At 48.1% G+C, this 138,635-nt stretch overlaps 6 protein-coding genes and 1 long non-coding RNA gene across 13 annotated transcripts; 3 read left to right on the top strand and 4 right to left on the bottom strand.

Annotated features, from left to right (window-relative positions):
* The first annotated feature begins 127 nt into the window (after window positions 1-127).
* On the top strand, window positions 128-17,996 carry LAMC2 (laminin subunit gamma 2). Its single transcript, XM_017836931.1, has 23 exons — window positions 128-209; window positions 4,272-4,460; window positions 5,436-5,565; window positions 6,454-6,552; window positions 7,025-7,161; window positions 7,579-7,701; window positions 7,828-8,017; window positions 8,344-8,456; window positions 8,757-8,975; window positions 9,739-9,918; window positions 10,388-10,621; window positions 10,844-10,980; window positions 11,249-11,402; window positions 11,525-11,730; window positions 12,007-12,086; window positions 12,563-12,700; window positions 13,476-13,620; window positions 13,792-13,941; window positions 14,435-14,549; window positions 14,637-14,836; window positions 15,414-15,572; window positions 15,661-15,760; window positions 15,958-17,996. Exons 1-23 carry the CDS (start codon window positions 128-130, stop codon window positions 16,206-16,208), a joined length of 3,531 nt encoding a protein of 1,176 aa, XP_017692420.1. The 3' UTR covers window positions 16,209-17,996.
* Window positions 17,997-18,467: 471 nt separating this feature from the next.
* On the bottom strand, window positions 18,468-44,139 carry NMNAT2 (nicotinamide nucleotide adenylyltransferase 2). The gene is made up of 11 exons (XM_017836932.1): window positions 43,983-44,139; window positions 27,042-27,130; window positions 26,264-26,331; window positions 25,472-25,550; window positions 24,339-24,468; window positions 23,625-23,705; window positions 23,477-23,521; window positions 22,600-22,676; window positions 21,467-21,568; window positions 21,162-21,229; window positions 18,468-21,036 (listed from the first exon to the last, which is right to left on the bottom strand). Exons 1-11 carry the CDS (start codon window positions 44,065-44,067, stop codon window positions 20,934-20,936), a joined length of 927 nt encoding a protein of 308 aa, XP_017692421.1. The 5' UTR covers window positions 44,068-44,139; the 3' UTR covers window positions 18,468-20,933.
* A 10,742-nt stretch (window positions 44,140-54,881) lies between these two features.
* Window positions 54,882-105,372, top strand: SMG7 (SMG7, nonsense mediated mRNA decay factor). Of its 6 annotated transcripts, none has more exons than XM_017836946.1 (24): window positions 54,882-54,966; window positions 75,571-75,602; window positions 76,803-76,920; window positions 77,919-78,051; window positions 80,974-81,145; window positions 82,001-82,072; window positions 83,088-83,238; window positions 83,575-83,710; window positions 85,530-85,692; window positions 86,770-86,926; window positions 88,014-88,084; window positions 88,397-88,457; window positions 89,121-89,240; window positions 89,474-89,909; window positions 93,484-93,628; window positions 94,834-94,974; window positions 95,092-95,228; window positions 95,953-96,318; window positions 97,818-97,967; window positions 100,342-100,422; window positions 100,975-101,134; window positions 102,302-102,472; window positions 102,585-102,736; window positions 103,238-105,372. In XM_017836946.1, exons 1-24 carry the CDS (start codon window positions 54,938-54,940, stop codon window positions 103,349-103,351), a joined length of 3,468 nt encoding a protein of 1,155 aa, XP_017692435.1. In that variant the 5' UTR covers window positions 54,882-54,937; the 3' UTR covers window positions 103,352-105,372. The 6 variants fall into 6 exon arrangements, with proteins under 6 accessions (XP_017692435.1, XP_017692433.1, XP_017692432.1 ...); XM_017836945.1 differs by adding an exon at window positions 60,676-60,760 and having other exon boundaries at window positions 54,926-54,966; window positions 94,834-95,228; XM_017836944.1 differs by having other exon boundaries at window positions 54,883-54,966; window positions 86,770-86,923; window positions 94,834-95,228.
* Window positions 105,373-106,177: 805 nt separating this feature from the next.
* NCF2 (neutrophil cytosolic factor 2) lies at window positions 106,178-115,492 on the bottom strand. Of its 2 annotated transcripts, XM_017836950.1 has the most exons (15): window positions 115,191-115,492; window positions 114,702-114,784; window positions 114,288-114,396; window positions 113,966-114,100; window positions 113,540-113,647; window positions 112,777-112,836; window positions 111,900-111,943; window positions 111,541-111,682; window positions 111,194-111,256; window positions 110,757-110,835; window positions 109,187-109,230; window positions 108,534-108,685; window positions 108,345-108,456; window positions 107,953-108,115; window positions 106,178-106,630 (listed from the first exon to the last, which is right to left on the bottom strand). In XM_017836950.1, exons 1-15 carry the CDS (start codon window positions 115,362-115,364, stop codon window positions 106,533-106,535), a joined length of 1,566 nt encoding a protein of 521 aa, XP_017692439.1. In that variant the 5' UTR covers window positions 115,365-115,492; the 3' UTR covers window positions 106,178-106,532. The 2 variants fall into 2 exon arrangements, 1 of the variants encoding a protein (XP_017692439.1); XR_001878350.1 differs by lacking the exon at window positions 109,187-109,230 and having other exon boundaries at window positions 106,520-106,630.
* On the top strand, window positions 108,373-109,170 carry LOC108508271. The gene is made up of 3 exons (XR_001878351.1): window positions 108,373-108,459; window positions 108,560-108,668; window positions 108,975-109,170. It is a non-coding gene; the product is annotated as an uncharacterized LOC108508271 (long non-coding RNA).
* A 2,798-nt stretch (window positions 115,493-118,290) lies between the features above and the next one.
* ARPC5 (actin related protein 2/3 complex subunit 5) lies at window positions 118,291-123,233 on the bottom strand. The gene is made up of 4 exons (XM_017836954.1): window positions 123,054-123,233; window positions 122,182-122,254; window positions 120,329-120,505; window positions 118,291-119,529 (listed from the first exon to the last, which is right to left on the bottom strand). Exons 1-4 carry the CDS (start codon window positions 123,194-123,196, stop codon window positions 119,467-119,469), a joined length of 456 nt encoding a protein of 151 aa, XP_017692443.1. The 5' UTR covers window positions 123,197-123,233; the 3' UTR covers window positions 118,291-119,466.
* Window positions 123,234-125,542: 2,309 nt separating this feature from the next.
* On the bottom strand, window positions 125,543-126,562 carry APOBEC4 (apolipoprotein B mRNA editing enzyme catalytic polypeptide like 4). Its single transcript, XM_017836892.1, is given in 1 exon segment — window positions 125,543-126,562. A coding segment is annotated over 1 exon segment (1,020 nt).
* Window positions 126,563-138,635: the final 12,073 nt, after the last annotated feature.

Below are 138,635 nucleotides of genomic sequence, written 5' to 3'. Positions count from 1 at the left end.
GTGCTCCTTCCTGTTGGGAGTGACTCAGGTGGAGCAGCCGATAAAAAACACACGGGCAAACAAGGCACCGGGCAGCCCTGGTCGCGATCCCGCCGGACCGGGCGCCCTGGGCTCCCCGGCACGAGCCATGGCCGGGCGCTGGCTCCTGCCCCTCGCCTGCCTGGCCGCGTCCCTGCTGCCCGCAGCCCCGAGCACACGCAGAGGAGAAGGTGAGGCCTCGCCAAGGTCGGCTGGTCCCGCTCGGACGTGCGGGCGTGCTCGCAGCTCTCCGGTCCGGTAACTGGGAGCTGTCTGGGAGCACAGCACTCTGCCAGGGCGCTCTGCCATCCTGCCCTTGGGCTTAGCGTTTCCTCTAGGGTTGAATATCCCATGAGCACTTTGACTTTGTTTTTTTCACTGGCATCCCTTTCAATAAGTTATTTATGTGCAGTTACGTTGTTGCTCTCTGTATGAAGCCTTGCTGCTGGGGTGGCATGTGGGTGTGAGCCCGAGCATCGCCCAGGCTGCTATAACCAAAACCTTCCCCAAGCCCAGAGAAGAGCTGGAAGCATCCAGGACCCAGTTTGATGTAGCAGCATGGTCGTGTTTGGAGTTTGTGCAAGTCTGTGGAGCTCACAAGGTGCCCACAGCCCTGCTGCACCCTGTGGGAGACGACGAGTCTCCCGTGGTCCATGGACTGATGATGAGCTTCCAAAATCCAGCAGATCCTCTCGGGAGTGCAATTGTAGCAGAGTGTAGTGCAGGGAGGTTTGAGCATGTCCAGCCCAGTGGTAATTCAATAGCAGGGTTTCAGTTTTACTGGCCTATAGTATGTTTGGCAAAAATCAGGTTTTCACTTGTATTTTGTAAATACTGAGTGATTTTAATTCTTTTTTTTCTGCATTACTGGTGTTCTGAACGCTACTGGGCTTGAAGTTGGATTTTATCGGTTTTAAGTGTGGTGCCACAGGGGTGTAATAAGTGCTGAATAAATGTTTTGGTTTAGGTTTTTTTTCTAAAAAAAAAAAAAGACCTGTTTTGCTTAACATGCTACTTGAGTTAATTATTACATCAGCCTTAATTATGTGTAAGTTTAAAAATACTGGCGTAGGTTCCTTTCCTCCTTCCTGGCAGTATGTGGGAAACTGCTCCTTTTCCATGGACTCTTGAACCTATTTCTGTGTGCTTGTGAAAGCGATGGTTGATACCAGCCGTGTTTTTATGCTGCAGCAGATTTTCTGAGGGGGCTTGGTGGTGTAATTTAGTCTCCCGTGCTCTCTCTAGTCCCAGCTCTAGATATGGGCTTGTAATTAGCCCGTGTAATCCTGTTTTGCCTGCAAAGTGCTCAAGTCAAACTGGATTCAGGTGTGATCCAGCAGAGCAGCAGTCAGGACACTTGTACTCTGATCCCTGTGGAGCCTTGTGTCTGGCAGCACAGGATGGCTGAAGAGATCTCCCAGGGTTCAGGGAAGAACTGGAATATGGAGGTCAGAGCTCCATTGCACCAACAAGGTGTTTAACTCAGGGTGTTAGAAAGCTGTTAGAAGGCACCAAACAGCAGGTTTTGGCTCCTGGTGTGGGGTATGTCCCTGCCAATGCTGATGGAGCCCCAGGCAGGTCTTCCTGCAGTGAGAAAGGAGTTGGGAAATGGGGATACCCAGACTTGGACAGCAGATTGGACAGCCTTCTGGGTCGCTGTCCCAAGAGCATGGAGCAGGGAATGGCTTGTGTTGATGTGGAGGCTTCATTGCATGCAAAGCTCTGTTGATCTCCTGATGGAAGGAGGGGTCTTTGTAGGCTGGCTTGTGTACGGGGCTGTTGGATCTGCTCCACTCAGACCCTGCCCCATTTTCTGGTTTTGTGAATTTAAGAAGACAGTTTAAGAGGCCTGAAGCTGCATGTCTCCTTCTCCAAGCCTTTCTGATGTGGGAATTCATCTCGTCACAGCAATCAAGCATTTTTCATGCTTTATTCTGCTGGGTGGGAGCTGGGGGAATGATGTCCCGCTGGATGCGTTCCATGTACCTCCTGCATCCTGACGTAACACTGAAGAAATCCAGCTGCAAAGCTTCTCCTCTAGGGAGCCTGCTCTTTTCCATGGATGATCTCAGAGCAGAGCCTCAGGGCACCTGGATATAGAAATGATCCTGTCTTAAGTTGGTCCTCATCTTCCAGCAGTTCCTACGTGCTCCACCTTTTGCTCTTGATAAGGATTAGCCTGTCTGAGCTCTCAGGTTTCCAGGAGAAGACCAGGAGCAGCCACACTGGTGGGGTGACGGCACTAACCTGCGGCAGCATCTCAAATGGCTTTGGACTAGTGAGACCTGAGTCTGTGCCAGGAGAACTGGCTCCTAACGTGCTGCAGCCAGAGAGCAACACCTGAAAAAAGGTTTTCATTCCCTGGGGGAATAGTGCTCACGCCTGTAATTTAGCAACCCAGTAAATCCTCTGGATTACATAGAGGTAGGGTAGGGTGATGCGTGGGTGGAGTTCAATTCAAAGATCCTTATGGGTCCCTTCCAACTTGAGATCTCACTGCAGTGTGGAGGGATGGGAGTGGGATCAACCCCAAGTGGGATTTTCCCACGGTGAAGGTGAGCACAGAGACCTTGAGAAAGTCCCATGCTGTTGCTCTTGGTCTGTATTGTCCATGTCCTTGGGTCACTGGTGATGCCCGCTGAGGGTGGGGATGCTTTCCCACGCCCTGGGGACAGGACTTCTGTGCCCACAGGTCCCCTCCCAGCTGTAGCTGAATCTTGGTCTCCTGGCAGCCAGGCTGTGAGGGAAGAGCCATGTTTGCCAGAGCTGGAAAAATCTCTCTCCCTGTTTGCTGGCGCATGAGGTCACCTCTGCTCTTGGCAGAGGCTGGGCTGAGTGCCTCCATCTGGAATGTAGGTGCTGATGGGTGTGTGGGAGAGAGGGAGGGCGGCGCCCAGCTGTGAGCGCAGGGCGCAGGAGCCTGTGCCTGGTGCTGGGAATCACAGATGCAGAGGGACAGGGACCTTGTATCCTGGGGCTGAGCTGTGCCAGAAGAGCACTGGGAAGGAGGAGCCTCTGTGTGTGTCGAGTACAGGGCGCTGTCTGCATCCATGCTGCAGGTTTCTGCTTGCTTTTGGACTTCCTCCACCTCTCCGTGCTCTCAGAGGTGACCTGAGCAGGAGGTGGGCAGCTGGGGATCACCTTTCTTATCCCAAGGAGACCAGCAGTGAGCAGAGTTCCTCAGAGGGAGGTTGAGGCTCCCATGGCAGCATCAGGGTGGTTCAGAGCACCTTCTCAGCAGGTTCTGCGTCCCTGAGGGGTCCCTGAGGCTTTTTCCCTTGGCGTGTTTCATTCTCCTGCCTGTCTTTGCCAACCATCCTCTCAGCTGTGCTTGCTTTCCTCTGTGGCACTGAGAGATGCATCTGGAATAAAGGTCCTCAGGCTTAAACACTTGAGTACTGGCTGCTGAGGCCTTAGATGAGAGGTGCCTTCAAGGGAATACCTGGACAAGCAAGGGAGTGCTGGAGCAGGCATGTCTGGGGAGGTACCTGCCCGTCTGCTCTCCAGAGGGATCGCCTGTCCTGGCTCTAGTGGGAGGCAGAGTCTCATGCCTGTTCTTCCTGGCATCCATCATGCAGTGATGTGGGCAGCTGCAGCTTTTCTTCACAGGGAGGTTGAGGTAGGTGACCTGTGCCAAAACCTTTACTGCCGATCTCCCTCTTGGCTGGCATACTTCTGCCGAGTGCCTCGGATCACAGGCCACTCCCTGCATGAAAGAACTGGCTGGGGAGACCTGGTTGAAGTTGGTTGAGTTTTTCCTCCTGAACTCACGCCTGGTCAGAGGCTGGGTGAAACAAAACATAACCTCAGGGATCTTTCCCTTTTCCCTGAAGTCTCCAGTAAAGTTCCCCATGCTTTCCTCAGGACAAGATCTGGGGGGCTGTTTAATCATCTTTGCTTACTCAAAATCCTCATTGGAAGTCCCGTGAAAGGATGAAGGACATCCTTGGACATGCCATGCTTGGCTTGAGGGGTTTGTCCATCCTGAACCATGTTGGCAGTGAAATGGGACATCACTCCACAGCGTAAGGATGCGGAGCACCCTGTGGGCACTGGTGGCACAGGGGTGGCTGATGGACACAGACACATGGGGACAAGAGCAGAGACATGGGGACAGGGCTTGTTATTAGCAGAGCGAGAAGGGGACATTTGCACCGCCTGGGCTTATTCCTTGGCCTTCAGTGTGGTACTTACAACTGGTACCCTCATCTCTAAGCATTGTTTGAGATGTCTCTCTGCTCTCTTGTCCCCAGTCTGCGACTGCAACGGGATGTCCAGGCAGTGTGCCTTCGACTGGCAGCTCCTGCGGGAGACGGGGAACGGGTACCGCTGCCTTGGCTGCCGGGGCAACACGGAGGGCGCCCGCTGCGAGCGCTGCAAGGAGGGGTTCTTCCGACGGCAGGAGCGGGAGTGCTGCCTGCCCTGCCACTGCCACCCCTGGGGTACGTGCACGACAGCCCCGAGGGCACAGGGTCTGCTCAGGGCTGTAGGGGAGCCTGAAGCACCTGCTGAGAACCTGGGCAGGTAAGGCTCTGGTCCCTACACACCGGACCAGAGGCTACAAGACCCACCTGCCCTCTGAAATAATCACAGACTCACAGACAGGTTTGGGTCAGAAGGGACCTTAAAGATCATCTCCTTCCATGCCATGGGCATGGACACCTTCCACTATCCCAGGTTGTTCCAAGCCACGTCCAACCTGGCCTTGAACACTTGCAGGGATGGGGCAGCCACAGCTTCTCAGGGCAACCTGTGCCAGTGTCCAACCACTTTCATTATAAAACGTTTCTTCCTTATGTCCAATCTAAACCTCCTCTCTTTGAGTTTACAACCTTTGCACTTGAAATGCCTGTTGGTCTCTTGGTGCAGGAGGACCACTAGAAGTATTACCTGCACATCAAAAACAACTGGCAAGAGGACAGAGCAATAGGCTCTAAGGGGTTGGAATGGCACATATCCTCTTGGCTCCCCTGGCACAAGGATGGCCTGGCAGCAGGACAGCTGCCTGTAGGTTGGAAACCAAAGATCCTGCCATGGCCCTCAGCCCCATGGGTTCCTTGTAAAGGCACCAAAATCAAGTTCCAGTGATGTCTAACTAGCAGAGGGTCTGGCAAAGAAGAAAAAATTCCCTAGACGCCATCTTTTTCTTCTTGCTGACCTTTAGAGTAGGGAAGAGGATCCTTGTCCTGGGCATCTGGTGGGCACCTGGGCACCTGCTGGGATTTACCTCCTCCAAGTCTCCCGGGGAGACTGGAACAACTTTTTAACATCCAGACCTGGTGTCTCAGCCCTGTGTGGGGATCTCAGGTGGGGACCTGTCCCTGGGGCTGGATTGCTGCTGCAGTGATGGATGGTGTGGTGCTTTGCCCCCTGTCCCATTGGGCCCATCCCAACCTCTCCTTCCCCTCTCTCCGCAGGCTCCCTCAGCCCACAGTGTGACAGCTACGGCCGGTGCAGCTGCAAGCCTGGCGTGATGGGGGACAAGTGTGACCGCTGCCAGCCGGGCTTTGAGCCCCTGTCCGAGGCCGGGTGCCGGAGGAGCGGGCAGTGAGTGCTGACCTCCCTCAGTGGCACGGGGACAGCAGGAGGGCCGGCCCCCAGAGCTCTCCCAGCACCCGAGCTGGCTGAAAACACCCTGTGCAAGGGCAGAGTTTGTTTTGTGGCAGCACAACGATGGCCTTGAGCCAACCTTGCTGGGAGAGAATGGGCTCCAGCGGGGCTGGACCTCCATGCCAGAGCTCACTGTCCTGCAACAGCACCAAAATCTGAGCTTAACCACACACTGAGGCCATTGTCTTATTACCCAGATAATGCCAAACAGGTGACAGCCAGGCTTGGCCATGTAAAACAGAACCTGCCCACCGTGGGCCTGCCTGGTGTCGGTGCCACTCACAAGGAGATGTGCCTGCAAAAATAAACCCCTTCCTTTGCACGATGCCCTGTTTAAATACCTTTAGTAGCATTTCTTCTCTGACTTCCTCAGTGCTGTGTCCTCTTCTTCCAGACCTCACCTCACTGTTGCTCCTCTGGGGCCGCAGGCAGGCAAAGGGTGTGGGTGAGGGGGACTGCCTGCAGCTGTGCTGCTGTGCCTGGCCTTCTGCAGCTTCCCTGGGGTGCTGCTGCCTGTTGGAGCTCAGCCGGGATCTGTTAAACTCAGCCAGGGTTTATGAAGCTCAGCAGAGCTTCATGTTGCTCTTGTGAGTGGGTCAGGTGCTCTGGGGTGTGCTGGGGTGGTAGCGCTGGGCAGTCTCAGCCTGGTACCCACAGCACTGCAGTTTTTCCTTACAGAGATGGCTCTGCTGGTTATTTTTCCCCTTCCAGCATGGGAATAGTGTCTGGGGGTGTTTCTCTGCTCTCTTCTATGATAGCAGGGGGCACTGAGCTCCCAGGCTGAGCTAGAAATCCAGGTCGAGGTTGCTGCTGTCCCTGTTGCAGGAGCCTGCAGTGCGAGTGTGACCCTGCCGGCAGCTCCGGGAACTGTCGCTCCGGCCGCTGTGTCTGCAAGGCGAGCGCTGCCGGGGAGCGCTGTGAGAGGTGGGTGTCAGGGGACTGCCGCACCACTGCATGGCATGACCTCTATCTCCCTGGCAGTCCACAGAATCGTAGAATCCTGGAATGGTTTGGGCTGGGAGGGACCTTGAAGATCACCCAATTCCAAGTCCCCTGCCATGGGCAGGGACACCTTCCACTAGCCCAGGTTGCTCCAAGCCCCGTCCAACCTGGCCTTGGACACTTCCAGGGACGGGGCAGCCACAGCTTCTCTGGGCAACCTGTGCCAGGGCCTCCGCACACTCAGAGGGAAGAAATCCTTCCCAATATCCCTTCTAACCCTGCCCACTGGCAGTGGGAAGCCATTTGCACATGCCCGTCTTGCCATCTCAGCCTGGCGATGACCTCAAACCCTGGCAATGGCTGTGTTGCACAGTTGTCATTAAAAGAATGCTTATGTTGACCAGTAAAAAGAGAAAATGAACTCTACCTTTGTCACCTTCTTGCATTTTCCCAGGTGCAAGCGACACTTCTACAACTTGGATGCCAGAAACCCCATGGGATGCTCCCCCTGCTTCTGCTATGGGCACTCGGCTACGTGTGTCAGCGCGGACAACCACAGTGTCCACAACATCACCTCCACCTTCCAGCAAGGTGAAGCCCAAGCGAGACATCCCCACGACTCCTGGGGGTGTTTGCCAGCCCTTCTCTTTGATGTGCTGGAGGAGCTCCCTTGTTCACAGCCCTGCTGGGAGTCAGCCCCAGGCTACGTATGCTCCTTGGGTCCTCATCCAACCTGTCCATGGCTGCAGCACCCCTGCTTTGATGGGTGGCATGAATTGATTGTAGGCAGAAGTAGGGTGTAAGGTTTGGGGGAGCATAGGCTTCATTCAGCATGTCTTCCCTGCCACTTGGAGGAAGCCTCTGTGCCCATCCGGGCAGTTGTACAGATGTGTGGGCACAGGGGTACCTGTGCTGCCCCCTCAGAAGCTGGGGGGCTTTGATAATATACAGCTGAGTCCTGGAAACACTATCCCTGTCCCCGCTGATGGCTCCTTGTTGGTGCTCCAGGTGCTGAGGGCTGGCGAGGTGTCCATGCAAGCAGCTCCCCAGCCCAGCTCCAGTGGTCCCCACGCCATCGGGATGCCTTCATAGCGGCGAGGAGATCGGAGCCCATATACTTCGTGGCACCTGGTAGGTGTGGCATCACCGGGGGCAGAGGTGACAATGAACCCTTTGCTTGGTCTGATCCCATGAACTGAGCCTTTAGGAGGAAGGCAAGATTTTAAGCCTTTAGTTTTCCTTTCCTTTGCTTTGCAGCGAAATTCCTTGGGAACCAGCAACTGAGCTACGGCCAGACGCTCTCCTTCGATTACCGCCTGGACCGAGGGGGACTCCAGCCATCTCCACACGATGTGATCCTGGAAGGAGATGGCCTGAGAGTCACTGCCGCCTTCTTACCCCAGGGGGAGGTCCTGCCCTGCGGTGTCAGCCATACATACACGTTCAGGTAAAGGGCGAGGCTGGGGTGTTCGGGGTAGGGAGGAGCAAGAACGGCTCCTGGATTCAGCTGTGATCCCTTGGAGATGGGAGATGGTGGCCTGGTTTGGGCTGGATCCACCTCAGGGGCATCTCTCCTGGATAAAGGGGTTACTTTGTGAGAGGGGCAGTAGAAAATCTGGCTTGAAATTGGGCTGGGTACTTGGCTTGGGGTCGCTTGCATGGGGTCAGTTCCTCAAAGCCCTGAGCTCAGGATGGGCGAGGGCTGCCACGTTTTCTTGTGGAGGCATCTTGTTTTCCTGAAACTGGTTCCACTTCTCCCCTCTCCCACGGCAGGTTGGATGAACACCCGAGCAGCAAGTGGAGCCCGAGGCTGAATCACTTGGAATTTCGCAGGCTGCTGGGAAACCTGACAGCCCTCTGGATTCGAGCCACATTTGGGGAGTACAGTAAGTGTGAGGAGAGCTTGCAAGCACGAGGTTGGAATCTCCTCGTTACTGGAGACACCAGCTCTCCAGATAGAGACACCTTTGCTAAAAGGTATTGTAAAAGTAATAATAATGATATTAAGTGCCCTACGGCGGCAAAGTTAAATTATGAAGAGATTGAGCAAGGTGGCAACAGATTTGGCTGTTCCATTTGCCTGTGGACACTGCAATAGGATGTGTAACCTGAGCAGGTCCTGGGTGTGGGGGTCTTGCAGGTGGAGCTACTGTACCCCACGGGTGACTGGCTGTACCTCTCTCCAGGCACTGGCTACATCGACAATGTCACCCTGGTGTCGGCACAGCCCATCCCTGGAGTCCCTGCTCCGTGGGTGGAGCGCTGCGAGTGCCCGGCGGCGTACGGGGGGCAGTTCTGTGAGAGATGTGCCCCTGGCTACCGCAGAGACAGCCCTGGCCAAGGGCCCTTCAGCATCTGCGTGCCCTGCAGTTGCCAGGGGGGAGGAATTTGTGACCCTGACACTGGTAAGAGGAGCCACTGCCACCACGCAGTGCTTGTAGGGTGTGTGGGAATGCAGGACAGCTGCCTGTGTCCCAAGAACTGAGCTGGGAGGGTCGGGAGCACTGACTTTGCAGAAATTTCTTCACAGAAAGGGTGGTCAGACATTGGAATGGGCTGCCCAGGGAGGTGGTGGAGGTCCTGGAGGCGTTTAAGGAAAGACTGTACATGGCACTTGGTGCTCTGGTCTAGTTGATGTCGTGGTGTTGGGTCACAGGTTGGACTCCATGATCTCAGAGGTCTTTTCCAACCTAATTGATTCTGTGATTCTGTGACTCAGGGGGCTGGAATGTGGGGGATCATCCTAGAAAAACTCCCCAGAACCTAGAAGCACTGCACCCAGACGCATTTGGATCAAACTGGGTGTAGATGATGCATACTGGAGAGAGAAAAAGGCATCTCCTGCTGCCCTGATAGCAGTAAACTCTTCTGACTTTTTGTTTTAAAGTTAAGCCTGACAGTGCCTCAGGTTGGATGGGGCTCTGAGCAACCTGGTGTAGTTGAAAATGTCCCTGCTTATTGCAGGGGCAGTAGGACTGGATGACCTTTAAAGGTCCCTTCCAACCCAAACCATTCCATGATTTTATGTGGTGCATGATATGGGCAGGTGTGGGAATCTTAAGGTATCTTGTGGAGGATGCTGGAGTGTGCTGCAGTGGGTGGAGTGGTGGAGGGTGTCCCACCAGGGCTGTGAGTAAACTTCCCTAAGCCCTTTCCTTCCTCCTCCAGGCGAATGCTACTCTGGAGATGAAAACGCGGGCAGCAGTGTCAGCTGCCCCTTCGGCTCCTACCACAACCCCCGGCAGCCACACGGCTGCAGGACCTGCCCCTGCAGCCACGGCCAGGGCTGCTCCGTGGTGCCAGGCAGTGAGGAGGTCACCTGTGACCACTGCCCTCCTGGAGCTGCTGGTAATGCCCTTCTCCTTGCTTCCGCTCTGCCTTTTCCCAGAGCTTCTACCCTCTGTGCAGGGGTGCTTGGAGCTGGGTGGATCCATCCCATCCTCTCTGCCCAGCTTGCCTGAGGCACTGCTGCTCCCTCCTGTGACAGGGTGCTTCAGCCCCAAGGGCTGTGAGGACACATTGCCCCGCCCCAGGAGAGGTTCTCATCTAAACACAACGTGGATGGAAAAAGAATGGGTGGGAGAGGGAGGGGAATAAAAAATAGGGAAAAAAAACCAAATAGGAAATTACTTAGCCAATGTCAGCTGTTGCACCCAGCTTTCGAGAGCCTGCCTGTTGTGTTGGCTGTGGTGCTGTGGTGGTGATGAGGGCAGAGATGCTGTCGTGCCAACTCTGATGGGTTTCTGTGAGGCAGAAGCAGCGAGGCAGCCTCTGCCTTGCAGGCACGAGCATGAGCGTCTCATTTCTCCTTTCCCAGGGGACAACTGCGAGTACTGTGCTGATGGTTATTTTGGGGACCCAGTGGCTTCCCAGCCCTGCCAGCTGTGCCAGTGCAACGGCAATGTGGAGCCCAACGCCGTGGGGAACTGCGACCGCCAGACCGGGGAGTGCCTCAAGTGCATCCACAACACCGCCGGCTTCTACTGCGACCGCTGCAAGGACGGCTTCTTCGGGAACCCGCTGGCCCCCGACCCCGCCGACAAGTGCAGAGGTGAGAGCTGGGCACTGTTTGAGTAGGAAAATCCGTGCCCGAGTGCTTGGTGAGAAGGGGGATGCCACAAAAGCCAAGGCTAGAAAGTGGGAGTAGAGAGCAGGAACCAAAGCACAAGGCTAAATGGTGGGAGGAAAGCAGGGAGAGAGGGTTGATGAAAAGATGTGCTGAGGCTTGAGATGGGGACAGACTCCTTTGAACCTGTGTTGCTCCAACCTGCAGCCTGCGCCTGCAACTCAGTTGGTGCTGAGCCCCTGAAATGCAGGAGCGATGGGAGCTGCATCTGCAAACCCGGCTTTGAGGGTCCCAACTGTGAAGAGAGTGAGTGCCCGGCTTGCTACAGCCAGGTGAAAGCCCAGGTGAGCATCTATGCCAGTCCCAGGGCCCCTGAGCAGCAAGGGGTGCAGCCATTCGTTCACCCTCAGTGTCTCCTCATGTCCTCCTCAAGTGAGGAGTGATTTTGAACTTTGGCTTTGTACCCCACTGAAGTGATCCCTTGTGCCCCATCCAAAAACGGGCCCTCATGTTGCTCTCCGTTCTCTGACTGGACTGTGGACCTGGTTCCCACCCTGGTCTTTCCCTGTGGGTTTGGTGTGTGCTCACTGATGGCCTGGTCTGTGGTTGCAGGTGGATCTGTACCTGCAGCAGCTGGCGGAGCTGGAGCTGCTTTTCTCAGGGCTGCAAGGTGGTGGTGGGGCCCAGAGCCAGGAGCTGGAGAGGAGAATGCAGGTGGCTGAGGAGATGCTGCGGACCATCCTCAGGGAAGCCCTGAGCCTGCAAGGTACCACCCACCCACTGCCCTGGAATGGGGTCATCTGGGCTGTGTTGGGGAGAGTTTTGCTGCCTGTGCCCTTCTGCTCAGCAACGAGTTTCTCTTCAGCCTTCCTCTTTTTGTCTCACCAGCTTCTGATAGGTCTCTGGAAGGCCGTGTGACCAGGATGAATGGGCAGGGTCCCAGCTCCCAGAGCCGCTTGGGCGAGATCAAGGCAACGGTGGAGAGGCTGAGGTCTCTTGGGAGCCAGTACGAGAGGCAGGTGCAGGAGACCCGGCAGCTGCTGGAGAGAGCGAGGCTGGACCTGGAGAGCAGTGGAGCCGCCCTCCGCCGGGTGGTGAGAGCATCTGCATGTGACACACTCCTAGTCTAGCTCAGGGCTGGAAAAAATGCATGGGGAGAGCAAGGATTTAAGGAATTCCAGATATTATGTTCGTTTTGTGAGTGTAGATGTTCTGGTGGCCCTTTCCATGCAACCTGGACATGGAGAGGTCCTGGCAGGGGTCTTTGGGGCTGGTGGAGGTTTAACGCACTGCGGTTGCCTCTTTCACTGCTGAGCTGAATGGAGAGCAGAGAAAAGCACTCACAGCTCTTTGCCTCCCTCTCTCCTCAGAACATTCCTGTTTCAAGCCTTCCCGGGGGCTCAAATCAGTTCTTGATGCTGGCCCAGGAGGCTCTGAGACTGGCCAACAGGTGAGTTCCTCCCGCCATCAGCCGAGAAAGAGAGGGGAGTGGGACTGAGATCCCACTGGGTGCCCAGAAGGTAATATTTGGGGGGTCCTTGTGAACCCACTGGGCTGCAGCTGCCAAAGCCTCTGTGCCAGCCCTGGAACAGAGGAAGATGCAGCTGCTGGGCTGACTTCGCTGCCCTATAGAGTTGTCCTCAGCTGCCTTTGAGGGTGGAGTTGGGTGTGATTTAGAAGCATCTTTGTGATAAGAGTTTGACCCATGTGTGTCCAGTTGGAACTGGCAGCATCTGCCTCCCCTCTGGTGCTTCTCTACTCTTGAGAGACGCAGGAGGGACAAGGAAAATACGGATCTCTTTTGCAAACACTCTGCATTTCCTGAGAGGGTGCAGTCCAGCATCCCTGGATACAACAGTAAAGGAAGTTGGTGGAGAAAACCTAGGTGGGAAATGTTTCTCACGAGCCCCGCTCTGTCCTTCGCAGCCATGCACAAGCAGCCAACACCATCGAGCAAGCGGCGCGGGCGGCGCGGGAGGACGCGGGGCAGGCGCTGGAGCTGCTGCGCGCGGCGGCTGGCGGAGAGGCGGCTGCCTCCGGCTCCCTGCAAGGGCTGCTCGGGAGGTGAGTGGGGCTGTGCTGGCCTGTGTGTCACGGGGGGATGTGGGAGGGAGGAGAGGGGTGGCCAAGCACCTGTGTCCCCTTCGCTGCCTCCCCATCTGAGCTGCAGAAATGTGTGTGTTCGGAGGCAGGACTTGCTGGAACTTCGGTCACTGGCACATCTGAGCAGTGGAGATGGAGATTTGACAGGTCTGTGGAGCGTCTGCTTCCCACTACACAGACCACGGTGCTCCCATGGAACTGCCAGCAGCTAAGGGAAGCTGGCATGTCAGTGAAGAGACTCCTGGTGGGGGGAGTCTGTTTCACATGTAGTTGCAAATCTGGGCTGGGTTTAGCCCCAGGGTGGCTTTAGCCCCATGATTCCTGTGTGGTGGGCTGGTGCCACTCCAGAGCCCACCACGGTGGGGCTGGGATTTCACACATCACTAGTGGGGTGCAAGCAACAGCCCTAAGGGAAGTTAAGAAGTTGAACTGGGATGTGCAGGAAGAAACATCCAGTTGTAGGGCAGAGATTAGCAGAGCCACTGTGGAGCCCATGAGAGTTCAGCTGTGTGAAACACCTTTGGTTCCTGGAGCCAGGAGTAAGGAGCCAGTGGATGCCCTGTTTGGCTGAGGGACTGGGATGCAGGGGGTGTTTGCAATTGGGTTTTCCTGCATGATAAATCTGCATGGGGCCTTGGAGAGCATGAACAAGTCCATGTAGAAGGCAGCATAAATGCTGGGGTGGGGAGTTGGCAGCCTGGCTGGTACCAGGCTCTCCAGTCCCGCATCCCTGCAGGTACGAGAAGCTGCAGTCGCTGGCTGGAGGCCTGAAGGCTGATGCCGACGGAATGGCCTCTGAGGCAGACAAGGCTTACCAGGGCAGCCTAGTGCTCCTCAGCTCCCTGTCCCGCCTGACAGAGACCGACATCGGCTCCTTTGAGGTGAGGGCTTTGTGTCTGTGGGACCTTTTGCTCTCCCTGCCAGCAGCTCAGCCCTTCCCAGTGCTCTGTCCCCATTGGAGAGCCATTGGATATGCATCTTCTCACCCTTTTGCCCGTGGTTCCTGGGGAGCACTGGGGAGATGCTGGGACCCCATCATGTCTCTGTTTCAGGGGGAGGCATCCCGGCTGAAGCAGGATGCCAGTGCTCTGCTGAGCCTGGTGGACACCTACATGGCCCAGTACAAGCAGCTGCAGAGCCGCACGGGGCGCTGGGAGGAGGAAACCAAGGAGCTGCTGCGAAGGCAAGAGGGCGAGAGAGCGGTAAGAGATTGGCTGGGGGGCTGTGTTGTCCTCCAGGAGCTGGAGCTTTGGTGGGATGCCCTTGGCACCACCACTATCCCAGTCTGGTTGTCAAAGGTAGCTCTGCCTGCCTGGAGCAGGATTGTACCCTTTCTTGGAAACACAGCCTTGGGGTTGGTCTTCTGAAGCCCGTGGGAGACCTCCCTGTGAGCATGGAGCTGCTGGTGCAGGGTCTTACCTGCACGCCTTCTCCATGTGAGGCAGGTTGAAGACCTACTCCTGGAAAGATTAGAGCTAAGATGACTCAGGATGGCTGGAGCTGGTTGAGGAGCCCCAGCACAAGGCTGTGCCAGCAGGCTGTGGTAGCCTTGATTCAGGGGCAAGAGCAGGCATTTGGAAACAGGCTGATGGGTCTTCTCCTCCAGCCCAACTCCTCCCAGACTTCTCTGGGCATGTCCAATCCTCCCATACTCTGTCCTTCATCCACCTGTTGTGTCCCTTTGACCTGTTGCAGAAGCTGACACAGCTGCTGTCCCGAGCCAACCTCGCCAAGAGCACAGCCCTGCAAGCCATGAGCGCTGGCAATGCCACCTTCTACCAGGTGGAACAAATCCTGAAGAGCCTCAGGGGTAACATCCTAGAAACCCTTCCCTTGCTTTTCCACGTAGGATCTCACGAAGGTAGTGCAGCTTCATTCCCACGTGTGTTTCTTCCAGAGTTCAACCTGCAAGCAGGTGACAAGAGGAGGGAAGCTGAAGATGCCATGAGGAGGCTGCCCATTATCAGCAGCATGGTCACCAGTGCCAGGGAGAAGACAGACCGAGCCGAAGCAATCCTGGGCAGTGCTGCTTCTGAATCCAAGGCAGCCAGCAGCGCTGCAGGGGAAGCGAAGGAGATCACCACAGGGATCCAGGAGGTGAGGGCAGGCTCCAGTGCTAGTGCTGGCAGAAAAGAGTTTGGAAGGAAAAACAGTGGAAGAAGAGGAGATGGTTAGCACTTCATGGTGGGGGTGATGGGTTAACTTTTGGACCTGCTGCATTGATTTCTGGGCAAAAGTTTCTCTACAGTGGGTCCTGCAGATACCAAAGTTTGGCTGTAGATCAGTGGGTGTGCAGATCAGATCTCTGCAGGCATATTTCTTCCATGAGGATCTTTGTGGCATCTCACTGTAGCTGCCTTTCAGTGACCAAGGGGATTTTTCCCCTCCCACAGCCTGAGCCACTGGCAGGCTTGTGAGGTCCCAAAATTGCTGCTCGTGGGTTCATCTCCCAGATGTGTGTTGTAATTTCCCAGGGATTTACTGATGTGTGCAGGAGGGGTTGAGCCATTGCCATGGGAACAGCTCTCTGAAACAACTGGTGGGAGAACATGAAGGATACAGGCCAGTGTGCAGTCATTTTGGGTCCCCGTAGAAGGAATTTCCATCAGCTCTGCATTCCAGTGCACCTTTTGGCCATGCTCTGCCCCTCTGAAAGTGCCTTTGCCTTCCCCAGGAGATTGCCCAGCTGAAGGTGGAAGCCAACCAGACGGCCGATGGTGTCCTTGCCCTGGAGAAGGCAGTGGCCGCCCTGCGGCGCGAGGCCAAGGAAGCAGATGATGAATTTGAGAGGAAGCTCTTGGAGGTTGAGGCGGATGCTGCTGTGATACAGGAGGTGGGTCCCTGTCTCCCTTGCCTTGTCCCCATCCCTGTTGCCTTTTGGGCTCAGTTGCACCTTACAGCTGCTGTCTTTCCTCCTTCAGACAGCTCAGGAGGCTCAGAGAGTCCATGACAAGGCTGGCCAGGCAGGGGTGGCCGTGCAGGAGACACTGAGTGCCCTGGAAGAGCTGCTGCGCCTGATGAGTAGGTTTTGTGACGCCACTGTGGGATGTGGATGGAGACAGGTCCCCACTGGGGTCTAGGGAGTTTAGTGGGAAGCTGGCCTCAGGTGATGCCTGTGGACAGGGTGGGCATCAGGGTGGAGATGAAGTATCTAGAAAGATGTAGTCCTCAGCCTCCATCCATGCTTTCTTATTCCTTGTTTTCTTTCTGTTCCACAGACCAGCCTGGCGCCGTGGATGAGGATGGCCTGAAGCAGCTCGAGATGAATTTTAGCAAAGCCAAAACCAGAAGCAACCAGCTGAAAGCTGAGATGTCTGAGCTGGAGCAGACAGCCATGCTGCAGAAGGCCCGGGTGCGGACGCTGGAGAGCAACATCGATGAGATCCTGGCCGATATAAAGAACCTGGAGGATATCCAGAGGAGTCTTCCTCCAGGCTGCTACAACACAAAAGCCATTGAATTGCCATGAGTAAGCTCTGGAAAGGCTGCAGCACCTGCCAGGCTGAAGGCAGGAGAGCCTCCCCAAATCTGGCAGGACTGGCTGCATTTGATTGTGTTGAACTGATCCTTACCCTCAATTTCAGCATGGCAGATGAAGCTCAGTGTCATGCTGGCCCTGGAGAGTCCCTAATTTTTCAAAGTGCTCCGTCCCTCACTCGTGGGAGGAAGAAGACGCCTGGTTTGTGAAGGTGCTACTGGCTGAAGAACAGCCCATTCCTACAACATTTCTCTGAGGTGCAAGTCGGCGTTCCTTGGTGTCAGCCTTGGGAGTTGGCATGGTTCGGAGCCTGAAGTTCATGACTGAGAGGTTTTCCACCCTCCACCCCCTGTGGATCCCTTCTCCTGGCCTGGCACACACAGCCTCTCTCCTTGCTTTGGACACTGCCACCACCACCACCTCCTCCTCATGTTCTCAGTGAGGTTTTCCTCACCATCAGTAGCTCAGCGAGCAGCATGAAGAGACAGATGGGAGAGATGAGTTTTGAGCTGTGGCACTGGTGATGCTTCCTGTGGCATTCTCCTCCCAGCCTGCCCATTCCTCACCTTCCTGGGAGTGGTGCTGACGTGGTTTTGCTGTGGCTTAGAGCTCTGGCACTGATGACCATTTTCACACAGTTGCAGGTCTTCCACGGTGCTTCTCAGTGAGGTGGTTACTGTTCACTAAAGAGGAGGGAAAAAGAGCTTCCAGGTGCCTTTGAGCTCACAGTGACGTGCTGGATGGAGGACGAGGAGATCCCAGGCTAGTAGGGGCTCCTGAGATGAAAAGTCTTTCCTGCTTTACCTGCTCCCTTCAGCCAGGAGGAGTATCCCTATTCTTTCTCCCACACTTCGCAAGTCCCAAAGCCCCTGAGGGGTGGCTTTCCTGTCAAAGCTCCTCCTGGGCAAACACAGGTCTCCTTACCACCTCCTTACATGCTCATGCACAACCTTTCCTTACAAGACTGGTCCCTGTGGTACCAGGCAGCTTTGTGGGCGTCCCAGAGGCCAGGAGAAGGAGGGTGATGTCTCCAGGACTCTGCAGGAATGGGGGCTTTCTCTAGGGGTCTGCAACCGTGAGCTCTTGTGTCTGAGAGCCCTGTCCCATCCCACTGCAGTGTCTGCACCCCGATTTGATTGGTGTAAAAATATTGAGGATGTCTTGAATGTGTTTCAGCCTCTGTTTTGGTGCTGCCTATCCCCCCCCTTCCCTCCTGCGTTGGATGTGCTGGATGTTTCTCAGAGGCTCAGGTAGTTCTCCACAGGGGTTTCCCGTTGTACATCTGAGCAGAGCTCACTGGGGCCAAAGACCCCAGTGCTCCCTTCACCACCTGTGGCTTTCCTGCGGGTCCAGATCCATTTTGACACCACTCCCACCTTCCTTTAGATGTCATGCAGGGGAAAAAAATTGCTGCCACATGCTGTAAGTCAGCTCTGCTGAAGCCCCTGGCCTGTGTGGTGGTAAAAGAGGAGGTCCTGAATGATGGAGGAGGACTCTATGGGGACTCACCCCTCCTTATTTCTGATTCTCTGATAAAGCAGCATCTGTGCTTTTGCTTAATGATATACTAAGTATTATGTGTGCCTTACACTTTTATTTAAGTGAGATATACTCTAGCCCCTGGCATGTCTTCCTTCTTCTGTTGTACTGCATAGGGACAGGTATTATGGACCTGGCTATTTTTCCATGAGTTGGGTTTTTTGAAAGGGAGGAGGTCAATAAATGATGAATACTTTTGGCTGGATCTTGCCTCTTGGTTTATTTTCTCAGGCTCCCTGATTTAGGTGGGTTTGGCCATGGGTTATCCCAGCCATTTGCTCTCCTTGTTCTGACTCTGTCTTGGGGCTGTTTTAAAATTACACCAGTAACATCTTTGTTTTGTTTTGTTTATTACATAATTTAAACATTTTGCTGATAAAGTTTTTTTTGTTAATGACTGTTTTTTTCATATAGCAACAGAAAAAAAAAGAAAAAAAAAGGCTCCAAAACTTTTGACAAAGGTGAAATCGGTGGCATGACAACTTCAACCCCTTTCCCTCCCCCCTTTATTTATTTTTTCCCCCAAAGGGCGTTTGAAGTTCATTTCTCTTTCAGCAAATTGCACTGTTTAAAAGTGGAGGTTCAAAGACCAAGACCCACAAGCTTCTTCCCACCCCTCCCCTGCACCCTGCAAACCCCAATCCTCACCTCCCTGGCGGTCACATGGATCATCACAGATGATTATTTTTTTCCCATACCCACCCAAATACATTTTTCCAAATGGGTCCCAGAGCTGAAGGACCCGTTACAAACCCCCCATCCCACCCCCCATCAGTGAGTTTTGCTGAGCTGATACACGAAGGCGCAGGTAAGACTAGTCAGACAGAATATACTCATCATCTGTACCACAACACTACGTCTCTAAGCCATGCCATCCTAACCATGATGGGGTGGGAAGCACTGGCGTCCCCACGTCCCATCCCGCGTACCTAGGGAGGGAGGGAGGATCAGAGGTGGCTCTCGGACATGACACCTTCCTTCCTTCTCCATCTCCTTTGTTTTACTTCCCTGTGTCTTTTCCTCAGTGGGAACCCACTGTCTTTCGTGCCCCTTCCAAGAGGTGCTGCCCCCCAGGAGGTTCAGCCCCTCTGGGTGTGTTTTGGAGGCTGGTTGCCACCACTGCTGCTTCTCCTCCAGCTGGGAGCTGAGAAACACGGTGAGGTCTGGCAAGGAGGGGAGGCTGCTGTGTGGAATACCTTCTGTGTTGGGATGGAGAGGAAGAGACTGACAACCTGAATGTGTGACAACAATGGGTGGAGTCCAGCACCTGGTTACTGGTTACCTCATGGATGAGGTGTCCCACCACGGGCACCCGCCCAGCACGTCAGCTGAGGGAGCTCAGTGGGGTGGTGCTGACCAGCTCCAGCTGGCTGAAGACCTCCCTGGAAAAGAGGCGTTCCTGTTCTCTGAGTCCCCCACACACTCGCCACCCTCTCTGCTTTGGCATCTCCAAATCTCCTCATCCCATGGAATACGTACGCAACCACCTGGAGACACCGGAGCTGCTGCTGAGGGACTCAGCTGCCGAATTTAGAACAGTTCCCGAACAAACCTCACCGTGCAGAGGGAAATCCCTGGCAGGGAAAGACCTCTTCTGGGGCCTTTGGGTGAGTCACATCACCTCTGTCCCTCATGATTTCCCTTCTGGGAAGGGCTATGTCCTCCTGAGAAGTTGTCAGCTACTGTTCCTAAAATGCTGCCTGCTGCAAGGACCCTGTGACCATGGCCTGCCTTGTTTTGTCCAAAGCTGTTTGCTGTTCCAGGGATGCCAGCAGCACCCAGCAGGTCAAATTTAGTGCAAAGTCTCACCAATTGAAGCTTCAATGAGAGCTACTTTGTGGACTTTTAAGGGATGAAGTAGAGGAAATTTCACATCTTTCCTTGAAACACCGTGGAGGACTCTCAGCTACAGGCAACTGTACGGCTCCACCTGAAGCAATATAAGGTTAGATGGAGCAAAAGGGAGAACAGAAGGTGAGGGGTAAACCTTCCTCCTTGTGGCTGTGACCTTCCCCAGGAGCTGTGCAGGGTTCTTGCACCCTAGGGATGCTCAGCAGGACATGAGCCTGCTCCAGCAACCCTCCTCTCCACAAGGCTTCAGTAATTGCTCCCTGTTACCTACCCTGGCATGTCTCCACCAGGCTCCATCCCCAGCATCTGGAGGCATGTCACAGGTGGGAGAGCAGGAGCCTGGCATGTCCCAAGGGATGTGCGAAGTAGCCACAGCTGGTTTGGGAGGGGGAAAGTATCATGCATTTAATGAACTCTTCAAGAAGAGGAAGAGAGTCGGAGCGGTGGGAGAAGGGGGAAGTTTACAGACAGAAGTAGTGATCTGAAGGCCAGAGGATGGTGATGGACCCAACCAGCTTTGGGGAAAATTGTCACCAGAGGTTTTGGCTCACTACCTGCTTCTTTCTACCTCATTTCTCGGCGCCATAAGTGGCAGATCCCTTTCTAGGTGCTATGGGTTGGAGTAGAACATCACCCCAACTCAAGTCACCCAGGAAGTGGCTTGAGTTCTTGCAGCCAAGGAAGGTGAGACATGACATTCTCCCTGCAATGCTTTGGCAGCGATGATTGCCAAGGCCTCTGCTCCCTTCTCCATGATTTTTCAGGACCAGGAGGAGGATTTGGTTAGCTGGGCTGTCCTACTGCCGTTCTGGGAGGCTCACGTGCCATGAGGCACCAAGCCGGTGCCAACCAGGGTTTGGTTGGTCACCGGGTCGAGAGGCTCAAAGGGCTCGCACTAAAACTATTGAATAAAAAAAATGCACCTAGATTTATTGAGCTTAAGTTCTGTAAGATGATGCAGAAGAGGTAGCCCCTGCTCTGAGCATGCTGGGAGGACGGACCAGGGGGCCTTTTCCCAGGGACATGCTGGGAGGGGGTGCCGGGGCAGCCTCCCCTTGAGCACACCGAGCACATCGCTCTCATACCGGTTCCTCCTCCCTCCCCACGTGTGCAGGGCAGGGCAGTACCCCAAAAAAGAGACCAAACTGTTCCCTGGACATTGCTGCACGATGGAGTGTTGGTGCCGGGGGTGAGAGGCAGACACGGGCAGGAGGTCATGGGATGGGGCGAGAGATGGAGACACGGACTGAGAGAGAGAAAAAAGAGTGATGGAGAGCTGCAGGTAGGCGGGACACGAGGGCTGTCTCGCTGCAAGGCCTCTGGCTCTTAGCCAGAGGCGTTGATGTACAGCTGGCTCTTGAGGATGTAGTCGATGACAGGCTGGCAGAGGTAATCCACAACGTGTCCATCCCCGTGCTGCAGGGCCAGTCTGGGGGCACGGGGGGAGAGAAAGGGATCAGAGCCCACTTGGCTGGGTCAGGTGTCCATGTGAGGACAATGGAGGGGCTGGCTGGGGGCACCCTGCTCTTCCCCCAGTCCCCCTGCATCACCCACCTGCTTTTGGTGGAGCTGACGACCGACATGGGGTGGTTTGAGTCATCCTTCACCACCAGGATGTTGTTCTGCAGGGGAAGGAGGGAAAGAGGAGTGAAGGGATGGCTTAAAAGTGGGTGTCTGCCCCACCAGCCTCCCCACCCTGCTGGCCTTGGGAGGTGGCTGCATGGTGGCTCATCCCACCCAACCGCTGAGAGCATTTGACCCCGAGACATTTTGTCCCCTGTGGCAGAAGTGCTCTCCTGGGTAGAGAGAGGCTGTGGGTCCTCTCACAGCCTTCCCTGGCCATGTGTGCATCCACTCACTTTGTACTTGCGGAGGATGGAGGAGTGGTTCATGATCCGGTCGGGATCTGCTCCATCCCGGGGCACCACCACGATCCCGAACTCCCCGACGATCACCTCCATCTAGGAACGACCCAAAGTGTGGAGAGCTTTATAATCACCCCACACAAAACCTGCCACTGTCTGCCAACCCCCCCTACTCTGTGAAAGCTGGGCCATGGTCTGGATGGAGATGGAAAGTGAGTTTGGGGATATGTCAGCAGCCTTTGGCAGAAAAACAGAATTATCAAGGCAAGTGATCTGCAGTGGATGAAATAAAAGGCATGGGGTTAAATCCTATTACTGGGTGATGAATTCAGACTTTGAGCAGAACTCATGGTAGAAGGAGGTGGGAGCAGAAGAGGTTGCCTAAGGAGGACATTTTTGCATCCTTTGTGCTGGGCTTCAGGACTTGCCTCATCTCAGCTTTTTAAGCCTTTCAGAGGAGATACCTGCCACCTAATTGCTTTACAAAACTTAGGACTGAAGATGTGGTAACTGAATTTAGAAATGGTTGAGAGGTTCAAGGAGGGAGGTTTTTGCTGACTGCCTGATCTCAGTGAAGAGCTGGGGGAGACCCCATAGCCAGCATTGCTCTGGAGCAGCATGTGGGTCATTAACCCATCCTCTCTCCAGGGCTGGTGTTCTCCCATGAAAATGTGGCTTCTTCAGGCAAGGACCAACAGTAAAAGCTGTTGATTTGGCTCTAATTGTGTTTAATTTCTAATGTCTGGGCAACTTCTGTAAAGATCTTACTTCCTACCTGCACACCTCACTCTGCTGGGATTGGCATCTACTTGATTCTGCCTCCTTCTGAGGGACAAGGAGTGGAAGCACAGCCTTGGGATGGGCTCACCCTGCATCCCAGATTACATCCTCTGCATGGGCAGTGAGTGGGAGCAGGGCTTGAGTCTGTGGAAGCCCTGTGGAAGTGTGTAGGGGAGGTGAGGGTCAGGGTTGGGAAGGAGGAGGCAGTGGGGCCAGTGGGCACAGCTCCTGTCATCCCAAGAGACCTGAGTGGCTCCCAAGAGCATGGGGTGTGGGAAGCAGAGGAGGAGGAGGAAGGGAGCCTGGGGAAGAGGAGCATGGAGGGATGCCCAGCAGTGGTGACTCACATCTGCCTCGTTCCAGAGACCAGGGATGCAGAAGGACTCCAGCAGGTCGCTGCCACAGAGCAGTAAGATGCGAAGCTCTGAAGAAAAGGAGAGAAGCTCACAGGTGTGAGCACATGGGGCTGAGCAGGCACCAGCCCCATAACTTCAGGGTTGGCTTCACAGCTCAGCAAGAAAGTAGTGGCATGGGAAGGAGCTTTCTGCTCTGACGGGCCCCTAAAGATTTATTTATTTGCACAGCTGCCAGAGAAAAGCCATAAACCCACTCCTCTGAGTGGGAAGAGATGGCTACATGGGAGGGTGCCTCCCTGTTCGGCATTTCCAGGTAGCCAAAGCCTCTGGGCTCTGTGTGGTGTAGGTGCTGGGATGGCTGTAGTGCCAGGCTGTGTGTGAGCTTGCCCATGAAATGGGTGTCAGAGCCACCAGCACTCTCTCCACACAGACCTCTGGGTGATGTATGGTGGGGCCATGTCTGGGGCAACCTGGTGGGCCTGAAACCATTACAGGGCTTTAGAGGAAAGGGCAGCTGAAATCCCTCCTGCTGCCGTTCAAGGCTTTGCAGGGCTGCAGGCATTGCCAGGATGGGATGACACCACCATGGGAGGGCACTTGGGGTGACTGTCAAGGCATGATGCCATGGCAGGTCTGTGTCTGCACTGGGGACCGTGTCCCCACTGCTCACTCCCTTATTTCAGCTGCTGTCTGCCAACAGGGCCAGGCTCAGCACAGTTAAGCACTGCTCCTGTTTCACCCCTGAGCCCCAGTAGCTGGCACCAGGGTGAGATGATCCTATATCCTTCACTTGCCCCTGGATCTTTTGTCCAGTAGCTCCCGAGCCACATGGCGCTGGCCCAGGGGAGCTGGGGGGCTGTGCACTCACCGATCTCCTCATATCGCATCACTGTCCCCAGGTTGGCATTTTCATCTGAGAAAGGGAAGAAAAAGAGAGGTGCTGGTGCCTGGCCTAGCCCAGGGGGCTGGGAGGAGGGCTGGGGGCTGGACTGACACCGGACCTTTCCTCTACGTACCCACAAATGTGAAGCGTTCCATGGGCGGGCGAACACAGCAAATCCGGCTCAGGCTTTCTCCCACCTTCCCCAGGATCTTTGCTAAAAGTGAAGGAAAATTAATGGGAGAGAGGTGGTGCAATTAACCCGTACAAGCTCTTCAGCCACCCTGGTCCTGCAAGATGGTCCTGTGCAGGAACTGCTCCCAGCACCTCCCCGCCACCTCCTTTCTTGGTCTTAACTCCCCAGAGTGCTACCCTGTGCCTTGAAGAGACCAGCTGGACAGCTAAAATCACTAAGAAAATCACAAGATGTCCATTTTTATGGGATTTAAGTAATGCTCCCGCTTCTCCCTAGCTAATACTTTCATGTCCCATATCCCACTGGTTCATAGGGGATCCAGCTCCATCATCTCTCCTGCCAGTTCTTCCCTTGCATGCACCCTGTGAGCATCAGGTGCCTTTTCCTTTAGCTGCTCTCCCTGCCTGGACATCATCCAGCTGAAGCTCAGTGAGATTTTACAGCCATTTTATGCTGTTCTTGGCTCCCCTTGCTGTGCTGGATGGTAACTTCTCCATTGCACCCCCACCCCACCCTGGGCTTGGTGCATGGAGCCAGATGAGCCATCTGTCCAAAGACAAGGTGACAGAGCACTGTTCCTAATGCTTGGCAGCCCTGGCTGGGAGGTAAGGGGTCAGTAGTAATCCCCCTCTTCCCTACCCTGATGCCACCTACCTGCAGTGGGCTTGTTGGAGACGTTGTTGTTGTTCTGGTAGATGTTCTGCGAGGACTCATTCTGGGGCTGGCCAATCACAGGGGTGATGGAGGGCGTGTTGACATTGGAGAGGATGCATCCAGTCACTCTCTGCAATGAGGGAGAAGTGTAGCTGGAAGAGCCTCTTCACCCCAGCAACCTCCCAAAACATTTTTGTCCCCATATCAAGCCTCCCCACCCTTGGCGCAAGGTCATCTTCAGTGACAAGTATGTCCAAGCTCACTTTAGGATCCCCAGTCCCATGAGCCCGAGGCCAGCAGGACCCTCTGGATAATGATTTGTGATTAAGGTAGTGTTAACTTTTTGTGTGGAGCCATGAGGCTGGCAAGGAGCAAACATGTTCTCTTCTCCCTCCCAGTCCCTGCAGGAGAAGGAAAGCATGGCCGGTGACTCCTCAGCTTCAGCATCATGGTCCTTGGATGCACCGCACATTCTGCTGGGCTAGTTAATGCTGTGTCTCCTGTCTGGGCTGCCTGTAACTTTGTGTGATGCTCTTTCATCCGTTTCCCATCTTTGGTTTTCTTGCTGTATCCAAGTGTGCCAGCAGCCCTGCTTCCCTGCAGTCACCAGAGGGCATCCACCTTTTCCCATGGCTCTCAGACCTGCCTGGGTTTTGGAGGGACTTTTCCTCCTGGGGCTTGTGCTCCCAGAGACTTCCCAGGTGCTGAATTTTCCCACTGAGTTTCTCCATCAAGTTCATACAGCAGTTTTGGCTCAGCTGGTGAGTGGGAAGGCCCATCCACCTCGCCTTCCCCTCTGGGAGGAACCAGTAGGCAGCAATAATGATTTGGCTTCTGCCCATCCCTGCCTTCTCTCTGCCTTCACCCCTGCTCCCCTCCTGGCGTTCCTGGGTCCAGGATGGCTGCTGGCTCCAGCTGGAGGGCCCAATTTCCTTCCAACATCAGAGCAAGGAGCTCAAAGGAATCTTGCGCCTCTTCCAGGTCAGGATCTCACAGATGTTCCTGCAAGTCTTCTCTCATCCTGTCTCAGACATGTTTTAGTTGTCCCCACACTGGGGGAAGAGCAACCCCATTCCTGCACCCTCCCCATGCCCTCACCCCCGGGTGCACCCCCGGTGCAGGGACTGCCTCACCTTCATCAGGTCACGGTGGTGCTCCAGCACACTGCAGGTGGTCTGCCAGGTGTCCTGGTAGCACTCCCAGGGGTCCACCCTGCGGGAACACAGCAAGGCAACAGCGTTGGCCGATGGCCACCGGACCTCCTGGCCGTGCCACCTCCTCCCCACCCGGCTGGCCAGCAGTGCCACAAGCAGCTACCATCACTCCACAGGTGTGCCACGGACCATGTCCTTCCTCCAGCCCTTCCACCCAGCCCTTCCTAACAGCTCTGGAGACCTGAACATGTGCCAGGGTACCTTTCTGCTCTTGGTACCCAACTAACCAGCTTTCATTGGGATTGGACGTGACTACACGTCACAACCCTGTTTCTGAGGGCAGCCCGAGGTGTTTCTGGTCCCACCTCAGCCACCAGATGCCATGTGGTGATGCTGGGAAGGTGAGAGTCTGTGGGCTGGTGCTGCAGGTGTGGAAAGGGAAGGTGCCACAGCACAAAACTGGGGTGGGCTGAGTGACTTTGAGCCTTGCCCAGACACCACAGGCTGAACAGGGGGCTTGCAAGACCTCCTGAATTCCCAGAGCTCCCTTGAAGGGTGATCTAACCATCTGCATCTGTTCTCTGCTGGACTGGGAGAGGAAGGTCTTTGGTTTTTAATCAAGCTTGGGCTCGGAGAGGAGAAAGTCTGTCCTGGAGCTCTACCAGCTGGTGGCATCTCCGCTTCGCACACAGGCCTTTGCCACCGCGGTGCGGGGAGGGGCAGGGGCTGCCAGGCCACTGATGCCACAGCAGGGTGGGCTCTGCCACTCACCTGATCCAGTCAGAGGACTGGACAGCCAGCTGGCACATGGTCAGGCGGTGCCGGCTCGAGACCAGACCCTGCAAAAGAGGGTGAAGGAGGAATGGTTACATCATACCCTGGCCAGCCTGAGCTTGCAAACTTTCCTGGGGCAGAACATCAGGCTCACTCAGGTGAGACAGGCCAGAAGGATTCATTCCTGCCCATAAACATTTGTTTAAGCTCCTGTTTGCTGGAAGGGAGGAGTTCCTGCTGGGCGTCAGCCCTGACTACGCACCAGGAGGTGAGATTTGCTCAGCACCACCACTCCCAGCTCCGTGCTGCAGCAGAGCCAGAGCTGGGGTGGTGGTTTCTTGGTTAAATTTTTCCAGCTTTCAGGACAGGAGGAAACTCTCCACTCCAAATTTGGAAAGTGCTTCTAAAGGCTACCGTTTTCATAGTTTCCATCCCCGCAAAAAAAAAAAAAAAAAATTAAAATTGGCTTTGAAATAATTAAAACAAAACCAAAAAACTACCCAGCAAGATGGCCACCACTGTTTTGGGTGAGAACATTTCTCTTTGCTGTCTAGTACTTTGGTTGGTTGTAGGGCCTTGCTGTGGCTTTTATCCAAAGAGTGAGTGGTTTCATCCTTTCCCTCCTCACTGAGACTTTCCCATGGTCAGGAGCTGCCCCAGGCAGAAGATGAACAGGAAGGGACCATGGGTCAGGCAGTGCTGCCCAGTGCTCATCCCTGGTTTCAGAGATACCATTGCACACAGGAGGCAGAGGGGGAAAATGGGGACAACCCACCGTCTTCCCATAGGAGTCGTGCACGGGCGAGACGATGCCACCGATGACGATGAAGCGTCCGGTCTTGTGCAGGTAATCCCGGGCTCGCTCTGCCGGGGGAGGACAAGGAAAAAGGTGCAGGGGGGCTTAGCTGGACCCACTGAGCGCTGCAACACCATGGCACCCACCAGCCATGCCCCAGTTGGTCCCTCAGCAGCCTCACGGCTCTTACACCGCTCCCGGCCTGTGCCAACACCACGTGCTGCCCACGTCCGACAGACTTGCCAGAGTGCCTCCAGCCTGATGCCCATTCTCAGGCTGGTATTTCCAAATGGTGACATTTGAGGATAAAAATACTGGGGAAGGGTTGCTAAATTCACAAGATCTCCTACGTGCCCACCCCAGCTATTGAGACAGTAGCAAAAAAAAGAAGATAGGAAAGGTAAAAGCAAAAAGGGAGATAAGATTGATGAGTCATTAGAAAGTCATTACAAAGAGCTTTTTTTTTTCCCCAAGCAAAGGATCTGTAAATTATTTTGCATTTGCAACAAAAAAGAACATTTCTGAAACTGAGGTGTTTTTGGGATCTGTCAGCCATCCCAAGATGTCACTGTGCATCATATCCTTCAGCCGCCCTGCTCAGGGGCTGGCACTTCCCCAGGGGATGCGGAGAAGTCCTGCCTGAAGGTGCAGCAGCAGTGGGGAGGCAGTTTCAGGGAGCCTTCCTCCCCCTCTCCACCTGCACCCAGCCCCAGTGGTGCCTCTCTTCAGCTCCCATGCCCTCCCTTCTGCTCTGCTTCAGGACAAAAATTCAGCTCTGAAATTATTTTAGAGCTCCCTTGCAACAGCTTGGGATGGATGAGGAGCACTCATACATGGAGGGAAGTGAGGGGGGCTGAGCAGGGCTGGAAGGTTGGGTTGTCTTGGGGACAAACTTTATTAGGGCCTGTAGCAATAGAGCAAGGAGAGATGGTTTTAAATCTAAAGAGAGACAGTTTAGATTAGATACACAGAAGTTGTTTTTAACTCAGAGGGTGGTGAGGCCCTGGCACAGGTTGCCCAGAGAAGCTGTGGCTGCCCCATCCCTGGAAGTGTCCAAGGCCAGGTTAGATGGGGCTTGGAGCAACCTGGGCTAGTGGAAGGTGTCCCTGCCCATGGCAGGGGGTGGAATGAGATGGGCTTTAAGATCCCTTTCAACCCAAACCTTTCCAGGATTCTATGTCACTTGGGCAAAATGATTATTTTTTTCTGAATTTTGACATTTCTACTAAGGAATATTGTTCAGCTATTGTGTCAGCTAAAAGTCAATTTAGGAAATATAATTGCCGTGGACCTTTTTCCCCCCTCGAGGGCATTGAGCAGCCCCAGGTCTCTGTGACAGCCTGTGGATGATTTACCAGCCTCAATAAAACCTCTTCCTCAGACTCACCCGAAATCCTCACCCTGGCTGCCTTCCCAGCTCTTGTGCCCTGGGTACACCAGCCTCCAGGGAGGGAAAGCAGGCTTAAATCATTTGACGGGTGCAGGGAGTAAAATTCGATTGCCTGAATTAGATGTACCGAAATTATCCCTCCCCGTCCTCAAAATCCTCGGGGAGTACATGCAGAAAAACACAACATTCTTGGGTGAGGTTTGTTTCAGGGGCAGGGAGGACCCAAGATTGATAGATCAGCATTTACCTTTCTATCACAATGCAATTTAAAATGCAAATTAAAAGAAAAAGTAAATTCCCTAACAAAAAAGATGCCATTGAGTTTTAAATAAACACAAACACATCCTTTGATTTCTCTCTGCTTCACTCTGACTTGATTTTACTTCCAAAAGACAATTAAAAACACTGATCTGTTCATCTTCACGTATGGCATCTTTATAAAGTTCTCTCTTAAGACAAGCTGAACAACTTATGTGTAAGCTGTGCTTCATGTTCTCAGGGTTGGCTGATGGTATTAATTTCCCTTGAGTTTTTGGTGGCTGTTCCTCAAAAACATATACAACTAAAACTTGGGATCTGCATTTTTAAGAGTTTGTTGTCTACCTCAGAAACAACAAACAGAATTTAAATAGGTATGGAAAATATATAAATGTATGGACCAGTAAATCCTTGCAAGGGAAGTATTTGGGCAGACGTGGGCTATGAAGCAGCAGTCTCTTGTAGGGAATGAAGGGCTGAGCAGGAAAGGGAAGACCTGCTTTCTGGTCCTGCCTTGCCTAAGACTTGCAGAGCACGTTTTCACATCCCAGACTGGTCCATTCTCACTTGTTTTTGGGGCAGAGCACGTCCCTTTGCTTGCAGGGCTGTGTCCATCAGGCGACTGTGCTGTCTCGCCTGTTTGTGTAGCTGTCAGCTAAGTCAGACCTTCACAGCATCCACTTCAAAGCTAAAGCCTTTAAAAAGATTGCATTTTCTTAAATGACATGTCAAATCTTGTTTGGAGAGGAGCTGTGCCGCTAGTGGGGCTGGCACAGCGATGGGAGCAGCCACCCTCACTGCTGGGATGGTGGCAGAGGATTCGGGGCAGGTGGAACTGTGGCTTCAGCGTGGCACGAGTAAGACACTGAGGTACTGCAGCGTGTCCAGAGAAGGGAATGGAGCCAGGGAAGGGTCTGGAGCACAAGTCTGACGAGGAGCAGCTGGGGGAGATCAGTCTGGAGAAAAGGAGGGACCTTCTCACTCCCTACAGCTCCCTGGTGGGAGGGTGGAGCCAGGTGGGGGTCAGGCTCTGCTCCCAGGGAACAAGGGACAGGACAAGAGGAAGTGGGTTTAAATTGAATATTAGGAGAAATTTCTTCACAGAAAGGCTTGTCAAGCCCTGGCACAGCTGCCCAGGGCAGTGGTGGAGTCCCCATCCCTGGAGGGATTTAAAAGCCGTGCAGATGTGGTGCTTGGGGTCGTGGGTTAGTGGTGGACTTGGCAGCGCTGGGGGAATGGCTGGACTCAGTCTAAAGGGTGCTTTCCAACCCAAATGATTCTGTGGTTCTATGATTCTAAAATTGCCGTGTTAGTTTGCAGCATCCAGGTGTGTCCTCACTGCAATCATGATGTCGTGCTTAAAGCTTATTTTTATTTCTTTTACAGTTTGAATCTTCTTAGGCTGATGTACTCTTCAGTGGCTAAGTGGAGAGGACAACAGGCCTCCGTAGCCAAGCCTGTCTAAACATGTTACCTCATCGATCCTTGAGCCCTACCCTCTGCACAATGCAAGACCAAACTGCTTTAGCTCTTGTAAGAGACCTCGGGGGTGTTGGTTCATTCCCCACCCTGGGAGGAGGTCGCAGTGTCTCCTGGCACGGCATGCGCTCCTGGCACGTGCAGAAGGGGGTTTGGGTCTCAGCATCTTGAAATGGTGGGTGATCAGTGCTGTGGCTCTGTGTGAGGAGTAACTAGAGGTTGGGCAGCAAGGGCAGGGAGACGGGATGGAGGTCACTGCTGGCACAGAAAGGGCAAAGTGGGTGAGTCTCCTGCTGTCCCTGGGTCTCTCATCCTGAAAGGGGGGCTGTGCATGGTGTGAGGCTGAGCTGAGGAGCTTCACACCCAAGCACATCACTGGTCATTCTTCTGGGTTTCTGGAAACAGGACTCTGGGCTTGGTGGGTCATCGCTTTGAACCACTGTGGCTGCTTTGATTTTGCAGTGCTTTCTCCAAGCCCCCAGGTCCATGTTATCAGAAAAGACTTCTTTTCACAAAATTTGCTGTGTCTTTTACGCAAAATATGCACATAACTGGTCTACTCTGGCCTCCAATCGGGAGGTCTGGAGACACACTATCTTTAACGCTGCTGATGCTTTTGAGAACACACGCAGGATCACCCTTGAGGAGAAAAGACAATGCAGAAAGAATCGTGTCTTGCAGAATATACCATCTAAGGAGTCTTTCTGCTGTGCCTTTTGCAACTGGACTTGTCTATCTCACATTGGCCTTTTCAGCCACCAATGTGCTTGTAACAAATGTGGATAGAGCCCTCCCCAAATCTTCGCTCGTGAAGCCCAGCCATGAAAAAAAAAAAAAGGATATCAGGTTCGTGGTCTCCCTGCAGGCACTGAAGACACTGCAGTAGCTTTGTATTCTGGCCTATTCATTGTCCTTGAGCTCAGCCTTCTGTCACGGCTTCCTAGCCCTTTCCCAGCCCATTTCTTGCCTGTCAAATGCTTATGATGTCCACAGACCATGCCAGACCCCAGAAACCCCCCTCCGGTATTTTCATTTTCTATGAGCACTTTATCTCCTGCCACACCAATGCAAGGATGTCAGCTTTGGAAGAGAAAAGCTCATTCCTTTTCCAGTGTAAATTGTCTGTAATGCTCCAGGCGGCCTCGATGGCTTTTAAACCTTGTTGACATAAATAAACTCCCGGTGATGGACCCTGCCAAGGCGTGCATTAGCCCACCGGCAGCGTCACTTGTGTGATGGGAAGCTCTCAGTGCCCTGGCTCCACGCCTGGTGGCTGGTGGATGACCTTAGCCTGGCTGTGTTGGGGAAGGAAGGGACAGGGGTGACACCTGGACTCATCCCAAGCACTGGTGACACCTCCCCGCTGCCCCAGCCCAGCTTTGCTCACCCGCCCTGCAAAGGCACTTCAAATATTTTTGGCTCTGCTGCTTTCCTGTGGGATGACGGTGGGGAAACACCAATCACTGGATGCACTCCAGGGCTACAAAAATGGTAAGTGGTGATGTTGTCCAGACTGAATGAAAAAATAGCATCCTGCTTCCCCAATAGGAAATCAGGCCTTATTTAGGAGATGTTTCTTTTGGAGGTTCTCACTGAGTATATTCAATCGCAACATCTCAACTCCTCTGGCGCTGCTCCATCACCTAAATTGACGTTAATGAAATCAAATATTCTTCATGTTCAATTTTTCAAGGTGTAATTTCAAATTTTATTTGCTTTGCCTTTACACCAGGGTCATCTGCACCCCCAAGATTCCTTTTTGCTTTTTTTTTTGTTTGTTTGTTTTTACAGAGTAAAGCCACCAGCCAGCTCTGATTTATGCCCCTTTCCCCATGAGGGTTGAAGCTGCAGCTCACTCACACTCCGTGCCAGCTCTCGAAAAACACACGCAAGGGTGGCAGGGAGGCAAGTTTTGCACAGCCTTAATTGCTCTTCCCCAAGAGCTGGGGAAGGGAAGGTGCACAGCCATAGGTGATGGAGAAGGCAAAACCATTGCCCAGGTGTCTCATTTTTGTTTCAAGGAATTTGGCCTCTGACATCCTTGGAGGGGAGGTGGGATGTGGCCATGAGGTGCCGAGGGCAAGGCAGGCACTTCCCCACTCTCCTGCAGGGGAGAGTGACCCAGATATGCCAGCACACTGTGTTTTATTCTCAACCTAGCAGCACTTGCAGGACCTAAATGGTGCTTCCAGAGCCCATCTTGGGCACAGAGCCAGCAGTTACTCTCAGACTAATTGAATGATGTCTCTGTGTGTGTGTATATATATATATATATATGTATGTATGTATGTATGTATGCATGTCTATATAAATCCTCTGAATCAGGGATGTATTCATCAGAAGTGTCCACCTCTCAAAGCCCAGCTCTCCTGCCTGGCAGTTCTCTTCCCCAGTCAGTGTCTTCACACACCCATCACCCACAATCACACCTTGGTTAGAGCTGGGAAAACCATTGGTACCTCCCTTCCCTGAGCTTCCCAAAGGGACATTTCTACTAGAGCAAGTCCTGACTGCTCTTCAAGGGAGGTTTCTCCTATAGGCAGAAGCAGGAGAGTGGTTCCACAATCACACCTTGGTTAGAGCTGGGAAAACCATTGGTACCTCCCTTCCCTGAGCTTCCCAAAGGGACATTTCTACTAGAGCAAGCCCTGACTGCTCTTCAAGGGAGGTTTCTCCTATAGGCAGAAGCAGGAGAGTGGTTCTTCACCTTGAGATTGACCCCTTCCAAGGCAAGCCTGGGAAGATCCCAGTGTCCCACTGACCCACATAGCTTGTCCTGCCTTGAGCTCAGTGTCTCTTAGACAATCTCAGTCAGATTCCCAGGAGACTTTTGGTTGGTGGAAAAATCCCATTAAGCCCCCTAATGCTTAATGATTTTTATCTCCAAGCTAATTGCTCTGTTACACACTTTCCCCCAACCCTTTAATCCATAGCTGCACCCAGGCACTATAGAAATAACAAATTTGGGAAGGATTTCCATGCTAAATGTCTTCAGCTGTTGGTGCACATTTGTTTTATTGGCTTTTCATAAGCACAAAATACCAAAGACCTCAAGACTCATGGTGGAAGTGGAGGCTGGGAAAGGCCTCAGGAAATGACGCTGCAGCATCTGACCCTTCCATCTCCCAGCCCACCCAGGTCCCCACCAGTGTCCAACTCAGAGCCACCTGAGTGATGACTAATGAGAGTCATGCTATCACCATCTGTTGACCACTCATGGCTTCACAGCAGAAGAGTGAAATTAGATGTTTAAACAAACTAAAAATAATAAAAGTAGGAGACTTGAGTCACAGTGAGCTGACCTAGAAATAACAGAGCATTTGCTGGAGACCCAACTAGACGGGGCCTGGGCAGGGGACCTGGCTGGTCCCAGGTCATCTGGGTTTCTTAAATGAAGCCATAGAGGATCAACCTATTTCATCTCATTGAAATTGAAACTGGAGGCATCCTATTTTTCCTCTCTTTTTTCAGAACTGGGGTATTGCAAGGGCTACTGTGTGTGTGAGAAGTTACACAGGAGCCTGGTAAGAGATTCTGCAGGTCCCAGAGCTTGAGAAGAAGCATCTGAGGAAGAGCCTGGCAAAACAACCTCCTGGAGCAGCCAACCCCGCTGCAGTGGAGCAGGTTAGAGCAGGCATTATCCATCAGGTGAGCAACATGAGGAGAAGTACAGGTGTGTTGAGATGAAGCTGCCACCTGCTCCTCCAGGTGGGGACTGGACCTCCTTTTCTGTCAGGCAGGTAGGTGATCAGCCCAGTGCTCTCACTCACACCACTTCTACAGAGAAGCAACATAACTTATTGCTCAGAGATCTCCATCCTGGCATCACGGGGAGAGCAGGAATATCCTCAGCACCTTGCTGGATCTCACCTGAAGGATAGGCAGCTCAGTCCTGACAAGGTGCCCTTGTTAAATACCTCCACATGGTATTAAATACCCAGAGCTGCTTCCTGGGCATCTTAGAGGTTTTGGGGCTAACAAGGTGAGGGGAAGCATCTAATAAGGTAAAAGCAACTCTTGGTAGGTAAAAGGCTGGGCTGGATGGGGCTTGGAGCAAGCTGGTCTAGGGGGAGGCGTCCCTGCCCACAGCAGTGGGGTTGTAACAAGATGCTCTTTAAGGTCTCTTCCAAACTATTCTGTGATTCTAAAAATGGATGATGAAGGTGACTTCACCTGAAGAAGGAGTTTTTTTGAGCTCTCTGCTGCAGGGCAGCACCAAAGCACCTTGCTTAGAAACCCTCAGAGAAGGATTAAGCATCTCTAGGTAAGACGAGTGTATGGATGGTATTGAAGAGTGAAAGGTCGTGTACCTTTCCCTGTCTGGTGCAGTAGCTGCCACCCCACAAGTCAGCAAGGGCTGGGCATGCTGTAGTGTGGTGCAGGGTGGAGTGAGTTTCCCTCTTCCAGTGTAGTATTTTCCTTGTTTTTTAGAGAGAAATGTGCTAAAATGTGGATTTGCCAGTGCTTGGTGTAAAACGCCACTCTGAGCACCAGGGTTTATTTAAGTACAAACCAGGGGAATGAACATCACTTGAGGCTGGGCTGGGAGAAAGCAGTCAGAGGGATTTTGGTTGAAGCCTGTCTCTCCTATGGGGTTTTTGAGGCTAACAGCTTCCAGCTGGTATAAAGAGACATAACATGCCACCCACAGTAAAGCAACATCAATTTGTGGCATGAATCTGGCCCAGAGCTGGTATTCTGTGGTTGTGTCTCAGCTTCAATAACAGTCTAAATATCAGGAGCAAAAATAAACTGTTTGGCAAGCAAAGGGGAGGGTATTCCAGATAGTCCTGAGTGCTCCATTTGAACCAATTTTTGTAACCCTGGGCCCATGGAGAGTCACACAGGACAAGGGTAGCAGCAAAAGGCAATATTTTCATTATACTGCCATGGTTTTGTATTTCGCTTTCATCAGAATGTGGGTGGAACATCCAAAATAGGACAGGCACCTCAGTGTACATCCCTGGAGAGGTCCTGGTCCACATCTCAGCCAGGGAAATTGGTATCACTCAGTGCCTTTAAAAAAAAAAAAAAAGGGAAATAAAACCCCAGCGGATTTCCACACTTGTTTTCCAGTGCCCTAATTTCCCTGTGGAAGCGCTCTGTTTGTTTTGATTTCCGAGCCGTTGTAGCACATCAAAGGCAGTGCTTCCTAACCCTGGCGTGTGTCGTGCTGCTCCTTCAGGCTGACGCACGGCGGGATCACAACCCCACCAGGAGCAGGGGATTGATGGCTCTCAGTTCCCCGTGGAGCACAGATGGGTGGCATTTGCGCTGCAGCTCTTTGCTGGTCTTGGGCTGCCTCCACGAGGGCTGGCCCCTGCGTGTGGGCCTGACCCTTCTTTTGTCTTTGCTGGCAAAGCATTCGGAGATGCTGACCTCGCCTGTGATCAGTGTTGGCTGAACCAGGCAGGCAGAAAATGTCCCACCTACAGAGATGCAGAAAGGCCAGGGGGATGGTGGTGACAGTGTGGGGTGGCAGAGGCAGCCACGGTAGGACTTCAGCCTTTTGGTGACACCAGCGGGATGTCACATTCCCGTTTTGTACTAGCGAAACCCTCTCTCTTTGTAGATCTATTCCTAAGACCTCACTTACCCCAAGAGAAGCATCAACAATATCTTTGCACAAAGCACAAGTTCCAGAAGCAAAGCTACACCTTTCAGGACCCCAGTTCAGCTTGTGTTGGGAAAACTGGATTTTCTGCTTCCCCTTGCCAATAAACCCTAGTGAAATGTCATCTCCTCAGGGAAGGCTTAAGCTCAATTAGGGGCTGTTGGGTTATGGATGAAAATAGAAACCTTTGTGGAGCAGAGGCTGAGCAAATCCTTCCTTGCCTGGCTCAGAGAAGGACTCTCCACCCATCCCATGGGGAGCTTCTCTGCCTTTGCTTCCTATTCCAGATCCAAAACAGACTTATCTCAGTTCATCATCTTCTCCTGGGGCAAGCCCTACAGCAGCTCTTGAAAATACATATTTCTATAGACTCTAGGTTTCTCTGTTCCCAAATATTAATTTAGCAGTTTTCTGCTGGTATGACCAAGCTACATCCAGCAGCTCAGGCTTACTGAAGGAAACCACTTGATGCTGGAAAGGGACAGGCAAAAATGATCTCCTGACCTGGGTTGTCTTCTCTGGACATGACTGCACACTATCAACATGTGTAAGCAATGCTGCTTTAAGGGGATAAGACCTGTGTCCTGTCCCTGGTTTGTTTGCAGGGCTGTGATGGACACTATAGGCTTTGTCTGGCTTTCTCTATGCAGGGCACTCTGAAAATTGAGCCCTGCTTAGCTGGACACTGGTGGCACCATGGGACTGCTTAGATTGAGGGGTTACAAATGCCAGAGAGGGCATGCTCATCTCAAAATCCAGAGGTGACCTGACCCTGTCTCTATCTTGGGCTGATTTTTCTGTCTTAGAGGTTGTTGAGTCTTTCTGTGGCTGTTTTGGGTTCCCTGGTCCCAGGTGGAGACTGAGGTTAGAGTTAAGGTTAGGGTAAAGTTTGGGGTTACCTGTGCTGCACACTCAACACAGCTGAACTATTTCTGCTTGGCCTTCGACCGCAAGTGGTGGGATGTGGTCTTGACCCCAGCTCTGATGCCTCTCTGTGCCTCCTTCCTTGACTCAGGGGATCCCTTGCAGCCCCCCAGCCTTGCTGCCAGAAGGCATTTTGCAAGCCTGGAGGGTGCAGGGGTAGGATGCCTATTTTGGGCCAGCTGTTGCTCAGATGCACAAAGATCAGCCTGCTCACAACCCACTCCTACCCCGACCCCCACTACAGTGGTACCCGACCCACAGCAGCCTGGCAGGGAAAGGAGGGATGTGACTCCTCCTCGGTGCACCAGTCAGGAGAGGTTTAGTGAGGTCACACTGGAGATGTGGGCTGCCACTGGTGGGGTTTAGCATGCAGCTAATCAATACGGCATCGGACGGGCTGCTATTAAAAAACATCAGAGAAAATGGTAAGGGAGGTGAGAGAATTGTAGTGAGTGCAAATGGCTCTTAAATAGAAGCAGAGCCCCTGTTTCTCTCTTGAATGAGGTTGTAGCACTGGATTTCTCACTGCCAAGTTTGTTTATAGTCGATGGAAGTAAAAGATGGTACGTGGCACATTTTGGGAGGTGGCATTGTCATAGAAACAATGTGATGTCTCACAGACCGTAATAAATACTGCTAAATATTTAAGAGCTTATAAATGTTTTAAAAGAATCCCTGAGTAGTTATTGATGGAGTTTAATCTCGTGCTTGGGAAAACTCCTCCTCACTTTGGGTCATAAAGAGGAGAGGAAACGCTTCAGATGCAGGAAGCCTGTGATAAAGGCCATGAAAAAAGGAGCCTGTATGGGCTACAGTGATGGGAATGGGACATTAACTGATCTATAATGGCACACAAAAGAGCCATGGGTGCTGCAGTCCTGCCTGTGCTGCTCTGTTCTCCCAGCACAGCACCCAAGAATCTGCAGTTTCAGCATGTTTTGGGCAAGTGCTGGGTGTGGAGTCATGTCAGCAACTCACCCACCGCGGCATAAGGCTGGGCTGAGGGGTTTCACTGTCTGCCATCACACTGAGCCAGGAGCACCTGGGGATGGGCACAATCTGCCCTCCCAGACCCCTTGCACTGATGAAATGTTTCAGCTGTTTTCTGTGATTTCAGCTGCTTGGATGGCAGTGGAAGCTCCTCGCCTGCGTTGCAGAGAGGTGAGCACGAATGCTGCAGCTCCCCTGGGCCGACAAATCAACCTGAGTGTTGTGAGATCTGTCCTGGCTCTGTCTCAGTCGGGTCCTTGCTGGTGCTGCTGAGCCCCACCACTGCCATGCAGAGCCAAGCCAGGGCTCAGTCAGGCTCTCACTGTCCACCCGGTCCTCTCAGAACCCCCTCGCCCCTCCCGCTCCATCGATCGCTCCCGCTAATTACGCATTCTGATTCCAGCCCAGAGATGAAATGGAACCAGGAGGCAGCCTCGCAGGGGCCCAGACTTCTTACTCATGTTGCAGACAGCAGAGCAAAACCTCTCTCGAGCTCCTGATGAGCTTTTGTTGGATGTAGGCAGGGAATTTTGCTTCTGGACATTTGTAGATGTATTCCCATTTGAGCAAAAGGGGAAAGGGTGAGCTGTCATTCTGCTCAGGCATTTCTCCCAGCTCCATCCCAGGCAGCGACGCTCTCATTAAACTGCTCTGCAGTTCAGTCATCTCAATCAAATAGGAAAAAGTGATTTTTGAAATTCGGGATGTTAAACAACACATCTTAAACAAAAGCCTCAGCTCCTGCCTCTTCATCCCTCTTTACTTATGGAACTCTATCCCTTCATCTCAAACCAGCCTTTGTGGGATGCAGCAGCTCTCAGTGCTGCTCCTCTACAAGGACTGCAATGGATAATCAAGGAGCAGCCTGCTGGGGTTTTTAATTGCTCAAATTTTCTTAAGAAATCAAGTGGAGAGTTTTACTTCTGATCGCAGTCTTTCGTTGTTTTCTGTCAGAAATGGTTTTTACCCAGCTGTTGGTTGGGATATAAACTCTCCTCAACAACAGATGCACATAGGATCTAGGGAAAATTTAATTCTAAGTAGACAAAAATAGAAGAATAGTGGTGATTTGTTGACTTTCAGGATTCAGCTTATCTACAAGCAATGTTCTTCTGTGCGAGTCCAGGTCCTGGCACTGTTTGAAATGAAGTAGATGGGAAACTCTATGGCCAAACATGTTTAAAAACAGCTGAGGTACCAAGACTCCCTACAAGAAGGTGACATCTGAACAACATCTCACAAACCCCTCCCTCCTACAGGAACATACCTGGAGCAAACCATCACCACATGAACCAACACAATGGAGATGAGAGTCAGGATACAGGCAGATGATACAGATATAATTAAATTGCCTATTTGCTATTGAATGTTTGATAGTGCCCAAAAAATAGCAGTAAAAAAATCCTCTGACAGAGTCAAATGGTAATATCCCAACCATTTTTTTGGGGGGTGTTACCCAACCTGCTGCCTCTGAGTGCAGCTCTGAGCATCCCCATGGATCCCAGAGTCCACATGGCTGGACCTCATGGGCACCTGGAGAGGGGAAGGACAGCTCAAATCTTCCCCTGCACAGGCAGGGATGTCCCCAGTGAAGTTCTGCTACTCAAAGGTTGATGAGAAAAGGTGGAAAGGGGATGGAGAGGTGATCCAAACCCTGGAGATGAAGCTGTGTCAGGCTGTTCTTACAACTGGGCAGAAATAAAACCCTGTTTGATGAGCAAGGCTGTTTGATTGAAGCCAGAAGTTTGCACATAAAAGGATGGATTGTGAGGAATTTCAGAACTCTAAAAAGGCAAGAAAAAAATGTTTAATGTGCTAAAAGGGGGAATGTGGGCAATTACAGAGCAGCCTTTTCTTCTATGATTTAAGAAAAATGAATTTAAAAAAATATTGAGACGCTGCATCTTGATTGACCTGATAGCATCTCTCCCCACCAAATCCTTCATTTCAGTCTGCAGAAATCATCAGAACAACCCTCTGATTCTCACATTATCCATGGGACAGTACAAGCCTTTTCCCTTGCAGAACTACGAAGAAACTCATCTCGGCGTCTTCCTTCCAGCTCCAGCAGTTTATTGGCTCCCTTTCCAGTCCTGGAACACACAAACCCTGGAGCCTCTGACCTTGCCTGGTGATGCCTTTAATCCCAGTATTTTACCCAAGGCCACCTTCAAACCGAACCATGGGGTTGTTTTGATTGAAAAAATGTGCTTTCTACCTTGCTCTGAAGAGCTGCCCTTTGATTTTCAAGCTCTTGAACACAGTTGTATTGGGGCTCCCTGAGCTGGGCCAAGGTGGGGAAATGATTTAATTGTCAAAGCAAGCACAGGCTCCTTGTCTGGCAGGGCGCCGGCACAGGCTTCAGCGCATTAGCAGGGCTGCACAGATTAGGTTTTGCTTTTGACATTGGTCCCTTGGCTTTTGTCCTTTGGGTGGCATCGTTTGCACGGGAAGGAAGCAGGAGGCAAACTGTGAGGAGGCCAAGATGGAGGGAGATGTCCTTTAGGCAGCAAATTCCACTCTGCGTGTCCCCAGCGGTTCGGCACCGAGATACCAAAGCCAGCGTGGGGATGTCTCAGATAAGGATCCCCTCCTGAGCTGGCTGCAGGGGAGGAGGGCTGAGCTTCAAACCATGCTCAGAGTTCCTCTGAGTGTCAGCAGGAATTAAGGTGAATTGGTTGGAGCTTGGTGTGTGCTGGCCGAGGTGAGCAGCAGTGGCGGGGTTTTCATGTGGCTTTAACACAGAGATTTCTTCTGAATCTTATTTTTCTCCAATTTTTGCATGGGCTGCTCTGCTTTTTCTTCTCTGTATCTCTTTAGGGTATAAATGGAGTTTCATTTCAGGTGAAAGGCCATCAGTGTTCATGTCAAGCTTTAGAAAGAACCTCTAGCCTCTCTCTTCTCCTACCTTATCTCCCTGCCACAGTGGCATCCCAAACTTTTTCTCATAGCCACCTAAAGCTAGGAAATACAACTCAAATTTGTGACTCAGAACATACGTATATCTCAAAGCACAGTAGATACCACAAATAACTCTGAGAGTTTTCAGGACTGTGTGGGTGTTTGTGTCAGCCCCTTGGTAAGGATGGCTGTACAGCACCGTATCTCACCTACTTTTTTTGTTATGTGTTATGTATCTTATGCTAAGTATTAATTTATATGTATGATATATATTTTATACACACAGATGTGGATCAACTTCATCTGGGGGGCCCCAGTGATCCAGAGTTGTTAATGGCAGAGGATGGAGGGAGCCCTGTTGTGGGAAGTTCAGTTCCACACACAAGGGTCAGTGGTGTGTTGCACTTGCAGATTTGGGGTTGTAAGAAGAATCCCAGCTTTCTGGAAACCCAAGGCTAATGATGAGTCTTAAATTCACATGACTGGTGGAAAGAATAGCCCTGTGGGAACCTTTCCCCCACTAGAAGAGAATTCCACATAATTAGCCCATCTCCTATTCAGGCAAAAATCCTATGGGAAAAGGTTGGCTTTTGGCCTGAATAAGAAATGGTAAAATCCATACTGAGAAAAATGATGGTTGGCATATAATGGTATGTCTGCAGTGACATACCCATGCAAATACTGTTCTTCCTTCTGGCTTAATTAGTGCCATGTGTTAAAGAGATAAATTTTCCTCTCTACGTTAAGCAAAAAGTTCTCCTATCAAGTTCTCAAAGCCCAGGTATTTGTCTGGATGATAAAGACCACATTTTTGCACAAATTCAGCTGTTTAAAATGCAACACTTACAGGATGGAGCACTGTTTTGGTTGAACTGTACAGCACAGAGCAGAATAACACAGATTTTGTTTGAGATTCCCATGGCTTCATGTAATTATTATTTTAGACTTGGGGGGAAGCGTTCCTCAAATAAAAATGATCAGGGATCAGGTAAATTCTGTCTTTTCCCTGTGGAAGTCTCACTTGTCCCTATCAGGTATCTCAAGACTTATATTCCAGGATTTCTACAGGATACATGCATAGAAAATTTCCACATCAAGCCATCCTCTGAGCTAAAACATGTCTTCCTGAAAGATGTCTGAGTGTTCGTTTACAGCCTTCAGGTGATAGAGAATCCATCAGGTACCCAGGTACTTTCTCCTACTACATGATTACCTTCACTCAAACCCACACACCATATCTGTAGCTTGAAGTTGTGCAGGATCCAAAGCTGCTCTTGGCATGTCACCAGTCTTAATTCTGCTGAATAAAGGAGCCCCCTTCCACCAGATATCACATATCCCTCCACCAAGCAGATCAAGTTGCCCCTTAACATCTTAAAGAATGGATCCAGACTGAGCCTCTCTAGTCTCTTGCCACAAAGCCCGGCTTCTGGAGCTAACATAATTCTTGTCACTGGTCCTCTGAGAAGGGCTTTGCTAATGCTGTACATGAAAATAATACAACCTTTCTTCTTCTGCTTGATATTCCCCCCCTTGTATCTGCAAGGCTCACATTTGCTGCTGTATTTACAGCACCACACAGAGTTTGCATTCAGTGGGCTGTGTACAATCCCTCCTCAGTCCCCGACACCGTTGCTGTTTGGCAGAAGACATTTGCCTGTTGTTTATATTGGATGTGCGTTCTTCCTCGCTGGACATATGACTTTGCATTTGACTTCACTGTTTGAACAAGCCCTTTTTACCAAACACCCCGAGTCAGGCAGCACAACTGTCTCATTACCAGCATGAATTGCTATTCTGACCTCTTTGGGGTCATTGGCACTTTTTAGCGGCAGGGATTATATATTTTCTTTCACATCTTTGATAAACATACTCAACAGAACTGAGCAAAAAAAAAAAAAAAAATCTCATTTCAAGTCTATAAGAACACCCACTGCATACTAATATCTCACCAATATTTATTTTCTAAAATATCTTCTTACTGGTTTTTAGTCCACTGAATATGGGCTGCGTTGATATTTTCAGTATTACTTAATCAAAATAGGGCTAAATGTGAATTATAGAAATCTGTTTCATCAGTGGTTGCTTCTATCAACCACGTCCCTGTAATTTCATGTAATTATTATTTTTATTTTGAAATAGTTCCTCTTGATCCTTGTTAGCAATTTCTTTTAGCTTAAGCAATAGGATTTTTTTGAAATTTCAGGTATGTTGTTGCCCAGGACCACATTTTTCTGGCACTTATGAAATGGAATAGCAATGTGATCATTTGCATCTAGAAAGCCATAATTTTCTAGCCTGCTGCCCAACTCGTTATGGTCTACAAAAACAAGGTCTGACGTAGAAATAACCCAAGCTGATTTCAATTATTTTTGCACTTAAAAACTTCTGTACAGCTTTTAGAAACCTCAGGGATGCTTCTCCAGCAGAAGACCTTCGGCATCTGCTCCCCAGCCTCAAATTGCCTATCAGACATAAAGGATGGATCCTGCCTCTGCACTCCAAGAAGGGATATTAGAGGAGCTGATCTTTCTATTCTCCTTTTTTCAGTGGTCTGCAGTGGACACTTCACCCTCGCAGGACTCCTCCCCACCCCAAGTGAGTTGCTGTTTTCATAAGGGATCTTCAGGCATTTCGAGCTTTACCCAAACCGTCAGTATTTACGGCATGTCAGACTGCCTTTGATGGAGATTGCCCTTCCTCCCTTTCTCTCTCCCTCCCTCCTTCCCTCTTGTCTTGCCTGAGCAGGCTGTAGCAGTGATTTTAGCATTCCCATCATCTGTATCATAGCATGGATGCTTGGTAATATCCATCATCTCACAGGAACATTTCCCATTCCTCAGACCTGGTATCAATCTAAACGTCGGGTACTCTAATATCTTGATTAACTGCCTGCATTTTTGTTGACTTCTGTGCCTGGCTGTGGCTGCCTGGCTCTCTCTCCTCCCTGGCCAGAGGAGATGGAAGCGCTGCAGCGGCCGCAGGCTCGCAGACCCCGGGGCTGAGCGGCAGCGGACAAACACGGCCAGGACCGACGCCGGGGGACTGCGGGGCGGGAGCGTGACAAGGGGAGTCCAGAGGGGAGAACCCCGCTGTCCGAGGGGGACAGCCCCCAGGGATGGGGGACAGCCCCCAGGGATGAGGGCCAGGTCGGGGAGGCCCGGGCGGTCCCCGCCCGCGGCGCGTTCAGCACCACCGGCCGCGGACAGCGCCCGGCCCCGCCGCGGCCCCCGGAGCGGGGCTGCACCCCGAGCACACCCCGAGCACCCCCCGGGCACACCCCGACCCCCCTTCAGCCCCCCCATCCCCACCGCGGGGTGCAGCCCCTCGCCTCCCCCCCCGCCCCGCCGCCGCGGGCACTGACCGAACATCTGGATGTGGCCCTTGGTGATGGGGTTGAAGCTGCCGCAGGCCAGAAGGATAACGTGGGTCTTGGTGGTCTCGGTCATGGTGCGGCCCTGCCCGGCCCCGCCGCGGTCTGTGGCTCGGTGCGGCTGCGGGAAGGAGGAGGGAGGAGGGATGGAGCGGGGCCGGGCGGGAGCGGGGGCGGCGCCGCGGCTGCGGGAGCGGGGACGGGGCCGCCCCTCGCCACGCACGGCCCGGGGCGCGCCCCCCGCGGAGTCCTGAGCACACGGGTGGGCGTGTAAACACACGTATGTGCGTGTGCACACATGTGCGCACCCCCGCGGGCACACATCCAGCCCCGAGGGCGCAGACAGGGGCACCCGCCCTGGCACAGATGTGCCAACGCTCACATCCACGTGTGGGCACACATCCACGTATGGGCACACATCCACATCCCCTCTATACGCACACGCGCACACATGTGCACACACACTCGCAGAGAGGCAGCAGTGACACACTGGCATCGCCAGGACTGAGACGTAACAGGAGGCTTAACCTGGAGAAGAAGAGGCTCAGGAGTGACTTTGTTGCTCTCTACAGCTCCCTGAAAGGAGGCTGCAGCCAGGTGGGGGCCGGGCTCTGCTCACAGGAAACCAGCAATAGGACAAGAGGACATCGTCTTAAGCTGCAACAGGGGAGGTTTAGGTTGGACATCAGGAAAAATTTCTTCACAGAAAAGTTGATTAGACATTGGAATGAGCTGCCCAGGGAGGTGGTGGAGTCATTGTCCCTGCAGGTGTTTAAGGAAAGAATTAATGTGGCACTCAGTGCTCTGTTCTAGTGACAAGGTGGTGATTGGTCACAAGTTGGACTCGATGATATCAGGATTCTTTTCCAACCTAAATGATTCTGCGATATGCAGGACTCAGCATTCACGAGCAGTTGTGCTCTGTGTGTTCCCCCACTCCCGCTCAGGAGACCCCAGTCCCAGCCCAGGATCCACACGGGCCTCCCAGCTGCCCCAGTGCAGCATTGCTACAACACCCTTTTCTGGGGCCCCATGGGGAAACTGGCTTGGGGGGCTTTGGCTGCACCCAACACCTCCATTTCACTGTCTGAAGGAAGCCAATATAAAACAGGTGCAGTGTGTCCACCAAAAAACATTCTTTATGGCAAGGTAAAACCAGTACCAGACTGCCTGACTAATTCTCTTCACTTCTTATTTGTAGGACTGCAGCACTGCTGTTCTCTGCTGAAGAAGCTCCTCATCCCAAGCAAGGGCCAACAGAGCCCTCTCTGCTCACAGCCACTGAAGGAGAGCTGGTAGGCAGCTGCCTTCAACCCCTCCCAAAGGCTGTCCTGGCCAGTTGCTTCTCTGACTCCTACACACCACAGCCTTTCCTTCCAGCAAGGAGTGATTTGCCACCAATAGATTTCCTTTTCTTTTTTCGTCTCTCTTCCTCCTTCTGTCCTGAAGTGGTACAGACTCCATAGGCATTGTTCCCTCATCTCTGCCTTCCCTTGGCAGTGTCTTAGCCCTGCCTGCAGGAACAGGCTGTATTTCTCCCTGTCCTGGTAAGATTAATTATTTCCAGTCCTTTGCTTGAAAATTTTTGCCCTGCCAACTCAGCCAGGTGCTGGGACGCTCGTTGGTCCTATCCTTGAGCGATCCATTACTTGCTCCCTGTCTTGCCCCCTCAGATCCATCCAGATCCCCAGGGAGGTGTAGGATATATTAACAGAGTGATCCTCTTTGGCATCAAGCTGGCTCGAAACCCACTGGTGTTTCATAAAATCCTAGAAGGGTGTGTAGTTCAAGGGACCTTAAAGATCATCTAGTTCCATCCCCTGCCATGGGCAAGAACACCTTCCACTGGACCAGGTTACTCCAAGCCCCATCCAACCTGGCCCTGAACATTGCCAGGGAGAGTTTGAGAGCTCATAGCCCCCTTTGAATAGGCTTTGCAAGTTGGGGATCAGGAGGGAGGCAGGCAGAGTTGCCAGAATTTAAACAAACCATTAAAAACCCCAAGCATACAGCCCTTTCAGTGTGAAAAGAAGAAAACAGTTTACATGCATTAACCAGAGGTTCTTACATCCAGGGGAAAAAACAAACACAAACTAAAATTACCAGGAGAATATTCTAAAGTAGGAGAAAAAAGGTGTTAAGGGTGTAAATGTCTGTCTACAGACAAAAGTCCTTCAAGGAATCTTGTTCTCTCACCAGCAGAAAACCAGGGGAGGAGTTTGCTGCTGCAAACACAAAATTATTTGGGTTCTCAGAGGTTCACTCTCAGTGCTAGTCTCAAAGCCCACGACAATGGGCAGGTAGGTGACACAGATGAGGCAGATCAGCTGGAAGACAGGCTGGACTGGGGTGTGAGGTGTCCTAAAAACATTAGTGTCACCTTTGCTTGCTGGGCTGAGCTGTGAGAAAGGCCGGGGTGGCAGATCCATCTCTTTCCATCAGTTGCATGGGGAAAGGGCAATAAATAAATGTATAAACAACACCAAGTCAGTAAAGGTACAGTACTCTACCTTCTTACTTGCTCTGTGCAGACATCTATTGATTCAGTTGGATTAGACTTTGGGGTTGTGTTGGTTTTCTTCCTGTGCTGCTTCTACAAGCTTACCCTGACAGGGAGAGACTCACTGCCTTAGTGGCTCTCTGCAGTTTATTATCAGTGCTCTGCCTTTTAAACACAGGTCTTCTCAGTAGGGAACACGGTGCTTCTCTTCTGCACTTTCCTACTTAAGCTGGTGTTCTATCCCCTTCCCTCGGGATGAAATGTGGGGGGTTGCTGATATGAAATGTGGGGGGTTGCCCTTTACAAGAAGACTCTTCACTGAGTCCTTTTATACAGAAGAGGCTGAAGTTCAGGTGAGAAAGTTGAATTTTTTGTTAGTCCCACGCCCACTCCTTGTTAATTTTGCATAGGAAATTTTGCAGGGTGGCATCTTTTCCCTTCAGCCTTCCCCAAGTTGCACCACTTGCAGCCATAGGAGCATTAGGTGCTGCTGTTGCAGGAAAAGGCACAAATGGAGAAAATTGCCCATGGCTTTCTCCCACTGCCTGGTGATCCGAAGCACAACCCACCAGGCCCACCAGCTCCTGCCATGCAGCCAAATCTCTGCCTGCTCCGTTTCATGCTGGAGTTTGATCTTAAGTGCCAGTGAAAGGTCAAGGTGGCCTGTGCAGGTGTGGGATATGCGCTGCCCATGAGGTCTGGCCAGCACTGTCTGTACCTCTTCCTTGGCTTTCCTGCTGCTGCCGGATGGGTGAGTGATGTAGTAAATCAGCTGTCACTTAGCAACGTACCGGCTGGGGAGCCGGTGGGGTTTGGTGCGGGAGTGATGCCTGCAAGGCTGTGCAGTGGAGGTTATTTCACCTTTTTTCCCCTCAATGTTTTCCAACCTGGCCTTTATTTTCTTTTCCTTGCTACTTTCCCTGATATGTGGGTGCAAATTTCCTACGGGTGAAGGCAACTACCCCAGCTGCAGGATCCAGGTGTTCCCTGCCAGCCCTCCCTGGGATTGCTGTGCAGCGCCAGAGCACCCCAAGAGCTCCAGCCAATCTGGGCTCCAACCCAGCCCATGGTGGCAAGCAGCCATCTGCCATCTGCAGAGCTGGTACAGTGGGACAGAGAGAGGGCGGAAGGATGATTAGCTTGGGTTTATTCTCTCAGGAAGAAAAATGGAGAAACACAGTGACTTGCTTACCCTGACACAGGGAGCTCACATCAGCACTGCAAAATCCTTGCCTGTAGGACTTGAGAAGTGAGGCTAGACCTGTTAAGCACACCTGAAACATCACCTGTGATTCACACCAATGGTATTTCTGCTCATGGATCTGTCTGGTTCTTCCACCTCTGGACAGTTGGGCCCCACAAGCAGTGGGGCTGTCCAGCAGTGGGTCATGGCTGTGTTTGCTGGGGTGAGGGATGGAGACGACTCGGTTCTCCTGGCACTGCCCCTCACCTTGTCCATCCTCTTGGGCTTGGGAAGAGGAAGGAAAACCTTCCAGCTTAATGCTTTTTAAACTGGCAGTCTGCAAACTCTTTAAAAAAACCCAAATATGTTAGAGAAAAGGGCAATTAGAGGGGCTTAAATGATTTGTGAATCTGCCCTGGCACATTTCAGAGCCTTTTCTGTACAGGGCTAAGAAGTGGGTTCAGTTCTGCTCCCCACATGCCAGTCATGTATCTCTAAGAAATATTTGTAATGCCACAATGCACTTAAAAAAACCCAAAAACCAAAACAAAAAAAAAAACCACCCCCAAACCAACAAAAAACTCCCATACTCAGAAAACCAAAGGCCTTTCCTTGAGAACTAAGGAGCAAAAGATCTTGAATTAGGGAACTGCTCACTTGGTGGCCCAGTTGGAATAAAACCCCTGGTTCCCACAAAAGCAGATTTTTAATTTACACCCATTTTTGAGATGTAACCTGAATGTATCTAACCAAAACTCAGGGCTGTAAATTCAGCCCCTGGGAGGGAAAGGAAGTCAGCCTGAACTGGCAGATTGGGCCAGGCTGAACCGGCCCAGCTGAACCAGTTTGCTCATGGAGGAATGGCACAGGACAGTAACTGGAAGCACTGGAGGCAGCTGCTGTGGTGTGAGCCTGGTTGAGCTGGAGGGAGCTGCCAAACCCCGAGGCCACATGGGATGAGACAGCCTGTCCCAAAGGGAGAAATCTTCTATTTTTGATGACCCAAGGCAGGAGCAGACACTCAAACAAGGAAGAAGTAAGCAAAGCTGAGGAGCAGCTGAAAGAGGTGGCCTATAACCAGGGTCCGAAAATTCCTGATTAGCCTGGAGAGTTTTTCTCAGGGCTTCATCACATCCTGGAAGAAGATGCCAAAGGGTGCCATGGGATAAAGCTCCTGGAGATGTGTTGAGGTTGTGGACCCAACACCCTGGTGTTGTGGCCTCTGCAAACTGATCCCAAGTTCTGTGCAGTGCTTCTGGGACGCTGGACTGACATTTCAAGGTGCTTCTGGGGAAGGGCAGCTTGGTAGCAGATTTCTCTCTTGCCCCTATTCAGCAGCTGAATGCTGGCCACAGACACAATTAGCTCTGCAGACCTTTTAGTGCCTGTGATCCTGAGGTTACAGCTCAGCCGTGCAGGACGGATCGATCCGCACAGTTGGGATCTGAGCTGGGCTGTGCACGATGGGGGTGTGAGGCAGAGGCACTTGGCGTGGATCCCCAGGAACAGCTCCTTGCTCTCTCCCTTCCACAAGGGGTTTAGCTTATTTAAGGTGAAAGGGTACTTCTTTTCAGATTGTGCAGCACTTATTCTCACAGAATTAAAAGGAAATCCATTAGATACTTTATGAATTATAAGAATTAAAAGGGATTTCTTTAAGAAGTGAGGCCTATTTTATTATTTTTCTTTGTTCTGAGTGATATTTGCAAGGGAATAATGAAACCTCTACACAGTTGAAATTCTGGAAGTTTTGCATATGGGCTATATTTGGGGAAAGGAGGTTATAATTAGGGTAAGATGAGGCTTTTGTCACTAACAATTAAAAATCTAAGTAGTATAATCTAGGATGACAACAAATACACTTTAATCATGATAACATAATTACTGATCAGGATGAATAGAGGGCAAAATTAAGATTGTTTAGGTATCTTCATACTTTGTTTCTTCCTTCACATTCTTCAATTACTTTTGAGTGCTAATTTCCCACATTCACAACATTTGGATTGAAATAATCACCGAACCTGCAGAGAATCTTGTGTTTCATCATTCAGCTATTGTGCTGTTCTCTCTTCTTTCCTTGATCCCAGGTTTTCACCCTCAGCAGCAGGAAAATGGGATGCCTCAAAGACACAAAAGCCAGAGTTTGGCACAGAGACAGAGGGATGTCCAGTAGCCACATCTGTACGTGAAAACAAGGGGAGAATTTATGCACACAAAAAGGAGACCTCTGTGAACTTCACAGGATATTCCTGGACAATTAAAGATGTCAGTGTTAATGAAGAAAGATGGGAGCAGGCTCTGATGAGGTCCACCCCTCCATTCTTGTCTTAAATGACCTTGAGGAAATCTCTTCTGCTCCTCTGACGATCTGTTAAGTGGGAGTGGTCCTTGCTTTCCTCTCACAGCAGGCTAAATCAGTGTTTTGAGGATAAACACATCCAAGGTCTGTGAAATGCTGTTTGTATGGTGACAGAGGCTATCAAATGATGTAAAAACAGATTTGGGATTATGAGGCTTTCCCTCTGGAGACCAGGGCAGCTTCACTCCTGGGAATTTTGGCTGCATTGCTGGCTGAGGGCTGGGGTTTATTGTCTGGGTTAACAATGTCTCTGGTCTACCCATCTCCTCTGGGGACCAAATCCTTCCAGATGCTGTGTAATTAATAAAATGGTAGGTTGCAGTTCATAACCTATTAATGACAAAAAAGATACTATGAGTTGATCTCTATGAGAAATCTACTTCTTTGAAGAGAAGACTTATTACAAATCTCATGGAACAAAATTAAGGGGAGATTGACTTGGGGCTCCCCCTTAAATTGAAGTTACCTTCCTTGCCATGTGCAACAAAAGGTTTGAAATAGAATTTCATAAGAAACAGAGCAGAGCAATCAGCAGCAATGTCAAGCCCTCAAAAATGTTGTGTGGGGGAAACTGAGGCCAAAACTGGAAGTGTAGGGACATTGAAGAACTCTCCAAGAGGCAAGAAGGGAGTGCAGGGGAGAGAAACTTGTGGGCACACTATCCTAATGGACAGATTTATTCCAACAGCGCAGAAACTCAGAAGGAAGCAAAACACACCACAATTCAGAGGAAAAGCCCTGAAAAACAAGGAAAAGACTGCAAAGGCTCTGGCATCCTTTGCTCCTGTGTCTGGAAGATATTCAAGAGGAGTGAGAAAAGGCAAAGGAAGGCTTTGTGGACAGACAGGTTGCCCTGATGGGCCACAGTTTTCCTCATACATCTGCCCCAAGGTATGGCTCTGCTTGGAAATTCATATTGGCATTGAACAGCTTAAATAACACCAGCAACAACACCCATCAGATTCTCTTGAAAATACCCAGGGCTGCCTGTTACCCGCTGTCCAGAACTCAGCTCTACCCCACGTGAACCTCTCGGGTCTTTTGGGGTGGCTGTGGAAGTGGACTGGATACAGACAAGACCAAACAAGACAGTCACTGAGTCCACTCTGCCAAAGAGAAACTGCAGAAAGCTGGAAAATGTCACTTCCTCTCCGGCCAAAATACCCCAAATCAGGCTTCTGCCTTCAAATTTGCCCTGTCCTGTCCACACGCAAACACCAAAGTCATGGGGAGGCAGCTCTGGAAACTCCTATTTGCACAGATCCAACCTGTTGAGCTCAGAAGGGCACTCACAGTTGCACAGAACAACAGCCCAGTGACTTTGTCTAAGGTCCACCACTGTGCTAAAGTGGACTGAAAAATAAAGAATCACTTTTTATTTTAAGTGATAGCAGTGCAGGTGAACACTTATTTTATTTCAAGCATTTTATTTTAAGCAATAACATTGCTGCCCTGGGGAAATGAGCCAGAGTGCTGTTCGCACTTTGGTGGTTACCTTATAGTCAGGCTGTATGTTATCTTTCTGCCTGGGAGAAAGCCCCTGGAGGTGATCCTCTCCAGCAGAAAAAAGTGGAAAACCAACAGTTTGTTTGTCCAAGGCCAAAAGGAGGGAGGGGGAGGCCCTGGAATAATCCCTGGGAGAAGAGTGATGGAGGAAACTGACAGAAAAATTCCAAATAGCTCCGTGGGAGGCAGGGAAGCATTCCTGACAGTTTTGGCTTTTGCTGCTTAAGTCAGTGTAGGCTGTTCCCACAGCTGCTGTGGGACACTGTGGAGAATGGCCTGGCTGCAAACAGGGATTGGGAATGAGGGGTTGGTGAAGGGGAAGTGGCAATGGCTTAAGGTGCTTCTGCTTTCAAAACTTGGGTTATTCAAGTCCTCTGTAAGGAACGAATGGATTGAAAACTGTGGGAAGAATAGAGATAAGTTTGAGGTGTATGTGCAGTTATATGCTGCTTGGTGGGTCTCCTCAGAGATCATTGAATCATCATAGGATCCTGGAATGCTTTGAGTTGGAAGGGACTTTAAAGCTCATCTCATTCCACCCCCTGCCATGGGCAGGGACACCTTCCACCAGCCCAGGTTGCTCCAAGCCCCGTCCAACCTGGCTTGGACACTTCCAGGGATCCAGGGGCAGCCACAGCTTCTCTGGGCAACCTGTGTCAGGGCCTCCCCACCCTCATAGGGAAGAATTTCTTCTTAATATCCAATCTAGCTCTGCCCTGTGTCAGCGGGAAGCCATTCCCCCTTGTCCTATCACTCCAGGCCCTTGAAAATAATCTCCATCTTTCTTGTAGTACATTTCCTTCAGGTACTGGAAGGCCACAATTTAGTGCAGGGTGCCCTAAGCTATATCAGGAGCAGAAGAACAAGGCTCCCAGTCACACAGACAATGTGAAGGGCCTGGGGAGAGTCCTGGACAACATGCCCTGAGAGATGCAGCTTCTAAGAGCTGCATTTGTGCACTGATCCAGGAGATACAATCTCAGAGTGCAAACTCAGCCTGTTTTAGCTCAGGACAGGCACCAGGCAGGCAGGAGCAGCCCTAGTTTGTCCACTTCTGAACCAGTTTGCTCTTGCCCTGCAGCTGAGAGCCTGGAGGGATGGAGCTGAGCTCTGGGCCCTGGTGCAGTGCCTGCCTGAGGTGCTGCACAGGATTCCACCAGAGGTTTGGCCATGGCTTCCTGCCCAGCTCTGATTGCACTGAAACCAGGAAATCCATTCTGTAGCCTTGAGAGGCTTCTGTTTGAACACGTGGGGCCCTGAAAATCGTTTCCTTGAACAGGTTCTTGTTTCAACCTGAAAAAATGCAGGGATTTATTTATGAAACATGATCTTTCATTTTGTCCTCGGAGTCACTTTCAGACTCAAATGACACAACTTGCACTAGCCAGCCTCCTCTGCTTCATTCCTTCAGGCTGGCCCATGTGGTCGAACGGACACTGAACTCGGTCCAAAAAAGACAAGCTGAAGCAAAAAACAAGTCACCAAGTCGGCACAAGAGGCAGCACCACATGGTGTAAACGATGTGAAAAGTGTAAATATTGAGCAGTGATGGAATGATGTATTCAGATGCAAGGTTACTGCTCTGTCCCAGCTCCGTGCTGAGATGACCCACCCAGAGCACTGTGTCCAGCTCCGGGTTCCCAACACAGGATAGACCTGTTGGAGCGAGCCAAACAAGACCACCAAAATGATTTCCTCTGCTGTGAGGAAAGGCTATGGGAATTGGGATTGTTTAGCCTGGAAGAAAGAAGCTTCAGGGTGACTTAATTGTGGCCTTCCAGTACCTGAAAGGAGTTGACAAGAAAGATGGAGAGAGACTATTTACAAGGGCCAGGACAAGGGGGAATTGCTTCACACTGACAGAGAGTAGGTTCACGTATTTATTCCTTACTGACATATTTTTTCCCACATTCTTTCCAGTGTTAATTTCAGCTTGCAGATTATGTAGAATAGAAGTCGGTGTGCGATAATGGCCTTATCAAAGATAAGTTTATTTTCTTTCCTTCCCCCCCCTCATTTGTTGTGTGCTTCAGCAACACTGTTGACAGCTGGACTTGATGACCTTAAAGGTCTCTTCTAACACTGATGATTCTGTGAGTCTCTGTGGGAAGTTCAGGCCTACAAGTGCTGTTTCAGCTAAAACATTTCAGGTCAGAAGAGTGTGAGGCCACTGCTGCCCTTGTGCTGAGGGACTGAGCCGGCAGCATGCTCAGGGGGCCAAGAAGGCCAAGAGAACCCTGGGGTGCATCAGGAAGAGCACTGTCAGCAAGTCAGGAAGGGGATCCTGCCCCTCTGCTGCCATGGTGAGGCACATCTGCAGTGCTGGGGCCAGCTCTGGGCTCCTCAGGACAGGAGGGACAAGAGCTCCTGGAGCGGGTCCAGCAGAGGCTGTGAGGATGCTGAAGGGATGGAGCATCTCTGGGTGCAGGAAAGGCTGAGGGAGCTGGGGCTGCTCAGCCTCGAAAAGAGACACTGAGAGAGGACCTCATCCACATCTGTCGGGGTCTGCAGGGAGGGGCAGAGGATGGTCCAGGCCCTGCTCAGTGTGCCCAGTAATGGGACAAGAGGCAATGGGCAGGAACTGATGCCCAGGAAGTTCCACCTGGACATGAGGAAGAACTTTGCTGTGCAGTGACCCAGCACTGGAACAGAGACAGAGAGGGTGTGGAGTCTCCCTCACCGGAGATATTCCAGTACTGTCTGAACACAATCCTGTGCCATGTGCTCTGGGATGACCCCGCTGGAGCAGGGAGGTGGGAGCAGATGAGCCTCTGTGGTCCCTTCCAGCCTGACCCATTCTGGGGTTCTGTGACTGGGGCTCCCCGCCAGCGCCGTGGGCAGCCGCCTCTCGGCAAGGCGCCCTTCCGAGGGCCGTGACAGGGATGTGACAAAGCGGGGCGTCGCTGCGCGGGGCCCGGGGCGGGACGGGCTGTAGACGCAGGGATGCAGGCCCCGGGATGCGCCGCGGTTGCCATGGCTACGCCGCACCGCCCCCTCGGTTGCCATGGCAGCGGGCGGGGGACGGGTTTGCCGGTGGCGCCGCCGGAAGTGCCGGCGGGGGTGGGGTCCGGCCCGGAAGCGCGGCCGGCGCGGCGGGAGGGCCGCGGCGCCTCAGCGGGGCGGGAGAGCGGCGGGCGGGGGCTGCCGGGGCCGCGGCGGAGCGGGAGCGGCGGGGCCGGGGCTGCCCGGGCCGCTGAGGGGCCGGAGCGGCGGGGCCGGCGCGGCGCGGGCCGTCCTGCCCGGCCGGAGCGCAGAGCGGGGACACCCCGCCCCTTCCTCCCCGCGGGCCCTGCACGGGAAGATGGCGGCGGCGGGAGGCGGCGGCGGCGGCGGCGCGGGGGCGGCGGGCCGGCCCGGGCTGTGAGAGCCGCGGCGGGACGGGCGGCGAGCGGCGGAGGATGAGCCTGCTGTGCGCGCAGTATCTCCGGTGAGCGTCTCCGCGGCGCGGCGGCGGCGAGGCCGCGGCAGGGGGGCCCCGGGGGCGGCGGCGAGCGGGCGGACGTGGAGTCCTGAGGCCTCGCAGCGGCGGCGGCGAGCGCGGGGCGAGCGGGACGTGCCCGGGGCGGGGAGCGGGACCCGGCCGCCGCGTTCCCCAGCCCCGCGGGCGGGCGGACTCGGCTGCCGCATGGCCGAGGGCTCCCCAGCAAGGTCACGCCGGGGCCGCGGGGAGGGCAAGAGAGCCCCCCGGCTTCCACGCCTGGATTCTCCAACCCTTCCCCAGGAGGTGCCGGGATGAGCCGCCGCTGCGGAGCGACCGCGCGGTTTGACCCCGGCGGTGGAGCGGGACCGGCGCTCGCAGCCCCGGGAGTGCTGTGGGAGAGCGGGAGCAGCAGGAGCCGTGTCTGAGCCCTCGCCATCAGCTGCGAACCCTCAGTCACGGCTGGCACAGTCTCCGGTGCTGGGGACCGGCAGCTGAGGGCTTGGGAGAGGAGCGAGTCTGGCAGGGCTGTGCTTGGGAACAGAACCGTGCCCAAGTCCCCGAAGCTAGAGCACTGGGCACCTCACGTTGGTATGAACAGGACTTTGATAGGCTTTGGCATGAACTTACCTTTTGGGTGCACTCGTATCCAAATGCTCTTCCTCTGGTGGTTTTGGAAAGCAGCGTCATGAGCTACAAATGGCTTTTCAGCAGCTGTAAAATACCAAATATCCAAGTTGGTGGTGGTGTGTCAGCCCTGACCCTTCCGGAACACCTCATGGAAAAGGAGTAGGAATGCCAAAAGGGTGAGAGTGTTCCTTCTGAAGAGTTCAGGGCTTGGGAAGGATTTAGAAGGAGTGAATTCAAAGCAGTTTTTACATTTTGAAAGTGCTTTCTATCCAGAGTTCTGAAACACTTCAGATGTTTCTCCTCGCTGGTTCTCCAGATCCTTCCCTTCCTCCTGATCTTGTCTTGTATCTCTGTCTCCTTTGGCTAGTCCAGATCCTGCCTCAAGTATATCTTTTCAAAAAAGGGCAAAAAAGGTAATATTTTTCTCCAATAGCAAGTTTATGAGCTTTTTTCTGTTCCAGGTGAGTACACCTCTGCTGTCGTAGAAGCTTCTTCATTCTCTCTTTCCTGTTATATTACCGAAAAAGCTTTTAAATGCCTCATTATTAGCAATCCTCTACCAGTAGAAGACTTGCTTCTATATTGTACTGTTTGTCTTAATAATATTGTAACATCTGGCTCCCCATGGCTGTGAGTCTTTGGCTGCTTTGAGTCATGGCAAGGCTGTACCTCTGAACTCACACATGTCCCTGCCCCTGTCACCTCCCTGCACCACCAGACTCCTTCTTAGTGTTCTATATTCCACTGCACCAAGCTGGAGATCCTCCCTACCTGCAAACACGTGGGCAATAATCCCCTGTTTCTCCTTGCTTTGTGCTTCCAATACTTCAGCTTGTCCTGGGCCTTTCTTGCTTTTTCTTTACTGCTTTGCTTGTATTGTGCCAAACCAGCAGGATTGAAGCATGTGGCCACTAATGTATTACAATCAGTGACTCTTGCTCTTGTCACCAAGAATCTTACCTCCTCCTAAAAAACCAGGACACACCCCCTCCCAAACTTTACAAGCACTTTGTAGTCCATCATCTTCACCTTCTGCCTATTAAAGATCATTTGGGCTTGTTGCTCCCTGTAGAAGGTAAGCATGGGGAAGGTTTCCTTAAAAGCTGCTTTTTATACCCACAGAGTGTAGATTTAAATTGTTTGATTTGCATAGGGCAGAAGTAGAACTGCAAATTTGCTGCAGCCCAAGCTCATAAAAGGAACTGGGAACAGAGCCTCAGAGCCAGTTCTGTTAGTCCTTTGCCTTAAGGAGGAGGGCATCCTCCTTTTTAGTCTGGCATGACAAGCTGAATCTGAGTGTAATGAGGAAGGAATACATAGACAAAAGTGCAACGATGGGACAGGGCAGTTTAACAAAACATTGTGCCAAACAGAGACATGGAGCAATTAGTCTCGGCTGTCTTTGTCCTCTTAAAACTAAGAAGGGACAGAAAAGTTTTTGTGAGAAATTTTTCTCCATGTATTTGAGGTTTAGGCAGGAGAGAGCTGGGTTTCTAAGGTGAGCATGTAATGGTTGAATAACTAGTGAAATAATGACTCTGCAAGAATCGAGCTGCTGAAAAATGAGCAGGGAAGAAGGGACTTTTAGCTGGACTGCCTTAACTCCTCCACTACCAGTCTCTTGCTTCCTGTATATATATGTGTGAATCAACTGTTTTAAAATGCTGTCCTTAAAGGATTTTGGCCCTTCAATCAACGTGTGAGAACTGAGAAACACCTGAGACTCCTACAGAAGTCTTCCAGGAAGAACAAAGAAGATCAGGCTTCATGATTCTTCGCAAAGTTGCGGGAGAGTCTGTTTTTAAGTCATCTTCCTATGTAATAAAGTGTTGGGATTTTTGCTTTCCCAGTCTTATTATCCTTTTCAAGGTGACCTGTCAAGAGTACTGGAGGGTATTCTCTCCCATCTAGTTTCCTAGATACTTCTCTCGAGTCATTGTTTGAGTCAATGCTCAAAGATTTGCACTGCAGCTGGTCAGGTGAGTAGGCCTTTCAGAAGGTTCTTTCAAAGAGATTTTAGGAAAAAGAGGCACAGTTTAAGTCTCTCTGTTCAGGGGGATGTGCTCATCACAGTTGGCTAAAAATTTATATCCATGCCATTTGTGCTGGTTTGGGAATCTACAAGTACTCCCCATAAATCAAACTAATCTCGTGGGGCACTTGTCTTACAGTAAATGTGTCATGTATCCTGCTAGGTATAAAAGAAGTCATTTTTAGGCAAAATATCACTGATAGGATTTTTACCACAGTACCACAGAAATTTCCAAGCACATCCTTTTTATAAGACATTATTGAACTTTAGTCCATATTTGTTCACTTTAGGGAAATGGTCCTCATTGCAAATTTTATATGTTAATGTTCAGAGTGTAGCTAACTAGGATTCAAAAGTTTAGCAGCTTGAGATATGACTGTCTCAATTGCACTTCACAAAGATGTGAGCTCAGTTATCAGTTAAATGTGGCATTACCCTGGTAAATTGTGGCTTTTAGCACTCTGCAAACATAGAATAAAATGTGCTTGAATTAGAGGGCTTGAGCACCGCTTAGAAATCCTAGCGCTGACAAACCAGTAGGTAGTTTCCTGTAGCCTTATGATGAGGCTATAACCAACTTCATTAAAGGTTTGACTGCTTTAATAATTCAAATTGTGGCTCTCTTTTCAAAGACTCGTCAGTGGCTCCATTAACTTCTACATCTGCCATGTCTCTTCACGGTTGCTCCTTTGCTGTCTGCCAGTCCGTGACGCACCTCTTGCGGTGTTTAGTGGAGGAGGGTAGAGCAGAGGTGATTTAGTGTTGCAGTCTGTGTGTGTGAGCATGTTCTGGTACTGATTCCTGGTCAGGATGTAGAGGTGATACTTGTCTGTGCTGGAAAGGCACAAATCTTTTTGAAACACAGAATGAGTCTCAGCAAGACTGAGTCAGTTATTTAATTAACTTGAGAGCATAGGAAGGAAAAAGTTAGTAAATGTAACCTCCTAATAGAGAACTTTATGTGACTGTAGCATGTTTCCTGGAGTTCACAGGATCACAAGGTAACTGGGGCTGGAGGGGAGGGACCTCAGGTCCCTGTCCAACCTCCTGCTCAAAGGGGCAGCTCAAAGGACCAGGTGCTCAGGGCTTGGTCCACTTGGGTCTTGAGAGCCTCCAGGGGTGGAGGCAGCTCAGCCTTTTGGGGCAGCCTGTGCTACTCTTTGGCTGTCCTTGTGGTGGAATAGATTTTCTGTAGATCCAGTCTGAACTTCTCATATTTTAATGCCCATAATTATGCCCACTGTCTGTTGTTCTCCTGCCACATGGAGAGCCTGGATCCATCTTCTCCATCCCCTCCCTGTGGGCATGTGGCAGCTGTGGGTGCCCTGGAGCCTTCCCTGCCCCAGGCTGACCAAGCCTGGCTCCCACGGCCTCTCTTCCAGTCCCAAATCCAAGTGCTCCAGCCCTGACTGCCCCGGAGGCCTCTGCTGGCCTGTCTCCACTTGATCCACAGCTTTCTTGATTTGTCTTGATATCTGAACAAGTCTTGGAAAGTATTCCCTCCAGCTTTTTTATGTTCTGAAATGATTAATGCTACTTTCATACGGTCTTCACTCTTGAATTTTAAACAGGGGAGTAGTGGGCAAATCACATATAGCCTTGGCCTTCCAGGAGGCACCTCACAGTACCGTGTTTTCTTTGAGGGAACATAAAGGGAAAGTCTCCCTTCTAATTTTATCTCTTTTTCTTTTTTTTCTCTTTACAAGTTATTTCTAGCATTTGTTAACTAGAATTTCTGCCAATACTTAGTATGAGCAACACTTTTTATTTCTTCTTTGAGGGTGAGGGTAATGATTTAAAAAGACAAATAAGATTGATGATGGCTACTACTTACTACTGGTCAACAAGCTTTTTGTGGGGACCTGTGAAGTAAAAAGAATTAAAATGAAAAAGTGTTAAGCAATTCCCCTCTGAGCTTTCTGCTGAAGAAAATACATCTTGCTGAGAGCCCCAAGACACACACCATACTCCACAGGTCTCTGGGCAGCTATTACTTGCTCCCTTCTTCCTGTCATGGGGATTTGAATTATTAAGCATCCTGCTGCCACGCAGGGACAACTTGTTCTAAAGTCTAGGTGTACTATCAGAGCTCTGATACTTTCTGTTTTTCAGCTCTAGATCCCTAAGGAAACAAGGCTTGTACATGTGCTGCTTATCATTTTTTTCTTCTTTCTCAAGTGACTTTAACAAATTTTAGTAGACTTCTACAGAGGGATAGATGTTTCAAAGTTGGTTGTTGCCATTATAGCTTTATGGAAGTTAACTGGTTAAGGTGATCACATTTAGGTGAGCCAAATGAGCGTGCCTGTTGAGAGAAGCAGGCAGAGCCCAGCTGGGGTAAATCAGCACTTCCAGAGCTCCTCTTAGCTGCGGTGTGGGGTTTGAGTGTGCTCCGCTGTACAGAGTTAACAGCAAGGACTCGAGTGCCTCTGCAGTTTAGCAGGTGCTGGGCACATTTTCCTGCTGGAAGGAACTGGCAGGAAGGTGACTGTGAATGTGTGCTAGAGGGAAGAGGGCTGCAGTAACCAGAGAACTTGACCCTACTTGCACTTGGCAAAAGCTTGGCCATACAAACAAAGGGTGTATTTTAAACTTGAACAGCTCCCAACAGAAGTTTCTCACTCTCCCTTTTGCCCTCAGCCCTGATTTGATGGCGTAGATTTATGGCCAGTCTAAAGTGAGCTGGACTGGGGAACCACAGTAGGTTAGAACCGCTTTTGTTTTGTTTTGTACCCACGGAGCTCAGTCTGAGCTGGTTTCCTGATCCCATCCATCACGTTACCACAGATGTGCTGACAAAAAGGGTGCGGCTGTGTGCAACAGGAATGAAGCTCTAATGGTGAGGGCAGGGTGGGACTGCTGCTTGGAGTGATAGTGCTCCTTATCATGGAGGTGCTCGCTGACCCGTAACACTAATAAATAATGCCCCCTTTCCTAGAATATGGCTGTAGCTATATAGAGGGTTATATATACGTAAAAAATAGAATGTAGCTGGTATCACTGTCACCCTCTTTTCAATCTGGACTAAGAGTCTCCTCCTTTTTCCTTTGCTGCAGAACACAGTTTATTGTGGATGCTGTTACTTTGTGCTCTGCTATGAGGTTACTTGCACAACAGTGTTCCAGTGACCTAGAAGTGCAGGTTAGTGTAAGTAAAGTTACAGCTGTATTTATTTATTTATTTATTTTTGATGGCAGGGATGATTCCTGTAGCAATTAACTCTTGTTCTAACCTGCATATCCCTATGTAGTTTGATCCTTACTGGAAAGGAGAAAATTCTGTTGTGGCAGTAAAACCAGGTGATGTTTATCTGAAGTTTTGGTGGGGGACTGAAGCTGCACTAAAGCATTTTGAGAAGGCTTTCCCCAGCCCTGAATAGAGGGGGTTGGAGGTTTTTTTTGCTAAGGTTCTTCATTTCAGTGCATAGTGAGAAGACACATTTGCTTGGTGAATTAGCTGTTTTATATCTCAGTATAAGGTATGCTGTGATGTTCACGCTCCTTATAAAATCTTTTCTTTTCTCATAAGAAGTCATAACAAGTAAACCTAGCCTGTTCCAGTGAGATAATTTTTGTCTCTAAGTAAGATCTGGGCACTGAATTGTAGCACAAACTTTTATGTCAAGCACCTTAAAGCTCTATTTAAATCTGTATGGAACCTGAAGCTGCCCTGCTTTTCAGTTTGCTGCACTGGCTATTGTGTGCATTTTCAGATGTCTTGGTGCTTCCCACTGGAGAAGGAAAGGCTAGGTTGTTGGGAGAAGACTGACTTGATTGATGCATAGATGCCTTGACATCTCCCCTGCCCTGCTCAGCCAGCAAAAATGAGTATGGAAGAGGAGTAATTGCAGTTCAAGTGTGTGGTGGCTGGTAGAGGGAGGAAAGGATAGTTTGCTGTAGGGTCTGATTTTATTGGATGAGGAGCTGCTGGCGGTTGTAGAATTTTAAGGATCCTTCATCACTGCTATTGGATCTTCACAACAGCAGAAGAGACTCACTAGGAGGAACAGACTGGTGGAAGAGCAGTTAAGGAATGCAGCTATAATTTGTAAGGAGTATATGTGGGAGGACATTAGTGCTTTCCTTATTTTGAGGCTTGACCTCATCTCACTGGGAAACTGCACAGCTGCTGGGGAATAAACCCACAGATTTTTTCCTTAAAATCATGAGCAGAATTGCATGCACTGCTCCTGTACTTCTTAGTGTATTATGAGGGAGGTCACAGATTTCAGTGGTGTTCAGTAGAACATGGGGGTTTTCCTGTGCTGAGGGAGGAGTATGGCTTCTCCACTCCATCTTACTGCAGCGAGCAGAACAGAGGACTAACTTAATGTTTGTTGTGGAGTGACATGAGGACTCGTGGGCCACACTTGCTCCCTGTTTCATACAGGGTGGAGGACTGGTGGCTTTTTTCTATGTGCGTCTGGAGCACTGATGTTGTCACATTTAACAAGATGTTGCATGAAGCAGAACAGTTATACTGGTGTCATCACCAGCTTCCACTGGTGCAGCCCTGCTCCCAGTCCTGCCTTTAGGCCCTGTTTCTAGAATTGTCTGGCCACTGCTGCTCCTCCCATTTCAATTTAAGAAGAACTTCTTTTCATAAACTTGGGGACTTCCCAGATGACCAGATGAAGGGGAGGTGGCTTAAGCAGTGTTCTGATGCTGAGTATTTCAATTCCTCTGAGTTAAATCAGCAGGTACTTGTTTGATCAGTGTAATGCTGTAAGTTGGGGTGGAATAAGCTTTTTTGAGTAACATTAGGCCTGCTTTCTCCTCTTTCTGTATTCCAGTAGGACTTTTCTCAGATTATTCACACTGGCTTCTGCACTCAAAGGATTATCATAAGGAATCAGAAGGCTGAGGAGTCTCTTGGGATTTTTACAGAGCCGTGGGTGACAGACTGAATTTCACTGATGGGACTCAAATCAGAGATACCCTTGAGGTACTTAGGAGTCCTGTTCTCTTCCACCTTTAGGGAAAATAAATGACGTTTTTCTCAAAGAATTTATGATATCCCCAATACATCAGTCTGTTTCTCATATTTTAGTTTCATTGTCTGTGGTGTTGAAAGTGTCCTCTAGTGCTTGGCCTGATTGAACAGTTTTCCGCTTCGTCTAATATTGGTATGTGTGAAGCTGATTTTTATTTTATTTCTTTTCCCCTTTCCCCCCACCCCCTGAAGCATTGTCTGTTTTGAGTCTGCAGGCCCCACTTGTCACACAGCTAAATTATCTCAGAGCTGCTCTCTAGCTGCTAGAAAATGAGAAATTAATTCTGAGTGGGAAACCTTTAAGACTGATTCAGCCAAACCAACGTGGGAAAAATTTCTTCGATTACTTTAAGGAACCTCAGGCAGGGATTAGACTTTTTTGTTTGGAAGTGGTAAAACAGACCTTTTGGGCATCAAGAGACTTTATTCAATACTTACTTTGGTGTTTCATGGTGCCTTGATTTAATGAGGCCGTGATAGTTGTTCCTATTTGATCAGGCCACAGCTGAGGGCATTTTGTTTGGAGCCAGCCTGTTCTGGGGCCCCCTGGACTCCTCAGTGGTCTGTACTGTGTTATTTACCACAGTTAACCTTCCTTACATGTGAGGAAGAAATGGATTTTTGATGAATCTGTTGGGAAGACCATTTTTTCCCTTTTGTTCTATGATAATCCCATAAATTGTGCTACTGTCTGTCGCAGTGAAATTCTCCTGGTATTTGTTTTGCCATGTCCTATCTTGGTCTTACCGTGATTTGAAGAAAGCACCTGGATATTACTGTGTGTCAAACAGCTGCAACTGTGTGATAATCTTTTAAACCAGGGTTTCCTTATTTTAAACCAAGGAACCTTTGACAGGCTCCAGCTTCAGTTCCTTCTGCAAAGGCAGGGCCTTTGTGCATTCTAGCTCTTAATTTGAGGTACACTTGAACCATTAAGAGGGGACTTTAGGGTAGTTCTTCCAAACTAGCTTAATAATATCTGAAAATAGAAATGCTAATCATCTGTACCGATGGAGAAGGGGAGAAAGAAGGATGGGACAAGACTTTTGGCTGTTGAAGCTGTCTGTTTTGAGGTAGTGTAAATACTTGTTGATGACAATGCTACGACCAGGCTTCTGAGCATAGAGACTTGATGCAGCCAGATATTCCCTGGAAAAAATCTACCGGTTGGTCTGTTTTTTGTGAATGGCATTAAACCACATTTTCTGACATTAAAGAAAAACCCCAAGAGTGTATAAAAACCTGAAAACTGGAGCAGCTCTTAAAACTCCAACATGTGGCTTCAGTTACTAGTAAAATGGAAAAAATATTATTTCAGTTTGAAGAAAAAGGTGTGATTTCTATCTTGGTTAATGGTTATAAATTATTAAAAGATGCAGAGTAAACTCACAGTAAAAATCTAGAAGGTGTTTCGGTTTGTCTTATACCATCAATGGCATAAAGTTCAGCATAGATGTGAAATCTTTAACTAGAAAGAAGTGATAAACTGCCTAATAAGCATTGTCAACATTAATTTGAATTAATACAGAAGGCCTTAATTCAAGAGCATGTCACATAGATTATGTTGGGGCATGAACGTCTGGCAAATTTTCCACCCAGTTTGAACATACCCTGACTGTTTAACTTAGAGATTTATTTTGTTTTGAGGTAAATGGTTGAAAACACAGGGGTTGGGGCAAAGACAGCTGTAGGGAATTGTGGCTTTCTAGGTGTCCAGCTTCAGCTTAAGTACTAGCCTTCTCCTGGTTTTGATATCAAAGACTAAAATAACCTCTAAAGCTTGAAACTATCCAGAAAGATATTTCCAGTGTCTTTCTTATGAAGATGTCAAGTGCTTGCTTGTGCAACTACAGACTATTTGGTAGCTTCCATCATAGACAACCAAGCAGAAGTCAGCACTAAAAAAGGTGGTGTGCCTGCCTGTGTAGTCAGAATTTGGGGATACTAATTTAAAATCAGGTAAAATTCTCAAGAGAGTCTTATCTTTAGGAATAACAGGTCTGAAACACATGAAAATCTTTTGGCCTTTAGCTGCAGGAAGTTTTATGTGTGTGGTTGAAAATGCTGTTGAACATACGGATTTCAGATTTTGGTGTTAGAGCAGCGTGATTCGCCTGGTTTCCCTGCTTTATTGTTAAATGCTGAAGTACAGGGCCAAAATTACTCTCTTTTCAAACTTCTTTTGGACATGCTGGCACACTATACAAAAGAAGTTTGACAATGAGATCCAGCCTTTAGTGGTTGCAAAGTGAAATGCCAAGGTTGAGTTGGCTTGTGCAGGGTGAGTTAACAACTCGTAACTGTGTAGTCAACTGGTGAAATCTTTTGCCGGCGTTGTCCCTTCTTGCTTAATGTGCATGAAAGATTCAGAGAATATCTCCTCTGAGTGAGGACAGTCCCTGTCCCTTTCCTACCTTCCAAAGGTAGCAGTGGGTTGAGCAAGGCTGGTGATGTTTGCTGAGGAAATTGGTGGGAGGAAGGAGCCAGAGTGGGTGAACCCAAACCATACAACGATTTTTGAAGGCAAGATCTGGAAATGGTTTGACAGAGTGGCCAGAATAGGCTGCTTTGGGGTATGGAGGTGACTCCGTAGGACTTCAAAACCAAGCAACAAAATGTTTGTCAGGGATAACATCAGGGTGAGGGAATGGGCTATGAAATCTTTTGAAGTCCTTTCCAGCCTTAAGATTTGATCTTTAGGTGGGATGTGTTAGTCCATTGCTCTGGAGCCTTTTCATCAGCCCTTGCAGGAGATAAAATGAGTGTAATGAACAGGTTTGGTCTGACTGTTGAAAGAGAGAGTGCAGTCTGGGAAACCACATTCAGTTTTGTTTTCTGCAGAGTTTATGTTCAGAAAAGATCAGCTAACCCCCGAATTTCTCTCTACGTCATCGTAAATGAGGTACCGATTTGTAGCTGGCTGAGCATCCTGTGACCTTTTCTAGACACAGAACTAGAAAGGACTCTGCCTTAAGGTCTTGAGGTTCACATTTGAAATCAAACGGCTTTTATAAAACACTTAGTCCTCACAAGCAGGTTTAACCTTGGAAGTTATAAATTTGCTCAGATGCCTGCTCCTAACCAATCCATTAGTTTTTGAAAGAGCAAAGGAGGTTACTGGTTAACTGGGAGTACCTGGGAGTGCTCGGCGGGGCAGTGGCAGTGGTGGCTCCATCGGAGGCGGTTTGGACCTGCTGGAGCAGAGCTGCACAGCTCAGATGGACTTGGCCCAGGGAGCTGTACCTCTTCAGCCAGGCTGGTTTTCCTCCAGACCTGTTTGTGTTTGACAGAGCTCAAAAGCCTCAGGCTGCACCTTTACTGGGGAGGGACAGTTCTTTTAGTAGTGTCTCCATTTGCTTCTCTCCTCCCAGGCTAATAACATTCATTAGATATGAGCTGGTTGGATTGGTCATATGTTTCTCCTTCAGGTGAGCACAGACCAGAGTAACTTTCCATATTCCAGGAGTACATGTGTTTTGGTGGTGGACTTGGGTATTGTACCTCACAGCCCTTCTAGATGAACCATTCCTGAACTGAGGAGAACCAACAGCAGAGGACTGTGGGAGAGTTGTGTGCTGCTAAACTAGAAATTAAATCTAAGGCTCAGTAAGAATCCCTCTTTTCCCTTAGCTCCATGTAGGAGCTCAGTGAGGTATCCATGGTACTTTGTGCCACATTTTGTTAACACAAATAGTAAATATTGCTGGTTGTATTGTTTGAGGTGGTATTTTATGATCATGCCTCTTCTAGTTTATTGTAAGTCACGGTATGTGATAGAACTGCATTAAACTTGTGATGGTAGAGGATTCCACCTCTTTTCCATTTCCATATTTAATTGGGGAAAATGATTATTCAGATATTCTCTGGTTTAAAAGTATTTATTTCAGAACAGCATTGCTTGTGTGTTTCTGGTAGAGAATGGGGAGCAGCTAATGAGACTCCTGTAAATGATTGACAGTGATATACTGAGTACCCATTTAATGACCAGAAATGGAGGATATAATTCTCCCTGACTGGTGTTCAGCCTTCTGCTGCTGTTGTGCTTTTCGGAGTGTGGTTTGCATTTAGTTTCAAGATGGAGAATTGAGAATAGTTTCTAAGATGCAGCTTGCAACTAGGATGATATTTGGATGTAACCTGAGTGTTATTTGTCAAGGCTTGTCCGAACCATGCAGTGTCCTTTCACACTGCAAAATCCCTTAATTATGAAAAATTGTTTAAAACTTTCAGGTATGTCACGTTTGTGCATAGATGTGTGTTTTGTGTCATGTTGACATGATTGGGAGTTAATAAAATGAATGGGATTGGGCAAAAACCAGTTTACAATTGCTGAATGACTGCAACTAGTAGTTTAGATATCAGTAATTTTGCTTTAGGCCTTATGTTTTTGGAGGCCATGACTGTCTGGGCATAGATCTTGCAGTGTTAGTTGCTGGGAGAGCACGTGTTGAAAACACTGAACTCCACTGTATCTGTTGTAGGTAATGCTACAAACACAGTAAGAAGGATTACTTATGCTTTTTTCCTGCCACCTCTGATTGTCATATTTAATGCGTTTGCTTTTTGTCCATCTGCTCCTTAGCAAGGAAGACAATGTCTTGGACTCCCAGCAACTGCCTCTTCTTTACTGGTCATTTCCTCCTGTGGCGATGTGAGTCATTCCAACGTTACTGAGCATAAGGCTCAGCGTTTGCCACTGGGCAAGGAGCAATTTGAGGCAGGGATTGAGAGGCAGGGGGTCTATAAAAAACACCAAAAATCAGTAAGATATCTGGAGTTTATATCCTGAGCTGTTAGTGGAGGCTGGAGGCAGCAGGAAGCTTGCAGAGCTGAAACCAGGACTGAAAGGGCTGCAGGTATTGCCCTCCTGATGCCGAGTGGGGCGGACTTTCCAGGGGAAATGCATGTCACTGCTCTGCAACTCCCTGCAGGAGAGAGGGCACGTTTTATCTTCATTGCAAATGTGGCACTAAACTGACTGTGTAATTTCCTTCCTTTGAGCTGGATTCTCTACACTTGTCTGGGAGATCCTGTGCAGTGTTTGGGGAGGGCTGGCATCTGCCACCCAACCGGAGCTGATCTGGCTTCTGCAAGGCTGGCTTCAAGGGCAGAACTTTCTGAAACTCATTTGGTGATACCCAGCTGAAGCTGATCTCAGTGCTCAGGTTTCTGCATTTTCCATAATTCTGGACGTGGCTTTCATACTGCAAAAGCTGTTAAAAGAAGTTAAATAATATGTATTTTAATATCTGCTCTCTGCAGTTTCCAGCTCTTAACACAAGTGAAGGTTTTACCGAGTCAGAAACTGCAATATAACAAATTATTGCTGGTGTTACTTTATATTTGTCACAACTGAGACCTGGTGTTGTCTGCACTCTAATCAGGGTGGATTTGAAAGAGAAAAAAACGGTGATATTACAAGGGTATAATTTTGTTTGTTTGTTTGTTTTGTTTGTGCGGTGTGTTTTTGGTTTTGGTGGGGTTTTTTTGTTTGTTTGTTGTGGGTTTTGTTGTTGTTCAAAAAGTAATTCTGTTGCTTCTCCTTGCTCAATCACAAAACCTTGTGGGAATTACCATGGGAAGTAAGGTAGTTTAGATGCAAACCTTACATCCCTCTTAGCACCGGAGTCCTAAGAACTAATAATCCTCCTGAGTGCTTCCCAAAAGTTCCATATCATGGCTAGTGAGGGAGCAGAGCTTTATGGGTTTTGGTCCCTTTTTTAAGGAAGAGGGCTGTTTATGGCTGAGTGGATTGGAAGGCAATCTTGAAGTTTTTGTACCCTTTTTGTGTACCTTAAAGATTGCTTTAGTTTTGAAAAATGAGCTTGTCCAGTGGGTTGCGTAAAGATTAAGGAGATACAAACATGGATTATGTATTCCATTTTAAATGTTTTGCCTTTCACTTATTCTCAGGTCAGCTGGAAAGCTGACATGGTGTCAGCCAGTGCAGTAAATATGTTACTTTATGGATGCTGGTAAACAGAGTATTCCATAAAAATATTATTTGTTGACTGTTTGCTATTAGAAATTTTTGTTTGAAGGTATTCCTTAATATATGAAAAGGTATCCCTGTCTTGAAGCACCACACATATTAAGCATCCATTTTTTATTTATTGAGTGTCCTTTTTATGGTTATTAAATTGTTATTACTGTTATTAAATCTGACTTTTTCTATACTGAAAACACTGTCAGGGATACATGTGGAGCTACGCCATCAGCTCCTGGAAGGTAAATGAGGTAAAGGTGAGTGGGGTTTTTGTGCTTTTCTTTCTTGGGCAACATCCATTCAGAGGTTATTTTTCTCCCTGTTGGCTTTACTAAAATTCCAGATAACTAGTGGTCAAGATGGAGAGTGAAAGAACAGCATAATCAGTATTTAAAAAATATCTTTACAAACCACTGACTGTGGAAAATGCAGCTGAGGAGAGGGAGAGCAGAGATTTAGGTGGAGGCAGTGGAATGCTCAAAGCCTGAGCAGAGTAGGAGACTTGTACTTCCCTTTGTGCAGATTAAATTGGGGATTCAGCACATACGAACTTCCCTTAGGGGAGCTTTTTACCTGTTGGGCACGTAATCTTAAAATCTTGAGACAAAGGAACTGACTTTCCTGAGACTGGAGGAAAAAAATGAGTTTGAATGAAGCTGACTGTGAGGGCACTTTTACCCTTATCCAGGGAGGAGGATTGTCAGTTCTAATCAAACTTGGACAGAGTTGCTCTTGGTGATTGCATTTTGAGGATGATTATTATGGCTTGCTTCTAATAGAGCCTGGACTAGGAGAAGGGCGGAAGATGGGATTAAGAAAAATCCTATTCTGTGTCCTCGTTTCTCAACATCCTTCTCAGCTAAGGTGAAAACACAAAAGGCATAGCGCAGGATTCCCTGTGGAGGGGGTTTGTGTTCAGGTGGTAATTGCCTTGCTTTAGCATCTGCTTGCAGAAGTGTTGCTTTTTTTTTTTAACTCATTGTAAAATAATTGTTTCCGTGGCTTTGATCTTCAGCTATAATCTGATTATGCAAGATCTATGCCAGGTCAAAGAAATTAGCTGTACCCTGACTTCAGTTGCCTGTAACAGCAAAAATAATCTTTAAACTAGTTAGCGTGTAAAATTGACAATAAGGTGGTTCTGTTGAAGATGTTTTTCATTTCCATATGTGTGAGGAAGAGTTTCCTTTCAGTGTAAAAGGCACATGGAGCATTTAACTCTGTGACCCACAGCCTGAAGATCTCTTGCTACGTCAGTGAGAGCTGACATCACCCAAACCTGCCTGCTCCCAAAGCAAGTGATTCCAGCATTTCAGGAAAATTACGGTCATTTAAATTAGGTGGCAACTCTTGCAAGTTGGGAATGTTAAGAACTTGTTCTATAAAGGTAAAGCTGTTAAAAAAGCTGTTAAGTAGTACATATCTGTTGCACAAGTGAGTACACAAATAATTAAGTAAAATCTATATTGGACACCATATACCACTGCAAAATCCTCATTTCATCGAGTCACCTATTCAGGAAAAGATGTGTCAGGCTGTTAACTGGAGCTGCTGTCTGATGTCTGTTGTATTCAGGTGATGTTGAATTAGTAGGAGAAAGAAATATCAGAGATGAAGTTTATTTATGAGTTCCCTGCTACTGTTATTCAGGCATAACTGTCTAGGTTTGTACACAATCCTAAGATTGCTATAAAAATATTTCCCTTTGATGGGTCCTAATTAGATACACAGTTGCTGTCAACAAAACAGTCCAGAGAAGTCAGAGTTCTTTGTCTTTCAGAACCCAATCTTTAGCAGTGTGCCAGCTGTAAAGGATTAGTGCCCAATGAGTCTCTAAAAACTGTAAATAAAGCTTTAGATTTTAGCAAGTGTTAGTGGGAACTCTTAGGAATTGAAGGAAAAACGCTTATTTCCCATAAAACTGTCAACCACTTGTATCAGATAGCAAGTTTTCCTCAGTGCTGAACTCCAGATGTGAATGTGTCTTGGGTACAGTGTTTGGGGGCTTCTGAGCAACCAAGTTCCCCTAAATGTGCTAGAATGGTATGTAGAAAATGCGTGTAGAATATTCAGTACCCCTGCTGTTAGTGTTTCCTACTGCTTTCCCCTGCCCTGGATCAGCATGGGTATACTTAAATAAAGACAAATAAACACAAAGCCCACTGAGGTATTATAAGTTTTTCTTGAAGTTAACTGTTTTGAGGAAAATCTACTGTAGTCATTGCTGGATGTTGCTTTGTAGTTCCTACTGGGTGTGAGCCTTGCCAAATATTGCAATTGCTAAAGTACAATTTTAAGTGTGTTTGACTTTTAGTATGCTAGCATAGGAAATTTACCTTTCCTACCCAAAATGAAAAATTTTCTACATTTAATAACCCTAGTTTTCCTTCTGAAAGGGAATTTATTCTGGCAGTGCCCTTGATGAGCCTTGGGATCAGTCACCACATGCAGGTTAAGGCTGCATGTGCTTTTCATTGTGGTACAATTTCTGCATACACCTCCTGGGAAGAGAAGTGCAGGGGTATAAATTCCTGCTTGGAGTGAAGCTATCCTGACCATTTAGTATGATTTTTAGTTTGTAGAATCACAGAACAAGTGGTTGGATTCTGGTTGCTTTCATAAGCCCAGCTGCCTGGATTCATTGCCCATTTTAGTCGTGTAAATCCTCAATTCCTTATCAGGGGAGCTGTGTTACTGAGATTTGCAGGGGGAACTGTTGCAGCTGCTGGTGCTTAGGGCTGCCAGGGGAAAACCGGGTGAAGTTCCCCTCCAGGCACGGTGGAAAGCAGAGTGTTGTGTTCAGAGCTAGTTTTATGAGGTCTGGGGTTTTCCACGTTTTTTTGGTGAACTTGTGCTGTTGTAAATCATGGCTGGCTCATGCTCACTGTGAAAATGAGAGAGGTGTGGTGCAAGTGAGGCTTGACTTTGACTTTCAGAAACAGAGTGTGTTAGCTGGGTAACACAAAACTGCTGCTTTGGAAACTTGGGCTTAATTTTATTTGCTTATCTGGGCTTGATTATGAAGCTTATTAGCAAACCCCTGCTTCTGTAGAACAGATATTGCCCTGTTGGAGATGCAACGTGGTGTATGCAGAACTAAAATTTGTTATTAGTTATTTAGTTATTAAAATATGCTAATTATAACAGAACTGAAGAATAGATATTGGAACAGAAACGAGCTGTTTTGGGGATGACAGTAAGATGGATCCATTTGTTTAGTGATACCCAAATGGAGGTTGAAGTGAGGTGCAACAAGAGGAAAACTTGAATAGAATAGTTAACCAGAGAGGTTGTATGATCTTTTCTTGTAGGATTTTAACATCAAATTAAGCAAACTTGTTCTGGCGCTGAAGGCTGAGTGGGGCTGCATGATCTTCTGGTGTACCTTTCAGCCTCCCAGTGTGATGGGTTAAACCACTTGAAAATGCATATGGGAGAAACATCCCGATATTTGTGGGGTTTCCTTTCCTGCAGTGTTTGGGGAACGGCTTGTTTACTTTTTCTGCTTTGGGAAAACTTAATTGATCAAAAATGCTAAAAACTTGGAAATGGAAAGATGAAATGTGGTTTTCTTGTCTTCCTTGGCTAAATCTAGTGGTTCATTCCAGGCTAAAAGTAGTGTGTGAGTTCCAGCAAACCAGGAGTTTATATACTCCCAGGTCTTTTCAAAGAAAACTTTCCTTTGCCATCTGTGAGTACTTAAATTTTAATATATCTAATACCTTCAGAACTTCAAAAGAAAGTCCTGGCTACTGTGTTTTAAAGTTTTGAAGCTTTTCAAGTTCATGAATAAAATGAAAATTCCTTTAGGTGTCGTACTGTTTTACTGAGTTGAGCGGAAGGCTTTTGTATTTGAGTCTCAAGTTTGACTGAAGCACGGGACTGAGTTTATATTTGGTTAGGAAATTATAAAGAGTAGCTATCACAGTATATATGAAGATGGTATGTCATCTAATGGGAATGCTTGGAATACAATTTTTTTGAACTATGGTTTGTGCTTATTTGGCTTTGGACCAACAGACTTGGGGAAACTTGACTTGAAGACTGAACTTCTGATCCAGCTGGGCAAGGAGGTACTTGAGGATATTCTTGAAATGATGAAGTGTGTAAGCAAGCTGTACCATGTCTCCTGGCAGGCAGTGGTTTTTGACCCAGAATGAGTCATTTTAATGGAAATTCAGTATGCGGCGGTGCAAGAAAATACAAAAAAAGCTTGTTAAAATGCTTGACAATAGAAGGAACCATTGGCACTGTCAGAAACTCTTATCACTTTTCAGTGAATGCCAGTCTGTGCCTACAGGAGTCTCTGAGCACCAACAAAGGCTCCTTGGTGCAGTCTGTTCCAGGAACAGGTAATACATCTTTTCTCTCCAGGTGCTACTGGTGCAGAACAAGTGTGGTACCCAGGCTGCCCCCTCTTATGCTGGCTTAGGATGTGTCTGTTTTAAATAAAGGTTGGTTTGAGGTGGAAATGAGACACAGCATGCTAATGTTAGACCTACTTTACTAATTCTGTGGCCTCTAGGAAGTATTGAAATAATTTCCATGCATTTTATTAAAAATTACAGTAATAATCCCCTCAGTGTAGCTTGTTGCAAGCTTATAAAATATAAAAGATTGTTTGCATTATGGCTCCTGAAGAGATTGGTGCTAAAGGCTCTTGTTCTGTAAGCCCGTGAGTATTCTCCTCCAAAAAAGGAATTTTTAAAATAAGTCTTTTTGGTAGAAGTTCAGTTCCAGCATATTATTAGGGCTGTGCATTTAGAGAGCATCTGTTAGCAGTTGCAGTGATGATTGAGGCTCTCTTTCATATGAATTTTCTAGGCAACAGTGAGGCAAAACTTTATGAAAAAAAAAGCCTTTATAGTGGTGCTATTTTATTTCCCCCTCTAAAAATTAGCACTTAACATAGTGGAAGGTAGTTCTGCACAAGTAATTTTCAGAGGAGCAGTTCTTGGCTTCTAAAGGACAGAGTCTTAATGCCTGCAGGAGAATTTCGGGCTCGTGTTTGCTGGGGCAGTACTGTGTGTCCTGTTCGGGCTGAGCCGCTCAGCAGGATCCGTGGCTTTGGCAGCACGGCTCATGTTCTCAGCTCAAAGCAGACGTTTGCACAACTGGCAGGTAGATGTTTAAAGTGTGAGCCAGACTGCAGGAACTTGGCTGGCTGTTCAAAAAAGAGAGTCTCCAGCACCTGAGCAAGTCAGCTTTTCCTTCTGAGCAGTGGCATCGCAAACCTGGCTCAGCTTTGTGCCTGACTGGACTGACAGGTCAGTGTTGGAGAGGCTCCCGAGGCACCCAGAGGTGGCTGCCGTCCTTCCTCGGCTCCTCTTAGCTCCCTGGGGGACAAGATCTGCTCTTTCTGGCTGCAGCGATGGGGAGACAGCTTTTGAACAAGGAAGAAACGTTTCTTGGGCTTTCTGTGTTCTCATGACACAATAGCTAAATTTTTGCTCACTTGTCTCAATAATAGGTTATCTCTTCTTCCAGTGCTCCCTGCTGTTAGAAGTTAAAAAAGCATTAGCACCTTATTGAAATAAATAAAGAGAAGTTGTCTTAAAGATATTAAACTTGTGAAGCAGGTGATGAAGATACAGATTTCCTTCTGTCACCAGTTAACATATTCTTGACTTAATTAAATCTCTGGGAGCATCCCACTGCTTCTTGGATGATATGCAGTGGCCTTGGTGAGCTGCTATAGATATTTCTTGTATTTAATAAACAGATATTTTGTGAAGGGACTTTCTCCTAATGATGCGTATCCTATTCTGATATCTTTTTAATCCTCAGGTGGATCTCAAAACCTTCCCAGTAATTTGTGGCCAGTAGGTAGAACCCAGAACAACCTGAAAAGCTGTTTTTACAGTCACCACATCATAATGGCAAGAGAAAGTATATGCTGGTTTCTGAAGCCTCTTTAGGGATTAGGTGGTGCTTTCTCCTGGTTCCCTGTTCTTTCCCAAGCTGGCACCTGACATTGATGTTAGTCACAGTGCAGCTTTCATCTAGTTTTTTTTGCTGAGGCAGGTGAAGCAAGCATTTAATGTACCAGGAGGATTCCACATCTAGTGTGGGAAAATTGCACTCTGCACGTCTGTGCCACCATTTGAATGCAGCAAAAGCACAGGGATATGTTCCACCCAAACCCAGCCTTGTGTCCCCTCTGCCAGCCCTGAGTTAATTCTGTGTCGCTCAAACAGGCCAGCAGTGCTGCTCCTTGAAATTTTATGTATTGCTGACACAGTAAATAATTGTAGCATCTCCATTGCCTGTTTCATCCAGACATTGGCTGTTCCTAAATACTTATTTATTGAGGATTGTATCCTAATATTCCTTTGCTTGAGAAACTTTTTGCCAGCCTGCACCAGCAGTGGGGATTCGCAGAGGATGTTCAGTGCAGGAGTCACCTGTAGTTGCCATTTTTTCTTGTATGTGCTGTATGTTTTTTTACTTGAAAACCTGATCAAAGCATGACTTTAGGGAAGCAGTTCAAGGAAGAGGTAACTGGGGAAGCCATAGTCTTTATCACTTCTCACTAAGAAAAACTAGTGCAGCACAGAGGCAGGAAGGCTCTAGCAGTGTGCTGACAGGCACTGATGGGAGTTTGCTTTGCTCTCACTGTTGGCTACTGCATTTCACATGTGACAACTTAAAGTTAATATCAAATTCCCAGGTCAGGTAAGTGGTATCACTGATGTTGGCAGGATGCTACTGCCACGTAAAGCTTGAAATATAATGTAACTGGTTTTTAGGTTGTAGTTTTTTGAAAAGAGGCTTAAGCAGGGAAAAGTGAACAGTGCTTTATGGGATGAGCTAGAAGCAGTCACACGGTTGAGCAGCAGTAGCTCAAATCCATGGGATGAACCAGAGCAGTGTGGGTTGTAAAGCAGACTGCCATTGCGTGAATGTGCTTTAGCATAATTCAATTATTTTGATCAGTCAGTTTCTAATTTATTGTTTTATTACTTTCTTACAGGCAGGCAGAAGTCCTGAAGGCTGACATGACAGGTAATTGCCTTGATTATATAATTGATCTATTTGATTCTATTTGATTCCTGGTTTTGTTTTCCTTTTGTGTTCCTTATGCTTATCCTAAGAATTCTGTGGAAAGTGTGCAACTTTATATTAAAGGCTTGTCCTCTCTATGTAAGTAAATAGCATTTTACCAATTGTGCCCCTCTTGGCTGTGTCTAAAATGTATTTTTAAAGTTGACTTTGGATGTTCTAAACATTTGGAGATGGAGGTCATGCCTCTGCTCCTCTCTGAGATTCCTGCCTGGACTAGCACAGGGACTGCTGTACTTGGGATTAGCCAAGGTCTGGGTGGTTTTGAGGAACCTTGGTGGTGGAAGTGCTGATCTGAGCATTACCCCACGTGTTGTGAAAGTGCAGCCCTACACACTACGAAATGCTACAAGCTATGATTTAAGTTGTTTATATTAAGGCATCAGCTTCACAGTACAAGCAGTTCCCTTAATGAACCTCTGCTCAGGTGTGCTTTGCCATGTGTAGTGAATGTAGGAGGTTGATGTGTAGTCCCCACAGAAATATTAAAACTACCTAGATCCACCTAACACATCTGGATGGTTTCCCTGGGGTGAGGCCCATCCCTGTGCTCCTGCAGCCCCAGCCCAGGTGATTTGCCAAGGCACAGGAAATTGGACTCTCTAACTCCAGATAGCAGGGAGCAGTGTCTGCACTCACCCTCCCTGATGGAAAGCAGATGGCTACCAGAGAGTTAGGAAATGGCAGGCATGCAGGAATACTTGCCCACAGTGTTCTCCTAAATACCAACAGCATGTGTCCAGAGACTGTCCTGTTTTGCATCCCTCTATGGATTTATTTTCTGTGAATTTTTTCAGGCTATGCTGGAAGTTTTTCTAAATTCATCCAGTGGCAAGGAGTTCTGCAGCTTAATGACTCCTGTCTGTTTTGGTTTTTAACTTGCCAGCTGCTGACTTAGCTCACGTCTAGTTCTGGTGTCATAGGAGACTGATCAGTTAATCAGTGATCACTCAGTCCCCAACCCATCTGTAGTTCTTGTATTTCACTATTCTGATGAATCTCTGATAAAAGCAGAGTTGGTTTTGTGTCTTACACTGAGCTCTGTTCTTGCATTTGGTAGGTGAGTGAAAAATCAGAGTAACAACATAAATTTGAGTGCTACAAAAACTGTTGTGTCTTTTTTTTTTTTTCTTTGTTGCTCAGATTCGAAGCTGGGTCCAGCAGAAGTCTGGACGTCCAGACAGGCTCTACAGGACTTATATCAAAAAATGCTAGTGACCGATTTGGAATATGCTTTAGATAAAAAAGTGGAGCAGGACCTGTAAGTACCTCAGTAAATTTTTGTGTATATGTATGTAATCTGGGCTGATGAGCAGGAAGCCCTGAGACTTCCCGAAAAGTGAGTGTATCCTGTGAAATGGTTGTCTTATTTCCTTTAAAATGAGAACTGTGTGAGAATGCACTGCAGAGCCAGTGAAGAGCATTCAGTAGGTTAGTATTTTACCTCTGGCAATTTAGTAGCAGCCAAGTCATGCAGAAGTGGGTTTTGAAGAGCCAGATGGAGGGGAGAGAGCTAAGGAACATCAGTCTGTGGTGCTGTCAGGGAAGGGCTGAAGGCTGCAGTTTCCAGAAAGAAGAAAGTTTGCCTGGTGTAATCACCTGGAGCTTTGAGCAACGTCTAACAGGAGTTGGGTAGCTGCTCAAGACTCTCATTTTAAGCCTTCTTAGGTATTGCTGAGCAGAGGGAGGAATATCAGGGGAAAACTTAGTGGGGTGCTCATGGCACCTTAAGAATCAGGAAAAGATCCTGCTGGGTTTCCTCCATGCCCTGAGTCCATTCCCTGTTATTTAAGATGCAGACATGGGTTGTAACAAGCTTAGTTAAGTGAAGCATGTGGTTTTTCCAGCACTGAGAGAAGTGAGATAAGTAGGCTGACTGAGTTGTCCTGTCCATGCCTCCACTTACTGAATGATTTTTTAACCCTCACCTCTACACCCCACATCTCGTTTTAGAGAGTAAGTTCTATGCTGCTTAAACCAGAACAATTACAAGCAAATATTATTACTGTTACAGTGTTACTTGTATATATACACATGTATATATATGTTAACGATATACACATATATCAGGATATAGATGTGAGAGGTGAGGAGAGGTGGTTATTCCATATTTAACATTGTATCTCATTTGAATGTTCCCTGAATTTGCATATTCTTCATGTCTGATGCTATGTAATTAAACACTTCTTTCCTGTTGCTTATGTCATCTACGTAAGATGCTTCCAAATTAAAAAGGAAAAACGTTTTTCTTGTTTTCAGTTGGAATCATGCCTTTAAAAATCAGATCACGACGCTACAGGGTCAGGCGAAAAACAGAGCAAATCCAAATCGGAGCGAAGTTCAGGCGAACCTTTCTCTGTTCCTAGAGGCAGCTAGTGGCTTCTACACACAGGTGAGTTGCAGTAAGTAGAGGAAGGGTGGGAGGGTCAGTTTTAGGGGGGTAAGGTCTGTTCTTTTTCCTTAGCGTAGGAAACTATTGCTGTACGGGATCGAGCAGTGCACCTCACTGAGCTGATGCTCTCAGTAGGACATGGCTGCAAAGCTGGTCATGTGCTTTCTTTTGATCAGCTGTAGTCTTGAACCGGAACTTCTGTGCATCTGCTAGGTGTTTTGGTACAATTCAAGTTCCCTTCCAAGAGAACCTTATTTAAAACCTAAACCCCACTGTTTCGGTGAGGTCGAAGGTCTGTTTGTTACTGTACTGTGCTGTGACTGCTCAGAGTGAGCATAAAGCAGCAGGAAAGAGTAGAACAATCCTTCCTCGCTCTGGTCTCTGGCTTTCTGACTGTGCATCTATTGCCTTCTTGAGCTTCTTTATATGTGAATCCTCCAGCTATTAGGAGGTCTAGCCTTCCTTGGCTCTCCAGGCCTTCGTGAAGCCCTTTACTCTAGTCTCTGCAGTGAGTGCAGAATTTTGTCTTCTAATTATAATGTCTGCGAGTAACAATGACACTAAAAAAAGCCCAAGCCCAACCAACATGTTAGCTGATGATTTTGTTGGTACTCTTAGTTCTTTTTTTTCTGCCACTTCTCTAAAACTTCCCATTCAGCTTCTCTTTACTGTGTACGTATTTGTGGGACATTCCTTTCATTCCCTATATAGTAAAGGATAAGCAAAGATAATCAGTTTGTTCTTGGACTGAGTTACTCAAGTACAGAACTAAGTGCAGAAAATGTAGATGCACAGGATGTGTGTGGTGGCCTAATGTTTTTCTGTGTCCCTTCCTTGTAACTCCTAATACTGAGGATGAGCAGTTTTTTAAGAACGTGTCCATGCTACATACATATTTAAATTCAGCTTTATTTTCTCAATAATACCTGACTTAGTGCCCACCACAGTTGTACACTGGTAGGGTGGTTGTACCTAAGAGTATTATGTAGCATTTACAATACGTAATGTCTTGCTGGTTTTTTGATCAAGACTTCCAAGTTTACAAGCCTTCAGTCTTAATTCTATGTTTTTGTTAACATTTACTTAGAATTTCATACTTTGGCTCTAGAAACTTTTCTTCCCCTTAAGCAAAACGATTGTTGAGTGCTCTTGTGATAAGTATATTTTGTGAAAATTTCAGTTAATCGCAAAAGGGATGCAATTCCTGTTCCTTACGTATTTTTGCCCACACTCTTTCCAATGTTAGATTACAGCTTGTAGATTATGGAGAATAAGAGTCAGTGTGTGATAAGGGCCTTAATAAAGATAATTTGCCTTTCTTTCCCTTTCCCCCCTCGTTTGGTGTGTGCTTCAGCAACATTGTGGTTGCCGAATCCTCTCTCTCAGGTAGTGGTCTGACTAAACTTTCTGTCATGGCTGGTTTGCACTGCCTTCAGGTTACAGCACTCACAATAGGTCATTCTTACTGTACCAATTCTCAGTTTGATTCCAGACACCTGCAAGGCCACCCCACGTGTTTTTACAGAATCCTCGTGGTTACCCTTTTTCCCCTTCAGTATTGTTTCTTGAAAGCTGCTTATTTGACAGCCTGTGGCATGTTTGCTAAGGGTTTTCTACCATCTCCACCATTTGTCTTGCAAAAGCCTTGTTCTTCCTGGCAGTGGATCAGGGAATTTTGCTCTTAAGTTTGACACCATAGACTGGCTTTTTTTTCTCTGTTTGCTGTGATGTTAATCATCCCATTTTTAGTCTGAAGACTCGGCTCAGCCGAGATACCTGCTCTCCAGCTGAGAGACCTGCGTAAACAACATCTTTGAAAGAGAGCATGAGATCTCTTAATTCAGCATGTTGGAAGATGTCAAGTTTCTCTTTTTTATCCAGCTTTCATCTGTGAGATCCCTCTTCGTCAGGGATTTTTGTCTACTGTGTAAAAGACAGAGCAAAAGAGGGAGGGAGGTGTAACACAAACCGCTCTCTGCAGCAAGCAAAAGCATCGCGTAGTGTGTTTAGCTGTTGACAGAGTGTGCATCTCTGGGCTTTCTCTGTGCCTTTATCTGGAAGTGGAACCCTGCTGCAGGGCTGTTTTATTTGGAGACTGAGCATGTTCCCAGCTGGGAGAAAGTCTGTCACTTCTTACCTGCATTTTTAACCCTATAACTCAGCAGAACAAACACTTTTCATCACTCCCTCATTACTGTTTCTTTCCAGAGTATTTGCTGGAGTCCATTAAAAAAAAATTCAAAAGCACTAATTGGAAGGGCAGAGTTCAGGTTTTCATTCAGTCAGCTTTTGAGATACTTGATCAAGTAGCTGGTATCTTGTTCCTTGAAAGAGTCTCACTATTGACTTAGCACAAATATTTACTGACAGCTCAGCCACTGAACTGTTCCTATTGCCTCATTGCTTACAAATTTGGTATCGTTCCAGCTCCTCTCTAAAATTTAAGTTGGGATAGTGCTGTTTCTTACATTGGAACAAGCTGATTTGGGGGTTGAGGGACATTCTTTTCTATTATTTTCAAAGAATAGTGTCACTTCATCAAGGTATAAAACCCACGGTGTTCCTCTTGAGTGCCCAACTTAAAAACAATCAAAACAAAAAAAATGATAAAATCACAAAACCCAACAAGATTTGTAGACCTCTCATAGCCCATCTCCATCCTTGGTGGTTTAAATGTCACGAGGACTGAGTTGCTTACTGGTTTGGGATGGACAACTCTTTCTTCTCTTCCCAGTTCTGGGCAGACTACTGTACTATGGAGCTCAATGATTTCCATATGGAAAATGTAATTTGAAGTCTCACTTGTTTACACTGTTTAGCTAATCTGTGCCTCCAAGTGATGCTCTGTTAGTTTTGTTACTTGCTTCTATGCTTTTCTGGTGACTGTCTCTAGTTGCTACTAAACTCGACCTGTTTTTGTAGTTATTACAGGAATTGTGCACAGTTTTTAATGTAGACTTGCCGTGTCGTGTAAAGTCTTCCCAGCTGGGAATCATTAGCAATAAACAGACGCACACCAGCGCCATAGTGAAGCCACAATCCAGCTCCTGCTCTTACATCTGCCAGCACTGCCTTGTTCACCTTGGAGATATTGGTGAGTTGGGGAGGGAAAAGGAGGTGGGATGTTGAGTTCTACCTGTGTTCAGCTCTCCTGAGAGGGATCTTCACATAGCATGGCCAACTGCTGGAGCAAGTGTGCTCCAAATTAGTAGCCACTTGATGACTGTGCCTTTGGTGGTTGCTGAAAGGGGAAAGAGCTGGAAAGAAATGCTGTTAGAGTTTTCTAATGTGTGTTAACACATTAACACATGGCCACAGTTAACCACTGGCTTTCTAGTGATCTGCTAGAATCTTTCTCGTAGTGTTCTAGTCATGTTCTAGCTGGTAGGCACAGGGAAATGTTGAAAACAGTAATTATTATAAAAGCTTGTTGCAGCAGGCTAGCACACTTCTCCATTCCAGAACATCAACATCTTAGATACAAGGACAACAGTTAGAAATCCAGACTCTCATAAACCAGGTTTCTTTTTTAGATTAAGTACAACAGGTTTATTTTTTTCTTGATTTGAGTAGAACTGTGTGTTGTAGAAAGTTCTCTTTTCACAGGAATCCGCAGCTGCTTTTGGAACAACCTAAAAGCAGATCTAGTTGGTGATTGTGCAAATGGGGATGAAAAACATTTGTAGCTCTCTGGCTGTGGTGCTGTCACACCTTTGTAGTTAAGAACTGCTAAGCTGTAACAGTGGGTCTGAGGCAAAACAACTACCTCAAAATTCAACAACCCCCTCAAGATTCAAATCCTGGTGTTGTTTGGTGTCATTGTATGTTCCTCTGACATTTATTCCTAAAATAATAGTAAAATGCTCTTCAGGTAAACTGGGTTATATCAGAGTAAGTGCAGGAGAGTTTGATTTTATGCCTCAACTTGTTTTTTTTGCTGTTTTCGTAGCTCGCTATAGGAATCAGACCAGCCAGGCAGAGTCGTACTATAGACATGCAGCTCAGCTTGTCCCTTCCAATGGTGAGTCTGGGATACCTTTTCAGTTCATAATTCCAAAGAAGGGTTTGGGGTATAGCTTTTCCTGTGTGGCAGTTGGAAACCTTCCCCAAATTCTCCAAACAACCATGCAACAAAGCCTGACCCACCAGTAAATCATTTAGGTAACGGTTATTTGCATGATCTGTTTCACTTGTCTCCTTTTTGGGAAGTTTTAGAAACAAAGAAGGTAATACACAGCTTTGCTGCTGCTGTTCTGTGTTACATGCATACATTATAAAGGACAATTAATGAAAACTTGCCTACCACCAGCATTGCCTTTTTTTTTTTTATTGTTTATTCCCGTGCCCATTTTATAAAGTTTAGTAGCTAAAATAGCATTTTTCAAGTTTCTCATGTAAGTTAATGAATTCTTTAGTTCAGGGATCTAGCTTTTCAGCTATTGGCTTAGTGACCCAAAATGTAGGGATGGTGAGAGAAGGATAAATCATTTTTGAGCGAGGCTGATGAAACCAATAATTGAATTTTGTAGCCAGTTGTGTTGTAACTGCAGAATTCTCTGTATTCTAACTATAGAAATCTCTTATTCTCTAGGCAACAAAGTGTGAACTCTTGACGGTTAGATTTGCCTCATGAGGTAAAACTGGGCAAGATTTTGTCCAAATAGATGGAGATGAATAAATAAGCTGTGTTTCAACAGTATTTTCTTATTTAGACAAAAACCCCAAACAAACTCAAATCACAGAAACAAACAAACAAACAAACAAAACCAAACAGAAACTTCCACAACCAATCTTTCTCCCTCCAAAAAAACCCAAACAAACCAGGAAAACCAAACAGCTACTGCACCACAAATTTAGAAGCTTTTTCATTTACAGATTTTTCATTGCAGATACAAGGCTGCAGTAGAAGCATCCTTAGATGGATCTGAGCCTTGTCTCTTGGAGAACTGAGGACTATGCTCCCTTTTCAAGTGGCCACACTTACTCTGACATCGAGCACGCTTCACTCCATGACAACTTGTCTCTTTCTCCCTCAGGTCAGCCTTATAATCAGTTGGCTATCCTAGCTTCCTCCAAAGGAGACCACTTGACCACAATTTTCTACTACTGCAGAAGCATTGCTGTGAAGTTTCCTTTCCCAGCTGCCTCCACTAACCTACAAAAAGCACTTTCTAAAGCACTGGAAAGGTGAGACTAAGGATGAATTCCTTCCACTTAGATAAGATGGAAGAGACTTTTTCCAGCTGTACCTCCCTTGCCAGAAGTTATTAACTTTTGGTAGTAGACACAGAAGCTCTCCATCCCCTGTCCAATCAGAGCATCCTCACACAAGTGTGGAACAAAGAATAGTTTGTGATGCTCCTGGCTGTGATTAGTGAATGCAGGAAATAAGCATATTGTGCCAGCACGACAAAGTAGCTTTTCATGGACTTTCCTCCTTTATTTTTAAATAATTCTGTAATGTTATGTGCAGCTGTGTGTAACTCCAAAGACTGAAGTTGGGTATTTATGTTCTAAATGTAGTCGTGATGAGGTGAAGACTCGATGGAGCGTGTCTGACTTCATCAAGGCATTTATTAAATTCCATGGCCATGTGTATCTGAGTAAGAGCTTGGAGAAGCTGAGCCCTCTTCGAGAAAAGCTGGAAGAACAGTTCAAGGTTAGTTTTAACAACATATTAATTAGTATATTGAGGAGAATATTTTTAGCAGCTGAGTTCTGAAATTACAGTCCAATAATAACTCTTTCACATGCTAAAATACAGGAAGCTCAAGTAGCCAGTTAGGGAAAGTTTGCATTGCAGCTACCACTGGGTAGTTCTGATAACTTATGCCAAGAGCAGGGATTTTTCCCATTTGACGTGTGGTCTTTTATTGGTGGAGATACAGGAGAAATCAGTGACCACTGTTGATTCTCTGCTCTTTAACCTGAGTGATTCATGGATACCTGTGAAAGCACTTGATTCATCTGGGAAGTCTTGGCTCAGTCTTGACCTGAGGAATTTCAAGAGCTTCGTTTTTTGGATGGCATTCATTCACTTCCCCTCGTTAATAGTGCTGCTTTTAATCTGTCTCAGGCAACTTGTCTCTCCTGTTTGCGTCTGAAAAGTGTCTCAGTGAGACCTTAATTTGTGTGTAGACGTGAACAGTTCATGTTTCCTCTGGAAGCTCCATAAGTTCCAGCTCATTAGGTTGGACAATACAGCAAAGACTGAAACAACAAGTATTTTGTAAGGTATTTGTACAAGGTAATACATTTTCAAAGAGGGTGTTGTAGTGTTAGGTGCCTTTTGGAGACTGCTCTGCTTCAGCTTCTTAATTGGTGGAAAAGGAGCAGGGAGTGTGGATTTGTTTAACACAGCAGTGGCTGCTTTTCAAAATTAAGGAGAAGATGGTCTTAGCAATAGAAAAACCTACAAATGTTCTTTACAGTGTCTTTTTACGTTTTTTTGCCTTGAATTACGCTGCTACAGCTAGGTCCAAACTGTCTTTAAAATAAATTTAAAAAACCACAGAACTAGCTGTGAATTGTATTAGCTTTGAATGTGGTCTGTTAATGTTGTTTCAGAATTAAATAATTATGTATTTCTGTGTATGGCTGTTGAACAAGTACTGCTTTTTCCACAATGCTTATGATCAATAAATATGAGCATTGCTCAGGCATGTGGAACAGTCTTAGTTTTCTGGACTGAGTTAGGGTGTTAAAACAGAGCTAATTGAACCCTGCTTTGTGCTTAGATTACTTTTTTGTTTATATTATGCAAATAATTTCCTAGAGAGCAACTCTTGTGGATTCGGTGGGTTTAATGTGGATGTGAAGTTGACTGTAGGGTGAGAGATCAGTTTAACTTTGTGGCTGATTTTAACTCTGAGGAGAGCAGTTCCAGATAAGTTGGTTTTAGGATATCTCTGTTTTTTTCCCCAAAAAGCATTAAAGTTTCTTTTCCTGTCCTGAGAAAGGTGACTTTCCAGCACAGTTACAGAAAGGCATTTGTAAATAGCTTGTGCTGTTTTAGTCCGCCAAGGCATTCCATGACCCATGAAGTCAGATGTGGAATTAGTTTTTTAATACATAACCACCCAGTAGTTAAATTTTCCCGGGGTGTTTTTTTTAAATGTCATCTTCTCTGTGCTGTTTCTTTGAAAGGCTGACAAATCCAGTGGATCTGCTGCAGTGCTGTCACTGCACGTTCAAGTTGCACTTGCTCTGAAAGAGAACAGTAACCAAGGGGATGTTGATTTGTTGAGCATCTGAGCTGGTGTACAAGCAAAATCCTTGGACTTAACAGTAGGCACCTTCCCAAGTCCTGCTGGGAAACCCAGTGCTGTGCCAGTAGGGACGACCTGAAAATAAAATCCAGAATGAGTGTTGCCTTAAGGCAGAAGCATTAGTCAAGCAGTGAAGTAACAACTACTAATCCTTTCAAGTGTGTGTGCTTTGCCATCTAAAAATACACCCCCCGTGTGTCTTTGCTGCAGAGGTTGTTGTTCCAGAAGGCCTTCAATTCTCAGCAGTTAGTCCACATCACTGTTATCAACCTGTTCCAACTGCATCACCTGCGAGACTTCAGCAACGAAACGGAGCAGCACAGCTACAGCCAGGATGAGCAGCTCTGCTGGACACAGCTCCTGGCTCTCTTCAGTGAGTGTGCAGGCTAATTGATTTTTGTAGTTCTCTTTGGTTTTTACATGGAATCCATTAGTAATTTCCTGTCAGTATCCAGCTTAATGGTTATGTGAGGTAAGTGCTGAGAATAGTCATTAGGGAGAAAGTTTAGAGAGAAGATGGTTGCACAGGGTCATTTATGTCAGCAGTGCTGACTAACTGGATTTCTGAGCCCTGGATGTACTCTGAAGTTTTACAGAACTCTGCATTGTTTCCCTTGTTCTAAAAGAACATTTTAACTTGGGTGCAAAGCTGGATCCAACTTGGCAGTGGGTAGTACCACTCCTGGGGGGCTGCTCCCCAGTTGGCTGCAATGCAGTTGAAGTTGGAATGGAGCTGGTCCTGATTCCACAGGGCTGAACTAGAAGCTGAGTCAACTAAGACTTCAACTGTTTTTGTGCCTATGATAATATTGACTAGGAGATACGTGGGAGTGTGGAGCATTTTAGACTCTTAGAAAATAAACATTATGTGGCTAATCTGATCCAATCCGTGATCAACTTGGCCTTGTTTGTCAACACCTACATTTCTGAAGAGCTGGATTTCTTCGGATTCCAGCCTAGAGTTGATTCTGAAAACACCAGGGTCACACTGGTGTGGTTACTGTTTCTCAGCTCTTATGCCCTAAGGGGTCTGGGCTGGGTGCCTACCTGCAGAGACTGCTCCAGTGCATTTGTGTGCCTGCTAACTTGGGAAAGTGGATAAAATGCAGGTAGATAGTTGAGTTGATAATTTCTAATAAATAGGTGAGTGAATAATTGTGCACTGGGCTCATCTCATGCTATTTTTTTAACTTAGCAAAATGGTTTGCCGTGACACTTAAAGGGACAAAACCCACCAAGGTTCTGTTTCATGGTAGAAAAGTATTTAAAAAAATATCTTCTGATTTGTTGGTGAATTGTTTGAGATGAAGTAATTGAGGTTTTTTTGTTCTAAGTAACTAGCTCTTAAAAACAGGGGGATGTGTTTTATTAGATGATGTTCAACTTTAGCACGTCATTCCCACATTGTGGAATTTGTTTGTTCTGTTTTTTCCCTTTACTCTGTTTGTAGTGTCCTTTCTTGGAGTTCTGTGCAAGTGTCCTTTACAAAATGACTACCAGGAGGACTCTGGGGCTGCATATCCTCTTCCAGCTGTGAAGGTTTCCATGGACTGGCTGAAACTTAGGCCCAGTGTTTTCCAGGAGGCAGTGGTTGATGAAAGACGGTAGTGAGTGTTAATCTTTCTTTTGATACCTTTGATTGCATGAATTCATAATTACTGGTGATCCACAGATTAGTCACAGGAAAAGTGATCATATGACTCATTATTACAGACATTAAAATCATAGAAAGTGTATATGCTAAAGAGTTCATAAAGCAAAACATAAGACTTTGGGTTAAAGGAGCAAATTCAGTGCTTTAATTTGCTTAAGGTTTGCACATAACTTTTGTCTTTTTTTTTAATCAGTGGGGTCTAGTTTATAATGTCTGATTTGAGCATAACTACTGAGTGTTCCTGTAGTCTAATCTATTGTAATGGTTTCTCCGATTATTGAGGGAAGTGGCAGCAGAATACTTGGCTTAATTTCATGTACTAAGCCATCTCTTGGGCAGTGCTGGAATCCAGTTTTTCTGGTTCATCACCCAGAAATTAAATTGAATTTAGTAGAGAGGGTCCTTAAATGTCAGTGCAGGCATTTCTGTTCTGGACTGTTGCTCTGATTTTTCACTTCTGCCACTAATCTCATAAATTTAGGCTTAAATAGTTCAAAACATCGTAAAATAGTTCTTTGTTGCCTCCATGGTGCCCATCACTAAAGCAGAAGGATGCTTGGGCTTTCGGGTGGCATCTTTTGAAAAACTGGAGCAAGCAGCCTGTTGGTGGCAGTTAAATGTTAACCACCTATGCAGTGATCAGTGTGATTTGAAAATTATTTGCTTCAGGGCCTTTGGGAAGAATTTCCAGTCATTCCTTGTACTGGTATTGCAGGACAGGGCAGGGGACTGCCAGTTCACCTCTAGGTTAATGGTCTAAGTGCAACCCTTACCTAGAGCGTCTTGCCTTTGTGGTAACTGCTCCGGTGCTACAGTATCACAGAGCACTTGGGAACTTAGATTGGCTTTTAAAAAATAGTAATTTTTTCATGAAGGTGGTCTTTTTCCTGCCACTTGAGAGAAACTTTACCTTTTCTTGGGAATCAGAGGATTAATGGAAGCTGTGACTGTGTAATGGAGTTCAGTGTTTCCTTGGTAAAGTGAAGACATCCCATGTTTTGCCATTTTCACTTACGGTTTGTCTGGTTTCTAATTTACAGCATATGGCCCTGGCTGATCTCTCTTCTAAACAGCTTCCAGCCTCATGAAGAAGATCTATCCAGTAATAATGGTAAGGACACTTCTAGTCTCTGCTGTAAAGAACTGAGAACGATGCAGGTTTTTCGTGATGGTGGGGAGAATTGCAGTTGAAGAGCAAATAAGGAAGGAAGTAGTCTTCTAGTATTAGTGCATGTGAATACTTTGCAAATGCTGCTTTCTTGTGCTGAGCAGACTTGCTCTGCTTTATCATTCCTGAGCTCCTCAGGTCACAGGGTGGACCAGTTAATAGAGGGCTTTAGGATGTGTAGTGACCATGCTGAGGTATCTGCTTATGATACTGTGCTCAGTGCTTTCCTTACGTTATTTAATGTCTGTTTGCTAGCAACCCCCCTTCCAGAAGAATTTGAGTTGCAAGGATTCCTGGCTCTGAGGCCTTCGTTCAGGTGGGTAACAGCTGAAGGATCCTGTACTCTTGCTGATGTCATGACTTTGACAGACATTGACCTGTTCCCTGCAATATCTTATTTATGAATATTTACTACTGTATGGATTGATGTAGGTCTCTTCAAAACGAATGTAATGGACAATGTAGCAAAACTCTATGAAAATCTTGAGTTTATAGTAATGCTCATGACTTTTTTTTGGTTTTACTGTGTAGTCTTCAGACTTATAAATGGAAAGAGAAAAATTTAAGAAGTGAGAAAAGAAATGCTTTTGCATGAAACCTGCTTGATGTGATTTTCTTTTGCTAGTTTTTACTCTGTTTTTAACTACATTCCTGTACTTAACATCATCCACAAATGCTGACTAAATATTAGATATATTCACTTAACTATTATTTTTCTGATTTTGATTATCACACAGATGAGCTTTTGGCCTTTTGTTATTTAAAAAACCCCACCAAACCTTCTTAATATGTAGATGGATCTTACCAGAAGAAAATTACATCTGTAAATCAGATGTTTCTTAACAGTCATGTTTTGAATAACTCCTTATGAAAGTTTACAGCTTTTAAGAGTAATGCTGACATGTTGTATTTCTAAAGAAATACGATGTTGCAGAGGGTAATTGTGTAATTAATATTCCCTCTCCTGTGTCAATACTAGGAACTTGGATTTCTCCAAAGGCCACCAGGCAATTACAGGAGATAAAGAAGGGCAGCAACGTCGGATACGGCAGCAGCGCCTGATCTTCACAGGCAAATGGATCGCTGATAATCAGCCGAGGTAAGTGAAATACCTGCTGTATTTCCCTGCTGCCGTGAGCTGAGGTAACACAGGTGCCAGAGCTCAATGTTATTTTTCTTTCTGTTCAACACAATAATTACCTGTACTGTGAGTACAAGATGCTGACAGCGCTAACAGCATGTTCTGTGGGTCTACGTGCCATTGCTTCATAGACTGGTTGTGATAAGTAATGTAGTTAATTGTACTTGCTTTTCAATTGCGTTCTTCTTCAGGTTGATTCAGTGTGAAAACGAGGTAGGAAAGCTGTTGTTCGTGACAGAAATCCCAGAGCTGTTACTGGAGGACCCTAGTGAAGCCAAAGAGAGTCTCGCCTTGCAGGAGACATCCATGGCAGAGCCACTGTGTGCCGATGGGAGCCCTGGACTCAAGTCAGTTCTGGCCTCTGGCAGAAGCCTGAGCAACAACTGTGATGCAGGAGAAAAGCCAATGGTCACGTTCAAAGAGAACATCAAGCCCCGGGAGCTGAACAGGGAGCAAGGGTGCATCTATCCCCCGAAAGACGTAGCGAGGGAAAGGCGGGACTTTAGCAAAGGAATAGTGGCCACTAAGAACGATGGGAAGAAGGACAACAATAAAAGGAAGAATGAGACCAAGAAATGCGGCTTGGATAAGATGCAGGAAGCGGGAAAGCAGAACGTGGCAGTTCAGGTAAGCCTTTAGCTCAAAGGGATACTGTGTCTGAGGAGGTACCACGAGTGTGTCAGGGAAGGCACTGCTTGTGGTAGAGCTGTGCCTCTGTATGCTAGAGCTGAGGTCTCACTGTAGGCACTGCTAATGAAGCTAATGCACAAAAATATAAAGCACTTCTACCTCAAAGACCAGGTGTTGGTGATCTTTGGGTCTCTGCCCTTTCCCTGTCTCAATTTTGGGGGAGAAAAGGATAGGGAGCAATGAAAGGTGATTTTGCTGTGTTAACTGTCTTAAAAGAAAAAAACAGACTTCTACCCATTCCACCAGTTATTCAGGCAACCAAGACTGTTCACATGGCCAGGCTGCAGTCATGCCTCACCCATGCTGTGGTCTGTTGAGAAGGAACTGGGTACTCTGCATTTTCAGTTCAGTTGACTTGTGCACTTCCAACAAACTGAACACGTTGCTAAAGCACCGAATAGGATATGAGGAGTAAGATCCTCTGTACTGTGGGTGCAGTCAGGTGTCTCTGTGGAAGTAAGGAGAGCCATGCTTCTCTTAAATTGTAAGTCTGTGCTCAAGAACTTGCTCAAAATTGTTGATTTTCACATCAGCTGCTCTTTTATCAGCTATATTTTTTTAGGGGCATGCTTTTTTCTCATGTGAGCATTATGTGCAAAATCTGTCAAGTAAACAATGAATTTACTGATCTGACTTCCACTGAGTTGTAGTAAATAAGAGTGGAGAGTCTCAGGCTGATCTGATCTGTACCTGGACAATCTCAGTCATTCCCCCAGTGATGACTGGAACCATTTAATGATAGTAATGGAGACTCTAATATCTCCCTAGAGAAACTGTGTCAGTTCTTCAGTGTTCTTGCAAGTGGAAATTATTTCCTAATGCACTTTATCTCCCTTGCCTGTGTGTAAGCCCATTACTACTGCCCAGGACAGGTCTGCAGAATAACCCTTTGCAACTTCTCTGAAGTCCTGTGTAACTGAGGTCTTGTTTTCCCTAGGCTAGACAGACCATCTCTTTTAGTCTTTCTAGCTTGTGGTGTTAGGACTCTTGGATCATTCTTCTTGTTCTCCTCCTGATTATTTGCTGTTAAACATCATGGATATGAAATGGAAGGTCTGAACTGGCAGCATTATTCAGTTGGTTTTGCAGAGGATCCTATCGGGGGGGGCAAAGTGTTACTGTAAAGGCTACAGAAACCGTGTGGGAATTGTTTGTGACTCGCTGAATGTGACTGGTATCTGAAAACCAACACAGGTGAGTTAGAGTAGCAAGTTTCTTATTTATTTGTCAAACATGTCTGGAATGTGGTTGCAGGCCTGAGCATAACTCCCAGTTTTAGTTTTTGTGCCCCTGTCTTGCTAAATAAGGACTTGAGGCTGATAAAAACCCACCAGATCTGAGAAATATATGTAACTTTTTAGATAGGAAAGATAACTTATTTATCAGAAATGTGCTTGTCTTAGTCTTAAGAGACAACAAACCCAGGAAGAACTTATTTGAAACCCAGCAGTAGCAGAATCTGCTCTGATATGGTTGGTCATCCTTCTTCTTTTCTTCAGTAGAAATTAATTTTGACTTTTTAGTTCCATCAGCTGTATTTATGAAAACTAATCCAAGTAAGTGCCTTTTATTTTATGTAGCTTGTGGACTTATTTCTCCAGTCCTTCCCCCCACCCTGAGAAACCAGTGTAGGTTTTTGTACCAGTTAGTGGACTCTTAGTGCTCTGCTTTGGCCTTCCTGGAAATACCAAGCTTTATCTCCTCCCTAGTTCATTGCATTCAAAAGCTTAATTGCTGAAAATGCTGCAGCTCCTACTTAGCAAAAATGTGAAGAATGTTACACAGAACAAATCAGTTCTGCTTTGCAGATAAGTGGAAAACTTGCACGCTCAGGGGGGATGTGACATAGGTTGGATCTGTGCTCTGTAGGGAAAATGTTGGGTGCCAAGGAAGGTTTAATGCAGGCTCACTCAGGATGTAACATACTCTTCAGAGGTCACTGTGATGAAATGGTACCTCTCAAGCACTGTGTGGGAACACTTAGGACCACTGGGGGACTAAATATTTGGTAGCATTGACACTTTTGAGGTGAGATTAAGTAGAAGCAAGGAAGCATCTGGAATTTGCCTGTCTTGATTAATCAATTTTAGGTATTTAGATTTATAAAGTTAACTGTAAATCAGAGAGCCTTTTGGAAGCCATCCCTTGGAAATTTGTTATAGCACCTTTGAGTTTCTGATGGACTAGAACTTCCTGTTTTGAAATCCCGTGGCAGTAAGAGCATCTTTGAATTCTCCAATGTTCTGTAAAAGAATACAAAGCTCTTGGTGTGATTATAAAAATGTTTCGCTTATTGTGGAGAAAAAAGGGGCAGCACAATGTAAGTTGAATGTACAGAATGTGATGGACAGTGAAGGTGTCAGAATGTGGCACGAGCAAGGGCTGCATTGTCTGTGGTGTTTAGCATCAGCCAGAACCTTGACATGGAGTTCCCTCTGGACGTTTTCTAGTGGGAGATCAAAAATTCACCCAGACCTCCGAGTTTTACAAGCACAGAAAGAACCCTGCACTCCCACAATTTCTAAAGGGGGAGATTCAATTTGAAAAAGAATTTAAGAAAACATTTGAATGCATCTACCCCTTTACTATTGTATTTTGGCAGAAAAAAAATACCCTGTAACTCCTCTCCACTCAGTAGCACTAAATGTTGAAATAAACCCTACAGTTTTGGTTTGTTTGGTTTGGATTTTTTTAATTTGGCCCCTGATACAGCCCTTTTTTTCACTCACCTTTGAGGCTTGGTGTCAGGTCTGTTCCTGGGCCCTTTCTGTATTGCCCGGGTTCCTTGCTTGCTGTCTTTTTCCTGCCTGCTCCATCTTGCATTCCAGGCAGTTCTGCTGAGCTGAACAGAAAGGGAAAGTAGTCTTCCCCTCTGTCTTCCTCTCCAGGAAGACCCAGACTGCAGCAGACTCAGAATCAGGTAAACATTACATTACATTCTTCTCTCTGCCTTTAACTGGTGCAGCTCTTTCAACAGAACACCCAGCAGTTATGCAGTAAACTGAACACTTCTGCTGTTTGTCTTGTATGCTCTGGGTCAAAATAATTTCATTAGGCTGAGAGAATTCCCTAGGAAGAACGTGGCAGTGTTTGTTTGTTTTTTAAGGTGCTGCAGGTAAGTGGCATGAGTTAGGCTGAAGCAGTGCCCTAGGAGAAGCATAATAGCATCTGCACTTTTGTTTTTAAACACTGCAGGTGAGCAGCATGGTAGGTTCTTTGGATGGTTTGAGGATTATTGTGTCTACTTCCCATTCTCTTGCTAGAGAAAGAACCTGTTGCATCTTCTGAGTAGATACCCTTAGAGTGCTTTTGTGAGGCAAGGAGTGCCTGAGGACACACAGGGTAACCTGCCTGGGGTCAGTAAGGAGGGTTCCTGTGTTCCAAACCCTTCCCAGTTACTTAGGGAAAAGATGATCCCTCAGACAATCTGAGAGTTTATTTTTTGGCTTGACATAATATGGGTAATTACAGGAAAAGTGATCTAATTTCTTCATACTTTCTTTTGCATCAGGTAAAATCCCAGACGGAGATGAGGAAGACTCCGGTGTCTGAAGCCAGGAAAACACCTGTAACTCAGACTCCAAGTCAGGCCAGCAGTTCCCAGTTCATCCCCATTCATCACCCAGGAGCCTTCCCTCCCCTTCCTAGCCGGCCAGGTAATTTGCATTGTTCTTTTGGAGTGTGATTTATTGACTGCAAAGAAAATTCCTGCAATAGTGGTTGTTAGAGCCTCTGAAGGTAGGGGCTCTGTTAATGATGTGGATTTTTATGTTGGGAATCTTAACAAGTAGTAAGAAATGAGCATATCAGAATTGAAACAAGATAAATAAGATTGTTTATGCTTTGGAATCGAGGTCTGTCATGAAATCTGCCATGTCCTTTCTTGGTTAGTGGATGTGAGATCAAGAAAGTTCACAGAAGGCTTTTCCTGTCAAAACATGACAAAGGCTTCTGCTCAGGAGGAAGCATTCCCTGTGCTCAGGACTCCATTACAAAAGATCAATTACACAGCTTTCTTTATAGCTCAGTTTCTTTTGTACTGATGCTCATGTTTCAAGCTGTAATTTGTGTGGTCTTATTTGCTGCTGTTGCTGCAGTGCATGTTCCCATTTTGTTGTGGAGTGTTCCTGTCATACCTTGCTGTCCGTGTTTGCTTGTGGAATAGCTGGAAGCTGCATCTTCCCTGCAAGCTGTTGTGTGGAGTTCCTCAGTATAAGATAGAGGGACATCTTCCCTGTCCCAAAGTCAGCATAAAGTCTGGCTTGTGAGACACAGAATTAAAGCTTGCCTTCCAAACCTGGCTTTTCAGTGTGAACTACAGGGAAGGAATTGATCTTGCGGATATGAGGATTTGTTTGCTTACCATCTGTCTCTATCTAAATTAATCCAGAGACTGGTGATCCTCTGGGAGGAGGCGGTAGACTTATTTTATTGATTGCTTCTATTTATTCCTGCAGAAGTTTAGTCCCTGAAAATGTGTTTGACAGTGAGGGAACTTTGGAGATAATGCATCAAAAACCCCAGACTGGTGAAGAAAAAGGTAGTGGAGGGAAAAGCAAGAGCTGGGAGATGGAGGCAAGGGAGGAGGGGAAACATGATTCTCTGAGGCACTTCCCTGGCTGACTGTTATCAGTGCCTGGAATATTGCAAGAAAACTCCAGAACTCTGAATCCCTGTGTGATCACAGCCATGTACATGCAAAGGTGAGGAAGGACATTACAGTGCATGTCTGCAGACTGGTGCCTCCTTTCCTCATAGTCTAAATGAACAGCACAGGAAGAAAAACCCCACTAAATGTTTTCTGGAGGGAGCTCTCTGCTCTGCCAAATTGCAATTAAAGGTGCATTTTCATCTCTTGCAGGATTTCCACCTCCAACCTATGTCGTCCCCCCTCCTGTGGCTTTCTCCATGAGCACGGGGTACACCTTCCCGGGTGGCGTTTCTGTCCCAGGAACCTTCCTCCAGCCCACAGCTCACTCACCTGCAGGAAACCAGGTGCAAGGTGGGAAACAGTCCCACATTCCTTACAGCCAGCAACGGCCCTCTGGACCAGGGCCAATGACCCAGGGACCTCAGCAAACACCACCTCCTTCCCAGCAACCCCTCTCATCTTTACCAGCTCAGGCAACAGCACAGTCCGCAAGCCAGTTACAGGTCCAAGCTCTGGCCCAGCAGCAGCAGCAGCAGCAACAGTCCCCCACAAAAGCTGTGCAGGGCCTGGGGAAGAGCCCACCCCACCACTCCGGATTCCAGCAGGTAAACTTGACCTGTGCTACGTGCTAAGCTTTGTTTAAAAACAAATGACAGCTTTCAAGACTTGTGTTCCTGGATTACCTTTCAAAATTGTGGTTAAAGAATTTTTTGATTGTGAGCTTCTGGGGAAATTTGAAAAGGAGCGGAAGTTTGGTGGGTATGACTGTGTGATGCTGGAGCTGAGAGGAAGGTACGTACTGGAATGGGAATGTGTTTTCTGTCACCCTTTTTCTGTGTGTTTATAGGCAAGGAATGAAGGTGATATTTCTGATCAGGTATTTCTGTCCCAGGCCTTTCTAGTTTTCTTGTGTGTGAACTTTCACTCATACTCTTCTTTTGGCTAATGCACTGCCAGTTCCCTCACAGCTCTTAGATTTATACTTACTTTGTGCTGGAGAAAAATCTCCCTTCTAGGATGTCTGGACTCGATGGTGAGACCCTCCTGGTGTTCTGGGCAGCTCATACCTCAATAAAGGTTTACTTTATAGGTTTTAATTTATCAGGTACTGGATTGGAGTAAGGATTATACTTGGCTGTTGGTTTAAAGCTGGACTAGAGAATATTAGATGCTGTCAAGACTGAGCATTTTGGAGAATAATGCAGACATTGCACAATCATTCTGATTTGCTGTCACACATGAACCAGGCTGACAGTTTGGATGGAGTTAAGCATTCAGGTAACATTAATTGTTCTTCCCTGCTGGTGAAATCCTGTGTCTCTGCCTCAGTATCCGCAGACAGACTCATCGAAGCAGCTCTGGAATCCCCCCCAAGTCCAAGGCTCCCTGGGGAAGATCATGCCTGTAAAGCAGCCCTATTACCTGCAGGCCCAGGACCCTCTCAAATTATTTGAACAGTCATTGCAGCCTCCTGTGATGCAACAGCAACCTCTGGAGAAAAAAATGAAGCCTTTCCCAATGGAGCCATATAACCAGAACCCCTCAGAAGTCAAGGTGCCAGAATATTACTGGGACTCTTCCTATGGCATGGCTGACAACAGGGTGGTGGCCCAGCAGTCGAACATGGACCGCAGGGGAAAGCGGCAAGGAGTCTTCCGCTCAGAGCAGGATGCTGTCTCCAGGATGACCTTTGAGGTAAGACCCAGGCTGCAAGTGGTGAAAACCAATGAGGCTCTGGGATTCCTGACAACTCCGGGCTTTCCCTGTTTCAGGAGTGCCCAGTGGCCCCAAATAGGTCAATGTGAGCTTATTTAGAAGAGACCTGGGTATCATGGGGTACATGGGGTTCCAGAAAATAGTGATGAATTTTCAATTTGAGTTGGCGATGTGTGGGATCAGTCTCTTGAAGATCTGGTTTCAAGTAGGTGTAAATCTTGTTCAGTGTGGATGTGACATTGATCTCTGCACTGTGTCTGACAGGTTTAGAAACGTGGCAGCTGTTAGTTTTGGGGAAAATTCTTGTCTGGCAACTGATGAAAACCGTAAAAGCCACCCAAATAATTGCAGTTGAATTATTACTCTTTAGATGAACTCTTAACACCCCTCTAGTGAATTGAACAGCTGAGGCTGCAGCAGTCCAATTGAGGCCGGAAATCGAGGCTGGTAGCAGCAGTCTCATGTTAGATTTTTTGTTTGTTTGTTTTCCCTGAAAATCCCACCACTGAGAGCTGAATTACTTCCTTAGCTGTTAGTTGCACTGATGGAATACTTTGCTTCTGTTCATGCAGTTGTGCTTTATGTTGCTGTTTCTAAAACCAGTAGTGTCTGTTATTTATTATTGGAGTTATCTGTGAGTGCTCCTGGTGGTGTTTATAAGGAAACCTAAACAGAGGCCTCTTTAAACCTTTTGTCGTGGTGTGCCTCTGTAAATGCTCTCAGGACTTGGAGAAAGGTCAGCTCATCCTTCCAAGAGAAAAGCCAGACAATATACAGGAATCTACCCCTACTCTGATACCACATTGTGGTTTTTAGATGGAAACAGGGTCAAAGCCTTATTCTTGTTCCTAAAAAGGAAATCTTGCCAGCACAGTGCAGTGTGGAGAGAAGCTGTGCCCATGATGTTTGTGCTCTAAGCATCCCTCACAAAAGCCAAGATGTCCAGTTTGAGCAGCACTTGGCAGGTTTTTTGGCCCAGTGGTCTGGTCAGCTGTATGCTGGTGTAGCAGCCGTCACCAGTGGAAATAAGTCTTATGGGATTTAAACTCCACTCATAGGGGAAAGAAGATGCAAACATAATTTTACTTGAAACCTAAATTACTCACAGGTCAGCTGTAGAATAATTGTAAGATTTCATGTTCCCTGTCCTTGAATGTGGACCCAGGTTCAGTGTGTGGCATGGATGCAGTGGGAAGCACACGCTGCACTAATTCGGACTCGCTGCCCATCACTTTGGTGACGTGACACTGCTCCCCATGCACATGAGGCCACGTGCCTGGGGATGTTTTCTGCTCAGACTTCTCTCTCTGTGTGCCTCAGTACACTTCTGCAATGCCACTCCCTCTCCTCACTCTCTGCATGCTGCCTTCTGCCTTCCTCTTGCTGTTCTGTCTCCTGCTCTGGCTTAGCTTCCCCTTGCTGTCTCTGGCTGTTCTTTCTGCCTTCTGTTGTCTCACTGTGCTCATTTCTGTCACTAGGACCCCAAGAGCTCCCCTCTGCTTCCTCCGGACCTGTTAAAGAGTCTGGCTGCCTTGGAGGAGGAGGAAGAGCTGATTTTCTCTAATCCTCCTGATCTTTACCCAGCTCTGCTGGGGCCTCTCGCCTCTCTTCCTGGACGAAGCCTCTTTGTATGTATTTGATGTAATACTGCTGCTTCTCATTCTTAGCTGGCATCTCTTTCTTCTGTGAAATGATAAGAAATGTGAAATTCCTTTCTCTCCCCCATCCCTTCTATCCAATTCCCTGCCTCAACCTTGAGCTAGTTTTCCTGGAGGCCCATGATATGGCTCCTGGGCCAAATCCAGGCCTGCTGATTTCTTCAGAAATCAGAATAACTGGTTTTTTTTAAGTACAATCCACAGGAGAGATGCTGATGCTTCATTTAATGCACTCACTCTTTTGCAGTTGTATGGGCTTAGTAATAAAGGGGAAGGGGGAGCACAGGTTGAACTCTGGGGAGTCACCAAAACAAGGGTGTAGTGACAGGACAAGGGGGGTGGTTTCAAACTGAAAAAGAGAGCAGGGTTAGATGAGATATTGGAAAGAAATTCTTGGCTGTGGGGGTGCTGAGGCCCTGGCACAGGTTTCCCAGAGAAGCTGTGGCTGCCCCATCCCTGGGAGTGTCCAAGGCCAGGTTGGATGGGGCTTGGAGCAGCCTGGGCTAGTGGAAGGTGTCCCTGCCCATGGCATGGATGGGCTTTAAGGTCCCTTTCAACACAGGCCATACTATGATTCTGTGATTATAATCTGCATATAATAATTCCATAGAGGCAGGGGGTGCTGCCCCACTAAATACAGAAAAGATTTCTTCCAAAACAAGATAGCTTTGGAAGAAAATAGCAAGCAATGGGCTAAATAATCAGTAACTCTTATATAAATACAGTAATTTTTGACAGACTGAAAGGCTTTTTTTCCTACATTTTTGTGTTAAAACGTTCCTAGTTCACTAGCTGGAGGGTCTTACAGCTGCTGAATTTATAAATTGCCTCTGAAATTGCAGTGTGCCTTTCCAGTATGGCTACAAGCATGTTCATGAAATCCTACTAACTCAGATTAGTGGCAGTAACAAAGAATTACTTGTGACTCAAAATCTCTGATTAAGTCTATTCCTCAGTTATTTTACCTGCCATCCCAAGGAGCCAGTAGCAAAATAGACACTCATTTCTGTCTCATTAGGTAACTTCGCTAGGAAACTAATGGCTGCTTCATCAGCAGCTTCCTTTGAAGCTCCTACTGTTGTGGCTGCTGACAAATGGAAGGAAATCCTTCGCTGTGCAAGCCGTGTGGATATGCAGAGTGGGAATTTTGTCTGCCTTTAAGACGTGCTTTCAAAGTAATGAGTTGTCACGCTTAAAATCTTAACAAGCTGGGAGCTGCTTGCCAAGAAAATGAGGCTGTTTGTCTTAAGTTTACAGGATAAAAGCAAAGATATTCCAGATATTGCGACTGTGTTAAGGACAGAGGGACGCTAGGTCAGGTTTCTGTGGTTTGAATAATAAATTTAAAAACATCTGACATGCTGAGCTGGAGCAAGTGCAAGAGGGCTTTTATTTGGAACGAGACTACAGCTCTTTATTTAGTTCACACAGAGTTTTACCTATAGCTTTATTAATTCCATGGCTTGGTGATCTAAATTTGGAGATGTTCATTGTCCACCAGCCAAGCTTGATAAGTTTTCATTGGTTTCTGTGTCAATGATAACCGATTCCATTTCTTCCTTAAATACACTTGTTTCAGAGGCATTGTTTTTCACTCCTTAATCATAGTTAAAACCAAACAGAAAGCTGAGAAATATGCTGGAAATGACAGCTGTATGAGGGGGGCTGGCATAGATGATGGAAAAGGTCATGGCCCATAATATCTTTACATGGAACCCCAGGGGAGTTTTGGAACCTCTCTTTTAAACGCCTGGGTTGCATTTTTTTTTTCTTCCTCTCTACAGTAATTTATAATGGAAATGAGACAGTGCTAAATGACACTTGGACTCTTAATTAAAGAAATCACAGCACTTGGCAGGTCTTGCTGTCTAAGAATGTCTGTACAGGCGGACTGCTCTCAGAACTGGAAAATACTCTGTCAGTAGCCACGTACAAGGGTCTGATCACGTCTGAAGGAGTCCCTCTGATCACTGGGAAGAATCCTGTCCTATTTGTGCAAGTTTTCACAGAACCATAAGGGATTTTTGGCAGGAATCTCCCCTCCAGATGTATCAGGCAGAGTATTAGACTTCAGATTTGAAAAGCTGTTCTGGCAGTGAGGTTTGCCCGAGACTCTCAGCTGTCTTGATTGTTGATTTTTAGATATTAATTACAGTTAGTAGAAAAACTACTGACTCTCTGCACTTGGTAGTTTGCTTCCCCTGTCCTCCAAGGTGCTGGAGCCAAAGTGCATGGGAGGTTTTATATGTGACCAAACCCACTGTGGCAGTTTCTGACAACACACCTTGCTCCTGCTTAGTACACTGATCACTAACTGCTCTCTTCCCCTTTTTGGTTTCTGAAGAAGTCCCTGCTGGAAAAACCATCAGAATTGATGTCTCAGTCATCGTCTTTCCTGTCCCTCAGTGGCTTTTCTCTTAATCAGGTAAGTGAGAGTCAAAGTCTGCTGCCATTTGCTGTTTGACCTTGCTGTCAAACTAGTGGAAAACCTGAAAGAAATCCTTATGGAGGCCTAATTTCAGTCTGTATCAACCTTAATCTTTGCCTTTGTCGGTTGTCTTCCCAAATTTATTAGCTGTAATGGTGCAGAGGTACTGTTGAATCTTGCTGAGTTCATGAGCCCCTTGCTTTTAGTAGAATCATGGAATAGACTGAAAAGGTGCATCTCAAGAGTTTTTATTTCCTGAGCAGAGAATGACTTGTTTTCTTCCAGAGAATTGAGTAGAGTCTCAATACAACGTCTCTGAGTACTGGGAATTTAAAGATTTTGTGAAGGCTTTGCAGTCCAGTCAGGAAAAATCAGTCTTGGTTCAGAGTGTGATGGATTTAATGTGATGGATTAAATAAAATAGAGAAGATGGGGCTGTGCAGTGAAAAAGGAGTTAGGAAATATTTTAATCTAGAATTGTTTCCTTTGTACATTCTCAGTGTTTGAAATAAATCCAACACCTAAAGATTCTGTTTGGGTTTTTTTCAGGAAAGATATCCAAACAACAGCATGTTCAATGAGGTATATGGGAAAAACATGAATACCAGCACAAAAACAGAAGTTACCCCCTCAGTTGCCCACCAGGAGACTTCACTCTATTCTCTCTTTGAAGGGACTCCATGGTCTCCATCCCTTCCAGCCAGCTCAGGTAATACTGGTGTGGTATTTTTTGTCTAGTGATTTAAGAGGATTTGAGTTAATTCTAAACCGACTGCAAGTTATATGAAACTGGAAATTTAAAAAAAGCAACAAAACCCCAAACCTGCTTGACAAGGTCTCTGAAGGTTTCTGTTTTTCTTTGTATATTCTCAGATATGTGAGGGGATTCTCTAATTAATATCATAGAAGAACCTGGATTTTAATTTAAGTAATTGAGCAGGATAAATGTTGTAGGAGGTGTTAAATCCTGAAATCTCTTAATCTTGGTTTCCTGACAGCCCTTTGGGAGTAGGGCTTTAACTCAGACATCCATATACTTTCAGTGTTGCTTTTTCTGGAAAAAGCAGGAAGAACTGGATTTCATAATATAGAGATTTAAAAGGGACAGAACTGTATGACTGAAGAGTATGGAGGAAAATAAGACAGTTGTGGGTTTTGTTAGGTTTTTTTTTTACTGTTAAGCAACCTACAAAGCACACCAGTTTCTTCATTATTAATTATCTTAAAGGCATAAACCATAACTTTTTAATTATGATTTTATTCTCACTAAAAATCCAGAAGAGTATGAGAGGAGAAATTAGTTGAATCTAAGACATGAGTAGATTTTAGATAACACCTGCACTGGATGAGATGTTTGATTGCACTGAAACTTTTGCAACCAACCAGGAAAAGCCACTGTGGGTGAAATGGAGTGAGCTGCATAGTGCTTTTATTCTAACAGGTTTTTGGCTCACATGGCTTCAGCTTTCTCTCCCTTCACCTCTTCATTCATTCTGCTCTACCTGCAGACAGGCTTCATGCTCACTCCTCTTTTGCTCAGTTTTGGGTTCTGGTCTTTTTAAGACTCACAGAAGTGTAAAACATTCTCAGACTTGGGAGTTTGAGTTGTAAACTTGTGAACTCCTCAAGGTCTAATCTGATTTTTTTTTTATTGGGCCAGCTCTCATAAGGTTTCCTGGGTTTTGTGTTCTTGTAAATTTTTCACTCAGAACTTCAGAATTTGCATTACACTCGTGTAATGGGGGGAATAAAAACTGCCCTTCAGCATTGGAGCAAAGTGGACGATGGCAAAATTTGCAGCAGCACTAAGAAATTCAAAATTGGGAGGCTCCTGCTGTCTCTGCTGACTGTTTTCCTCTCGCCTTGTAATCACCAGATCATTCGACACCAGCCAGCCAATCTCCTCACTCCTCCAACCCCAGCAGCTTGCCAAGCTCCCCTCCTACCCATAACCACAATTCTGTTCCCTTCTCCAACTTCGGACCCATTGGGACTCCAGACAACAGAGAACGGAGAGTCGCAGACCGCTGGAAAACAGATAAGCCAGGCAAGTGCTGGGTTCCAGGCTCCTGCAGAGCCATCAGACACCAGCAGCTGATGGTGTTGGCTTTGCAGTGGTTTTGCCATGTCCCTCTGAACTTGTATTTCTCCCATTTTAGCAATGGGAGGGTTTGGTCTGGACTATCTCCCAGCAACATCGTCCTCTTCGGAGAGCAGCTGGCACCAGTCCAGTGCTCCCGGTGGCACCTGGGCAGCCCAAGGCCCTCCCGCCATGGAGGACTCCTCAGCTGTGCTCATGGAGAGCCTGAAGGTAGGTTTGGCTGAAACTGTGCTCAGGAATGGGTCTGTGGGGCCTGAGGATCCAGTGATGGGCATTAGGCTGTTGCAAGTGTCAGAGTTCAGTGTCAGAAGCCGAGGGTTTTTCCTGTAGATTTGCTTACGCAGGCAGTGTGGGAGGTGTCGCCAGTGCTGGAAGACATCAGTTTTCCAGTTCCTGCTGGTTTTGAGTGTTTTGTGGATCAAGCCCAGGCTGGCAGAACTGGAAGGAATTATAAGATTTACTTTGACTAGTCTAAAATTAGTAATAGTTAGCGTGGGATGAATTTTTATGGTAATGAGGATTCTGTAGGAGTTGAAGGTTCTTCCAGGGAGCCTCTTTTTAGAAGGCCTACTTTGAAACCTGGATAACTTTCATGATAAGCCAGGTATGAGTGACAAAGAAGGAGAATATAGGACTCTGTCTCTGCTTTCCCATCTGTCAGAGGGGGGCTGTCTAACGCGGGAGGTGCTAGTGTTGGCTCTTTGTTTTTAGTCCATCTGGTCCAGTTCCATGATGCACCCTGGCCCCTCGGCCCTGGAGCAGCTGTTGATGCAGCAGAAGCAGAAGCAGCAACGTGGACAAGGCGCCATGAACCCGCCGCATTGAGACAGAGGAGGCAACCCTTGCAAACGACGGCTCCATAAACCATGGCATGTTGGGTCTGCGGGACTGGCCCACACAGTCCTGTGCAGGTGGCAGCCCTCTCTTCTGTTCCTTGCTGTCAGGAGGGCGTAAGTGCTCCACCGACCCACTGAGTGTGCACAAAACGTCTGCAGTGCAAGCAAACAACATCAGGAACTCTCCCATCCCTGGGCCCTTTGGAGGGAGAGAGGAACTGCTGTTTGGCTCACTCAGTAACCCGATATCACCGCCTCTCACCTTCTCCATCGTGCATGTCCCCAGCCACATGGGAAGTAAAAGCTGAGAACGAAGGGCAGATGGGAGAAGCCAATGAGAACTTCTCAATCTTTATCCCCTCTTTGGGGAGATACAATAGGAATCCATTAATGATTGCTTTGCTGACTGAGAATGTAGTTGAAATTACTCCTAAACATCTTTATTACTATCTCAGTAGTAAGATCACACTGAATTCTTCCGTACACAGACGTGCTTCATAGTCAGTGTGTAGCAATGAAAGCCCCAGTTGCTGCTCTGGTCAGAGGTGGTTGGTGGCAAGGTGGGGCTCTATCTCCTGGGCTAGCAAAGGAGTTTCATGAAGTAGAGTCTGGCACTTGGCGCTGCTTCACCCAGAGGCTTTGGCCAGCCCACGGGTGGGTTAGAGACTCCAGCATGAAATGCCCTCCTCTCAGTAGGTGTTTGAGCTATAATGGGTGATGTGGGGCATCGCAGCACTCTGCTGAACAAGCAAGTTAACTGCTATGGGGTTTTAAATTAATGTGTGATTCCTGTACATTTTACTGTAGCATAGTGGCTAGCCCCACAAAGGGCAGGCTAGTCTGTGCATTCATGGCCTGACTCATTTTAATAGGTAGGTAGAAAGCTTTCAATGGTTTTCTTTTTTTGTTTTCGGTTTTGTTTTGTTTTTTTTGTTTTTGTTTTTTCTCTCCATCCTCCCATCTTCGCTGAACGCTCGTAGTTTCATTACCACGTGCAACATCTCGCAGAAAATAATCAGGGGTCCAGCAGGGCTGGGTAAATCCGACAGTCAGCCTGGACAGTGTGGAGTGTCCACACCCCCAGCAAGGCACAGGTCAGCTCTGCAGAAACCCGTCCCCCCCCTGCCCCAGCTGCAGCCCCAAGCTTTCAGTTCCAGAAACAAATCCAAGGCACCCATGGACACACGTGTGTGAACCGCACATGGAAACGGCATAGTGCTGTTCATAGCTGAAAAGGTGCAGAAGGGAAAAGGAAAAACGTTTTATTTGCTATTTATTAGGGGGAAGGAAGACTGGAAGCTTCGTTAAAGGACAGCGTTTTTGTTAGGTTTCCCAGGGAAGTTACGGAAACAATCTCAATGTCCATTTGCTGTGTTTAGCAGTAGGGGTTTGTGTGATGATTCAGGATCTCTGGGCTGGAATTCAGATGCAGAGCAAAGCACATGCAGGAGCTGAAGTGAGACTGGAGTCTGGGCAGCTCCAGAGAACACGAAAAGGGAAGGCGGAGGAGACCGATACCCCTCAGGGGTAGGAGCAGCTCCCCCACGAGCTCCACCTTAGCAACACCACTGTTCTGTGTTGCATTTCGAAGCTGTATTTCCTTTAACAAGTCCAAAAAGTGAAGTTCCCACCTGGTGGCAATACAGCCCACCCCTGTGTGCTTCCCTCCGGCTCTCCCGGTGTGTGTCCGAGCTGTGCACCCCGGCAGCTGCGACATTCCAGTGTTTGATCCGTCACTGACTCTTGCACCCCAGACGAGCTAACCAGGTTCTCCATCTCACTCCCGGCAGTGCCTGGTCCAGCCGCACCGTTCCACTTGTGCATGAGCGTCCGGCCTCGGGAATGCTCCGACTGCCCTCCCGCCCTCCAGCACCTGGGGGAGCGAGGCGAGGGGCCCCCAACACAAACTGGTTTGTGTCGTAAGCTTTTCTTTTGTGTTTTTTGTCTGTCTGTGCAAGAACTGCAGCTGCTGAAATCAGCTTTGCCTTTAATTAAACCATGTTCTCTCCATCCAGGTCTGTGTGTAGCATTTATTTCCCATGTGACTTGGCTGCAGGCCTTTAAAAACACGTTATTTTTCTGGAGGAGCCAGAAGGTTTGAAGTTGATTTTTTTTTTTTAATTATTTTTTTTTCCCCCTCATATTTGAAAGAGACCTAAATAAATCACAGCGATTCTGGCTTGGGCTTGGTGCAGATAATTGGATTGTGGTTTTGTGCTGCCCGTGTAGCGTGTTTTACATACCAAACCAAAAATCTGGGATGGGGGAGTAGCTTGCAAAGCTCCTCTTCAGTTGCAGACTGAACCTGGTAGGGCACAGATCCTTCTGCCATTGACCTGCCTGCAGATCAGGATGTTGGCTGTTTTCATACTTCCAAATGTGTCACAGAAAACGCCAGAGATGTTCTCAGTTTGAAATGACAGGTGTTTGTTGTATCCAGGCAGCTCTTCAGAAATAAATATGATATTTAGGTTATTGGCTCATTGGGGTTGTCCAGGACCTGTGTGATGGAATCTAAAGTGGAGAAACTGCTGCCTTTGCTTTGGAGCAAAGCTCTGAGATTGCAGGCGGTGTGTTTCTAAGTTATGGTCTCTTCTGACTGATCAGAAAAAGCTTTAAGAAACAATGGTGAAAAAAGTGTCCACTTTTATTGGTGGGGGTTGTAAAGTCCCTGCGAATTTGAATTGTGAGTTGGAGCAGGGTGAGGCTGTGTGGTGCCTCCTAAGCTCTTGGGGTTGGCAGTAATGTTTTAAGGAAGCAAATGCTGTTCAGCCTTTCCTGGTCTGTAGCTTCCTGAATGTCACTTCCCTTTTTGGATCTGCTGACAGGGCTGTAACTGCGGGTGGCACCTCCCTCTCGTGGGTTTTCCCAGCTCCTGGCATGTCTGTGTAAAAGCTTTGTTAAGGATAGGGCAGGTGGGACAGGGCAAGTCCAAGGGGCTTGGCAAGCACAGGATTTAGGAATTCCTAACAGGAAGACAATTAGCAACTTCTTAACAAGTACCTGTTTTAGAGAACAACACAAAAGGTAAAAGAAAATATAAAGCTTTTAATACAAGTAGCAATAATATAACTTCATAATGAAGTTCATTTTCAGATGCAGGGATTAATATGGAAACTTCTTAATGGCAACAGTTGAATTTTTTTCCACGACTTTAAGCTCTTCTGAAGTCACTTCTCTGGGTCTTCAGCGTTAGGCTGCTGAACGAATGCGGATGGGAAGATGCCAGTCTTCCCGTTGCACTGGCCTTCTAACCAGTCTTCATTCACTGGAAGAGAAAATTGACACGGTTTTTGTCACCCCAGGGATGTAGAGGAACATAATCGCCTCCATGTGCTCCAGACAGGCCTGAGATCACCATTTTAAGGTGCTTCTGCTGATAAGCCTTTGAGCCATGCTAGAGCCTGGTAGACAGGGGAATGTGGAGGAAAGGGGATGAGAAGGAGCTAGGAAGAGAGCAAAGCTACAAGGTAAGAAGGAATGCCAAATGGAGGTGGGAAATCAGATCAAAACATGGACCAAGGGCCTTGGAAACTGCCTTGAGTGGAAACAAGGTGAGTGTGGAGAGCAAGGAAATGATCTGATAACTTGGGCTGTCCTCTTCAAAATAAAACTAAATTGTATTTTCACCTGTTTTCCAAGTTCACATAAAAACGCCAAAACAAACCCCCAAAGCCTCTGCTACCCTTGGTTTGAGTAAAGCCTAGGAGCTCTGAAAATCTTGCTGTGGGGGAACCAAATGAGGTGAGAACTACCTTTCAATGGGAAATATTTAGCTCAGCAGTGAAGGGGAGAGTAGGATTTTGGGGTTGGGGAGTCATCAGTGCTGTATGGTGCAAATACTAACCTGTAAAATCATAGAGGGGGGGACTATGATTACTTGTGTACTGCTGCCAAAGCCTGCCAGCCACCACAATTACTGACAGAGCTACAGCTAGCAAGGTATCACAATTTTTTTGCCTTCAAACCTTATTCCTGATGTTTTGATTTCACTCAGAGGCCCCATTAAGGAGGGAAACATGCCCTGTGTATATAATTCTTCAGCTGATGGGGGCTTACCAGCAGTTTTTGCTGAAGCAGTGGCTTTGTCCCCTCTGCTGTGTGGTCTGCACAGGCTTGAAAGGATCCAGCTCAAACATATGTACTAGATCTTGCTGAGATTGTCTCTGTTTAAGCCTCAGTTCTTATAGAAGCACTAAAGACTAATATTTAACAGGATTCAGGCTAATGGAAGATTGTACCCTTAAAAAGAAAAGCAGACAGGAAAAGGTGCCATGTGAGAGGAATGGGAGCAAGAGCTGCAGCCAAAATGAGGCATTTCCTTGGAAAAATCCACTGTGAACAGTAAGCTTAAACACAGCTCAGGTGGAACTCCTGTCTTAAATGCTTGGGGAAGGGGGTGGCAGAAACAGGACTGTGATGAAAATGTGTTGGAAGTGTGCGTGACACAGATGTGTGGATGGGAAGCTCCACTAGAGCTGGAGGTGCTCATGCTAGAGCTGGAGGTGCTCTGCTGCTGCCACACTAGCCTTGCTCTCAGCAGAGCTGACAGGTCCCTCCCCTGCCCTGTCACAGGAGGAGCACGATTACCTTTGCATAAAACCAGGATCACATCTCCTGCCTGAAATTCCAGGTCTTCAGGTTGAGTGGCTTCATAGTTGTACTGTGCTACAACTTGGGTTGGTCCCATCTCCTCCGGCGTTGCCTCCTGTGGAGACTCCTCTGGCTTGCTGTCTGGTAAAAACCCCTCTCCCTAGGGCAGGGAACAAGCTGGTAAGGACACACACCCTTTGGCTTCTCCTTTTTCTTTGTACTAGAACAAGAGAGACAAGCTCTGCTTCTCCTCCTCGCCCCCTCTTTGCTCCTCTGCCTTTCAGGAGGGCGCTGGCTTGCACTGGAAGCCACAAGCCTGCACTCGTGGCAAGGAAAGCAAAGGCAGGAGGGGGAAGAAAAGGTGGCTGCCACCTGTAGTTGTCACTGACCTCTGTGAGGTCGCACCAGACTGTGAGGCAGTTGCCCTTGCTCTGGCTCCAAGCTGCATCCAGGTTCTTTGCAGTCAGAGTCACCAGCTCTTTGCTCTCCGCAGGCTTGTACCTGGTGTGCAGGGATGTGGGTGAGGGTGGGAGCCCTGGGAACACGGCTCTGGCTCCCTGCAATGGGCAGGGCCTCACCTCAGCTCTGTGTGCTTGGGCTGCAGCTCCAGCTTCTTGCAAACCAGGTCCAGGAGCTCCGTGTAGGAGAGGCCCGGCTCGGCCCTCAGGGCAACCGTGTACTTGTAATGCACCTTGAGGACGCAGGGGCTGGAGGTGGGTGGTTCGGCCTCCTGCGGGCAATAAAGGAGTTGTCACCTTGTGTGGCTTGGCAAGGGAAGGGAGAGGGACTGGGATGTTGAAACTGTGGTTGCCGTGGTTGTGGTTGGTCAGATTGTACCACCCAAGCTGTGGCTGGACATTGGCTGGTTGGCAGCCCCTGGAGAGAGCCCAGTAACAGATGAGACACTTGGCACTGAATTGTGGCTTTGGGGTGACCAAATTCAAGCTCTGTCCACCCTCCAACCACCTCATTCTTTTTTTCGAGTTGGGAATGTTTTGTTTTCCCATCTCTCTCCCCAGCACGACCACCTGATGCGCCGACCCTGCCCAGGAGTGTGTGCATTCCAGCCGAACTCCTATTTCTCCCTTCTCAAGTGCCTCAGGTCAACTAAGATGTTGCAACTGCACCAGGTTAACTAAGATGAGAGTCCCAAAAAGCAGCTCTAGTTGTCTGGTAAATGCAAGTTTGTGGCACCAACAGGACCTTGGAGTCTGCATTCACAGGATGTTACCTTTGCTGTGTCTCTTGGCTGCATCACAGTATCAGGAATGTGGTCTGTGGAGGAGGAAAGAGGTGGCTCAGCAGGTGGAATGGGATAAGCGTTGCTGCTCTGTGCCTAAATACGTGGCCAGATCTCCTGCAGCAACACCAACCAACCCTGGGGCCAGCAGTGGTCCCTTGAAGGGATCTGCATCTGCCACAATGGGCTTCATCCATAAGACCTAGATACAACCACTGAGCAGAGGTTTGGGCTCTGTGCCTTCCCTCTTGCAGGGATGGGAGCTTTAGGGGTGAGATGTCTTTCCTGGGTGGATTTTTAAAAGATAAACGCGAGCTGCTGGTTTTAGTGTCTTTTCTCTTAAAATTTCCCTAGATCCACTGTGAAAACTGAAGGCAGTCCCCATCCTTCACTGGGGCTGTAAAGCTAAATTTAGACCTCCAGGCAAGGTGCTTTCATGCAGGTTTGTTGAAGCCTCTTCACGAGGATCTGGTCTACATTTTGGCAGTGCTGTGACATGACTGTGCTCCTTACGGGAAGAGACAGCTACGCTGTTGAATGTGGTCCCACTAATTGATCTGAGATGGCTTTTGATGGCCTAAAGGTGGTCTTTGGGGTTGTTGGATCTATGAGCTTTTTGTTCTTAGCTCTATGAGCCACAGCCACCTTCTGTGTCAACTTTACCCCTGGACAGCCTATGAGGCTGCTCTGTTTGGGACACAAGCCCTGTCCTGTCGATAGTCATCCTTTGATCCACCTTTTTCCATGACCAGCTGGCTCAGGCCTACCTCAGAACATGGGGCTGGCAATTGGTTCTTCACATATTCCTGGTTTTTTTGGCAGGTTGGCCAGACTGAACTGCACCAGGTTAACACCTGGGTGGTACGGTCTCTGCACAGTGGTATTTTCTACCCCAAAAGGGTTTTTCCTGCAGCAGTGTGGAGCTCAGCCACAGACCTGTGACACTGTGTGATTTTTCAAGAGAGGGCAATTGGCAGTGCATCCTCTCAGCTCTTGGCTCTGAACAGCCATTTCAGACTGCAGCAGTGACATTCAGCTTCCCAGCATGCTGAACCAACTGTGCTGGGGGCAATGTGGTGACCCTGGTACTGCCATCTCTGCCCCAGGCCTGGAATGTGGGACCACTGGGTCATATTGCCCAGGAATCCCCTTCCCAGGGCAACCAGAGCTCCTTCAAGCCCAGCCCTGCTCAGGGCAGCAAGAAAATCATTGTGGGTGCCCTGCTTGAAGGAGATGCCTGTAAGGAGCCTTCTATTCCAGCTGCTTTCTTGCCCCATTCCTACCCCCAGGCCCTTCTCATTAGTCATTGTGCTAATTAAGAGCACAGAGGGACTTGCTTTTCTCAGATATTCACGGGCACTGTTTTACTCCATCCTCAGCACTGCGGTTGCTGTCTTTGCCTCCTGCTCTAATGTGTCCTAATCCTTGACTGCAAATGGGGCTGGGAGCAAGATGGAGATGAGCCTTAGCCTTGGTCTCAAAGGGTCAGGACATGGCAGAGAGGAAACCACCTCAAACCTGCTGCTGGGGTCCCCCATCCCTTCAGCTCCCCCCCTCTGACCTGGCACCGGCCGCCGTGGCTTCTCTGGCACTGTGGAGGTGGGTGACTCGGGCATCTCGTCCTCCACAGGGGTTTCTTCCTGTGCCAGTGGAAAGAAGGTAGTGCTGTCAGTCCCACTCCTCCTGGGGTGCTGCTGCCTTGTGCAGCCCCCCCTCCAACCAGCTGTTTTCCCAAAGTCTGTTTGGGGTCTTGAACTGTGGTGGGGTGACTTCGCTACCCTTTAACTCTCCAGCATTGCCAACTGCTACCCAGGGTGCCACCAACACGATTTTGCAGATCTCTGAGCTCAAGTTAAGGTGACCACGAGCCAGAAGAACCAACCCCACCATCGTGAGGGGGAGAGAATCGCAGATATGGATCCTACTGGGCGGTGGGTGGTGGGTGAGTGTGTGGGGATCTGCCCTTCCAGGACACCGTCTCCTCCTGGGCCTCCTCACCTGGATATACAGCTTGTTCTGGAGCTCCACAGGCTCAAGGAAGTTGCAGGGGACGATCCCTTTCTGCAGGGGGAGGAGAAATGAGTGGTGACTGCCGAGCAACTCACCGCTGGAGGACACAACCAATTGTATCCTCACCCTCCCCTGCATCCAGGAGAGTTCCTGGAGCTTGAATTTTAGTTTCTGCAGGTTGGATGGGTTTCACTGAGCCCTGTGGCCTAACCCAGGGAGGGCATAAGGGACCTAAATCAGAAACCCATTTAGTTGCTCTGGGCAAGGCTTTGCCTCTGCAGAACCTCACCACATCCACCCCACTGCCTGCCCTGCTGCCAGCACACTCCTGGTACCTTTCCATTGAACATCACTGTAGCCCAGTTGTCCTTCTCTTTCTTCAGGACAAAGACAATGTTTCCTGGCAGGACCTGCAGCTCCTCAGCGGTCTCAGGGATGAACTCGTACATGACACGGTGTGGCTGCCCTTGGAGGGCCCTGGGTGTGGGAGCAGTGGACGGGTCAGGAATGCTGGCAATGCTGTTATTTTCCTCTGTAGGGATAATCCAGACTTCTGCCTCCTTGTTTCTACCATCCATTCCTCATCCCCCTTGAATTTCGGGTGCCAGCTGGATGCTCAGCCACGATGGTGCAGGATGGGGTTGCGCCTGGCTGCGTGGGTTAAACAGCATCGACCATCCTTCATCCAACTTACCTGAGGATTTCTGGGGTCTTGGGCCTGGGTGGAGGACCAGAGGTCTGCCAACAGGAAGAAGAAAAGGAAAATCAGCAGTAATCTGGAAGATTTTGATTGCTTTGCAGGAATATTCTGCAGCCTTCTACCACGCCATCACCCCAACACCTTCCTCCCTGTGCTGGTGCCTTAAGTGCCGTGAGGAATATCACTGGCTTTGTTCCTTCTAAGGAGTTGTTTTCAAATTCTCCCACCTGCAGTTGGTTTTCAGAGGCACAATCCTCTTTCCAACTCGTGACTGTAGTTTCAGCTCAGAGAGGGTTGAGATGTCAACCCCTGACTGCATTGAGGAGGGCGACGTTTATCTTGCACAACGGTGCAGCAGTGGCTGCGCTTCCCCATGTTCTCTCAAAAAGCTCCTGTAAAAATTCTCAGACACCTTTAGAGATGGGAAGATGCTACACCATCTGGAGAATGGCACGAGAAATGAGAAGGGCTTTGGGAACAGGGAGGAGGATGGAAAGGGAGAGCAGAACTGCCCACTCAAGCTTAGGCAGAGGATCCCTAGTGAATCCTTCGTGGAGGCTCAGACTGCTCCCTGCTGAAAGCTGTCACCCCACAGCGATGGTGGGGGCAGAGGATGTGCCACCAGGCCACCACTTCCCCATTCAGGGAACCAGTTAACCTCAGCCATGGAGGTGGGTGAGCTTCCTGATGATGGAGGCAGCAGCTGATCCGTGGAGGCAGCGCCTGCCTCCTCCCTGTGGCAGTGGCAGAGAGTTCATGGTGGTTGCTGATGGTGCTGTTTGCTCCCCACCACAGGCCAGAGCCCTTGGAAGCTGCGGGGTGACATCCACCCCCACATCCTCCTGGACTGTTCACTGATTCATAGCCTTACCTGTGGCTGGAGGGGAGCAAATCCTGAGAAACTGTCCTTGTCCACCACAGATGCCACCACCTAGAGCCAAAGACAGACAAATAACGACTTGGTGCTTGTAGACCTCTGATGTCCACCCTCTTCCTTTGTTGTTGGCCAAGCCAAGCTCCTCAGGATGCTTCAGGCTCAAGAGGGACTGTGATTTTAGGCTAAGCATCTTGGACTCCAGGCTGAGTGCTTCTGGCAGCAAAGCTCCCCTCAGTGAGGTAAGTTCACTGACACTGTGCTTTGAGACCTGAGCCCAAGGGTGATATCCCAGTGACTGGGTTTTGCACACTCACAGGAGAAAAGCTTGCTTGCTTATCTGAGATGAAAAGCCCATCTCAAACAGAGCAGGGGAAGAACTGGAGGTTGTTTGTGGGTGTCAGATGCAAAATAGCTTCTTTCCCCCACCCCTGAAAATATCATGGCTCGAGTCAAAGTTCCAGTGGGTTCTTTCCAGCTCATTGTTGGCTGTCCCTCATGTCTCACTAAGGAGACAGAATGGAAATAGGCCATGCTCTGCAGGAACATGCTTTTAGCTCCTCTGTTCTTGCAGAGTCCCTGTTCCCCATGTGTGCCATCCCTCTCTCCACGCCTGGGGGGATCCCAGAGGCACGGACCAGCTCCATATCTCTGGCTGCCCACCAGGCAGCAGATGGCAGCTCAGAGGGGTGGTAGGAGGGCAGACAGCAGCTCTCCTCAGCCCACAGGCTTGGTCTAGAAAAATATATTTCTTTCTTACCATTGCCTTCCCCAGGTAGTCCTTCTTCTCCAGCTGAGCCACTTGCTTTTCATTTGGCCTGAACAGCTTCCCCACAGGAATGGCCACCAGCTCACAGAGCTTCTGCTTCTGTAGCACAGGGGAGACATGGAGTCTTTGGCAGTGAGAGCAGGGACTGCTGAATGCCCCCTTTTGCCTCTGGGGTTTGGGTCTCGCTCCATAAAGTCAAACCACTCTGTGACAGCCTGACCCCAGCCCTGACATGGTCCATTGAACCCAATCTTCCTATGTCTGCCTTCCCAGTGACCCAAAGCTTTTCCCATGGACTCGTGTCTCACTATGATGCCCATTCCCACTGTGCTTTTCTCCTGCTAAAAGGTGACTGGGATTTTCCTGCCTGAGGGGCTGCTGGGAGAGAACACAGCTGTAAGACCTGCTCCTCCCTACCAGGATGGCTTCCATTGCCCTGTCAATCTTGTTGTGCTGGGGCTCACTCTTCATGCTCATGGCCAGAGTCAGGTGCTCCTCAGCCTTCCCCCAGTTCTCCACCGTGGCGAACACCAGCGCGATGTTGCAGAGAATCTGCCGGAGGGATGGGGGCAAGGAAACGAGCTATGGGAGCAGCCAGACCAGGAGGGCAGCACAGGAGAGGACAAGCAGGGTGGTGGCATTGCACCAGCTTGCTTGTTTTTTGCAAAGCACAAAGAGAGCCTGGCTGTCTTCTTAGATTTCTTGTGCTGGAGAACAGACTTTTGGGATCAAAACTCACCTCACAAGCAAAGAGCCTGTAGCGCAGCCCCAGGATCTTGTAGTCAATGAGCTGGTTGCCTCGCAGCTGGGCCAGCGCCTCTTTGAAATCTTCAATGGCCTTTTCATTGCTGTGGAGGAGAGGACAAGGGTGTCACCAGGTCGTGGTGGCAACCTGCCTGCCTCCAAGCCTATGCCTAAACTTGTGGGAGTTCAGTTGGCTCTCTCCTTGCAGTGTTTCAGACACCCCAGGGAAGGAGAGATGATCCAAGGCTGGTGTTAATCCCAGGACTGCAGTGCTGAAGAACAGGAGCCTGTTTGACCTCAAGGGGTTCCAGTTTGGCCCTTGAGGTACCAATCTGCCTGGGGGCATCCTGAGCTGAAGGCAACTGTCCCCACAAGCAGCAAAAATTAAACTTGAAACCCTTCCACTCACTTCTGCCTCCGGTAAAACACAGTCCCCCGCTGGAAATAAGCCACTGCCAGGTGCTTGTCACAGCCGATGCTCCGGGTGAACGCCTGCACGGGAGTAGGAGTGGGGCAAAAAGGGGGTAAAAGGGGACACCTTTAGAAAACTGGGGGCATAGAGCAGCTGTACCTGTCCTGCTTTAGCTGAGTGGCCTAGGCTGGGCTCTGTGGGTTGTATCCCTGCAGTGTTGGGCATTGGGTGGGGGAGCCCGTGTCAGGCTCCTGGGTTTTTCTGAGCAGCAAGCCATGGGCTGCCGCTGCTGCCTCCCCTCTGATTCACGGGGAAAACAGGTTCAGCAGGAACAGCCCAGGGCTGTCTCCCTTCCTCACAGATTTAAAAGTCCCCACATCCTTCCCTTAGGCCATGACCCTCAATTCCTCCCTTCCCCACAGCGTCCATGTGTCTGGCAGGTCCAACAAGTGAGAAGGATTAGCAGCGCTTTGGGCTGTACTTTACCTCCTCCGCCTCCGCCAGCCTCCCCAGGACAAGGTGGATGCAGCCGATGTTAAAGCAGATTTTGGCAGGGGGGTTCTGGACGGCTGTGAAGGCGTCCAGGGCAGCACTCCACTCCTTCCTGTCTGCTGCACACACCCCTTCTTGCCACAGCCGGATCGTCTCCACCAGGGACATGGCGTGGTGGGAGCAGGGTGTGGGATCCCCGGCTGTGTCGTGGGTCTCGTCCCTCTCCTCGTCCTTCCTCGTGACGCTGCTCAGCTTCTCTGTCTCCCTTCTGCCTGTACTTCTGCCTTCCCCCTGCCCGTGTCGCAAACCTGGCAGGAAGTGGCTTCACTGCATCACAGCCCCGGGATGGGGAAGTGGGGCAGAGGCTGCCCCTGATGCAGTGGACTTTTCGTGGGGCGCACCCCTGGTCCTCTCTGGCAGCTGCTCCTCATCTCCCCGGATTTGGCTTCTCTGGCTTTTCCATGAAAAGCCATAGACTTTGTCAGCGAGGTGGTTCATCAGGTCAGATTTTGGATTGCAAAGCCGCAGGGCAGTTCTCAGCTGAGCCCCTGGAGCCCTCTGCAGCGCGGTCCTCCATGGAGGGCGTTGCTAAATGGTTCCCCAGGCAGCTGCTGGCAGGCTGCCTGCCCAGCTGGAAAGGTGAAGCACACCTAAGGCACCACCTGGGAAAACTTTGGTCCTTCCCCCACCACCACCGTGTTGCCTCAGTGTGGAATTCTACTGCCGGGGGGACACGGAGCTGCCCACGGATGGGGTTTCTTGCGTCAGGGCCATGCTGTGGTGTGTCCTGACAGCAGTGGGAACTCCTGGTCAGCCCAACATCACTTCTGTCCAGGTATTTTATGGCCAATAGAGCATAACCTGGCTCTGGAGTGCTGCTTGGAGCACAGGGACGCACAGAGCATGTGGCCAGCGGGGATGGCAGGAGTCTGACTCGCTGCTGACTCAGAGGTTTGGAGCTGAGTGCTCCACACGTGGCTTTTAAGTATTTTTGGAAGTACTCTGCCGCTGCCACATCTATTAGCGATGAGATGTGATGTGTATTTTGCAAGAGCTTAAAATATGTTGGCAAGACTCTACCTTTGTGCCTTTACCCAAACTTCCTCAGCAAATTACAGAACTCCAGCAGTGGGAGGGAGGCTGAGGAGGAGACTTCTGAGTCCTGCTTTGGGAGAAACCTGAGGCCCTGAGCAAGGAGTTGGGTTTTAGTCCAAAGTAGGACTGAGCACAGCCCTGAGCCTGGGGCTCTCTCATTCTCCAGCTGTATGTGCACCCTCAGCATCCCACCATACCCAACTGGCTCCCACAGGCTTCCCACGGGAGCATGGAGGAGGCTCTGTGACCTCTGGAAAAGCAGAGGGAAATGCAAATACTTCATGCGGGAAAGGTGTGGGAATAGCAACAGAGTGACGTGCCTTATCTCACTCCTGTGAGGAATGGAAGACTCCATGGAGCAGGAAAGGGATAATTCTTGCAGGGATAATTTTCTGCTCTTTTAATTGTCTGAACTGCTGGGTCAGGTTTACCCCAAAACAGGTACAAAGGGAGCTGGAGGAGGATGTGAGATCACCCCTGTGACAATGTTGGCTTTTTTTCCCCTTGTATTTCAGAGAAAGATGGGAGCACATGGAATGCTCACCCTTCTGTTTGGGTATTTGTCATGTAACGTTCAACTGATTTCAGAGCTGATAAACACAGCCCTTCTAGCACGTCTCTCGTTCCCCTTTCTCTGACCAAGCTGAGTTAGTAGGCAAACCAGTTTCTTCTATGATAACATCCGAGAGGAAGTGAGTATCGGAGATGGTGACATCTCCTGTGGAAGATTCTTGGAATCCAGCAGATGCAGATCACCAAGAGACAGGTCAGAAATACATAGAAATGCCCAAAATCCAGCTGGGGTGCAGTGCTTGTGTTTGAGTTTGTACAACTTGCACAAGGTTATCATCATCTCTGGAGAGGAGATTCAAAAATAGACTGATCTGGGCACTGAAAAAACATTTTGCATGAGGGAAGACCTTTTTACAAGGAGTTTTATTGGGCTGGAGGAGGCAGAGCATGTCCAGCTCCTTCCCAGGAAGGCACGTCAGGGCTTTCTGTGCAGGACTCGAAGTTTTATGGCTGTTTTCCCAAACGGTGACAGGGAGTGACACGGGAGGCCATGGGAACTCTGTCCAAGAGCGATGACCAGAGCCCAGGGCCTGGTGTGGGCTGCAGCTCCATGGTGGGAGGGAGGAAGGACAGCAGTGTCTCCTGGCTGTGACGAAGGCAGGATGTGACTGATGAGGTGCTGTTGCCACACGCTCCAGCCCAAGCTGAAGGCAGCAGAGCTCTGCAAACCCTGTCCCCCTTCTGGCAGGTCTGACCTACACCAAGTTTTCCACTGAAGGCTTCCTTCTCCTAATAGGAATCTCACCCCCTGTTGTGGTGATCATTTGATCCACCAATATGAGCCAGGCAGGATTTGGAGGAAAGAGGTACAGGTTTGCTTTTTCCCTTCCTGTCACTCATTACCAACAGAGGTGCCTCCCTGCAAGTCCTGCACTATCCCCACATCAGCATGTGTTTTAGCACATCCCTGAGCACAAGTACAGATGTACACATTTTGGAAATATTCCTAAATCCATCACAGCCTCACCTGAGGGGATCTGGAGAACCTTAAGATCACTCTTTTTGTTCCCTTCATTTATCTAATGCTATCTAGAGCATCAATGACCTGCTTTGGCACCAATTGCTTTGGAAAATATTTTTAACTTCTCTGAGATTGCAGGTTTTAATTTTTTAAATAAGGATTGATTGGTGTCTTAACCAAATTTGGACAAGTGGAATGAACCAGAGAAGCCAACCACAGACCCTGGGAGAGCTGTACAGATGGAGCCATGGCTGCATGGGCTCAGGGGAGGCTCCTGTACGTGTGTATGGGTGAAACCTGGACTTTCTGTGGCCTCTGCAGCAAGGCTGGGGTTTCCACTTGGTGTGCTCAGTGCTCTTGTGGTGGTACGTAGGAAAAGCATCCTAGGAAGACAACTAGACAATCTATGTTGTCCACCCTGGAGGAGGAGCCTGCTGAAACTTGAAGGTATGTCAGACATGGGAGTAAATACTCAGTGAAGATTTGTTGTCTGGTCTTTATTATTATTACAAAAAAAAAAAAAAGCAGATATCAAAAAACAGCAAGGATTTCAGAAGGTCCCCAACAGTTTTACAGAAATGAACTGCAGTAAAATAGTGAAAGTAAAATATGTATTTTTCAGTCCTGGCCCTAAACCTTCTACGGTGATCTGTGGCCTGGGATGCCCTGGGCTTTCCTAATTCTTTTTAAAATACTCCCCTTTATTTGGGAACCCAATTGGCCCACTAGCTAACATAATGAGGCACAATGCAACAGGAATGTGAGCTGTTTGGTATCCTTACAGACTCTACACATCCAGAAGCAAAGTATGGGAACTCTGCAAGGATGGTGTGGATACCAGGATGTGTCTCTGCCTACCCCAAGCAGCCACTTAGTTGTGCTTGACAAAATCGAATCACTTTCCAGTTGCTGAAAGGTGATCTGTTGTGTAAAAGCTGCTTTTTCTTCTTCTCATCAGGATCTTTGCTCCCCAAAATAAAGAGTTCACTGGGCTGAGCTCCAGTGTAAATGGACCATCAACCTTTTAAGTTCCATCATCCAAACTGCATGATGGACAACTTCATCCCATTGTGACCTTCCCGCTGCAGACCCAGCGTTGGACTGGTCACAAGAAACAGGGAAACTCAGCTCTCTGGAATGATATTTGGGCTTGGGAAGGAGCTTTTACTTTCTGTCCTATTCACGGGTGTAGGTTCAGAGGTTGACCAAAGGCAACGTGGTCCAGTTACCTGTGTTAATAATAGCTGCCCCACTTCTCAAATACAGATTTTAGCTCAAAACACTGCTTGGCTAGAGAAAAGAATTAAGACATTGCCCTGCGTCCCTCAGCATTTGCTCAGAGAGTCAGGTCCAAATCTGCCACGATTACACACAAATGCACATCACCCTAAACACCAAGTTGTTCACGTCACTGTACGAGTCACTGAAATGTCGGCCAGTATCAAATATTCCTGTTAGAAGTAAAATTGCACCTTCATAATTTTCCAGAACTTAACCACGAAAGAGATCACGACACGCATTACTTGTCAGGTATGAAAGAAGCAGAGAGAAGGCAAGCTGAGAGACAAGGGCTGCCCCCGGGGCAGCCGTGGCAGAGGGTTGGTCGGGCTTTGCACCAGCAGTTCCCACTCGCTGCTGGATCTAAACCGTCTTCCTGGCAGTCAGAACGCGGACAATGGACCCAACTCCACCAGCAGCCAGGGCCTGGGAGGGGAAACACAATAATTAACACCAGGCCAGGGGAGCTACAGGCTACCAGGACCTGAAGGAGCCAACAAGAAAGAGGGAGAGGGACTTTCTAAAAGAGCATGAAGTGACAGGACAAGGGGCAATGGCTTCACACTGACAGAGGGCGTTTTAGATTATTAGGAAGAAATCCTTCCCTGTGAGGGTGGGGAGGCCCTGGCACAGGTTGCCCAGAGAAGCTGTGGCTGCCCTTGGATCCCTGGAAGTGTCCCAGGCCAGGCTGGACAGGGCTTGGAGCACCCTGGGCTAGTGGAAGGTGTCCCTGCCCATGGCAGGGGGTGGAATGGGATGGGCTTTAAGGCCCCTTCCAACCCAAACCAGTCTGGGATTCTATGAAATGACTCAGATCCCAACTATATTTCAAATGAGCATCTCCCTGCCCTCCACAAAACACCAGCACCCAGGGTGCCAGGGCAGGATAATCATACTCACTTTAAACACAGCTATTTAACTTAGAGTAAGCTTTGATTTCTTTGCATAACCAAGCTGCAAATTATGCTTCCATATGCTTGAACCACCAAATCCAACCATTTTGTTTGCCTCGGTGTAAGGAAAAACCAAATTTTAACTGCAGAATCTTTACCCAAGGAACCAGGAGAAGGCACAGGATGTAACTCAGCTGTGAGGTTGTGGGACCATACCCTCCTCACAGCCTGAAATACGGCTCTGGAGTTTCACCAGACAGGAAGGGGGCTCTTACCAGGGCCGGGACCTGCCACCAGGGATAACCCAGCAGGAGCTCGCCCCACCCACGCACCTTCTCGTGCCACTGGAGCAGCACAGCACTGCTGTTGTCAGAGGGGCTCTCAAAGCCCTTGTAGATGTACTTCATGAGCAGGTCCACACTGTTCTTGTCCAGTGACTGCACCGCCTTCTCGATATCGTTGGCTTTGAAGGAGATGAGGACCTTCAGCACAATGCTCTCAGCACGATCCTGTCAACAGGCAGGCACAGACACATCCATTCTCATGTAAGATGCATCCAAATACTGCTCCTCTCTCAAAAAAGTGAATGAGAATGTTTTCCTCTTTAACAGTTCTGAACAGGACAGTGTGTGATGCTAACATGTAACAGACAAGGATAAACAGTGTAAAGAGTTTGCCCTGCTCTAGTTTTTCGGTCTCTCTGCTCATGTTGGCAATTCTTGGCTATAGTAATAAATAATGCAGTTATTTTAGACAATTATAACTAAATATTTTAATTAAATAATACTTAATGTTCATATCAAAGCTCAAGGTCTAGCAAGCTCCAAAAGAATTATGACAATCAAGTTCTTGTCTGACCTCCCTTTCCACCAGAGCCTTTTCCATGCCTCTGTACTCTTCAATGTGACACAACTATTATATTCCATGGAAATGCCATGGACAGCCTGGAAGAGGTGACTGCTGGAAGCCGTGTGTTTTCCAAACAGTCAGCTGCTGTCCCAGGCACACTGGCTGCAGACTGGCAGCATTAATATTGTGCATTAATAAGCATTTGCAAGTTGATCTGCATGTCATTTCGTGGAGGCCCAGGAATGTGTGTGGCATGCTCATGGTGGCACTTAGCCATGTAATCAGCAAAGAACAGCTCTTCTTCTCTTCCTGTTCATCCATCACTAACTGAGGATAAAAAAAAGGTCTTGGGTTTATTGGACTTTACACAAACACTTCAAGCAGCTTCCCCCTACATAAACTGTGGACGTCAGTGTTCTTGCCCAATTTAATATCCCATAACCACTTGGCTTAGCAAGACTTCTCACAGGAAGAACTGCAAGTAAAAATACAGAAGTTCTAAAGATCAACTAAAAATGAAAGCAGACATTAATATTCATTCACTCTGCCCTCTTCAATTCCACTACCGAGTGTGTTCTTAAATCCATCAATACAGGGCCAATGGAAACAAGTCATTAATGTCAGGGCCATCTGTAACAGCTGGTTCTCAGAGCCCCGTGAAATCCCTCAGGAATCATGGCTGGGGCTAAAGGGAAAAACTCTGCCACATGAGCAGCACGGAGGTGTGCCTGTGGACAGGGAGAACTGACTGCAGGCACTCACTACCTGGGCAGTGCCACATCTTATCAGCCCGTTCCTCCCACCACCCAATCATGAGCCATTCAGGGGTTATTCTGGGGACACTCAGAAATGCACACACCCACTCTCTGTCACAGGGGGAGGGCTGGCCTTTTCTGAGGTTTTAACAGCTTCACTCTGATTGGATGTGATAAGCACCAATTCTTCCTTTTTTGTAGGCTCACTGCTAATGGTTTCATTTGTCAGAGGTGACAACTGCAGCTCTGGTTCCCAGATCACTCAGCACCAACTACATCCGTGTGCTGCCATGTCCGGGTCACACACAGGCACCCGGTGACACCTGGGCACATAAAACACAACCAACACAGGTAGGAGAACACACCACACCACATCCAGCACCAAGTTAAAGTTACCGTGACAGATGACACTTGAGCTACAGTACTTCCAACAAGATTACAACACTAGTGGTCATGGATGTTTTGATATCAGGGAATACCCTAAAACCTGCTTCCTCAAAATACACCTGGCAGGACAGGGGCAACAGAGACAGGAAAGGATTTTTAGGGAGTAACCATGAGTGAGTTAGTTACTATTTCACCTTCACTGCCTGGTTCTTTGTGTTGATGGGAGGGTTCTTCAGAGCCGCCTGCAGGGCAGCCATCATGTTCCCTGTGCCAGATGGTTAAGGACCAGACACCAAATGCACGGAAATCAAGTACCAAGTACTAGGACAGCCATACTATGCATGACTGAAAACACTCCAAGCTCAGTGGATGCAATGATTCCCTCACCAGCTAGCACAGATTACAGCCTAAGGCAGCAATTTTTAGGCCACTTAAGACAGGAGGAGCACCAACAAGCAGCTGTACAGCTCCAGGACTGGAGAATAGCTCCTAGGCCCTTCAGTGAATGAGGATCCAAGTAAAAGAAATCATTCTCCATCGCTTCTGCAATTTGCAGCCCTGGAGAACAGGCCTCAGCCGGGCACACCCACCTCCAGCAGCCGCTGGGACAGCAACCGAGCCCAGCTGGGACAGCAGCCGAGCCCAGCCGGGACAGCAGCCGAGCCCAGCCGGGACAGCAGCCGAGCCCAGCCGGGACAGCAGCCGAGCCCAGCTGGGACAGCAGCCGAGCCCAGCCGGGACAGCAACCGAGCCCAGCCGGGCGGGTGGGGAGCGCTGCTCCAGGGGCGGCCAGCCGGGCACGGTGGGAGCGGGCACGCCTCCCTCCTCCCCCTGCAGCCCCTCCCCATCCTCCGCCAGACCCTTCCCCCGCCAGCCTCCTTCCCTGCCCACTACAAGCCCCTTTCCCTTCAACCCTTTCTCCTTTCAGCCTCTGCGGTTTCCCCCCGCTCTCCCCTTCCCCTCTGGCCCCGCTCAGTCCCTTCCCTCCCTCCCCGCTCGCCCATGTTCCCACACAAGGCCGCCCGGCCGCGCCCGCTCCCCCCGCCCGCCGCTCCCGCCAGGATATTGCCGCAGGCACGAGTCCACCTCGCCCTCGTCGGGCCCCGCTTGCCCGTCGCCCCCGTCCTCCTCATCCACGAACTTGTTCTCGTCGTACTCGTCCACATCCACCCGGCGGAACCGCGCCGAGGACACCGTGTGCTTCGCCATCGCCGCGCCCGCCCCGCGCAGCCGCCGCCCCGCCCCGGCCCCGCGCACACACGGGCTCCGCGCCGGCGCAGCGGGACAGCGGGGCAGGGCCGGGACACAGCGGGGACAGCGGGGACAGCGGGGCAGGGCCGAGACAGCGGGGACAGCGGGGCAGGGCCCGGGACAGCGGGGCAGGGCCGGGGACACAGCGGGGACAGCGGGGCAGGGCCGGGACAGCGGGGCAGGGCCGGGACAGCGGGGACAGCGGGGCAGGGCCGGGACAGCGGGGACAGCGGGGCAGGGCCGGGACAGCGGGGCAGGGCCGGGACAGCGGGGCAGGGCCCGGGACAGCGGGGCAGGGCCGGGACAGCGGGGACAGCGGGGACAGCGGGGCAGGGCCGGGGACAGCGGGCACGGCACTGGGACACAGCGGAGACAGCGGGGTGCGGCAGTGGGACAGCGGGGCAGGGCCCGGGACACAGCGGGGCACGGCACTGGGACACAGCGGGGACAGCGGGAACAGCGGGGCAGGGCCCGGGACACAGCGGGGACAGCGGGGCAGGGCCGGGACAGCGGGGACAGCGGGGCAGGGCCGGGACAGCGGGGACAGCGGGGATAGCGGGGACAGCGGGGCAGGGCCCGGGACACAGCGGGGCACGGCACTGGGACACAGCGGGGACAGCGGGGTGCGGCAGTGGGACACAGCGGGGACACCGCGGGGACAGCGGGGGGATGGCACCGGGAAGTGCCGGGACACCGGGACAGTGCCGGGACACCGGGACAGTGCCAGGATACCGCGGGGACGGGAGGGACCGGCCCCTGTGTCGTAGAATCACACAGTGGTTTGGGTTGGAAGGGACCTTAAAGCTCATCCCGTCCCACCCCCTGCCCCGGGCAGGGACACCTTCCACCAGCCCAGGTTGCTCCAATCCCCGTCCAGCCTGGCCTTGGACACTTCCAGGGATGGAGCAGCCACAGCTTCTCTGGGCAACCTGTGCCAGGGCCTCCCCACCCTCACAGGGGAGAATTGCTTCCTAATATGTAATCTAAATCTACTCTTTTTCAGTTTGAACTCACTCCCCCTTGTCCCATCACTCAGGCCCTTGCAAACAGTCTCTCTCCATCTTTCCTATAAGTTCACTTCAGGCCCTGCAAGGCCACAATTCAATCACCCCAAAGCTTCTCCTCTCCAGGCTGAACAATCCCAACTTTCTCAACCTTTACTCTCAGCAGAGCTGCTCCATCCCTCTGCTCATCTTGGTGCCTCCTCTGGACTCTCTCCAGCAGCTCCATGTCCTTGCTGTGCTGTTCCCTGGGGCTGGAGCAGCTCTGCAGGGGGGTCTCAGCTGAGTGGGACAGAGGGGCAGAATCCCCCCTGCCCTGCTGTCCACACTGGGGGATCAGCCCAGGGCATGGGGGGGATTCTGAGTCCCTGCACCCATGGCTGGATCATGTCCACCAGCACCCTCAGAGCCTTCTCCCCAGGGCTGCTCTGCATCTGTTCATCCCCAGCCTGGATTGATTCCGGGAGTTGCCACAACCCAGGTGCAGCACCAGCAATTGTTCCTGTTAAACTGCATGAGATTCCCATGCTCCCACTTCCCAAGCCTGCCTGGGTCCCTCTGTCCACCACCCCTTGCCCCATTCTCTAAGACCTTTAGTATGTTAACAAAGATACTGAATCAGAAAGACAAAACAGTGCTCTAAAGTGTAGAATTATTTTTTAAAGTTACACTTGGACTGTGCAGGTAATTGTTACCCTATTATTAATTAGGAAATTACACAGCTTTGTGAGAATCCTCTTAATGGAAGGCAGCAGCCCTAGAAATAAAATATATACACACACATATATATGCATATATAACTCCCCCTATTATTAAGGGAACAGCTTGTGGGAAAAATTTATTCCTGCATCAGCTCTACCTGCAGGACCACCTTGTTGATGGAGGAGGAATTTAGGATGTGTCGTGTTCCACCAAAGCTGCCTCAGCTGGGAAGCTGCAATCCAGCTGTAAATGAAGTTGTAGCTTGGGGACTGTAGCTGACATTTTTCTGGTAGAAATTGGCTTAAAGGCAATAAATTAATTGCAGGAGGTAATTAAAATATCGCAGAATCAGAGAGTTTGGGTTGAAAGGACCTTAAAGGTCATCTAGTTCCAACCCCCTGCTGTGGGCAGGGAACATGGAGGTTTGGGGTTTACCACTCTGGATTTATGTTTGAAAGGTAGAGGATTAAAACAAAAGTACGTTCACAATCAGTTATTTGAGACCCACAATTATACTGTGGGTAAGAGGGGACTTTTGTGGTGCTTTTTGCCATCTGTGATCTAAGTTTCACACCCAAAAGTGGAGGGATGTGTGTCATCCTCAGAAGAGGTGCATGCCACGGGAAAACATGTCAGAATGAGGAGTTCCACTGAGTCATTCCTTTGGCATTTTTAAATGCCTTACAATATTTATGGGTCTGAGGTATAGCTGTTTCCTCTGAGAGGGCAGAAACACACTTGGGAAAAGCACATGGCTTGGAGACACTGGAGGGAGCAGAGTGCCTTTCATGGCTGGGAAAGGCTGTCGGGAGGCCGGGCTGGGAGAGGGAAAGGCCTTTAAATTCTGCTGTACAGCCAGGTTCCCCTCCATTCCCTGGGGAAAGGCTTCCCTAAAATACGTTTTCGCTCCTGTTAAGTTAATTTGATGTGGGTTTTGTTGACCTGCTGAGGCTCCCGATGGCAGCACTCGGTGACGAGGGGTCGCCCCTGTGATGCCACACACGAAGTGGCGAAGCAGGTACTGCTGTGCCCCCTCTGGCAGCCTCTGCAGGGTCACCCGAGGCCAGAGGCTGCGGAGGCTCCGCAGAGCCCTGGCATTCCCCCCGGCACGGGGAGAACCGCTCCCGGTGTGACAGAGCTGGGAGAAATAGATGCAGAGCGTGATGTGTGGGTGTCTCAGCAGGAAGTTGTACATTTTCCTTAAGCAGCAGTGCTGAGCCTCGTCACAGGGGGAGAGGTTCGAGTAGAGGATGATGCACCTGATGCTTTCACAGGCGGCTGTGGCTGCGTCCAGGTACCCGCCCGCCTCGAACAGCACAGCCTCGGGGTGCTTGGCTCGGGCAGTGCAGTTTGTGGCGTGGCCTTTCTGCAGGACTCTGCCTGAGAAGCTCCTCAGTTCGTAGAAGAGAAGGTGCCTGTTTTGGGGAGTCGCTGTGGGCCTGTGTGGGGAGCCAAAGAGCCCGTGAAATTCTGTGTATGGCACTCTGGCTTCTTCCCCCGTCCGGATGTGGAAGGGACACCTGGCACAGGCATGGCACTGTCTCTGCCACCAGCAGGGCTTTACCACAGTGCCCTGGTTTGTCAGAAACTCTTGGAAAATGGTTTTCTCTCCTGCATTCATGTTCTGTTGAAAAATCTCCCTGTTTATGTCAGCTACGCAGCTGACAGTCCTGAGTGAAAAAGGAAAGTAATATTTTAATTCAACCCTTCGATTTGTTTTGTACTTAAAACTACAAAAATAATAGGGCACAATCTCTTCAAAAAGCTACTGAGACTTGTAGCAGCATATGGAAACTTTCTTGGTGACACACAGAACAAAACTCTCACAGCCAGGGAGCATTCTCAGTTTTCACAAACCAGCATTTTTGCTAGAAACATGAGCAAAAAACTTTTCTCTGGCTTCAGCCCTCTGACCCTAGACAGGAGAATCTGTGTAATAGAAACAACCACACTTTCCAGGATTGAATACAGGTTATTCTGTGATTCAATCTGGCAAAAGAAACATGCAAACATGAGAAAAAAAATTAAAAAATGGTATAATTACCATCTCAGCAGCTCCAGCCATGAGCTCCAGCTCAGGATAATAGAAAATATTGATCTGATTCCCTTCAGTGGAATTTTAGGTTTTCACTTTAGGGCTCTTGCAAGCTTTCTCTGCAAATTCCATGGTGCATAAGAAGGAGGTTCCTCTTGCCTGGCTCCTCGGTCTGGGCAGTTCAGCTGCAGAAGGATCCTTCCCAGAGCAGGAACTTGGTCCCAGTTGTTCCAAGGCAGGCAGGTTCCTTTAGGTGTTTCCAGGTGCCAGGTGCTGGGAGACAGGAACACAAACAGGATTTGCTCTTGCAGGGCCAGGCACCAGTGGGAGTTGAGATGCTGTTCTGTGCCTGTTAATACTTTTTCCATCTCTGGAGTTTTAGTAACTCACTTGGTTCTTCGTTGCTGTTTGATACGAGGTTTTATAGCTGAAATCTGGGTGTTCTGATGAACGTCCTACTGAGTTTCTTTCCAAATGATTTCTCTGTGTATCTGCCTGCTGTGCCAGCTGGGCAGAAAGCTCCTGTTGTAATTCTGCAACAGGTTGTCCCTCCTTTAGGAAGTTTGTAACCCCCCACCAAGGCTGTAATTCCCTGGGCTCAATCACGCTCTGCATGGGTGGGGTGCCAGATGAGGGAAAACACAAGTTTTGTGTGGATGAACAGCTTTTGGCTCAAGCAGAAAATTATTTATTTGTCTTCACTGCTGCTCTCATTGAGCCCCTTGTCATCCCTGGATCTGGTTTAATTCTGTTGCTGCTTCTCTGAGTACGTACAACTTTTCCATCTGCATGTTTTATCCCAGCTTGCTTCTGCATTCCACCTCGATTTGCCCTCTGTCACTGCCTCATTTTCTTCTTAAATTCCCGACTTGATTAATTAGCTTTGTTTTCCACTCCTGACTCTACACTAACTTCCATGTATTTTCCTGTGCTGGAGTTCCTTCCTGATCCAGGCCATTGTGCTGTTCTCATTCAGATTATTCCTGAAGATTGGCTTCCTGACATCAGGAATGTTCCATTTGTCATTTCTGATGTTTCTGTACGTTTTTGATGTTCAGTTGTGCTCTATTCTGTGCAGTGCAGCGTCACCCTGGCAGCGCTGGGCCTCGGGAGAGGGAAAATGCCTTTGCTCCCTGACACAGAGGAGAGCAGATCTGGAGAAGAGACTGTTTTTCTTTGGAGTGGGATGTCAGGAGAGGCATCACCACTTGCAGGTTGCAAATACAAAGGCAGTTGAAAAAGCTGCAAATCTGGGATGAAGTTCCGATTCCCTCTGCTGGTGTTTCTGCAGAGCTGGGATGGCCACATGATGGCAATGTCGCACCTCGGCGATGTGTCCCGTTCCCTGCTGGAAGGGGCCGATGGCTGAGCTCTGTTTCAGTGTTGCTAAAGGTTTTCCACCAGAGGCACCGGAAATTTTCTCTCTCCCCCTAAAACCTGCCTTTTTTTGTTTGTTCGTTTGGTGTTTTGCCCTGATCTAAACCCATAATATTTTCAGTCTCCTCAATTAATAGTGTCACATTCTTATGGGATGGGAGTCAAATCCCAAGCTACCCAGTTGGATGGATTAATTGGAAGAGTGTTCCAAGTGTGTTTCTGTGTGTACAGCATCAGCCTTTGGCCCCTTTGCCAGTGTTGTCCCTCCCCAGGAGCCACCATCCTGATACAGATCATGGCTGATGGATCACTGGAAACTCAAAATGTGGATTAACAACTTCACATCTCCTGTACAATTATGTTTAAAATTATAATTATATCCCTGCCTATCCCAACTATACTTGGAGGGGACCTAGACATAATTATAACTTTAGGGAATTTTTTCACTTATTACTAAAATGCAGCCCTCTCTGGGGCAGAGGGCAGGAGGTGTTGATTGGTGCCCCACAACAAGGTACAAACATTCAGAGGAGGAACTTGAGGGGAATGCTTTATCCAGTGAAAACCACAGGGAAATCTTACATGGTCAGTCCATAATGACTCAGGTTGGAAGGGAGCCAGGATCCAAGCCAGGTGTTCTGCTCCTAGGGAAAAAAAAACATAACGATCAGGGCTGGGATTTTTTTAAAAAAATCCAAATATTAGCTAAAACCTGGTATCTCTCCAGACTAAAAAGCACACAGAAATTCTGATCCATCCCAACGTGTCCAGTCTGGACCTGATTTTACTGATTTCAACATAGGATATTGGGATTTCTGAAGACGTCTTTTGGAAATGAAGTTGTGTGCATTGATTAGGCAAAAGCTGATGCATGATTATATGGAATCAGGATGATTCTGTTCCCCAAGCTAAACCATGATCTGGTTCCACAGCCTGGTCCAAGTGTCCTCTGTGTGTGTGAGGGGCCCTGGCACTTCCCTCGATAACGCTGCACTTAGGACAAGGACGGGTCCTTTGTTTTGCCTCTGAAATGTGTTGAAATTCTGTTGCGTTTCTTAGTACAGCCTGGTGCAAAATAATCTCTATTGGAAGCATTTTACAGATGACTTCATTCAGTAAGGAGTTTATCTGAGTTCAAAGTCCAGAGCAGTCACATGGTCCCTTAACAGCCAGAGACTTGATGTTCCTGCGCAGCCCCAAGATTTTAAAAATAAGGAATAAAGGACGGGAAGGAAGAAGCAGCATCTGTCCACAGCTCCTCATAACCACAGCCAGACAAACCCAAGCTGTTGTGGCATAACCTGCCTCCACGCTCCACGGTCTCCAGGTCATTGGACAGAGTGTGGGATATCTTGTGCCGCAGGAACTCTGGCTCCCGGCTCCGGAGTGGAGCCCTGGTGCTCTGCATTCTGCCACCAGACCATAAAGATTACCCAGGATTTAGGTCCTGAGTTGGGAACGTTTCCTGCTCAAGCTCCTGTTAAAGTCAGACCTTCACAAAACCATTCCACCAAACTTTCCTTACCTGGCTTGTCCAGTCTCAAAGTGATTGGAATTATCACGTTGCTTCCTGAGATTTTTCCAGAGCTCCATTATCTAAAGCCTAAAAATAAGTATTTTTCCCTTTTCTGTCTATTAAAGATAGAATTGAAAACGACAGAGCAGCAAACAGTCTGTAAGGGGAACGACAAACAAGGACATTTAAATGCCACAGGCAGGGTAACCAGGTTAAATTTTAGGACAGCAAAAATCTTAGGGAAAAATTAGAGAAATAACCCAGCATTTTGATTATTTAAAAAATAATTCCCATTCTACTGAGTGTGGTCACACTAGAGATGCTAGGTGGAGAATTTCTTCCATATTAATTATAAAGTGTTGTGAGGATGCTTTGTTTGTCAAACAATTGGACAGATTTCCTCTTGCCCTAAGAAAGAGCCAAGGACCTTGCCAAGAGCCTGTGTTTGTAGATAGAAAATATAAAAGACCAAAATGAAAGTTTAGAGATGGAAAGAGACTTTATATATATATATATCGCATATAACATATATATTGTATGTTTTACACACATATATATCAAATAAATTATATATATATATAAAAATATTCTGCTTCATCTTCTTCCCATTTAAAGTGAAGATGATTCTTGGGACTCAAAGCAACATATTTAATTCTTAGAAAATATCAGCTCAGGAAATAATTTAAGATTCAGGGTCAAATGATTCATGAGCACACAGATTTGCTTCCATGAAGATCAGCGGAGATTGGATGGTTTCCAGAATCACAGGGCCAGGGAAAATTTTACCAGTTATTGGCATAAGTGTTATGAGACAGGTAGAAATGTTCCTTTTAATTTTGGTATGAACTATGAGCCACATACATGTAGAATATTGCACCAATGTTCAGTCCAAGTGTGAGCTCGTTTCTACTTGTCTCTTTTCAAGGCCTTCTTTAGGAATGAATGGAGTTGTGCTGGCAGAAAACCCGTTGGAGTTGTGACTCCACTCTGTTCACGGGGTAAACCAGGCAAATCCTAATTAGTAGTGCAGTAATTACACCTATCATCCCCTCCTTCCAAAGTAGCTGCCTGGTGATTGCAATCAAACTGACAAACACTGGCTGTATGTCAAGGAAAAAGAGGAGGCAGAATTTGGTGTTCTTTGGGAACAGATGCCAGGGATGCTTTAACTGTGGGCTGTGAGCCTGGGCATCCCAAACAACTCATATTTCTCCATTTAGGTGCCCTGTGTTCTTTTACCATGCAGGGATGAGCATTGGCTAAATAACACAATTTAAGATTTGCTGCTCTGAACCCAATTATCAGCCTTGCCTGACTTCCCTGGAGATTTAACTCTTGAGTCTCTTCCAGAACTCAGCTATGACCTCAGATGCTTTGTATTTTGGGATTTAAATGTAGGAAGTTAGCAAGTAGTATACGGATTTTCAAACTAAAGCCCAAGGAGCAGTCTGAGCATAGCAGGACTTCTTGGCTGTAATCCTTGGATTAAGCATTGGCTTTCCTTGCACTTGTAAATAGACATTGTGTTTCTCAGGAAAAAAAGTGATGTCCATCAAAATAATCTTGAATCCTGGGGAGATACAGTGATAGCTGCATTGTTAGAATTGCATGTGGAAAGAGATTTACAGTAAATTTCTTGGTGTTCAGATTAAACTGGACAATATCCTTATGTGTCGATGGCAGCTGCTAGGATTGCAGCCACAGAACTATCCAACCCCATCTGGCAACTCTTCCCTCCCCACAACAAGGATGACATAACTGCAGGACTTAAAAATGTAAAATACTTAAATAAAAGTAGAAATAAAAACTTAGTAATGTTTGCACTGCTGCTTGACACAGAAGCTTTTCCACGTCTTTGGTGGCGTTCAGATCAGGTTGTTAATGAGTCCTGCGTTGTTGTGAGAGAGCTGGAAATAACATCTCCCCAGATCTTACCAAATCTTATCAAAGGCATCGTGCACTTCTTTGCCAGTTTGCCCTTTTGGTTTCAGCCCCTCTTTCTTTTTGTAAGGATTTGTTCCTAGGCTGCCAGGCCTGAATGGAGAATGGGAAGTCACTCCAGCTGTTTTCCTCGTGTTGGCACTCTGTGCTGAACAGGAATTGCTGAGCAAAGAACATAATTTCCCCAGAGATGTTTGCTGGGGTAGCACAAAGACAGTCTGGATTTTTTTTTTTTTTTTTTTTTTAATTAGAAGTTCCTGCCAAATACTGTCATCAAGGGTTGGGGGAGGAAGGGAGGCAGGGAGGGAAAGAAATACATAAAGTCTGAAATCCACTTGGAAGAGCAAGAAACCTGCCTGGGAAAGCAAGAGCAGTGTTTTTCTCTACAGAACTCTTGCTTTTTAACATATAACAGTTTATACAGAAAAGAGGACTAGGACTTTTTTTTTCCTTTCCCTCTTCCATGAATCTTGGTTCTGACTGTTGCTTCTCCAACAAAGTTGGAGGGATTGTGCAACTTTGCACTTGGTTTTGGACTAGCCAGTGGAACAAAAAATAAGCAGAATTCCTTCTCTTAAGAGGGTGCCAAATTACCAAGTGCCATCATTCCACATTGTGGTGATAAATGCACGGCTGGTCATGGCTTGCAGTGAGCCTAAATTCTCTATTTTTTCCTTAGAAAAAGATATAAGGCTGTGGCTTCCTTGCTTTCATTTTGCTTTACAAAAGAAAGGTTAAAGAAACAAGCTGTAAAGAATAATTAAGATGTATTTGGGGGAAGAGGAAGATAAATAGCCATTTGACTTCTTGCTTGCAGGTTTAATTCAGGATAAATCTGTAGTGACAGAAATATACTGGGAACCTGATGCTATCTGGTGCTGGATGTGGAATCCATTGGGTGCTTTATTCCAGTCCTCAGTGCACTGGTGACCACTTCATTTGTACTTTTGTATTATTTTGCATTATTTGACACTGTCTGGTGTTCTTGCTGGCAGCATTACTCAAGTTATTGCCTTGCAGTCTGAATAGGCCTCCCTAGTAAGGTGATTTCGGGTAAGAACTGATTTGTGGATGAAAGATGGAATGTTTTAGCTCCTTGTTTTGAGGATGCTGCTAAATCCCTGTAATGCAGAAGGCAGCTGTGACCATACCAAGAGTGACCAACTGCCTGTATAGTCCTGACAGTTCAGTTGTGGACAAGTATGGAAAAACTTTTTACAGGAAATTTTCCTCCATGGATCCTCTCAGTGTTCAGCTTATAACCCCAAGTGAAAGAATTTAATATTCCTTTGACTTTCTGGGGTGTGCTTTAGTACAACTGCATAATAATTAATTATCTGCTCTAGGTTTTGATTTCCAATCCAGCTCATCTCCCCGAGCACAGTAACATATGGCACAATTAACATGCTGTTTATAATATGCCCTTGAAAAGAGGATCTTCCATCCTGGTTATTGGTGTGTTTCCAGCTGATCTCCAGAGAACAAAACAGTTGCTTCTGCACCAACTTTTTTTACAACTTTGTGTAACGTTGTTCAACTTTGGCCAGTTTTGAAGTTCTTGGTTTTTACTGAGGAAATCTTCAGGTGAAAATGTGGAAATACGTCTTTAGTAATGTCATCCTGACACAGTGGATGGGGTTTGAGTTTGCCGTGTCCGTTGCCAATAGTCTAGGTGACAGATGTGAATTTTTTATAAAATTTTCCACTCTGTTACTACCAGTACAGGAGGATTTCCCCTTCACAGGCTTTGGTTTACGTTTTTTATTTTGCTTTTTGGGTTTTGTGTAATTCCTCTGTGAAGATCATCTGGAGGAGAACTGGGGGAACTGTCAAAACACAGGTTGTTTCCTGGCATTGTCTAGAGCATTGCGGGTTTTCCACCTCCTTCCTGTCTTTTGTTTCTGGGTTGATAATGTTGTCTTTAAATAACCTCAAATAAAAATATTTAAGCCCGTAGCCTCGGCGTCTCAGGTGCAGATTTATGGGCAGCCCAGGGCACTCCACGGGCAGCAAGACCTTTTCTGTCCCGGCACCTTTTTTCTGGGAGGAATCTTCATTCATATTCAATTTTGGGGGGCAGAATAGAAATTTCAGCAGTAGGCTTAAGATTCCTCCCAGACAAAAAATACAGAAGGGGCCAGCACAGAAAGGTCTTGCTGTCCATGGAGTGCCCTGGGCTGCCCATAAATCTGTACCTGAGAGCCTGAGAATATGGCATTTCTTTCCTGGGGAAAAGGGCTGTCTTTTGCTTTCAGGAGCCCAGTGTGGAAACTTTGGGATTCTGTCTCTCAAAAGTGAATAAAAATTTAAAAAAATAAAATAAAAATAATAATAAAAAATAAAATCAAATTAAACCAAAACAGAATAAAATAAAATAGAAGCATTCTGTGGGGCAGAACATGGCAGTCATTCCTCTCCAGGGCAGGGAGGGAATGTTTTGAGGGCCCACATGCAGCTGCTCCAGATTATCGGAGTTAACAAGGAAAAACAGTCATTTCCTGACCCACCTATTATCATTTGGGTCTTGGAAGGCACCTGGGAGCCTCCTTTAGTGGCTCCTGGGTGGAGCCGTGGCTATTAAAGGGGTAGGTGGGGACACCCTGGGCATTTGCTTCTGGCAACAGCCACCGATTTCCTGATGGGAGTCCTGGAAACAGAGCCGAGCAACAGAACTGCCTGGTCAGTGTCCTGATGTCTCTGATCTAACGCTGTGCTGCCCCCAAGTCACCTCGCTCTGACTGAAACTCTCTCTGAATGTGCTGGAAGTACAACTTGGAGAGGAGCAGAAAAGGCATCTGGGGAGCTTCATCTTCCCAGGGGACGACGCTTTAGGGACGTCCACTTTCTGAACTGCACAGATAGTTCAGGTTCCCACAGAAACCTGCTGGGCCGTGGCCCTGGGGCGGGAGCGTCAGGAAAGTGGCATTTTCAGTGCAACCATAGTTATTTTCCTTGGAGCTCTCAAGATTGGAATAGTGTCCACGGGCCCCTTGCAAACCATGGGGCAGGATAAACGGTGTAATTATGTGTCTTTTCCTGCTCTCTGCACTCTCTTCCTTACCTGTCCACTCCTGATCGCCTCCCTTTCCATGCAAAGGGTTCATTCTCTCCGCTAGAGATGAGCTCCAGTGTTCCCGCTCTCCGCTCCCTGCCCGTTCCCGTTCCCCGGGGAGCGAGCGCCGGCCCTGCCCCGCACCCCTGTCCCGGCTCCCTGCGCATCCAGAGGCGCTGCAGGCGGCGGGTCGGGAAGGGAGCCCCCGGTCCCACCGGGGCAGTTTCACATTCCTTCCTCCCTGCCAGAGGGGCCCCGCTGCTCCCCCGGCCGGCACAGAGCCCGGGCGCGTCCTGGGACATCGGGGCAGGGCTAAGGCTCGCTGGAGCTGTGGGTACCAGTGCACCTCAGCACCGCCCGGGGTCCGAGGCTGGGAATTAAAAATCGGCAATTCTGCTTGCTGGAGCCTCCCCCAGCTCTGCATTTCTTTTCTCCAGAGCACAGCTGGACTCTGCGAGCCCTGGAGACCTCGGGGAGTCCCCTGCTCTGTACAGCCCAGTGGCCCCTGCTCTGGTCTTTCCATCGACTGGGGGTCACCCAGGTGGTCTTTACCAGCATAAAATGTAAATTACATCACGGTCCAAGGCATTAGGGTTGGACGTGATGATCTCGGAGGTCTTTTCCAACCCTGCTGATTCTGTGATTCATTCACACTAGGATTGGACACTCCTGGCTGAGGTGAGCAGTCCATAGAAGTCAGACCAGTGACAGTCCGGGGGGTGTTTTAAGTTGGATACTTGCAGATTTTATTGTCCAGAAACTCCATTCTTTTCAGTATCTCTTGCACAAATGTTTCCCTGTAGTAAGAGATCAATTTTTCATTAGTACAAAAGCATGGTGCCTGCCTGTGTCCAGGGGGGGAAAAGCCTCACTGCTTTGGTGTCGCGGTGGTCGCTGTCATCATGGTTGTCATCGTCCACGTCATCAGCAGCGGCGGCAACATGAGCATCATTGTCATCGTCATTTACGTTTACCTCAAAGAAGAAAAAAGAGATCAGAGCCAGAGAAAAATAGTTATCACCATGGTCACCACATGGTGACGACTGGGGAAGAAAGAGAAAGCACTATGCTGCTCCGAATGAGAAAGTCTCAGTGCTGCATTTTGACTGATTTGGAGGATGGGGATATGGGCTTTGGAAACCTCAGTCTGCAACAGGTGGAAGACAAGAGTCATGATATCACAAGGGAAAATGTTAGAGCTTACTTATGCTGGTAAAAGCATTTCACCTCCCCTACCAAAATAGGTCCCTTCCAGAACATGTTTAGCACTCCTTTTACTGATCCAGAGTGGATGTAACAATGCCCTGGGTTATGAGTGGCTGGTGCTGCATCTGAGGAACATGACTGAGCATCTTCCTTATCTGTGTCGTGATCATCTTATTCAACTACGTTTCACAAGAGAGAGAGAAACATAATGGACATTAAAAGTAAATGTACTGCTGTCTGCATTTCAAAACTGCCTTTGCCTTGTTTTTAAACAGTTATGGATTTTCTTCTCCAAGGATGGATCTTGCTGGAGAGTTTTTAGATAATGAAAAAGCAACTCCCCTGAGGAAGATTCAAGGAAGCTGAAGAAGGCAAGTCGCTGGTGTACAGATTGTTGTATGTGACTACAGAATATTTTAGAGATGGAAGAGGTAAAACCAGTCAAACAGAAAAATAACTCAAACCCCCCAAGCCCCAGCCTCCCCAAACCTGGATTTCATTGCACTGCACTCAAAAGATATCCTTTCTAATTTAGAGATTCCTGTGTTCAAGGCTGTCGTAGTTAGTAAAGCCCTGAAATTTTAATTGTTTGAGGTGTATGTACAATAAAAAAAACACTACGTGGTTACAGAGGGACCAGTATATCTGTTGCTAAAGTTAATTGTTACATCTTTGTTTACAATTCTCTTGTTCGTGGCTCCTCCCTGCAAATCTAAACAGTGCTCAAAAGAAAGCTCAAAAAAAGAGTTCTGTAGCAGGGCTATAAAATCTTTGTAGGATTTGGTGAAATCAGATAGGATGAATGTAGCATTAAAGGAAACAAGAGACCTGTAGATAAGCTGAATTGTTGCTTCTCTTCAAATATTTCCCTTTTAACCCAAGGAAGAGGAGGAAAAAACCATGATAACTCTGTTTTTACTGTTGCTTGAGTGCTGGAAAAAAGGTAGGGTTAGCAGACAGCTTCCAGGAATTTGTTTTAGAACTGTCTGAGAAGTCTGTTTGTGGTGTGCAACCATCTTCAGCCTCCAGAAGATCTCTCTTATATGACTGACATTTAGTAGGCTTTCTTAAAACAGCATCTAGGAACTTCTGAGTATCTTGAAATATGTCCCACAAGAAACAGGGAACATAGTTTTAAAGTTTAAAATGGATCATTTATAATAAAAAATCCAAATAAGATAAATTATTATGGTAATACAAGGATTCGTGATCAATTTATACCTGTTACTTTGATCTTAGAGGTCAAGAAAATTTGAGTACTGGGATTTGTTCTAGGAACAGCATTTAAATTCAAACTCTTCATTTATTCTTTCTGGAAACTAAGTATGCATGAAGGGAATGAGTCAAACTTAAGACATGCCATCTTATTATAACCCAAGGGGTGGGAGGGACAAAGTCCTTGGGCTTTGAACTAGTTAGATATAAATACAGAGCTCACTGGCAAAGGTCTGCTCAGAGGAATGGGAGGCCCAGATAGAGTGGGGAGTACTCCCAGTATCGTAAATAATAGAGACTCCAATACAATTATTAAGCCCAGAGTCCTCTGGGGAGTGCTTGGATTAAAGGACACCAGAGTGATACAGGCTTCTAGGGAGGAGATATTTCTTTTTTTAAGAGGAAAAATGAAAAATACTCTAGTGCCAGAATTAAGGAGATGAAAATCCTCACAGCCAACAGAGATTTATCCTGTTTAAGCATACTGTAACAGGGCCATAAAAGTGCAGTGTATCTGTAACCAAGGCAAAATGAAACAAGGCAGAAGGGAAAAAGCAATGTTTGTAAATGGGAAGTTTTGAGAGCTCATTTAATCAAACAGTTAAATTTCTTGTTCTGGAAACCTGAAGCTTGCTGGAAAAGAACAGGAACCATGGCAAGCAATTTGGGAATGAGGGGGAGGATTGAGTACCAACTAGCCAATGATATAAGTAACAAGTCTGGCAATGTACTGAAAGTAAGAAGCTTCTTATGGAGAATCAACGTGTTTATGGAGACAAGAGAGCAATTAGGGAAACCCAGAATTTTTTGTACTGAATCAACCCAATACGTGTTTGTGGCACGATCAATTTAATTATTAAACCTTACTTAGGTGCAAAACCAGAGATCTAAATCACAGTGAAGGCAATCTTTTGAGTGACACTTGAATATGAGAGCCATTTGATTTATATGTGACATGAAGATGAAATTGGGCTGTTCCCTTATGGTGCTGTTGTTTGTGTCGCTGTTCTTGTAGGGATATAAAGCTTGCTGGATATATTAGCCTTCTCTTTTCACTTTTTGTTGGAGAAGGAAGTAATAATTTTTATTAGTTCTGTGTAGGCACCGAGGTTGGTTTTGATCCCATGACAATGGAATTGATGTCAGGAGAATTAGCCACAGTCACATTTGTAACTGAGCAATGCCTTTTTATACTATTAAAGTATTTATTCTTTGCAGAAAGCTTTAAAATTGTTCGAATGAGGCTCTTGGCCCCCGCTCAAAGGTGAATTTTTTGGAAAGTTTGAGCGAAAACATTTCATCCATGTGTGAGTATGAGCAGAGTGGAAAACTATTTTTCCCCTCCATAAAGA

This window comes from Lepidothrix coronata, unplaced genomic scaffold, assembly GCF_001604755.1.
Source record: "Lepidothrix coronata isolate B3197 unplaced genomic scaffold, Lepidothrix_coronata-1.0 Scaffold288, whole genome shotgun sequence".
NCBI classification, from domain to species: domain Eukaryota; kingdom Metazoa; phylum Chordata; class Aves; order Passeriformes; family Pipridae; genus Lepidothrix; species Lepidothrix coronata.
Note: the sequence above shows the minus strand (reverse complement) of the source record. Positions and strands in the feature narration are given on the sequence as shown.

Excerpts from the sequence above, each read along its gene's own strand:
- ARPC5 (XM_017836954.1), bottom strand. The coding sequence starts at position 123,196 with ATGGCGAAGCACACGGTGTCCTCGGCGCGGTTCCGCCGGGTGGATGTG. Across the intron at positions 120,506-122,181 it reads CAAAGAACCAGGCAGTGAAG|GATCGTGCTGAGAGCATTGT; the intron begins GTGAAATAGTAA and ends GCCTGTTGACAG. Across the intron at positions 119,530-120,328 it reads TGCTCCAGTGGCACGAGAAG|GCCCTGGCTGCTGGTGGAGT; the intron begins GTGCGTGGGTGG and ends TTCCCCTCCCAG.
- NCF2 (XM_017836950.1), bottom strand. The coding sequence starts at position 115,364 with ATGTCCCTGGTGGAGACGATCCGGCTGTGGCAAGAAGGGGTGTGTGCA. Across the intron at positions 111,944-112,776 it reads TTGCTCCCCTCCAGCCACAG|ACCTCTGGTCCTCCACCCAG; the intron begins GTAAGGCTATGA and ends TCCTGTTGGCAG. Across the intron at positions 109,231-110,756 it reads GCCACGGCGGCCGGTGCCAG|ACCACATTCCTGATACTGTG; the intron begins GTCAGAGGGGGG and ends CCTCCTCCACAG.
- NMNAT2 (XM_017836932.1), bottom strand. The coding sequence starts at position 44,067 with ATGACCGAGACCACCAAGACCCACGTTATCCTTCTGGCCTGCGGCAGC. Across the intron at positions 23,522-23,624 it reads GGAACGCTTCACATTTGTGG|ATGAAAATGCCAACCTGGGG; the intron begins GTACGTAGAGGA and ends TCCCTTTCTCAG. Across the intron at positions 21,569-22,599 it reads GTCTCTGGAACGAGGCAGAT|ATGGAGGTGATCGTCGGGGA; the intron begins GTGAGTCACCAC and ends GGTCGTTCCTAG.
- LAMC2 (XM_017836931.1), top strand. The coding sequence starts at position 128 with ATGGCCGGGCGCTGGCTCCTGCCCCTCGCCTGCCTGGCCGCGTCCCTG. Across the intron at positions 12,701-13,475 it reads CTGCAAGGGCTGCTCGGGAG|GTACGAGAAGCTGCAGTCGC; the intron begins GTGAGTGGGGCT and ends GCATCCCTGCAG. Across the intron at positions 15,761-15,957 it reads AGAGCTGCTGCGCCTGATGA|ACCAGCCTGGCGCCGTGGAT; the intron begins GTAGGTTTTGTG and ends TCTGTTCCACAG.
- SMG7 (XM_017836943.1), top strand. The coding sequence starts at position 54,938 with ATGAGCCTGCTGTGCGCGCAGTATCTCCG. Across the intron at positions 54,967-75,570 it reads CTGTGCGCGCAGTATCTCCG|GCAGGCAGAAGTCCTGAAGG; the intron begins GTGAGCGTCTCC and ends ACTTTCTTACAG. Across the intron at positions 101,135-102,301 it reads ATCCCTTCCAGCCAGCTCAG|ATCATTCGACACCAGCCAGC; the intron begins GTAATACTGGTG and ends TGTAATCACCAG.